We start from the raw sequence: 144,179 nt of genomic DNA, 5'->3' as shown, positions 1-144,179 counted from the left end.
GGATTGCTGTGTCGTATGGTAGTTCTATTTTTAGTTTTTTAAGGAACCTCCATACTGTTCTCCATAGTGGCTGTATCAATTTACATTCCCGCCAACAGTGCAAGAGGGTTCCCTTTTCTCCTCACCCTCTCCAGCATTTATTGTTTGCAGATTTTTTGTTGATGGCCATTCTGACTGGTGTGAGATGATATCTCATTGTAGTTTTGATTTGCATTTCTCTAATGATTAATGGTGTTGAGCATTCGTTCATGTGTTTGTTGGCAATCTGTATATCTTCTTTGGAGAAATGTCTATTTAGGTCTTCTGCCCATTATTGGATTGGGTTGTTTGTTTTTTTTGATATTGAGCTGCATGAGCTGCTTGTAAATTTTAGAGATTAATCCTTTGTCAGTTGCATCATTTGTAAATATTTTCTCCCATTCAGAGGGTTGTCTTTTCATCTTGTTTATGGTTTCCTTTGCTGTGCAAAAGCTTTTAAGTTTCATTACGTCCCATTTGTTTATTTTGGTCTTTATTTCCAATTCTCTAGGAGGTGGGTCAAAAAGGATCTTGCTGTGATTTATGTCATAGAGTGTTCTGCCTATGTTTTCTTCTAAGAGTTTGATAGTGTCGGGCCTTACATTTAGGTCTTTAATCCATTTTGAGTTTATTTTTTGCACTATATTCTTACTCATCAATAATAAATCTCTTAATGAGCCTATATTTAAGAATCATCACCAAATAAACCTATTATTACTAAAAGCCTACTGATATTTCATACAAGTTGTCTGAAAAATGATTCCATTTGGATATAATTTATTTCATCTATGTCTTTATATTTGATTTCAGTTGTAATTAGTAAGGCTGCATCTAATTCCATATATTGTTTTTGTTTCTATAATGAGGAAGCCTATTTAAGTAGGAGAATGGTAAAAATGCTTTTTTTTAATAGTAGTTAATAACATCTGTGGGAAATATTAATCAGCATAATGCATACATGAATCTGAATGAAATCTTTTAACAATTTTCAAGGATAATTTGGTTTCATAAGAAAGGAATCTGAGAATATTGTATACCCACAGGGCACTTTGTCTTGCACAAATAACAAAGTATTAAATGCTTTTAATACAACTTTTTATGCAAATGTTTTCTTAAAACAATAGAATTATAAAAAGAAAATGAGAATCAGAAGGGCAAAGTTAATGTCCACTTGTAACCAGGTGGGCTTTCTAAAGCAGGTTAACCCCTTTTGAACTCAGTTTCTTCTTTTTTTTTTTTAAAGAGAAAAATAATCATACGTACTTTAATGCCAATGTGAGGATTAAGTGGCATGATTTATGTGAAAGTGCTCTGTTAAACTCTTTACAAATGTCAAAAATTATAATCACTCTGTGAAGTTTCACAAGCTATTTTGGCTTTAAGGAAGAGACGAGGTTTTTTTCTTTGTTTTTTAAAAAAATATTTCTGCAAGAATCATTATTATCCCAATAATGACCTGATCCATTGTGCTTTTTGCAATCTCAAAGTCAGGTCAAATATACCGTTGATTTTATCCTCAGTTTGCTCATCTGTCTAATAGGGTGAATTTTATTTTCCTTATTTTATAAAAGAAGAGACAAAAAGAAACATTTAGTTGAGTAACAGTTTTATCGTCTCAATTAGAGTCTAAGCCAAAACGTGGAGACCGGGACTTCCTCCTGGCAGTCCTGTGCTCTGTTCTGGAATTACCTGTCTGGAGGAGCTAGCGGCTCTTTACTAACATCCTCCTCCAAATGATTTCCTCGGTGCTGAGTTAAGAAAAAGAGAAAGTGGGGATGTGACTATTTGCTTTTTGGCGTGCAGAACTGTCTTTTCTAGGACACAGGGTAGCCAGAGACAGAAAGACAAGTTGGCGCTCCTCAGCACTGGCTGTCCCGTCCCCTTTCCCCTGGTGAATCTGAGACATCACTGGAGTGGCTATAGACTCAGGAGAGACTGCAGTCTGTCCTGCATAGAATGTGCACGTTCTTCCGAAACATTGGTATAAGGCAAATGAAAAGGAATGTGCAGTAGCACACAAGGTCACTTCTCCCGACAAGACACTCCCTAGGTCACAACATCACCAGAAGCACACACCCACTAGGTACTTTGAGGGGCCTCCGGGAGCTGAGAGTTCATAAGTGGCTTCCACCCCTGCTCCGGCATAGGACCAAAGGAGATTCATCAGCTTGGATCCCGGTTTTGGAGTCTTCAGTGATGATACAGCAAAACTACAAAAGGCAGAAGTTTAAGGGCAATGTCTCTAGCGTGGCTGAAGTGGCAATCTAGGTCGGCACCGAGTGTAGAATGAGGGCAGAAGTCCCAATATTTCCAAGAGGAGGGTTTTATATTAGTCAGAGTTTGCTAGAGAAAAAGAACTGATAGGATATATAGATGAAATTTATTATGGACCTTGGCTCACATGATTATGGAAGGAGAGATATGCCACGAGCTGCTGTCTGAAAGCTGGAGAACCAGGAAAGCTAGTGGAGTGATCCATTCCCGGTCGGAAGGCCCAAGAACTGGGAGCTCTGATGTCCGAGGGCAGGAGGAGATGGATATGCCAGCTGACAAAGAGAGAGAGAGAATTTGCCCTTCCTCTGTGTTTTTGTTCTATTTGGGCCCTCAACGAATTGAATGACGCCTGCTCCCATTGGTGAGGATGGATCTTCTTTATTCAATCTACTGATTCAAATCTCTTCCTGCAATATCCTCATAAAAACACCCGGAAATAGTGCCTTATCAGCTATCTGGCATCCATTTGCCCAGTCAGATTGACACATAACATTAACCACCACTGGTTTCATAAGGGGAGGTGTGGGAGGAGGTCATCCAGGCAATCTGGGAGAGACAGTAAGAGTAACAAGATGGTGGTATCCTGTCTCAGGACGATGAGTGTTATGGAGGTACAGAGGGGTTTGTGGTCATCAGATCACAGAAGACTTATGTCTCAGATTAAGGAAATGACGTCATCTGTTGCTTATTTCACCAGAACATGAGAATCAGTAAAATTTCCTTATAGTTCTGTTGAAAACATTACTGCCCATATCTTGTTACTCAGCGGGTTAGGAGAAGGAGAGAGTCCTCCCCAATACAGCCATCCTGCCTGTAGGCACCGTCATGACCACATTCTCCGCAGGACAGGCTGGATGTCCTGGGTCTTCCGGATGATGGTATGTTGTGGTCCTTGCTGCCAATGAACTGAATCTGTCACACATACCTGGCATAGCCTCATTTCTATTTCTACTGAGAATTTTTCTTTTCCTGAACCTTCAAACGGGCCAGCTTGTTTGTCTGATTTTGGCTTGCACGGGGGTAGTGGTTTAAGAGGTTGCCTCATTAATTAGTGCTTCTATAATGGGAGCACTTACTAATGCTTCCTGCTTCATCCAGGTGCTAAGACAGTGAAGCTGTCACTGCGCTGATATGAGTCAGATACTAACAGTGGTGTCCCTTGTTTTTATGAGAGATGAAATGGAAGTGAAATGTCCCTCTTGGTGTCACTAGGTAACAGAAAATGTCTGGGATTTTTCACTCAATGGGCAGGGCCCCTCTTTCCTCCTATTTACATCTATCGATTTAAGTTATTCACAGTGAAAAGAGCACTGCATGCAGATTCTGGACCCAAGGGGTCCTGTACCTACTTTACCATACGTTGAATGTATGTCTTTAGCAACTTTACTGATTTCTGTATTGTTGGTAAATGATAATTTTATTATTAGTAAAATGAAGAATTCTAAAAGAATTTGAAGTGGAACTGCCCTTCATTTACCCACTTAGCAAACCTTTATTGAGTACCTACTGTGTATCAGGGACAGTGCTATAGCTCTGGGGATACAAAGGTGAGCAGATGACAGTCTTTGCCCTCAAAATTCCCAATATGTGGAAAGAGAACAGAAAAGAAACCCACAACTCGTATGCAGTATATTTAGTGATATAATGGGATCATGCTCGGGCCACTGTGGGAATGTGAAATGAAGGCACCAAAACACTGAGGTGACTGCCTCACTATATGAAGACAGTGACTGGTAAGTGTGAATTCAGACTTCTAGCCTGGATTCTCTATCAGAACACTCCTTCAAAACCCAGATGTGATGTAAAAACAAGGGTGGTGGATATATATACATATATATATATATATATATATATATATATATATATATATATATATATATATATATATATATATATTTGCGGTAGGCGGGCCTCTCACTGTTGTGGCCTCTCGCATTGCGGAGCACAGGCCCCGGACATGAAGGCCCAGTGGCCACGACTCACGGCTTACGGGCCCAGCCGCTCCGCAGCACGTGGGGTCCTCGCGGACCGGGGCACGAACCCGTGTCGCCTGCATCGGCAGGCGCACCCTCAACCACTGCACCACCAGGGAAGCCCAAGGATGGTGGATATATTAAAGGAATAAGAGAGAGGCTCCCTGGGCTTACATCCCAGCTCTGCCTTATTAACTCAGTCACTCAGGCAAGTTCTTCTTCTGCACCTTTTTCCATTCCTGGAAAATGCATAAAATAAATATTATTGGTATAACCTGAAAGAAAAGAAATCTAGAGCTCTACGTCACACCACGTATAAAGGAGTTTCCCTGTGAATTAAAAACTAAATGTAGAATAAATGTATACCAGTATTGAAACAAAAAAAAACAGAAGAGTATTAGTATTCCAGGTTGGGCTCAGCTTTCCTAAGGAAGAGAAGAAACCCACTGACCAAAAGGGAAACAAATTGGTAGATTTTTTTTTCTACATGGAAATTTACAATTCCTATGTGGTAAAAGATTATTTAAAAATCAAGTTCAGGTATGCTGAGAAGAAGCATTTTTTTATAAAAGAAGAAAATCCCTAAGGTTTAAGTCCCTTCTAGAAATTAATGAAAAGATAGTAAAATATAAAATTGGTAAAGAACATAAATAAGACAATTCACAGAAAAGGAATTGCAATAGACAATTAATATATTAAAAGATGCTTGCCAAACTAGAAGTCAGGGAAACATAAAAAAAATCCTTATCATTTATAATAATTGGCAAAAATTAAGAAGATTGATAACATCTAGTGCTGGCAAGGATGTTGGGAAAATGGGTATTCTCATATGTGCTTAGTGAGATTTTTAATTTGTGCATAGCAGTTTGGGAAAGTAATTCTTGTACAGTTTATTAAAATTGAAGTGTGCATAACTTCTAACCCACTTCTAGAAATGTTTATGATAGAAATAAAAACTGGCATATGTAATAATATATGTACAAGAATGTTTATTGATTCGTTGCTTGCCATATTAAAAAAATGGCAACAAACTAAATATCCAGCCATAGGTCACAGCCTAAATAAATTACAACGTATCCACATTCTGAGATACTCTGCTGCTAAGTGAAGTGAATCTAAAGGAGCTCACATGTCAAAGAATAATATGTGAGGTATGGTTCCATTTTTATTTTTTTCTCTCTGTATGTTCATAGATGATTACTTGAGTGTTGAAAAAAACATATTAATAGGTAGTGTAAGTTACCTCAGAAGAATGGAATTGTAATAAGGAGAAACTTCAGTTTTTAACACTTTCACATTGTTTAAACTGTTATAACATGCATACAACCTATATTATTTTCATATATTTAAGAGTTGTTTTAAAATGCTCATTCATATCTTGCGATTATGAAAATTATGCCTCAGGAGTAATCGCTACCTGTGTTCATTTGCTAGGGCTTCCATAGCATCTCAGAGGTTCCTGCATTTAGATACCAATGGGGAAGCTGGGCAATTTAAGTGCCATCTACCACGCCATATAGGGTGTGGTACTAATACTACACCCAGACTTAAAATCCTGACCATCTTTGTTTGTCACTCAAATGACTGGGTAATCTCTCCTCCCGCATTTGCCACTTTGCCTCCTCGGGACTGAGGCGTGTGAGACCTTCTGAGCGTTCTTGTGTAAAGGAGTTTTGAGACAGGGCATGAAGGAAATGTGGTTCCTAAGACTTCTTGACTTGTGTCAAGATGCAATGAAGACAGACTGCAAAAGGTGCAGAGTGGCTTAGAGGAAACAGAAGGAAGAAAAGGGCATTTCTTAAAGGTCACCTCAAGCAGAGAAGGTCTTCACCCAGTGAGGGCGGACTGAGAACTGGGTGAGTGCCTGAGCAGGGGGTAGAGGCACTGGGCGTGGCAGCTAAGCAGCGGGTGTGGCCCGATGGGGCCTGCTGGGACCTGAAAGTGTAGCAGTGGGGTGACCAGAATCCCCAAGGATGCCCTCATAAGAGGCACAGCACTGACTGCAGATAGGGAGCTGTGCGGATGGGTGATGCACTGTACACGTGCCTCGGTGGTGCTCTGCATGCTACCATCCAGAACTTAACACACATACCACGTTGAGGGAGAAGTGACTCATGTCTTGCCAGCAGGAAATATGGGGCCTCAGCGTCAAAAATGAAGTTGATTTGTGGAAAATGGACGAAGTAATATTTCCTGTAACCCTGGGCTTGAGATTCATAACTGCTTCCTCTCTATGTGGCTGGGAGTGCTTAAGAGAATTTCCTTCCTTTTTGGATATTGAGAGAGAAGTATTCCCTCTTCTCCTGACAGACAAAGCTTCGGGACTTGATGTGGAATTCAGCCAGTGAGTGTCTTTTGTCTCTCTTGTTTTTGGAAAAGAAGTAAGGGTTTTCAATCTGCTTCTAAGAAAAACTTCCTTTAGTGGAAAAATTCAAAGGGAAAAAAAAAAAAAGAAGCATTTGGCTCTGAGGTTAACTGTGATTTTGTAATGTGAAACTGCAGAGAATAAATGAGATCTCGATTCCAGTGTTTAAACAGTTTTTAAAGTGATTTCAAAGGTACAGGAAACCTAACCATGTTTTCACTATAAGGAAAATTCATCTCAGCATTGCAGTCAGGAGATCAAAGAGCACATCCAGTGTAGGGGACATCATTCCTTCCGAGGTACCCGAGGCTGGCTGAGACCACAGCAAGGCTGAGCCAGGTCTCTCTCACCGTGTCATTCTTGCTTTATGTTTTAAAACCTAAGTGAAGAGTCTGACAGGTAATTCTCTGAATTCCATACAGTTGGTTTAAATATATTCATTAAACATACTTTTACTGAGCACTATTCCAGGTACTAGCAATAAAGGAGATATTTTGAGAGTCAGACAATTTTGTTTTAAAAAGGTTTTATAGCATAGTCTACATTAGGAGCCTGTAACTTGGGGATTATAATAATAACTTCTTGAGAGTGTTGTTCTGAGGATTAAATGACATTCATCTAAACCACTACAGCCTCTAGGACATAGTAAACACTGAATAAATATTGATTACTATTTTCGGTTTTTGGTATTTTACTAGCCTCTTTGTTAATTTTAGAAGCTATTCAAACAGAAAAATTCAAAATTTTCTCAAGAAGAAAATATAACCCTATAATCCAAAGAAATTTGATTCTCTTTTTTTGGTATTTATAAATATATTGCATGGGATTATAGTATCAAACACAGAGTCTATTTTATTCTCTTAAATACATAACAAGCATATTGTCATATTTACTAAAATTATTTGAAAGAACTTTGATATCTGCATGATATAATGATATTCATGAACTATCATAGATTTAGCTACTCTTCTACTGATAGAATTTGGGGGTTTGTTTTCATTTTTTCATCATTATTATTTTTTTTAGTGAAAACATCTTTGTGTATTGCCTGGATCTCTGCTTATTTCCTTAGGAAAAATTCTTGTAAATGGAATTACTGGGCCAAAGATGATCATCATTTTAAAATCTGATACATTGTTTTTTGGAAAGGTTGAACTGCAATCAATTTTCGCAGCCAAATTTCATGAGAGATTTATGCTCTCATTGGTACTTTATCTGACTCTACCTTTCCCATAACGGAACACTGATTTTATTTTTATACTCCCCCCCTCTTTTTTTTAAGTGTGAAAAGTCATGGTTACTCATTTTAACATTTGTATTTGCATTTCTTTGATATGCAGTGAGTTTAAATCTTTTTCTTTAGTCATTCCTACTTCTTATATAAATTACCTATCTGTGTCCTTGGCTGATTTTCTACTTTTTTCTACTTGGGATCTTAATAGTATCTTAAAAATCTTTGTATATTAAGTGTGGCAGCCCATGTTCTATTGTAGCACATGTCTGCCTCCCTGGTCCCCCCAACTTTTTTTTTGGCCTGTTAGGTTTGTGATAGTTTCTGGCATCAAGGTTTTTAACTTTTTAGTGAATAAATCTATTGACTCTTCCTGAATGTTTTGAATGTTTTAAATATTTTATGTGTTACAAAAGCAGGTAGTCACTTAATTTTTTTTCATAAAGTGTTTTCCTTTTAATATTTAACTGTTTTAAATCATCTGGAATTTATTGAGGGGTATGACATGAGTAAGAATCTAATTTGTTATTTTCTTCCATAGTTATTTTCCCTAGGATCATTTACTGACTAATACAACCGTACCTAATTGATTTACAATGCTTCCTTTATGTTAAAGGTTTTCTATATATTAATGTTGCTGTATTAGTTTATTTCATCGATTTGAGATTTTTTTTTATATCTTGATCTGTCACAGAGCCTCGAAGTTAGCTTTCCCACTACTGCTTCACAACAGTATTAGCTAAACATGTCTTCTGTCATCATTCAAGGAAAAAAATCTAATAAGGCAAAAACCATGTGGCATGAACATCAGAAACCTCCCTTTAGTTTGACAGGAATTCATTTGCAATACTTTTTGGACAGGTCCTTTAATCAGCTAAAAATTCCTTTGCCTTATGTGCTTCTCTGATTGTAGTGGACTTTAGTATCCATTACTGCACAAGTATTTCTTGAGCCCGATACTGTGCCAAAATGAAAGCACTCTGTAAATAATGAGTTTCTCTCAAATACAAACCTAAAAATTCTTACACAACTGTAAGTATTTGGGATAATTTATGAATAATATTATGACTTCCCTTTTAAAGCATATTTTCTGATTATACATGAATTGAACACTTAATATTTATTATAATTTATAAATATAGGCAGAATATATGGCAATGTGAAAGAAAATAAAATTAACCATAATCTCAGTACCTAGAGGGGGAAAACTACCGGCAGTATTTTGGTATATTTTCAGGCTTTATACATATGTTATATACATTTAAAAATAATGTCCATTTATCTCTGATTATGACAGTAAGACGTTTTTCTATAAAAATACTATAAAGCATAAAGAAAATAATCTTTCTGATTTTTTTTACAATGTTTAAGCGATCACAGCTTCATCAGTGTCTAAAGATTTCAATTGTTTAGACCAATGCTTCTAAAAATACGAATCACCTGGAGATCTTGTTAAAATGCAGATCCTAATTCAAGAGACCCAGGGTGGAGCCTGAGAGTCTGTTTCTGAAATGCTTCCAGGGAATGTGCCTGTGTGGTTGGTCTCCAGGTCACAGCACAGTGTTCAGATGCCTTATTACTGTCTTATCAAATCTTGGGCTTCACTTCCTTCCTATGTTTATTTTACCTTTAAATTTGAAAATTATTCTTCTTGATGGAGAAGATCTACGGAAAAAAAAAGAGAGAGAGAAAGAGAGGGGAAGTTGAGAATGCTGTCTTCTGACTGCTATGTGTTAAAATTATGCCACATGACCCAAGATGTGACCCTGACCCTCTCCTTTCCATGTTTTTGTTTTTAATACTTTTTTGTCCTTAATATTATAGCAGACCTCAGACCATTTTAGGATTGAATCTCACTAATTGTTGTTTGGCCCCCTTTTGTTCTCATCCTTGCCTTTGTCTCTTCTTTTGCCATTTTTCAGTGTGTCCACCACTGTGAGCAGCCCCACTGGCTTTTTAAAAGCCCTCACGTACTCTCCCTCATTGTGATGACTGTATCATCAGAATTCAGCTCTGTAGAATACCCCCCAAACCTCTTGAGCCAACCTATCTTTTCACTTGATCCATGTCCTCTCACTTTACGGTCCACTCTGAGCTTTTGGAAACCCACTTTTACAAACTCTGGCAAAATATATAACTTTATATCCTGACATCCCCTACTTTGGCTATTGTGGCCCCTGGGATGGTATAGTCACCACTTCCCAAGATTTCTATCACTTGTGTAGTTCTTCACTATTGAGACTGGTCAAAATTGAGATGACACATTGTGATTTTGTATGTGAAGGAAATTGATTTGCCAAATGTAAAGCCCTTAATGTGTTATATCCCCCTGGAGGGTGAGTCATTCCTCTTGTTCTTTCCTTAGTCTTGAAATTCTCAGCAAAGCAGGTAAAAATGTATCAGGCTGCTTTTAACAGGATGAGGCTTTCCCATGCCAGATAGTTGAAATCCTTTCTTGTGTTACATCTTGCCTCTATATCAGCAGATCGGTGGTCTGTGTTGCAAAGGCATGCATCTTTGCTATGACACCACTTCTATTTTTCCTCTCTTTCTTCTAATTTATTATTCTTTGATTTTTTTTTTTTTTTTTTTTTTTTTTTTTTTTGGTGGTACGTAGGCCTCTCACTGTTGTGGCGTCTCCCCTTGCGGAGCACAGGCTCCGGACGCGCAGGCTCAGCGGCCACGGCTCACGGGCCCAGCCACTACGTGGCATGTGGGATCTTCCCGGACCGGGGCACGAACCGGTGTCCCTTGCATTGGCAGGCGGATTCTCAACCACTGCGCCACCAGGGAAGCCCCTGACATGTTTTAATAGCTGTATTATGTTCTATCGAGTAGATGTCCCATAATTTACATAAGCATTTCCTTATTGTAGGAAACCTGGCTTGCCTCAGATTTTTTTGTTTTGTTTTAACATTGATGATTTATATTATCATTCGTATAGTTTTTCTATATCTTTGATTTTTTCCTTAATATATTGTAGATTTCTAGGTGAAGTTCCTGGTAAATAAATTGCTACAATCTTTTAAATATTAAGATAAAAAAAAATCTTGACTCGAAAATCATAGTTTTAGGAACATGGTCTGTAAGATAAATTTTAGTGCTGTGAATTACATCAAGTTAAATGTCTACTTGCAAACTGAATCGTTATTATAAATTGCTCTCTAAACAATTTCCAATACGTATTCCAAAAGAAATAATGACGGCTTACCAATATATGCAAGTTAGAGAGAACCTGTCATCATCACTTGATATTACAGGCTTAAAATATTCTTTCCAATTTAGCAGATACAAAACAAAAATGGCACTTTGGTTTAATTTCCATATATTTGATTGCCAGCTAGGTTGTATATTTGTTGTAAATTTGTTTACTAATTGTATTTCTTAATTTGTGAATTACCTTTTTCTATTCTCTGCCTATTTGATTTTAAAATATCAAATTCTAGGAAAATAGTAAAAAACATAGAAATAATAAATAGTAATAACCATCCATGTGTTTGTTATAATTATTTCCCTGTTTCCAACCTCATGCTTATATGTTTCTACATCTGTAAAAAAGCTGTGAGTTATCTTTTCACATACAGTGCTAAATGTTTATCCTTTTCAACAAGTTTGTTTATTTAGAGAGTCTCATAAGACATCATATTCATGGAATGGACACTATCCAACAGGGCCATGTTCCTGTGGACTTACATTTAACTCCTTGTGTTAGTGTTTCTAGTTCACTCTGTTATCCACACATAATCAGTGTTTAGAGACTGTGCTCCTGGACTATTCCTACACACTTCAGAAAATTACTTCAAAGCACTGAGTCAAGAGCTACAGAGTCATCTAAGGATATTGATGTGCAAATTACATTAAGTCACATATCAATATTTTTGAAAAGAAGCCTAAAAAATGGCATATAAGGACAGCATTCATATTTATGTGAAAGCCATAGCAATCAATATACTTTTGGAAACTAAGCATATCTCTTTCAAAGGGTCAAGAAAAACATTGTATGTTTGAATCACTCATTTCAGATCTAAAACGTCTGAGTAATATTAGATATGTAAAGAATTATAGAGTTCTATGTGAATCATTTGTGTATCAACTTACTAGCAACACAGATTTTATATGGATCAAGAGGCTCTTGACATGTAAATGTCTTAAGTAAACTGGTCACAAAATTCACGTTATTCTTATTTCAAATACAGCATCAATGAAGTTCTAAGTCATTAAGGAGATTGAAGTGTCAATCTAAACTTGGTTTTTGGTTCTCCACAGATAGCTTTAAAGCCTGAGGAACATGGAATTTGGTATCTTTGCTGACTGGTGAAAATTGCTCTCTTAGTCTCTGGACAAATGGTAGCTATTATTTTGTTATCTGAAGATAACTGGAGGTGGGGTGAGGAAACAGACCAGAACAGCTGTTAATAGGTTAACATCTCAAGTTCTTAATTCATAACATTATCCCCCTGTAGAATAGGAAAAAAAGTAGTGTTATAACAGCTGGGTTTCCATAGACAAATTGTAAGGTCATACTCATAACAGTGAACTGAAGGGTTGGAAGGTGAAAAGCACCAATATCCTAAAAAGACATCAAGTTTAAGCAATGGTTTTTAATAGGGAGGCAATTTTTTTGTACCCAGAGGTCATTTTCCAATGTCTAAAGACATCTTGGATTATCCTAACTAACTTGGGATACCAGGTTGCTACTGGCATCTAGAAGGCAGAGGCCAGGGATGCTGATAAACATCCTGTAATGCACAGGACAGCTCCTATGACAAAGAATTATCTGGCCCAAAATGTGAATAGTGTTGGTATTGAGAGACCATGAATTAATGAGGTATTTTTTAAAACTGGGAATATATACAACTTTATCCCTATGACCAAATCAATAAAACATGATATATTTTACTGATTTGGTCATAGGGATAAAGCAAATAGGGAACATAGGATTTATTAACAAATTTGCTTAACTTGCTTATTAATGCATAAGATGTGAGGCTCATATCCTAGAAATATGTGATCAGTTTCTGACCCTGCCAGTTCTTTAAGTGATGGCACTTACCTTGTGCTGTGGCAAACTAAACAGGTAAAAATGAATTTACATGGAATAAGAATAGAACTTTGGTTGTCTCAATACCACCCAGAACAAAATGGAAATTGGCAATGATGTAGTTAACATGATTAATAGGGATAACAAGCAAGACACTTCAGGGCACCAGTGGATCATTTGTCCTGAATTATCTGGGTTGACTGTCCCCTCTTATTATGAGAACTGAAGGAGCGCCAAATCTTCTCTCCATGCAACGCAGACACGAACTAGATATTGCAGTATATGGGGCATTGGCAGGAGAGATCGTTATCTAGGTGTATTGTTCTTTGCTAAGAACAGTAACTTGAGAGAAATGGAAATGAGGAGGGAAATGTGACAGAATGCTCCGTATATCATGATTGTATGCTAATAGATGATATACTGCAAAACTGTCAGTTCATTTCCCAAATTCTTCTCCTGCACAATTTCAGCACAGTCCTTTTAAAACATAGATCAGGGATGAAATGTGTGTGGAGCTCACAGGTACATTAACCCTTTGTTGCCGTAGTCTGCCTACTTTGATACCCTGTTTATGTGGCATGGATGGGCTTCTTTTCACAGCTGCTTTCATTTTTTGAGTGTTTATCCACACGAGTTTGTAGTAATTTATTGGTTGTCCATGGGTAGGAGAAATGAAATATTTTGTAAGGTTGGCAGATAGCTGTGAACCGTTTTGATAAGACATTAATCATGGATAGTTCATACCTTACAACATATTTTTTAAATGATACAAAAAGTGTGTCCCTAGAAAATACCCTTAAATGTTAGAAAGTCCAGTTACATAGAAAATTTTAATGAATATAATGAATTAAAATATTTGACATGTTGTCTTCAGCAGGTTATGATATGATATGAACCATTCCTTTTTTATTTGGTGACTATTTTTCTTCTCCTCGCTAAGATCACCGATACACATTAAATAAAAAATGCAGGTGAAAAGCAAATTCCTATGATTGTGCTTCAGGTCAAGAGAGTACAGTACCATCGAGTGTATACACTGAGCTTATGCTCTCAACCTATAGCAGTGATAAAATAGAAAACTGAAAATATATGTCCAGGCTCAAAAACAAGAGGAACATGTGCGTGAACCAGAAACCGCCCAGAAATGAATACATAAGTGGGTCTGAAGCCACTTGTATTCTGGGATCCGGTTCCGGAAGCCAGCAGTGGTGTCCAGGAGTCCCATTCCAGCCAGGCAATGGGGACAGAGTCCTCACACAGTGAGGGTTTCAGAGAGAGGCTTGCTGAGTGAGGCCATGGGCTCATGTACAGCTCTTTGACCCATGAAATGAAAATAAATACATGCTGCTAACATGCAGCTTTGTGTGAAGCTGAGCTAGGGAAACGGTCGGAGCAAGCCAAAGTTCATGACCATGAGCTAAACCAATGCATCTGCTGGCTCAGTGCTTGCATTTGCAATGTCTCCAATATTGTTACAGCATAGGGATCCCAAAACATCGTTATGAGTCCTTGTTTTGGATTAGGACCCCAAACTTCCTGGGTGGAAGTGATTAAAAGAAAAAAACCAAACTTATAGGCAGGGAAGAATGAGGTCAGATTTGTATATGTTGGCGGGGGGTTGGGGGGCAACTCTCAGTGAGGAGAGAAGAAAAATGAGAGGAGAAGAAAGGAGCGGAGAGGGAAAAAGAGAGAGAAGAAGGGAGGGACAGATGGAGGGAGGATGGAGAGGGAAGTGGAAAAAATCACACATTTTTCACATAAACACATAAAACAAAACTCCAAATACATGAAAAAAATGATAAAGAACACTAACAACGAAATGTGAATTCACTACATGCAGTATTAAATGTGCTCAGGATGCTCAAAGAGATAAAGAATATGTAACTTCTATTTTTGAATTAAACTTTTGTCTTGAGATGATTGTAGATTCACATTCAATTGTTAAGAAATGATACAGAGAGATCCCATGTACCATTTACCCAGTGTTCCCCAATGTTGACATCTTGCAAAAACAGTTGTACAATTGCACAACCAGAATATTGCCATTGATATAGTCAGACAGAATATTTGCACCCACAAGGACCCTTCTTGTTTCCCATTTTACAGCAACATTCAATCCCCTCTTGAGCAACCACTAATCTGTTCTGAATTCTATAATTTTTTCATTTCAGGAATGTTATATAAGTGGAATCATACAGTATTTAACGTTTTGGGACTGGCTTCTATCACTCAGCATAATTCTCTGGAGCGTCATCCTGGTTGCTGTGTTTATGAATAGTCTGTTCTTGTTTATTGCTGAATAAAATTCCATGGTATGGTTGTACCACAGTTTAACCATTCCCCTGTTGAAGGACATCTAGGGGTTTTCAGTTTATGGTTATTACAAATAAAGTTGCTATGAACATTCATGTCTACATTTTTGTGGGAGCAAAAATTAAAGGGTTTTAATTTTTCTAGAGTAAATGCCCAGTTGTACAATTCCTGGATCATATGGTAGTTGCACGTTTAGTTTTTAAGAAACTACCAAAGAGCTTTCCAGAGTGGCGCTAACATTTTACATTCCTGCCAGCAATGTATGTGTGATCCACTTTCTCTACATCTTCATCAGCATTTGGTGTTGTCACTATTTTTTTTAATTTTTAAATTTTTTTGTGGTACGCGGGCCTCTTACTGCTGTGGCCTCTCCCTTTGCGGAGCACAGGCTCCGGACGCGCAGGCTCAGCGGCCATGGCTCACGGGCCCAGCCACTCCGCAGCATGTGGGATCTTCCCAGACCGGGGCACGAACCCATGTCCCCTGCATTGGCAGGCGGATTCTCAACCACTGCGCCACCAGGGAAGCCCACTATTTTTTGTTTTAGCCATTCTGATAGGTGTATTGTGATAGTTCATTGTAGTTTCAATTTGCATTTTTTTTTTTTTTTTTTTTTTTTTTTTTTTTTTGTGGTACACGGGCCTCTCACTGTTGTGGCCTCTCCCTTTGCGGAGCGCAGGCTCCGGATGCACAGGCTCAGTGGCCATGGCTCACGGGCCCAGCCACTCCGCAGCATGTGGGATCTTCCCAGACCGGGGCACGAACCCATGTCCCCTGCATCGGCAGGCGGATTCTCAACCACTGCGCCACCAGGGAAGCCCTCAATTTGCATTTTTAATGGCATTTTATGTGCTTGCTGCTATCTGTATATCCCATGCATTGAAATGTCTGTCTATATCCCTTGCCCATTTTCTAATGTTATTGTTTGCTTTTACACTGTTGAGTTTTGAGGGTCCTCTATATATTCTAAACACTAATCCTTTGTTGGAAATGTGGTTTGCAAAATATTCTCCCAGTCTTTAACTTGACTCTTCATCCTCTTCACATGGTTTTTAACAGATCAAAAATGTTTAATTTTGATGGAGTCCAATTTCTCAATTTTCCTTTTTATGGCTCTTGCTTTTGGTGGTAAGTTAGGAAGGGATTGGTAGCTTCATTGCTGCTGAGTGGTGGTAAAGGTCCAGAGTCTCCATTAATCCTGCTCCAGAATTACCCCAGTGGGAGGGGGAAGGGCACCTCTTTACTCCTGGAGGCTGGGGAGGGAGTTAAAAATCCAGGCTTCCCACATGGTCTCCACTGACACTACAGGGACAGATGTCATTACCACCCCATGAGAATGAACCCTGCTTCTCTGATACAACCCCAGACGGAGGATGGGGCACTTCATTACAGCCTGGCAAGATGGAAGTGAAGGATCTGCACTTGGCCTTTGCTGGCGTGAATCTGGTAGAACCAGTTTTTCCTATGACGTTTGGCTGGAGGATAGCAATTTATTGCCTGAAAGCATTCTGTCTTGCCAGGCTTCCCATTTTCTGGTCCTTTGGCTAGAGAGAGCAGGCTTTTCTTGACACTTTTTTGTCTGTACCTGATGGTATCTGGACTGCCAACTTCTTCAGCTTCAAGTTTGATATATTTGAGGTGAAAAGAAACTCCAGGGAACTCAGTATTCTGTTGTTCCTTGCATGTCAAGGTCCCTGGCAATCTGCCTTCTTTCCTCCCCCTTTTAGAATTGTGTTACCTTTGTTTCATATATAATATCCAGGGATTTTAGTTGTGCTTAGCAGCAAGAATAGGGAAAATTATGTCAACTCCATCTTTCTGGAAACAGAAATCTGTAACTTCTATTTTATTTTTATTTATTTATTTATTTTGTGGTACGCGGGCCTCTCACTGTCGTGGCCTCTCCCGCAGGCTCCGGACGCGCAGGCTCAGCGGCCATGGCTCACGGGCCCAGCCGCTCCGCGGCATGTGGGGTCTTCCCGGACCGGGGCACGAACCCGTGTCCCCTGCATCGGCAGGCGGACTCCCAACCACTGCGCCACCAGGGAAGCCCTGTCACTTCTATTTTAATGTAAGAAAGTTTGAGTCAAACTCAACAGAAATAAAAAAGTTCTGGTAGATGTGAAAAAGACTATATTATAAATATTAGAAATAAAAAGATGGTTATTACCACTTTTAGTTTCTGCTTAGCATGTAAAGAGCTGAAAGAGGCATTTCTCTCACCATTGTATGTTACAGTAACACCACCAACACCACAAACCTGAGCAAACTTCAAGTTTATGAGTTTTCTTGAACTATCAGGGAGATGAGGTCACAGGGCAACCAAATAGCCCAAAATTTAAAGAGAGAGAGGACCTGCAGGGAGAGATGGATACTTGTTCACTCGTAGCAGAAGTTGAGTTTTGTCAAATGCTTTTTCTGCCATCTGTTGAGATGATCATAAGGTATTACTTCTTTAGTCTGTTAATATGGTGAATTATGTTGATTTTTCAAATTTTGAAACCAGTCTTTCATTCCCAGGGTGTGAACGGTTGTGAAGTATTACTCTTGGTTGTGAAGTATAAGCCTTTCAATATACTGCCAGGTTTGATTTGCTAAAATTTTGTTGAGGACTTTTGTGTCTATGTTAAGGATATTGGTCTCTCGTGTTCTTCTTTACAACATCTTTGTCTGGTTTTGCCATCATGATAATTCTGGCTTCTTAAAATGAGTTGGAAAATGTTCCCTTCTCTACTATTTTCTAGGGGAAATTGTATAGAATAGATATTATTTATTTCTTAAATGTTTGATAAAGTTTACCAATAATCTATTAGAAAAGCAAGATCTAGCAAAATGAAGTGTTCAAGGAACATAATTTAGCAAATATGTAAATAAAATTAGAAAATTAAAGAATAGAAGATGAGATAACAGACAAAAGAAAACTGGAGTGGATACGTTGTTGTCTGATATAGCAGAATTCAAGACAAAAAATATTATGAGGAACAATGTACAGTTTTATACTGCTAAAAATGAAAAGAATAAGAACAATAGAATAAGGAGGTATGATTATTATGAATACATATGCACATAACAATATAATCAGACACATAGAAAAGTAATAACCGTTAGAATAGCAGGGAGAAATAGAGTTATCACCAATTTTAGTTAGAAATTTTTTACATGTTCCCACCCCCCATCAAAGAGATACAAAGATCTGAATATATGAATAATTCAATCCCTAATAAGCTGAAACTAGCTATGTAATAGGACACAAGAAACATGCTAAGGTATTACATCCAATAAAGAGACAAATAGAATAATAAACTCTTTGTGAGCACACATAAAAAAATTGTAGAATCTCCCCACGTACTACAGAACAAAGGAAGCAGCAATAAATTCCAAAATAACAAAGACTATATTCTCTGGCAATAATTTAAATAAAATTAGAAAATAAATGGATTGTTTAGAAAACACTCAATTATGGCATTTATAAAGTATACTACTATACAGCTCTTTTGTAAAAGGAATTCATAGAGGCTATTGCAAAATACTTAGAACTGAATGAAGATGAAACACGTTTATCATGAATTGTGTGGCACAGGTGTACCAATATAAGAGAAATTGATTACTTTATGCATGTTTATCAGGAAACAAAATATATCTTTTAAAATGAGCTAAGCATTCAATTAATGCAATCAGAAGAAGCAGTAGAGCAAAGTTAAAGAAGCAAGAAAGAAGAAGTAAAGATAAGGACAGAAATAAGTGAAATAAAAAATCGTGTAGAATAACAAAAATAGTTTTGTGAAAAGATTGGTTAAATACAGAGACCCAGGCAAGACTTTAAGAAAAAAGAAAGTTGAACAAATTACAGAATAAATAAATTGAGACAACCACAGATAAAAAAAGTTTTTAAATGATTTTTAAGGGTATATAACTGTATGCTAATAAAATTGAAAATCATTGTAAAACATGCACATTTCTGAAGGAAAATAAAATACCAGAAATGAGCACAAAAAGAAATAGAAAACTTGAATAGACAAAAGAGTATTAAAGAAAAAGAAACTTTTTTTTTTTTAGTTCATCCTCTAAAACCACAAGCTAAGACAGTTTTATTTTGGAAGTTCTACCAATTTAAAGGAATATTACTCAGCCATAAAAAGGAATGAAATTGGGTCATTTGTAGAGACGTGGATGGACCTAGAGACTGTCATACAGAGTGAAGTAAGTCAGAAAGAGAAAAACAAATATCATACATTAACGCATATATGTGGAATCTGAAAAAATTGGTAGAGACAATCTTATTTACAAAGTGGAAATAGAGACACAGACGTAGAGGACAAACGTATGGGACCAAGAGGGAAGGGTGTGGGGTGGGATGAATTGGGAGATTGGGGTTGACATATATACACTACTGATACTACATATAAAATAGATAACTAATGAGAACCTCCTGTATAGCACAGGGAATGCTACTTAATGCTCTGTGGTGACCTAAATGGGAAGGAAATCCAAAAAAGAGAGGATCTGTGTATACGTATAGCTGATTCACTTTGCTTTGCAGCAGAAACTAACACAACATTGTAAAGCAACTATACTCCAATAAAAATTTTTTTTAATGGTAACATATAAAATTTTATAGAAAATAGAGGAAGGACACTTTCTAGCTCATTTCAAGAGCATGGTGTAACTTGATTCCAAAACCAGAAAAGGGTCACACAAGAAAAGAAACCAGAGCCTTATTTCACTGATAAACACAGGCGCAAAAATTCTAAATAAAATATCAGCTAGCCAAAATAAATAGTATATTAAAAAATACCATAGCACAAGCAAAGGTTTTTATCACAGAAATGCAAGAATGTTTAAATATCAGAAAACATATCAATGTAATCTCCACATTAATTGACTAGAGGAAATGTTATCTTGTTTTCTTACTGAAAGTGGAAAAGTTATGTGCTCAGGTTCAGCATCTAATTATGATTACATCTTATTAAACTAAGAATAGAAGCAAATTTCTCCAATTTAGTAAGGATTATGAATCAAATATCTATGGCAAACCTTTATCAAATATCACAGAATTCAAGTCAGTTATCAGCTGTATGACTTAATACTATTTTATATTCCACTAACAAAGAAAATTACACATTGTCTTTGACTGTTTTGTCACCACATGGCACAGGCTAATTGCAATGGAGTTTCCATAAGGCCCACAAAGCCCCAAATATTTACTATTTGGCCCTTTAAAAAAAATGTTTGATGACTCCTGATCTAGACCATAAAGGAACTTCTACAAATCAACAAAACTAAGTCAAGGGCTTAACTTAGAAAAATGGGCATCTGACATGTCATACAATAGGCAAGTTATAGACAGGCAAACCAGACAGCTACAAAGCAATTGTAGAGATGCTCCAACTTATTAGTAATTAGAGAAAATATTTTGAAACCAAAAAAGGAAGTACGTTTGTCAGCTTGAGTAAATTTAATTTAAAGCCATTATTAAAAACAGAATTTGGGGGAAAATTATTCTTTTAATCTGACTCAGATACTAACTAATTTGGCTTATTTTTGCTTTAATATGGGAAGAGAAAAGCAGAAGATAAACTTTATTGCAATTATTAATTTAAGAATGAAGAAAATGCCATAGAATTCAAAGTCTAAGAACACATTTCCTTAACTGATTAATAACTTTGTAAATCTGATTTGTAAATCTGTCAGAACTGATTTTGCAAACCTTAATAGCTAAATGAACCTTGAAACAAGAAAATTCTATTTGAATTCATGTCAACAAGATACCAGATAAGTGCTTTGGTAAAGAATCTGCTTGCATATATTTTCAGAGATGATAGTCTATTAATTATGGGCTTAATCCACCTGCTAAAACTTGTTATAAGAATGTTCTTACCCACCTCCATCTAGCTCCACCCACTGTCACCCACTCCCACCATATTGCTCTACTCCAGCATAGGAAAGGAAGTTGTGATTCAATATAAGTATAATGAAGATGCTATTGCCTTTGTCTATATTCTTATACATGTTATCTTTGTAAACAATAAGTAAAATTATAGTGCAAGGACAAAACCCTCTACTATTAGATTATTTATTCATTCAGGCATACCACATGGATTTTTTTGTGTGGCAAGTCCTCAATATATAAAAATAGTCCCTGACCTCAAAGAGTATAACCTAATTAACCAGTAATTACCTTACAGCTTGTACTCAGAGAGGCATATAAACGGAATGTTACTGAAACATAGAAAAAAGACACCTAGTCCAGCCACGTGTTGAGAAGGGAGAATATCAAGGAAGATTCCTAGAGAAAGTGATGTCTGAGGTAAGACCTGAAACGTGTGGAATTGTCTCTGATACAAGTGTCCCGGAAATAGAGAGGTGAGTCAGTGGTGGCAAGAGATAAATAACACATTCCATTAATGAGTATTCAGCTAAATGTGTATATCACTTATGTTAAGATTTCTACACAAGTCAGGCAATAGTTAGTATATATTGTTATCATATAAAAAATGATAGTGTATTCCATATATCTGGGAGGAGAAATGCCTGCTCTTTCTTCTCTATCACCAGTAGAATGCACCCAATCATCTTACAAATGGAAAGCACTTTAAGGAGGCTCCTTCCAAACTTTCTCAGGTAGCTTAAACCTTTGTCACTCAGGATGCCTTTTCTTATACCAAAGTTTATAAACAAAGGAAAATATGAAGCACTTAAGCAGCACAACAAAATGCTTTAGACCTTCATGATATTTTGAGAGTTAGTTTTAACCTATATGGATACCCCTTGGAGGATTATGAACTACTTGGGTAGAGGTCATGTAATGTGAAAAATAACTATAATTTTGGTTATGTGAAGATTAGAACTTCAGGTAGAATTAATGACATTTATTGCATTTGTTGGTTTTCTCTTTGAGATGACTCTTAATAAATACAAAAGTGAGTCATATTGGTGATTATAAATAAAATAGAGAAAAAGGATGCTTTTGTATTTCTATTGCTTATGTTAATTCTGCTTCAGATGAGTCTGAAAACTCAAATATGGACCATTCATCACTTCCTTCCCATTTTTCCTCCATTTCAGTAGACGGCACCTCTTTCCACCTACTTGTTCAATCTAAAAACATGGAAGTGATCCCTGTTTCTTTCCTTTTCCTCCCCTCCTTCTCATATGCCCTCACTCTCCATTCCTCACCGCCACAAACAGCCGTGTACATATTTACACCTACAGCTATAACTACTTTATCTGCACTGTCACCTCTCACATGGGCTATTATAATAACTGCCTCCCTGCTTTGTTCTTTCACTTTCCTTTCCTCCCAATCCAGTCTCCATACTGTAGGTTGTATCTTTTAAAAATATAAATTATTCACTCCTTGGCTTAACTCTTTCTGAGGCTTTCTATTGCATTGATAATAAAATCCAGTCATCTTACCTTCATCAAAATGTCCTAAATAATCTGGTACCTGCTTACTTTTCCAATTACTTTCTCACTTGCCCACTGTAGTCGGTTCATATGCCTGCTTTCAGGTACTTGAAATGGCAAGCCTTTCTAGTCTTAATACATGCAGTTCCCTTTGCCTGGAAAGTTCTCCCATCTCTGCATGGCTGACTTCTTCTAATCCTTTCTGTCTCAGCTTCCATGTCACCTCTCAAGTCCTTGCTGACAACTCTACCTCCTGGCTCCTGTACGTCTCTACTACAAGACCTTTTGTTTCTTTCATAACCTATCATATTTTGTAATTATTCATTTTGTGTTGATATGTTACCTATTCAGCTCTGACTTGGTACTGTAAGATCTATTGGGCAGAGACTGTATTTGTTTAATTCATCACTGTACACCATAGCAGCGATTCAGTGCATTCTTGCTGAGTGAGTAAATGGATCAGTTGATGAATGGGCCTGTGTCCTTGACTTGGCCTGTACTGATAATAAAAACTATGGAATAAAATGTCTATTAAGTTAATCTATGATTTATACCTGTGTGGGTGAGAGAGCCTGAATAGCAACAAATGTCTTGAATAAAGGGAAGTAGCTCAACAATTTTAATAAAGGGAAGTAGCTCAACAATTTTAGTGCTATTCCCCAGGGGGCTTGGATTTTATTTTTAGCATGGGAATTTTAAGTAAAAAAAAAAAAAAGCATGAAGGACAGAGTGGAAGAGAAATAAAACACCATGCTCTTCTTTCAATTACATAAACCAAATACTTTAATTTGGTACAAACTAACAGCTGAGATGGAATTGGCAGACATGGTCCAGATAACCTAGATATCAAATGAATTGTCCAGAAATTTTAAAATTCTCACTGGATGGTGGCATACAGCTTTTAATTTTAGTTGTCGTATTTACTGCTTTCCAGCTTGAAAAATAAGTACCTCGAGATGCCTGTCATTTAGGGGATGAAGAAGAGTTGTAACACAAAGGGAACTAAAGATATCGTGTGTTTAGAACTTCTGAAATGAAAACCCTATGTAGCCAAATAAAAATAGTGGACTAAGCTACAAATTTTCAGAAGTTGGCATGACTAAGAATAAAACATCTGTGCAGAAGAATCGCCCCTTCTTGAGCAACTGAACTCCTTAAAGACACAAAAGTTATGCCCCCAGGAAAAAATGGTCACAATGCTAAAGCTTAGAAATCTAGAAAACTATTTAGACAGAAGACAAACACGACGTACTTAGCACCAAACAGGTTTTTGTGCATCATGTTTGAACAAAAATTAGTCTTGTTTTGTTTTTAAAGATTTTTTTGATGTGGACCATTTTTTAAAGTCTTTATTGAATTTGTTACAATATTGCTTCTGTTTTATGTTTTGGTTTTTTGGCCGTAAGTTATGTAGGATCTTAGCTCCCCGACTCGGGATGGAACCCGCACCCCCTGCATTGGAAGGCAAAGTCTTAACCACTGGACCACCAGGGAAGTCCCCAAATTAGTCTAGTTTTGGAGAATTTTTATGTCTAGTTATTTAAAATAGTTGATCTCACCTTGAGGCTTTTCACATTTTCCTGTCTTTGCTGAATTTCACTTTCACACTATAACATATTTAAGACTTTTCCAAAATAAGGGTTCTAATTAACAGTCTAGAAAACAGTGGAGAGCCCTGACTAATACAGGCATGAAGGAACTTAAGGTCCACAATAGGCTTAGAGCAAAGAGATGGGGAGGGGGAAGGGTAAGCTGTGATGAAGTGAGAGAGTGGCATGGACATGCATACATTACCAAACGTAAAATAGATAGCTAGCGGGAAGCAGCCACATGGCACAGGGAGATCAGCTAGGTGGTTTGTGACCACCTAGTTTTTCTTGGCTGAAAGAAAGGAAAGAAAAAGAACTTTTATTGCATTTACTGTAGGCCATCTATAGGCACTTTGCTTATATTACATCTTATCCCCACTTGACGTCCACATTTACATAACAGGAAATCGTGAGACTGAAGCTCAGAAAAATTGTCACTGTCAAGCTCACAGATTAAGTCAGAGTTAAGAATTAAACTCAGATCTGTCTTCCTCCAACAATGGTGTTGTTTCTATAACTTTGCAAGGCTAGGAGGTCATCCTTATCAGTACATCAAAAATTGATAAGACCTTTAAGGACAGATTGATACTATTAAAGTTCATGGGAGGCTGGTTTATTTAAAGAGTTCCTGTTGATAACTATACAATGAGATATAAAACTGATGCAAAAGACTAGAGTGCTTGAATCAAAAATTTAGTGCATTCTCTCCTGAAATTGAAAGCATTACCTAGGAAGCAAAATTATATTCAAAATATTGCTTGGTCGGTATGAATCAGAAACAAAGGACTGGAATGATCTTTAGTTTGAGGTGCCTCTTTTAAGAGAGATGGAGGGCTTCCCTGGTGGCGCAGTGGTTGAGAATCCGCCTGCCGATGCAGGGGACACGGGTTCGTGCCCCAGTCCGGGAAGATCCCACATGCCGCGGAGCGGCTGGGCCCGTGAGCCATGGCCGCTGAGCCTGCGCGTCCGGAGCCTGTGCTCCGCAACGGGAGAGGCCACAACAGTGAGAGGCCCGCGTACCACAAAAAACAAACAAAAAAAAAAAAAAAAAAAAGAGAGATGGAGACTGTCCTCCTCCCTGGGTTAGAACTGGGGTTGTTGTTGGTGGTGTCCCTTGGTCATTGCCCACTGTCCAATGGGCAGTGCTGATAACAGACTACCACCACCATTTTTATACCATACACAGTACGTGAAAACATTTCTCTGTTTCAGAATCTTTTACATTCATTCATTCAATATATATTGTGCATCTCTGACAGCCAGACTATTCTAGGCACTACAAACATAATAGTATACAAATAAAAATAGTTAAAATCCCTGCTTTTGATGGAAGGAGTGTTAAAGTAGTTCTCAGGCAGTTTTTTTGTTTGTTTGTTTGTTTGTTTTGTTTTTTTTTTTTTGCGGTATGCGGGCCTCTCACTGTTGTGGCCTCTCCCATCGCGGAGCACAGGCTCCGGACGCGCAGGCCCAGCGGCCATGGCTCACGGGCCCAGCCGCTCCGCGGCATGTGGGATCCTCCCGGACCAGGGCACGAACCCGCATCTCCTGCATCGGCAGGCGGACTCTCAACCACTGCGCCACCAGGGAAGCCCTCTCAGGCAGTTTTTATCTTGTAACATTCACAAGTGTTCCTGTAGCTCCTCTTAACTCATAGGCCACTGAATTCTTTGAAGAGTTACTAAATCTCTGCAGAAGCCCTGTAAGCCAGAAGGCGCAGTAGCATTTATTGTACTCGCACCAAATGTCATCCATTTTGTGTGCTATCTGTTCCTGGGAGATTTCTAGCTTGGTTCTCCACTACCTTTTATGCGTAGACCTTTCTGAGCCACTGACTCCACAGTGGTTAATGTCAATGAAAATGCTTCCATAGATTCATACCAGGTGATCTGGGGATTTCATGTGGCACTATTATCCTTTTCATCACTAAGAGGACTCTGTGACCTTGATTCTGTCTTATTTACTTTTTATTCTAGGATTGTGTTACATAAAATACCAGGAGAAATAAGTGGGCTGATGGCTGAAAATGGAAACTCTTATGACTATACAAGAATTTTGATTCAAATGCCACGTGTAAAAGAAGTTATTCTAAGTATGAAAACTGCATTTGTTCTCTGCTCCCTAATGCCTGCCAAAGTAAAATCTATAAAACCAATCTTTAATATAATAGAAAGTCCTTGCTTCTACTAGTGATTAGGTAGATTTCATACAGTAGATTTAAATCAAACAGTTTCCGCCTTGAAGCATTTTTCATTCAAGGCTGAGTGGCATGCAATTTTTACACATACTAGTCAATGCCTCAGTCTTGTCTTGGGAGAATGGGCTAAATCCTGCCTCTCCCATCAGCTACCTATGTGAAAGCGCCATTACTAGAGAGGTAGTAGAGCACAGGGGTTGAGTATGCAGCATCTATAGGCACATTGCAGGCTTTAAACTCCAGCATGGCAGATACTCGCTGAGTGGTCACGAGCAAGTTACTTAACCTCTCCATGCCTCAGCTGCCTTATTTGTATAAAACAAGGTGTCTTCATCCATTCAGGCTGCTATGAAAGGAAATTATAGATTGGGTGGCTTCAATAACAAATTATTTTTTTAATCTCTCAGAGTTCTGGAAGCTGCAAAGTCCAAGATCAAGGTGCCAAAAGATTCTGTGTTTGGTGAGAGTCCACTTCCTGGCTCATAGACAGCCATCTTTTCACTGTGTCCTCACGTGGTAGAAAGAGAGAGGGAGATCTCTTGCCATCTCATGTATAAGGGTTAAATCCCACTCATGACCTAATCACCTTACAAAGGCCCCACCTCCAAATACTATCCTACTGGGGATAAGGTTTCCACATATGAATTGGGGGGGGGGATATTTACTGTATTACATGGGGATAATAATAGTACATATCTCACGGGGTTGCTGCAAAGGTGAAGGAAGATATTACACTTCAGATCCTCACAACATTGCCTGGCAAAGAAGATGCGCTCAATAAATGTCAACTTGCTACGCAGCGGTGCCTGACACACACTCATTGGTTCTCACTCCTCTTCTTTCTAATTTCCCTTTTGCCTAACTCTTGCTTCCCTGTGATTGCACTCCCTAAGACAGCCTCAACAGATACACCATTGCCTGAGGTTTGCTTTCTGCATGCTGTGCAGGATGACCTCCAAGATTCCTTAACACTGAAAATCACACGTGGTGGCTGCAAAGAGAGTGGACTTGCAGTCAGAGGAAATAATTTTCTGTCCTGGTTTTAACAATGACATTTGTGTGACCATGGCTTAGCCATTTAACCTCCTCAAACGATGGTTTTCTTTTTAGTGAATGAGGATAAAATGTACTTGATTCTATGAAAAACAACTTTTTTCACCAAATGGTTGCAAGGGTTGACTGGGATGTTTATACGAAAATAGTTCGAAACTGTACAGCTATACAAATGTATACATTGGGGTCAGTGTTTATCCCTCTACCTTACCTTTGTGTACCTAGGGACTTCTGTCTCCTCGACCTACAAGGGGTGAGTACTGGGGAGACCTCTTTGAGCCCCTTATTCCTCCTCCCTATAGGAAGCAGAATGGCCCACGTTTTCAGTGGGTAGAGCACACGGTTCCTGACTTTCAGTCATCTCCAGGGTATCAGAGGAGGTTCATGCTCATTTGGATCAGCCATCCTCTTAACTTCCTGTTACCCTATTACCATAAGCATATCTATGTCTCCACATGTATAAGCTTACTATTGGTTACTCCCTCCCTCTTCTGCCAGTGACCAGGTACATGGGGCCACCCTGCTAATCTTGCAGCAGGTTAGAACAGACAAGTGTACTTGGTGTCTGCCCTACAGGTTCAGCTGTCCTCACAGCCAATCTATAAGATGGGGAAGAAAGTCCCATTAATCTAAGCTACATGACCACCATAGTCTACAGAAGTCATGAAGTCTAGGGGTACCCAACCACTAATGGAGCTGAAGGCTTGCGAGCTTCTTCTCTATTCAGTTGGAGTCTGGAAAGGAAGAGGGATGTTTCTTCATGGCCCCACTATTCCCTCAGTCTGCAGCAATATCTCTAATGTGGGATCAACACTATCCTCAAACATTCACCGCTCTTAGCCTTTTACTGATGCTGAATCTTCAAGAAGAAAGAGTAAATTTGGAAAGGTAAATTTACAATCACTTTCCCTTTGAAAACAAAATAAGAGAAAAAAAATCTGTTTAGAGAGCTAGATGTAAAAACCTTTACCAAGAAACAGATTCTGTCTGCATAGAACTATATTTAGACATAAAGCCAGCTGACCTCAGTCCAATTGTGCTTCCATGTTCTGTTCAGAACTCGGCATATGTTGTCTGTTCCACAAAATATATAACCAATATATATAACCAAAATAACCAATATATATAGGTTATTTAATATGGATTTTGACTGCTAGTAATAACAGTTCTAAAAATAATCAGGATAACCTGATAATCAGGATGACTATTTTTAGGACAGAAAAAGTGCTTAAAACAGGACAGAAAAGAGTGAAACCAGAGTACCTCTGCTATCTCAAACTAATCAGAAAGACTGCTGTCTTGTTTTGTGGGATCAGTTTCCATTCACAGTGTTAGCTAGAAAGATTACATGTTCTGATGGATTTGTATTATTCCAGCTTAGCTAAAATGGAGCTATATTTTCCAGAATCCCCTTCTTTAAATAGTTTGATGTTAGCATGGGCCACAATAAATATTTTGATTGATATTTGGAAGGTGGGAGTGGAGCCACAGCCATATTCTTTTACACTGGGAGATATGTTGAACCAAACTTTGCATATTATCACTTACCCACTGGCTCACCCTGTTGGTTTTGGGCATGTACCTACTCCAACTCCTGCAAGATTCTCCTTTAGCATCTCTGACTTCTGAGCCAGGTGCATGTTTAGATCCTATGGGACACCCATGTCACCCAAGTTGGAGGCTTAGAGCCAGTCAAAGACCAACACAGTTTCTAGTCTATCCTTATGGGGTCCACGTTTTCTTCTCTCTCTCCTTCTCCACATTCATTTTCCCTTCTCACTGACCTCAGACTCCAGTACCAGATGTAAGACAATGACCTTACATAACTATTTAACAAGCTCCCACAAATATGTAAGGTCAAATTGTTTTTAAAAATCCCAGTGCTGTTTCTCTGATTGAGCCCTGACAGATGTAGATTTTGGTACTAGAAGTGCTTCCATAGGAACAAAACCTTAGGGGTAGTTTCTCTGAATTGGATTTACATTATCTGGGATTGATTCTCTGATATGATTAGATTTAAAGTCATCAATGACCTGTTCCCAGTGATAACAGCTAATGAAGTACAGCAATGAACTCAAGCTCATAGTATGTACTGGTATGATTACATTTTTTATCATCCTGAAGCTGCTGGCCTGATAGAAATGCTGGAATGGTTTTTTGAAGACTCAGTTATTGATGGCAATACCAGGGTTGGAGTAATATCCTTGAGGTTATAGTATATTCCCTAAATCAGCAACCAGTAAGTAGTGTCATTTCTCCCATAGCAAAACTTGCAGGTCTAGGAATCAAGGGGCTAGAAATAGGATAGCTCTTCTCAAAAAAGATCAATTAGTGAAAATTTTGCTTCCATATTCACGACTTATGGCTCTGGTGATTTTAGGCATTTTAGTTTCCAAGTAAGGAATGCTTCCACCTGATGACACAACAGTGGTTCCACAAAACTGAAAAGTTGAGACTGCCACCTACCTAGTTAGGCGATGTGCCAGCAAATCACCAGGCAAAGAAGGGAGTTACTGAATTGTCTGGGATGGTTGATCTTGATTATTAAGGGGAAACTGGGCTGCTTCTACACAGTGGGAATAAGAAGGACTTTTGTCTGGAATGCAAGAGACAGGGCACTTCTTAGCACTCCCAAATTCTGTGGTTAAGTCAGTGAAAAACCCATCAACTCAATTCAGGCAGGGCTAATGACTCCTCACGAACAAAGGTTTGGGTGTCCCCACCAGGCAAGGAACCACAGCCATCTGAAGTGCTTGCTGAGGACACAGGGCATTGAGTAGAGGAAGATAGTCATTTTAATCACCATGACCACAAGACCAGTGACAGAAATAAAAAATATAATAGTTGGAGTGTTTCTTCCTTACTTTGATATAAAAAATATATATTTGAATTCTCTTGTCCCATTCTTCTAGTATTTAACATAAGATAGGGACTAGAAGCTAACTTTATATCTCAGTATTTAAATTACAGTAAATTGAATATAATTGAAAAGACAGTCTGTGTGAACATACTTAATATTTTAAAGCAATGCAAGCTTATTATCTCACAGTTCTGTAGGTCAAAAGCCTAGTGGGCTTGGTTGATTTCTCTGCTCCAGGTCTCACAAAGCTGAAATCAAGGTATAGCCAGCCTGGCTTCGTATCTGTAGGCAAATTTGCTTCCAGGCTCCTTTGAATTGGCAGAATTCATTTCTGCCTAAGGTCCCTGTTTTCTTGCTGGTTATTGGCTGGGGGTTGTTCTCAGCCTGCATGTCCAGGGATTCATGGCAATTGTGAGTTGAGTTCTTCTCATGCTTCAAATCTTTCTTCCTCCTGTGTCCTACCTGTGGCTGGAGAAAGTTCTGATTTAAGGGGCTCATGTGATTACCTTGAATAATCCAGGCTACTCTCCCTGTCTTAAGGTCAGCTGATTAGCAACTTTAATTACATCTGCAGAGCCCTTCCAGCAGTACCCAGATTAGTACTGATTGAATAACAAGGTGATGGGAATCTTGGGGGGATACATTTGGGATACCATAAAGGGGATACCCTAAAGCCCAGTCACTTTTGGTCCTAGTGCCCCATCTTAGGGCACAAGATGGAGAACAGAGAGTAAGACCAGGACAAGGTCATGGACAGACTCATATGCTATGCTATGGAGAAGAGCCTTAGATTTGCAAGTAATTAAAGGGGTTTTAGTAGGGAGTTTAGATTTGGGTTTTAGTTGGATTTCTGGCTACAAAAAGAAGGCTGGAGACAGTTGTCAACGGTCAAGGATAAGATGAGCCTGAACTATGAGAGTGATGGTAGAAATTAACAAAAAGTTATTCATTCCAGAAGTATCTGGAATGTAAATCTAGAAAGTAAAGTTGCTAGAAGTTGGATGCTGAGGGTAAGGGAGAAGTAAAGGGAGTGCTCTCAGATGATTTCTAAGAGCACAATGCTGGTACTGAGGCATGAAATACAGGGAAACAAGCAGATCTTGGAAGAGATAGGAAGGGAAAGAGAGCTTCCATTTTGGACAAAGAGACTGCTGTACTTGAGATTTATTGGAGAAATACAAATCAGCATATGTAGGTGTGCATGAGTCAAGATTTGGAAAGAGCAAGGGAGCAGATTCATTGTAGCACTTAAAACTACAACCACTTGGCAATAAACAGATAAACAAAAACCAAATACCCCTTAAAAGTAGTTTGTACAAATCTCATACAGATTATTGGCTGACCCTTTGTGACTGACAATGCTTAACCAGTTAGTGGGTTTCAGAGATTTTTGGATGCAAATTTCATCTGATTATAATATCAAACTCTTGTTCAGCGGTGTTCAGCTTTCTGATGTTCTCAGAGAATGTTTACCTGCTCACAACGTAAGGGTATAGTTAGTAATGGAAGTTAAAAAGGAGAAAAAGTAGTTAGTAAATAAAGAATAGGGGACATCCACATCCACCTCAGCTTCCGGACATTCATTTTTTTCTTTTCTGACATCCAGGGTATTACCTATAAAGAAAAACAGAACCTTTGCAGGGAGATTTAGAGACAAGCAACACAGCATGAACCACTGGTGGGAGAATTAGAAAATTAAAAAGCAGCAGTAAAATCCTGCTGCCGTTACCCATCAGAGGTTTCCTCTGAAGTCAGAAATTAATGACAATGGTCAAATTTAACCTTTTCCAAACCAGAGGCGATCAATGTTGATAACTGAGTCTATAAAGTGTGATGTGTTTAGGGATTAGAATAGAAAGTGAGAGTAAGTTAATTAAAAACACAATTGCAATATGAATTAATCGTGTTGCAGGGCCTGGACTTTCCTGCAGTTATGGGCCTGCTGAGAAACTTCCATTTTCTTATTTGTGCATTTTGATGACTCAAAATCAATTGTGCTATTTTCAACAAAGGGACACTCTAGTAACAATTGTCTCCTCTTAGCTATATTTTTTGCTCAAAGTTAAATATAGCACAACTCTCTGTGACCCGTGGCACACACAGTCACACACACGAACCACATAAAAGGCTTCTGTGCCCGCAGCCTTCACTTAAGCTTGGACCTCACACGTGGTCCATTCTCTTAATCCTGGGAGAAATCAACTAAAAATGTCTTTGTGTTTTTTTCTAATGTGAATTCTTATTGTTTTACGCTTCCGAAAAATGTCAATGATTTCCATTAAGCAACTTCCAGTAAGCAACCAGGAAGAGTCTCACCCAGGACTGAAAATGGGAACTGATCTGCTGAATGAAACATAAAATCATGAGGCGTCTTCACAGCTTGTGAGAACATTCTGTGTCATTCACCCATTAATGGAAAGGCTGATACCGGCCAGGGTGCAGCCACAGGAGGGCTCATCCTTTCCCCACCCTCATTATCGCTGCCACCACCTTGGCTCAGGCCCTCACTACCTCTCACCTGGACCGTAGTAATAGCCCTCTAACTGGTTTCCTCCCAATCAGTCCCCTTCTGGACCTGTGCCTTCAAAATACCCCTGCAAGATTCATTTTCCTTAAGCACTGTGCTGACCATGTCACATCTCTGCTCAGGAGCTTTAATGTAGCCCCACTACTTAACAGATTAAACCCAAGCTCCTCGGGCTGCTTCACCGCACTCTCCTAACTTCCTCTTCCAGAATCATCTCTCACTTCTCATTTAACTCTCCTCCAAGTATCCACCAGATTCAATATTCTTCCCATTCATTGAACCCCCCCCATCACTTTCTTGCCTCCATAACTCTACTCTTTCTTCTACATCAATTACTTTGCCTTCTTGATTTATGCCAATTTTTATGCCATTTTTGTGAAAAAAAAAAATGCCACCTGTCATGCAAAACCTCACTCATTGGAAACCTCTTTCATTAAGATTTTTTTTCTGACCCCTTCCTGAGCCAGATGAGACCTTCTGTTCCTGCATCTTTCATGATATTTATCTTATTCTGCTTTGTGTTATAGTTATTTGTTCCTTCAGAATAATCTGTCTTAATTTCTTTAATCCATGCTCCCTTTTGGAAAAAAAATCCAATATGCTTATTTTAATGTTTTGGGGATTTCAAAAGAAAGGGATTATCATGGCTGAAGCACACACTTACAGAATAAATAAGTGAGGGGGTAATTATACATCATTCTTATCCAGTAATCCAAGTTTGAGATACTGTGGGAACTTGCAAACAGCACAAATCGACAAAGATGCCTTCTTCCTAAAGTTGAGAGTTAAATGATGTGCCTTCTTCCTAAAGTTGAGAATTAAATGATGTTTTATTTTAAAACAAAAGCAAGCAACAGAAATGAATTACCATGATGAATAAAGAAATCAAAGTAATTATAGTATTGATTATGCTTTTTAAAACTCTAATGGCCCTGACAGAATCTCTCCATCGGCTGATAATTATAACCCTAGTGGATTATACTAGAAATATATATATAAGTTAAGCATAGTACCTGTCACATGATATATGTGCAATAAATGTTAGGTGTTTTTATGATTATGATTACCTCCTTGTGAGCAGGACTGTCAACTCTTGCAATATTCACAACCGGTTGGTTCAGTAAATAATCCAATTTTTACTTCATGGCCAATTTAAGATCATGTCTTCTCAATAATGATTATAGTAATAATCACTCCACATTTTCTATGACATGGCGTATGGGCTTGAAGAATTGTCGCTGCCAGCACGATCAAGGGCTCGAATCCAGGCGGCAAGGGGATGAAGAGAAAGAAAGCAACTCTTCTAAATTAACATATCATTACTTGTAACCTGTGATTGTAGGCATGGATGGCAAGTAAGTTAATTGTAATAAATAGGTATTTCACTATGTCATCCACTTAGAAAAAGATCATATATTCAATTAGGTCACACATCCTTTGGATCTTTTGAGTGGGGAAGTAAGGGTTTGTGATTTGGGTGCTATCAGTGCCCCTTCACCCCACACATTCCATTTCCAGTAGACCCCACTCTGTCTCTTGTGACCCTTTGCCCTGGGCCTCCTCTGGCTGCCTGCATCAGAGGTGGCTGCAAGTGCCAGGGAACTGACACCCCAGGAGGTGCGCTCATGCCGTGACTGATGGGCTGAGGTATAAATTCCCCAGCTCTCTCCTCCCTTGAACAAGCTGTTGCTAAAGTGTGTGTTCTGCACTGGCCTCCACAGTTCACAGGGGGATTAAATACCAGGTACCCCAGTGGTAATGTGCTTGGTAACACACCCTTTATCGGCTAACTTCCGTTCTTTGTCTCACTTTCCCTCTTCCTTCCTGATGCCTCCAGGATTCCCACCAAATAAAGTAGGTTGGTTAGAAAAAACTTTTTTTAATTAAAAAATTAAAAAGGCTACAAGCATTTTCTTGTCAGATGCCTTAGAATGTTATAATCCTGAAAAGCATGGTCACATCAGATAATGTCATTAAATGCTGATGAAAATACCATCAAACAGTGCAGAAAAAATTGCATTTTTCCTTAAAATTAATTTTATTATTTCTTATTAACAAAACAAACTGTAGGGCTTCCCTGGTGGCGCAGTGGTTGAGAATCCGCCTGCTGATGCAGGAGACACGGGTTCGTGCCCTGGTCCGGGAAGATCCCACATGCCGCGGAGCAACTAAGCCCGTGAGCCTGTATTCTACAAGAAATGAGGCAAACGATCCATGAGTACTTTTTAAATTAGTGCCGTTTTTGGTGTGGTCATAGAGCTAGATAAAGAAGTAGGAGTTCAAAGCAGCACATTAACTTGGTTTTGAATCTTATCAAAAAATTGAGGCCTCTACATAATTTTTTACTCCCTTATCTTTCAATTGCAAAATAGTGTAACAAATAACTTTTATTAACTTAAGACTTTTAAACAAATACCCAAGCAGGCTTCCAGGAATTTTACAGCGTGGTCTGTACTTATGCTCTGCTCACAGAACCTCTGGTGGTGGGTGATGCCTTTGTGATTACAGGCTCAGATTGTAAAAATGAGACCCCATCCTATACTTTGCTAATGAAGGAGACAGTCTAATGGTCTCTAGGTGATCTTTAGTTACAAAGACCTCGCCTGGGGTCTGCAAGATCAAGGAAGACTTCCAAGGGCAGGGGACCCGTGAGCTGACATCTTAGTGATGAGTAGGGCTGGGGGAGAGGAAGCAGTGAAGGATACTCCTTATGAGGAGGGAGAACAGGAAACAGGAAGACCTGAAGGGAGGCTGGTTGGGAGGCTGAGAAGTGACAATGACCCTCTCCTTGACCAAACTTTAGTCAGTCTCTGCTGAGCCCTCTTCTTGAATAGGCCTTGACCTCCCTCCCCAGCCCTGTCTTTGATCTGCCTAGTTTTGGAAAGAATTCTGCTAAGTCAGTTTAGCAAGAATCCCCCTACCCTGATATCCCCTCTTAGTAGTTTTCTATCCACACATCCCCTCACTCGGCCCCTTGGCTATAAATTCCCACTGTCCTTGTTGTATTCAGAGTTGGGCCAGCTCTCCCTATCCCGATAGTCTTGACACCGATTGCAATAGTCCTGAATAAAGCGTTCCTTACCATTTTAACAAGTATTAGATTTTTTTTTTTTTTTTTTTTCCTTAACAGGAAGGAGAGCAAGGAGTTGGGGAAAGATGAGTGAGGGCTCTTGAAATAAATTTTTAAGCCCAAGATGGAGCCTCTCCTGCACGGGGTGTCATGTCAGCAAACCAAAACTTAGAGAACTGCTGTGTCCCTGTAAATGCTCTGCTTGACCAGAAACACAGCCTATCCAGCCAATCCCCAAACACCAGGCCAGCTCTGGGCTATATACTTATTTCCTTGTTCCTTATTCATTTTCTGTTTTTCTCTTCCTTCTTCCTCATTCCTTCTCCTGTAAAAGCCTCCTGCCTTCCTCCCCATTTTGCAGTTTTCTGAACCCTTGGGGATAGAGATTCCCTACTTAGTGGAGTATTAAATAAAGTTTCTTTGTATCACCTAAGTTGTCTTCTTGAATCATTTTTAACAGGAAGAAGCAGAGGGAAGAGAAGTTGGGGAGGCAGACAGGCCAGATCAGGCGGAGGCTCTTAGGCCAAGTTCAAATTTTGGGTCTCTATTAAAAGAGAACAGAAAGGCTTTGCAAAGTTTTAGGACACATAGTGACATGATGAGATTTGCATTTTTGAAAGACATTCCAGCCTTTAACAAAGAGCAACAATACCAGTTTAAAGGTTCTTTATAATATGTAAAGGGGCGTGAAAGAAAAATTAGCTCATTTATGTATATATGAAAATCTGCACCACAGGAGGCTGCATCCCAGCAGGGATTGTAAATCTTTGTCAGCCCACAGCTATTAGAACTCCTCAAGTCCCTGTTCCTCTAGCTCAGTCCACCTGCAGCTAAAAGATGTTAGCCGTGACTGGCCATGACCATTCCAGCTACAGAATCCTCCCTCACACTTGTGGGTACATTCAGTAGGGGTATTTGCAGTCCCTCCAAAAGCTCCGCCTGAGACTGGTGTGGAGCTCTGGGGTGGGAGGGAAATGCTTGCTCACAGGACAATTTGTATCCACAGGTTCTATTTTAAGATATGGTGACATTAAGATATTAATTTGAGAAAGCTCCTTTCTAACTGCAAGTCCAGTGCCTGGTGGTCCGTGGAGGCCCATGCACACTTTAGGCGAAATAGGTTCACTGAGGTTTGGAGAATAAGAGCATTTGGTGAGAGAAAAATTGAACAGAAGGGGTAAGTTTTGGGTGAAGAAAGGTCCGAGGTGTTTTATAGTGTGAAACCATGAACAGGTAGGAAATGGGACGAGACCCCATAGGTATTCGAAGTGAGACCCGGGTAGCCCTGACAATGGACTCCAGATAGGAGAGGAAACAAGGGTCCCCAAAGAACCAGGTGAAAAGTGAAACATGCATCTGTCAACTGTATCGCAGGATGGCATGCCCCCATGCGAATGATTTAAGTATCTTAGAGAAACCTCTGAATTCTCTCACTCCATTCTAGAATTTTTTTGTTTGCAGGACAAATAAACCCACTTATATGGCTTCACTTCTGCTTTTCAGAAGAGTACTTTCCAGTCAATTTTCTTTGATGTTTGGAATTTGCCTCAGAAACACAAGTACGAACTCTCACTGCTAAACTTGACTCACCAATAATTTTTTCCCGGATTAAAAAAAAAAAAAAAAAAATGTGGCTCCTTACATTATACTTTGTAAGATTTTCCCATCCTCTGTTGAGCTGTGGGATGTTGCTTTGCCATTCGGCGTCAGCTAATTAGCAGAGCAGTTACAACTTCTAGCACGAAAATCAGGTAAGCATATGGAGAGAAGTGTTTTGCTTCATGAATCTGCTGCCAGCTCCTTTAAGATCTTAGTGTTTTTCTGATTTGGTTATACTATGTTATCTTGCTCCATAAGTGTTTGAAAATTGGATCGAAATTTGACAGGTGGGAACATGACTCATGTCTGACAATGCTTTTCCAATGAGCAATGGAGACATTTTAAGAAATTGTGCGGGATGCTCCGTATGACTAACGGTGATAACGACACCAAACAAAAGGACTCGCTGTCCTGTAGGTACAAGCCAATATTATATTAGAACAGCTAAAAAGCACAGCCCCTTCTGTTATATACAAACAGGCTGCAATCAAGGCCTCCTGGTGTAGTCATCACGCAGACGCAGGTATTTTTAAAAGCTGGAAAACTAGGCAAAAGTAACCAATATCACATGAATATTTTCCCTCCTACTACTTTTTCTGTGGGTGGCAATCAGCAGTGGATATTATGTGGCAATTGACCTTTGTATAAATGTATGAGCATTAGGCTAGAGCATTGATTGTAAGAATTTTGCTTTCATTAAGCAGTAGGAAATATCCCTCAGCTATTTGGGTTAGAAAAGCTTGACGCAATCAGAGTTTTAATTAGAAACATGCTAGGTAGGCTTAATTACCTGTTTGGCACTCTTGTTTGATGTCAGTGGAAATGGTCCTACTTTTGATTCATATTCTCTCATTCCATCTCCAACCTACCCCCTATGGGCAGTTAAATTGGTTAGACTAAAATCTAGAAAATGTGGAAAATCGCCCTAATAGTGGAAAGAGGCCATCAGAAGCTAAGAACACAAGTAATTATGCTGTGGACTTCAGAAAACCATCTCCTTTTGTGGGAGCATCTGAGGTGTCCTTTGTGGTCCCACAGTAGGTAGATAATAAAGTTGACTTGCACAAAGCAGAGCCAGTTCTGTTCCTGCCATCGTGTTCCCAAATACAGCAGGTTAACTTCCCTGATAGCCTCATTGCAGCCAGAATGATCATCCTCCCCTACCCAGGGCACTAGATGATCTCTGGGGGCAGGATGACCCTAGAGGAAGAAGCCCAGATGGCCTGTGACACAGTGAACTCCTAGAGGGACGTTGTTATTCATCTGTGCTTCCTCACCACACACACACACACACACACACACACACACACACACACACACGGCTTATTGCATCACTGAACACATTGAAGATGCCTAATGAATAGTTATAGATTGACCGATTGATATGATGGACCAGAGAATGTCTTCCTTCCCCAACATCATCCAAACTAATGTGTCACAACAAGGGAAATTCTGTAATAAGAAATGAAGTGATTGGTGTTAAGGTGATATTTTGAAAAAGCCCTTTTAAAACGCCAAATGACTTGAATGAAATAACACCAAATCATCAGCATTCATTGTTAATGTTTACTGAGTGTTACTATGTGCCCATACTAAACACATCACAAATATTCAAATCTCCACCCTATCCCTATAAGATATTTGCTCTTATCCCTATTTCATAAATGAAGAAAATTATTACTTTGCCTAGGTGAATTTGCACAGGGCTAGTAAATCCTAGCAGTCCAACTCCAAAGCTGAGACTCCTAAACCTTACTTTATATTGATGAGTTTGTTTATGACCTTGGGTGGACAAAAGGCAGCCCATCTTCCTGAGGAAATAGGACAGAGAACACATATTAGGAAAGTAGAAGAAGAGGCCTGGGACTCACAGAGTAAGTAAGAGAGACAGGGCAGGGAGACCTGGGGCACCTGTGGAGAGAAAGGATCACATATAGGTAAAGAAAGACCTCTGAGACAAGCCCGCCCGGTTCTTACTTTAACACTGTCTGATTATTCACAGTAGCCAAGACATGGTAACAACCTAAGTGTCCATCAGTGGATGAATGTATAAAGAAAATGTATATGGTGGAATATTATTCAACTAGAAAAAAGAAGGAAATCCTGTCTTCTATGACAACATGGATGGACCTTGAGGCATTATGCTACCTGAAATAAGCCAGACAGAGAAAGGGCAAATTCTGTATGTTCTTACTTATATGTGGAATCTAATAAAAGTTGAACTGGTAGAGAAGATGGTTGCTGGGGGCTGGGGGTGGGAGAAATGGGGTGATGAAGGTCAAATGATACAAACACCCAGCTATAAGATAAATAGAATCTGAGGATCCAATGCACAGCATGGCAATTATAATTAACAATACTGTATTATATACTTGAAAGTTATTAAGAGAACAGATCTTAAATTTATCATCGCGCACACACACACACACACACACACACACACAAATTGTAATTGTAATTATGTGAGGGGATAGTGGTGTTAACTAACTTGATTGTAATAATCATTTTGTAATATATACATTTATCCAATAATCACAATATACACCTTAAACTTGTATATGTTATATGTCAATAATATCTCAAATGCTGGTAAACAAAGAAAAGAGCCAAATTTTACGTTAAGTATTTCTCAATCCCCAAACAAAAGAACTGTCTGAGCTTCACCCTGGACTTAGCTTGGTATTGCCAGCTTGGCATGGTCAAGGTACATTATTCTGAGGTGCAAAAATTCTGTGTATTAGTTGCCTACTGTTGCTGTAACAAATTCCTACAAATTTAATGGCTTGAAACAACACAAATTTTTCATCTTATAGTACCTGAGGTCAGAAGTAGTAAAATCAAGATGTTGGCAGGGCTCTGTTTTTTCTGGAGGCTCTTTCTTTGCCTTTTTTAGCTTGGTAAGGCTGCCTGCATTCCTTGGCTCAAGGCCCAATCCTTCATCTTCAAAACCAGTAGCATAGCATCTTCCGATCTCTTTCTCTGCTTCTGTCATCAAGTGGCCTTTTTCTGACTCTGAATCTCTTGTCTCTCTCTTAAAAGGACCCTTGTGATTATATTGAGCTCATTCAGATAATCTGTGTAGGAAGTAACCCATCTCAAGATCCTTCATCCAAGATCTTTAAGTTAGTCATATGGGCAAATTTCCTTTCACTAAGTAACATATTCACAGGTTGTAAGGGTTACGATGTGGACATCTTGAGGCACCATTATTTAGCCTGTCATAGTCAGTAAAAATCCAAGGTGCTGTAAATCCAGTCTCCTGGTTGGAAAAAATCACAAAGATTAGGAATCATCTGTGTTGTTGAGAATGTGGAGAAATGAGAATTGTCCTACACAACCCAGGAGTAGTGATGAATAGATAGGAATTATTATGATCAAAGTTTTAAAAACATGCATTTCCTTTTAACTAACAATTCAAAAACAGACATTCCTCCAATTGTTCTGCTGTTTTAGGTGCAGTCCTCACGGAAAGGAAGGAAGAACAGGACTAACTTCCTCCCCTCTCTCAGGATGAGCCTCATCATTGTTTCCCTCCACTGCTCTTGTGGCTTTGAGGCTTTGCTCCTCATCTTCTCTACAAAGCAGCGGTATTCTCTCTGCAGTTCTGTTTGTGACTCTTCTTGCTCTCACTACATGTATGTAAAAATCTGTGGCTGTGGATGATGGCACTAAGGTGTAGTGGTACAAACTTATTGGACCACTTTAAGCCATGCAAATTAGACCCTGTTTTAACACTGTCCACAGAGTCCATGTGTACTAGTTAGACTGTGTTTGGTTACAAGCAACAGCACAGTGAAAGCTTCTACCAATTAGGACTTTGTTCTCCCCAAAAAGGAGTCTGGGGTGTGTTAATTCGGATAACAGCTCAGAGGTGCCATCAAGGCTCAGATTCCTACTGACTGCTTCTCCTTCCTGAGCATGTGGCCTTGGCCTTGTGGTGGCAGGAAGACTATTGCACCTCTCAGTTTTGGGTCCAGGTCTCAGGTGAGAGGCAGGTGAGCCAATGGACAGAGGAGAATGCCAGCTTGCCTGTCTCTTCTCTAATGTGTTTCAAAAGCTCTTCTCAGTGATTTCTGTCCGAATTTCACTGGCCAGAACTAGATCATACTGTCAGTTCAGACATAAGAAAGCCTGGGCAGGTGGGTGTTGTGGCTTTCTGGATTCTCGTGGTAGAGGAAAAAAGGAAGGGGCAGGAGTTGTGAATGGCTCTGGGTAGCCAAGCCATAGCATGTGCATCAGCATGCTCTAGAAGTGCTTTAGAGGGAATTTTAGGTACTTGAGTTGAAAAAAATCTATATTATCTGAGATGGAGCTAAGTTTATCTTAGACCAAAGGCTAATCTGATGGTCAATGCTGCCTCCATTGTAGATGCCTGGAAAAAGTCAATTTTTGATAATGATTGCCAAAGTATCTAGAAATTTGTAAGAATTATAATGATATGAATTAGTAAAGAGTATATCTATACCAGTACAATAGCCCTAATAAAATTTCAGAATGAAATAATCTCATTTGCAGCAACATGGAGGGACTAGAGATTATCATACTAAGTGAAGTAAGTCAGACAGAGAAAGACAAATATCATATGATATCATTTGTATGTGGAATCTAAAAGAAGAAAAGATACAAAGGAACTTATTTACAAAACAGAAGGAGACTCACCGACATAGAAAACAAACTTATGGTTACCAAAGGAGAAAGGTGAGGGAAGGAAAATTAGGAGGTTGGGGTTAACATATACACACTACTATATATAAAACAGATAACCAACAAGGACCTACTGTATAGCACAGGGAACTCTACTCAATATTCTGTAATAACCTATAAGAGAAAATAATCTGAAAAAGAACATATATATATATTCATATATATATATGAATCAGTGTGTTGTACACCTGAAACTAACATGACATTGTAAACTATACTTCAATTTTAAAAAATTCAGTTATACCATCATTCTATGTCTTGGCACAACACAAAAATGAGACTTACAGAGAGAAGGTGCTTCAGAGATTATCCAGATGTCCTCTCTTTTTTTGCAGATGAGGAAACAGATTAAAGTGGTGATGATGTGATTTTCCCAGGGTTACCCAGTTAGTGAGTGACACAGAGGGGCTGGTAGCCAGAGCCCCTTCTCCCACCATGAGCCACCTGAAGATCAGCCCCATTAACCATCATGTAGGACTGTTGGGCTCCACATCTTACCCAGGAGCTGTAGAAACAGTGGTTTACACTATCTCTGTCTTTCTTTTCTTTCATACCTGGAAAATAATTTCATGCAACTACTGCTGTTTCAATCAACACATATTCTGTTTATATTTTCATCAATGTAAATTCGATTTTATGAGGGAAAATTTTGAACATGGAACTGAGGAGATTCCAGTGTTTGTGTGTCTATCTTAATGACAGCAAAAATATACTCCATAGACTACATATCTACTTGTTAAAAATATAAACAGTATGGGATGCAGCAAAAGCAGTTCTAAGAGGGAAGTTTATAGCAATACAAGCCTACCTCAAGAAACAAGAAAAATCTCAAATAAACAATCTAACCTTACACCTAAAGGAGCTAGAGAAAGAAGAACAAACAAAACCCAAAGTTAGCAGAAGGAAAAAATCATAAAGAACAGAGAAGAAATAAATGAAATAGAAACAAAGAAAACAAGAGCAAAGATCAAGAAAACTGAAAGCTGGTTCTTTGAGAAGATAAACAAAAGTGGTAAACAATTAGCCAGACTCATCAAGAAAAAGAGGGAGAGGACTCAAATCAATAAAATTAGAAATGAAAAAGGAGAAGTTACAACAGACACGGCAGAAATACAAAGCATCCTAAGAGACTACTACAAGCAACTCTATGCCAATAAAATGGACAACCTGGAAGAAATGGACAAATTCTTAGAAAGGTATAACCTTTCAAGACTGAACCAAGAAGAAATAGAAAATATGAACAGACCAATCACAAGTAATGAAATTGAAACTGTGATTAAAAATCTTCCAACAAACGAAAGTCCAGGACCAGATGGCTTCATAGGTGCATTCTATCAAACATTTAGGGAAGAGCTAGCATCCATCCTTCTCAAACTCTTCCAAAAAATTGCAGAGGAAGGAACACTTCCAAACTCATTCTATGAGGCCACCATCACCCTGATACCAAAACCAGACAAACATACTATGAAAAAGAAAATTACAGACCAATATCTCTGATGAGTATAGATGCAAAAATCCTCAACAAAATACTAGCAAAAGAATCCAACAACACATTAAAAGGATCATACACCACGATCAAGTGGGATTTATCCCAGAGATGCAAGGATTCTTCAATATATGCAAATCAATCAATGTGATACACTACATTAACAAATTGAAGAAGAAAAACCATATGATCATCTCAATAGATGCAGGAAAAGCTTTTGACAAAATTCAACACCCATTTATGATAAAAACTCTCCAGAAAATGGGCATAGAGGGAACCTACCTCAACATAATAAAGGCCATATATGACAAACCCACAGCAAACATCATTCTCAATGGTGAAAAACTGAAAGCATTTCCTTCAAGAGCAGGAACAAGACAAGGATGCCCACTCTCACCACTGTTATTCAACACAGTTTTGGAAGTCCTAGCCATGGCAATCAGAGAAGAAAAAGAAATAAAAGGAACACAAATTGGAAAAGAAGAAGTAAAACTGTCACTGTTTGCAGGTGACATGATACTATATGTAGAGAATCCTAAAGATGCCAGCAGAAAACTACTAGAGCTAATCAATGAATTTGGTAAAGTTGCAGGATACAAAATTAATTGCACAGAAATCTCTTGCATTCCTATACACTAATGATGAAAAAGAGAAGTTAAGGAAACACTGCCATTTACCATTGCAATAAACAGAATAAAATACCTAGGAATAAACCTATCTAGGGAAACAAAAGACCTGTATGCAGAAAACTATAAGACACTGATGAAAGAAATTAAAGATGATACCAACAGATGGAGAGATATACCATGTTCTTGGATTGAAAGACTCAATATTGTGAAAATGACTATACTACCCAAAGCAATCTACAGATTCAATGCAATCCCTATCAAATTACCACTGGCATTTCTTACAGAACTAGAACAAAAAATCTTAAAATTTGTATGGAGACACAAAAGACCCAGAATAGCCAAAGAGGTCTTGTGGGAAAAAAACAGAGCTGGAGGAATCAGACTCCCTGACTTCAGACTATACTACAAAGCTACAGTAATCAAGACAATATGGTACTGGCACAAAAACAGAAATATAGATCAGTGGAACAGGAGAGAAAGCCCAGAGATAAACCCATGCACCTGTGGTCAACTAATCTATGACAAAGGAGGCAAGGATATACAATGGAGAAAAGACAGTCCCTTCAATAAGTGGTGCTGGGAAAATTGGGCAGCTACATGTAAAAGAATGGAATTAGAACACTCCCTAACACCATACACAAAAATGAACTCAAAATGGATTAGAGACCTAAATGTAAGACCGGACACTGTAAAGCTCTTAGAGGAAAAAACATAGTAAGAACACTCTTTGACATAAATCACAGCAAGATCTTTATTGATCCATCTCCTAGAGTAATGGAAATAAAAAGAAAAATAAACAAATGGAACCTAATGAAACGTAAAAGCTTTCACAATGCAAAGGAAACTGCAAACAAGACGAAAAGACAACCCTCAGTATGAGAGAAAGTATTTGCAAATGAATCAATGGACAAAGGATTAATCACCAAAATATATAAACAACTCATGAAGCTCAATATTAAAAAAACAAACAACCCAATCCACAAATGGGCAGAAGACCTAAATAGACATTTCTCCAAAAAAGACATACAGATGGCCAAGATGCACATGAAAAGCTGCTCAACATCACTAATTATTAGAGAAATGCAAATTAAAACTACAATGAGGTTTCACCTCACACCAGTTAGAATGGTCATCAACAGAAAATCTACAAACAATAAATACTGGAGAGGGTGTGGAGAAAAGGGAACCCTCTTGCACTGTTGGTGGGAATATAAATTGATACAGCCACTGTGGAGAACAGTATGGAGGTTCCTTAAAAAACTGTAAATAGAATTACCATATGACCCAGCAATCCCACTACTTGGCATATACCCAGAGAAAAACATAATTCAAAAAGACACATGCACCCCAATGTTCATTGCAGGACTATTTATAATAACCCGGTCATGGAAGCAACCTAAATGCACATTGACAGATGAATGGTTAAAGAAGATGTGGTACATATATACAATGGAATATTACTCAGCCTTAAAAAGGAATGAAATTGGGTCATTTGTAGAGATGTGGATGAATCTAGAGACTGTCATACAGAGTGAAGTAAGTCAGTAAGAGAAAAACAAATATTGTATATTAACGCATATATGTGGAACCTAGAAAAATGGTACAGATGAACCAGTTTGCAGAGCAGAAATTGAGACACAGATGTAGAGAACAAACATATGGACACCAATGGGGGAAAGCAGCGGGGGGGGTGGTGTTGATGTGATGAATTGGGAGATTGGGATTGACATGTATACACTGATATGTATAAAATGGATGACTAATAAGAACCTGCTGTATTAAAAAATAAAATAAAATTCAAAAATTCAAGAAAATATATAAACAGGAACATCTTGAGACTATTTTTAAATATTAAAGATGCTAATATCTTCAATGAACTATAAAATTAATACATACAATTTTGCTAAGTAATGTTGCCATAGTAACTGTAGATCTGGGATCAACTTTTAGGTTCTCATATGCTCAGAATCTTTTTCTTTCTAAAAACTTTTTTAATTGATTTTTTTTAAAGAAATGAAATTCAGCATCTGTATGATATACCGTCTAGCTTCCTATCAGTTATTAAACAAAATAATCATAACAGTTCTCTATTTTCTAAAAGAATGATCCAAGCAGTGTCAAAATACTAATTCCTGCTTTTTTTTTTTTTTTTAGATTTTTTTTTTTTTTTTTTTGATGTGGACCATTTTTAAAGTCTTTATTGAATTCGTTACAATATTGCCTCTGTTTTATGTTTTGGGTTTTGGCTGTGAGGCATGTGAGATCTTAGCTCCCCAACCAGGGATCACACTTGCACCCCCTGCACTGGAAGGCAAAGTCTTAACCACTGGACCACCAGGGAAGTCTCCTAATTCCTGCTTTGACACATCATTTCTTCTTTTTTTTTTTTTTTAAAGCAAACTGATTTAATAGTCAGTAATTTAAAATATGACAGTAGTCACTGTTAAAAAAAATTGAAACTCTACAAGTCAGTAAGCTGGGTCCTATTCCCATGTCTGCCAGTGTAGCTGTGACCTCAATGGATGATGATTGTAATTTAATGTCTCAGGGTTTCATATTCTCATCTGTAAATGAGATTAGTGGACTAGATTACCTCTACTGTGCCACAGTCAATGCTTCACAGACAATGTCTGAACTGTATCATCTTTTTGATCCTGAACACTGTTCTCACTGTGTCTATCCAAGAAGCTGAACCTCTAAGAATTAGGGGACAATAGATTTACTACAGGAATTAGGCCTTTCACAATTGTGGGGACGGAGAGGGTGCTGGGGAAGTGATGGTCTCATGGGGGAACTGAAGGATCAACAGAGTGTCTGACCAGTTAATTTGAGAAGCCAAACACAAACAGGCACAGACGAGCCAGCAGAGAAGTCGATGGGGACACAGTAGATGTCTGGAGATAGGTTTGGGCTAATGTTGGTCAACGGTGAGAAGTCAGGAAGGATGGTTGACAGAGAAGCAGAGGAGAGTGAGTTGAAACTAGAACCAACTGGCACCTCTGACCATACAATATCCAGAGAGGGAGGCTGCTGCTAAATCCTGCCTCCCGTTATCTTATACAAAGTTCTCTTTTGGCCATTTCTAACCTGGAACCATCTAAGGATGGGGATTCTAAGAAATACAGTTGCAGCTTAATTAAGACGATAACAGAATGATGTAATACAAACCCAGAGTGACAAAGTGGTGGGAACTTGGTTCTGATTCTCTCAGCTGTTTAGTCAATCTTTGTGTAGTCTATGTATTTTGGTAATTAATCTCAAACCCCTGGTGCAGAAAGTTAAGTAATGAACACTTTTAAAGAAGTATAGCTATGAAAACATCTGAGGATTGGGGACCATGTGGGCAATCTCAAAGTGAAGCTTTTGGTCCAGAATTAACCTGACTGCCTGCTCACACCAGCCCCTCCCTCCTCACAGATGCCCAGGCTGTGGGAAGAAAGAGTAGGAGGCTTTGCAGAAATGGGACATGGAGCCAGACGGGAAGAGGAGGTGGTGGGAGGAAGTGGCAGGTGGAGATACAGGATTGAGAAAGACAGAGAGTTCAGGAGGGAATAGGAGTTCAGAGGAATAGGAGTTTGGAAGAAGCCGAGAAGAGTGATGAAAGTTGGAGAAACAATACAGAGTGTACATCTGGATGATTGTAAGAATTACCTTAGAAACTTTTGTTTTTCATTACAGTGAAATAGTTTACATATCCCAAGGAATACAGGTCACAAGTATTTAAAGATTGATGCATCACACTACATCAGATATCCGCCACCCAGCTCAAGGAAAAGGATATTGCCTACTGTTGAAGCTCCGTGGGTGCCTTCCGTGGACTGCGTCTCTTTCCCTGGGAAGGAAGCCTCTCTATCCTGAACTTAGAGGTAGCAATATGAGGTAGCTTTTCAAAAGACTGCAAAGGAGGGTAAATGATGTGAGCGAAAGGGGAGTGGGTAGGGTTTCCTTGAACAACTTTTCTTTCTCAAGAAAATGTCATGGAGTTTTTGTGTCTTCTGCATAGCCAGCTGGGTGGTTCCTGGGTAAATTGGTAAGGTCTGAGTGGGCTGGCAGGTGTTATTGTTCTTACTCTGACTCCAGTATGTTACAGTTTAATGTCTTTTGCATCTTTTTCCCAGCGAAACTCAAGTGCTATGGCTATTCCACCTAAGTAAGCAGAGTAACCCTACTTGCAGCCACTGTCTACAAATTAGAGGCATTAACTGAGATAGTTCTTATATAGAGAGTCTCAGTATTTAATAGCCCCATTGAAGGCTGTTGCTTTGTAAATGACAAATTACCGGAACCTTTCTATAAAGAGGGATATTGTTCTGTTGCCTTTTCTGGGACTTCTAGATTGGTCTCTTCAGGTCCTTTCAGCTTCTTAGATCCTAAGCAGCCAATAAATTGAAGTCAGTCTTCAGGAAGGCTTTTCAGGTGGGTGAGGGAGAAAGTACACAGCAGAGAGAAGAAAGGCAGAGGGCACTGAGGCTGTGACTCCTTGAGGAAAAGACAGTCTTATCCAATTTTCAGTCTTTACCTCTGTCTTAAACTTTGCCTGGCACAGAACCCTTTGTTGAATCGTTGAGCTGAAATGAGACAGACGTAATTGGTCAGCAAAGCCTCCACAGCTTTCTAGCTTAACCATGCTTTTCGATCATTTACTTTGATCCCAACTCCACTCTTTCCGAACTGTAATTGGAGTTGAAATTCACAGAGAAATCTCTCCAGCGTGACTGTGTCTGCCAACTGCAGTGATGACTCCGGAGTGGCCACAGAGCAAGCCCATCGTCCTTCAAGCCTCCGAGTCTAATTGCCTCCAAGGGGTCAGAGACGAGTTGGCATTTTCCATCCTAAATCTTGGTATCCAGGTTGTCAAAATTCTCTGTAGTAAACTCCTGAGACTGAGCAGATATGGGAGGGGGTGAGTGGTGAGCAGTCACCAATACCAGGCTTGACGTGTGGGGAACCTGGAACTAAGGGCAGAATGTTCAGAGTTTGGGACCCGAGTCGGCCAAGGTCAGTGTGGTTATAGGGCAGGTTTTCTCACCCTCAGCACAACTATCATTTTGAATCAGGTAATTCTTTGTTGCAGAGAGCGGTCCTGTGCACTGTAGCATGTGTGGTAACATCTTTGACCCGCACCTACTAGATGCCAGTAGCACTGCTCCCCACGCCACCAAGATGTGACAATCAAAAATATCTCTAGACCTTGTCAGATGTTCCCTGGGGGCAAATTCACCTCCAAATGAGAACAACTGTACATAGAATGTGTCGACAGCAGTTTTTCCCAAGACATTTTTCTAACCTACCTGCATCAGAAACACCTGGTGTGCTCATTAAAATACAGAGTCCCAGAGACCATTCCAGAATCACTGGGATGGTAGCATGTGTATGTTTGATGAGTGTCCTAAGAAATTCTTATATACATGAAATTTGCAAACCATCATCTTCACTAATATTTGAAATAGGGATTTGTTTTGATAATTCAATAATACATGGACTGTAAGTAAAACTATTTTAATGAATTTCCTTTAAATACAGAATTTTGTTTAAGAAAACATTTCCATGTCTCAAGGTGAGGGCTTGTTGATATCATAACTAACCCTTGCAGAGTCCCTTAACATAATATTTTCCAAAATAAAATGCAGTCATCTACCTGGCTCTGACATTCCTTACTACACTAATCAATGTCCCTTCTACTCTAGTCGGTCGGCAAAGCCTGCAAATCCTTCCACTGGACGTTTATGTAAGTTTGGGCGAGGAAATCCCCTGTTACTATGCAAACATATTACCTGGTAGACAAAACTCTTTAAAACTTAGTACCACTTAGTTTTAAGGTTAGTTTTAGCATAGTGCATAGAGGGATGTAAATAGACGTTTATATCTAGACGAGGGATAAGATGTTTTCTGAGTTTTGAATAAAAATTAATTGTTTTTTAACTAGACAATCTCTTAAGATACTTTTGTGGAGGCAACCTCAGTCTTAACATTCTTTGATTCATGGGGAGCTGGGTGCTATGTTCCTGGTTAACTTGGAAAGGGGCTTACGTTCTGAGTCCTGGCTGTGGTGGTTACAGGGAATGTGTCTGCAGACGTTCCTCTGGGCTTTGGAAGATGGAAGCTGCCCACTAAGATGTGGGGGAACTGAAAGTAGAACAAAAAGACGCTAAAAATGAACAGAGCCTGCCTTCCATTTTTGCTTACGGCTAACTCTGCCAATAACCACAGCTAACATTTGTAATGCATTTACTACGTATTTAATGGGCGTTATCGCGTTTAATCTTGTCAACAGCCCTAGGAGGCGGGCACTCTGATTATTCCCCTTGGCAGATGAGGAAACTCCAGTTCAGAGGTAGAACTATGGCCTACATGCCGACCTCTCTTCTCAAACCCATGCTCTTACCCCTGCAGGATGGGCTGCCTGGATTCCAAAGAATTGGACTTAGAAAACACCCTCGAGGGGACAGAGGGTCACAGGCTTCTATAGATCGAGCATAGCTTTTGATTTGGTTTACAATTTGGGCTTCTATTTTATCTGCGTCATATCTGCCTGCCGAGACGGAGGTGGGTGGTGCGGCGAAGGAGCTGAGCGGTCCCGGGGGTGAGATGGGCACAGGAGGAATGCAGATGGAGTCAGCAAGACCGGGCATCTCAGAGACCGTGGAACAAGAGGCAGTTCTCCCAGCTGCTGCCAACGTGGGCTGGAGCTCTTGACAAAGTTTAGAGGCATCTGATTTATTTTTCTATGCTCCGCCCTTCTGCTGGACACTCCCTTCTGTGCCTTCTTTCCCCCTCTGAGACATTCTCTTTCATCTGAGTTCACTCACTTAAAAATTAAAAAAATAAAAATAAAAAAAATAAATAAATAAAAGGGAGGCGAGGAGGATGATTCCAAGCGAATTTTCTAGCTCTGCGTCCCCACGGGGAAGGCTGAGTCTCTAGAGCCCTGCAGAGACCCCAGAGGAGGCTGTCAGCCACTGGTCACCGTGTGGGAGAGAGGTGAGGGCTGAAAGGGGGGCTGAGTGCCTGGAGAGAAGTGTCAGCCAGCTTGGCTGTATTTCAAACAGGAGCCAGAGAGGGAACACGTGGTATCTGATCAGACAGTAGGATTTTAATGTCTGATCAGGTGTCTTAACATTCGGATTTATTTATATTGTTCTATTTTGTGCCTCCATGACTCTGTCATCTTTTACTTCCTTTGTGTTTGCTCTCCCATCTCACCTGGTCTGGAAAAGTGGTACCTTCAGAGACAGGACCTAAGCCAATGTGACTTTTCCAGTTGCTGGCACACTGTATTACCTGGTATACTGCTTGCCGTCCCCCAGATTCCGTCCTCTCAAGTCATGTAGGGAATGTCAGTCAGAACCTAAAATTGAGCTATATTTGTCTTCGAAACATATTGTGCCTTTACAGTAGGACACACCCCGAGAGGGCCAGCTCTGGTCTGAGGCCGCAGACAGAGCTGCCAAGGAACAGGGCCACCCAACGATCGCTCCTTCCTTTCTTCCTTCAGCCTGTAAGCCACCTGCAAATCCAAAATGCTGCAATTGAGGGCTTTTCTAGTATTTTCTTCAGGGTCTCTTGCCACTTCAGGTTGGTGCGCTTACAGTTATCGTTGGGGAGGATTTGGCTCTAAGTGAGCCACTCACACCTGTTTTCCTGTGCAAAGTGCCGGTGGGTGGGGAGGGTGAGCTTTCACTCCAAGGCCCTTGTGTCCTGTGCTGTGTGAGCTCTTCACTCCATCAGTTAAGTATATTTGTGCTTCCATGTCTGGGACAGAGACCTGCCAGTTACACAAGGAGAAAAATGCTCAAAGTGGAAGAGAAATAAAGGAAGCAGAACTTGGCTTCCACACAGGAAGTGACTCGTTTTCAGCACACACGCACACACACCCTGAAAGAGGGATGCCAGAAAACCCCAATTTCCTTTCATCCAATAGAAAGCAGCCACCACTAGGAACCCAGACTCTGGAGTTTGTTTCATAAAATAATGTGCTTTTAAAGAATCACATCAATCTTGTCTATTGCAAAGACTTCCCTCCGGGAGTGTCCACTCTCTGAATAGCCACTTCAAAGGTACAGTGCTCCCTCTAAGAGAACTGAGCTAATTACATTCATGTCTAATTCAAATGATTCTTTTTATCATGATGACAGCTGACTTTGAAATCAGTCTGAGATTCTACAGGGATTTTCCGTAATAGGAGCATAAAAACATCACAGAGAAGCAGACCTAATTACTGTGTCCCAATGCTGGCAGTATTTTATTGCCCCCCCCCTACTTATATTGGAAGCACTGAAAGAGAAATAGAGTCACTTAATTGTTGAGTTTCCAATTTTGGAGGAAGGAGCAGGGACTCAGGATGGGATTCATTTTGCATGGTCCTATTTTCATATTGGGAGATGTCCACTGTGTCTGAATTAAGGAATACAGTAGAAAAAGTTCAAAAGTTTGAATTTTGAGATTGTTCAGTTTCTTTTTGTTTGTTTGTTTTGAGTATTTTCTTTTGTTTTTTTTAGCTAGTTGTTTGGGGTCACTTTTCTTTTTAAAAAATTTTTATTGTAGTATAGTTGATTTACAATGTTGTGCTCTGCAAAGTGAATCAGTTATACAAATGGATATATACACTCTTTTATAAAATTAATTAATTTATTTATTTTTGGCTGCATTGGGTCTTCGTTGCTGTGCACAGGCTTTCTCTAGTTGCGGAGAGCGGGGGCTACTCTTCATTGTGGTGCGTGGGCTTCTCACTGCAGTGGCTTCTATTGTTTCAGAGCACGGGCTCTAGGTGCACAGGCTTCAGTAGTTGTGGCACTTGGGCTCAGTAGTTGTGGCTTGTGGGCTCTAGAGCGCAGGCTCTGTAGTTGTGGCACATGGGCTTAGTTGCTCTGCGGCAGGTGGAATTCTTCCCGGACCAGGGCTCTAACGCGTGTCCCCTGCATTGGCAGGCGGATTCTTAACCACTGCACACCAGGGAAGTTCTGTCCACTCTTTTTAAAGATTCTTTCCCCATAGAGGTCATTACAGAGTATTGAGTAGAGTTCCTGTGCTATACAGTAGGTTCTTTTTTGTGTGGTACGCTGGCCTCTCACTGTTGTGGCCTCTCTCGTTGCGGAGCACAGGCTCCGGACGCGCAGGCGCAGCGGCCATGGCTCACGGGCCCAGCCACTCCGCGGCATGTGGGATCCTCCCGGACCGGGGCACGAATCCGTGTCCCCTGCATCGGCAGGCGGATTCTCAACCACTGCGCCACCAGGGAAGCCCAGGAGGTTCTTATTAGTTATCTATTTTATATATAGTAGTGTGTGTATGTCAACCCCAATCTCCCAATTCAAGAGCTCTTTGTTTAAAGCTGTGCCCTTTGGCTGGACTAAAGTTTTCCTTACATTTTATTGCAGCCTGTCCTCTGAGCACGTGTTGTGTAAAGACCCTCTTCTGGGCGCTCAGTTTCCCTAACGCTCGTCTCCTCTGCAGCCACCAGGCACCAGGCATGGACACTTCTGAACTTAGCAGAGGCAGAGCTCGTTAGAGGACAGGATAGGAGTCCCAGTGCACACAGCAGTGAGACCCCACAAAGTGACTGAATCTTAATGACTTCACTCTCTGTCCTTACACTTACCCCTCTCTGCCCCCGCTGCAGCTTTCCCCACCTCTTATCCCAAAGACGATAAAACAGGTTTCTAAGAGGGCAGTGTGCCATTCTACAGTACCATTCTAATCTTTGGCAGGGAAGAAGATGGGGCCAATCTTGTGCATGATCACGGTGGAAGATGCTTCCATGGCATGATTTTTTTTTAAAGTCTAGGAGAACTATCATTTTAAAATTTATTAGCCTAACGGGTTAATCATATATTTTAGAAGACACACAGGATGAAAAGAACTTGAAGAAACGTGCCAGGAATACCGACACTTAATTCAAGGGACCAAGAATCTATAATTTTGCCCCAGGCCATCTTTCAGAAAAGACTTTCTTCCACCTTTGAGTCCACCTAGGTGTAAGACAGCCTGCTCGATTTCATTGTTCTGGAAACTCTAGGAAAATTTTGATAACTGATACAATATTTATGACTTCTGGGGAAGACAGGAAAGATCAGAGAATTTTTCTCATTTACAATTCACTCTTGAATTTTATTAATTTTAACGAAATTCAGAAACTTTAATTCAATGTCCATTGGGCTTTATTGATATCTCTGTTTTGAAGAATATATAAAGTTATACGTAATATTTATTTTCTTTTTCCTTGAGAGAGTTATATCTAGACCTCCTCAGTCTATTTCCATACAAATATGAGAGTGATACATTATGTAGGTTTAAAGTTATCATGAAAATTTGGATGCAAACACCAGGAGCTTCTTTAGTCAGCAAAAACCCTTTGGACCTTAAAGCCTAATAACGTGGAACTGAAGGACACAGTTGTCTCAGAACACCTTTGTAATTCACTTATCTGAATACAGATTAGTAATAATACTTGGAAGTGAACTGGCTTTCTAATATCAGCAATGAGAAACTTATGACTGAGACTTAACGTTTCAGGATTACTCTGCCCTTCCAACCACTGGAGTCCAGCTAGTGCTATAGTGAAAAAATAAATATTGCTGTTGTCATGGAAACTGAGATCACCTTGGAGATGATTAATACCCATAGGGCTAACAGTGGAGGCTACAATCACATCACTTCTGGCCAAATTAATCATGATCAAATAAAGAGCAGCAAACACTTTTATAAAGGCCCATGAGCCCAAATCCTCTTTTCCAGACCACGTAAGTATTATCAAGTTTTGTTCTCTGAGAGTAAAGAAGTCTCCTGGTAAACAGTTATATTTCAATTTACTGAAAAACTTTTTTCTCGTTCAAATGTAAGGGGTATTGAATGACTCTGTCAGGGTGCAGAAAAGAAAGTCCACCTCATAAAGAAAACTCTCAAGCATTTTTTTCCTATTATTTTTTTCCTTTTGCTATGCATCCTCATCTTTTGAGAATCAGGTGACTCTAGATTATTATGATCTTTGAGGTTTTAAAAGTTTGTGGCTTTTACAGAGATTGCCCTGCTTGAGAGAGCTTTGCCAAAACCATCAAATACACTATGATGTTTTCAAGAAAGTCTATTATTGGACAAGAAGAAATTATTATTGTGTAAACAAAAGAGTTCTTAACGGAATGTCAAGACAATAAAAAAACGTTTTGTCACTGGGCATGGTTGGTTGAAGATTAGACTGTCCTGGTTTTAAAAGACCATCAAGTCATTATCAACAAAGATACTGTTTCAGTTACATATTTCTCTCAGAAATTTAAGTATCAGAGAGAGAAATAATTATAGAAATAGTTGTGTTTTTCAGGTAAAGAGGGTTACATTATTAAAATCTTATTAGAAATTGATGATGTCAAAGGTGATTGTTGAGATGTTTATAATTTACTTTATAATACTTCCTCCTGGACGAAGTGATATTACCTTAGGTGTATTAATATTGAAGAATAACATGGCTTCTGTAGCAGAAAATCTGAGAAATTGCAGAGGTTTAATTCAATAAAGATTATTTCTCAATTCCTACACAATCCAATTTTAACAGCCCATTTAATCGTAACATTACTATTTTGGAAAAACTCAGCTTTTTTTCCTTTCTGTGTAAGGAAAAACCCAGTTCTTCCCTAATATGTTTCTCTCCCCTGTGAGTCTACCATTACTACTCACACAAACACTTCACTTCTGGTCACCAAATATGTGGAGGTTTTTCCCCATGGCAAGCAATTCTCTGCAACCTCAGCTGGGTGTCCTACAATTTAAGTCAGTTCCGATGGTATCTACCTGGAGATAGTGTCAGATCCTACAGGTAATGGCTCAGTCCTACAAGACCCCCTGCCCCTGCACAAACACACTTCAGATGCCAGTCACAAGCTCAGGTTCACCTGTGCTTCTGACCAACCAGCTATAGATCAGGGGTTCCAAAGACCCTCCTTGGGTTTGCTTAATATGCTAGAGTGGCTCACAGAACTCAGGGAAACACTCAAGCTTACCAGTTTTTTAAAGGATATGATAAAAGACATAGATGAACAGCCAGATGAAGAGATACATAGGAAGAGGTCTGGGAGGGTCCTGAGCTCAGGTGCTTCTGTCCCTCTGGAGTTGGGGCATGTCACCCTCCTGGTGTGGATGTGTTAAACCAGCATGGAAGCTCTGAACCCCCTACTACTGATATTTTATGGAGGCTTCCTCATGGAGGCATGATCAATTGTTAACTCCATTTTCAGCTCCCTCTTTCCTCTCTGGAGGATAGGGATTGGGGCTGAAAGTTCCAAGCTTCTAATCATGGCTTGGTCTTTCTGGTGACCAGTCCCCACACAGGAGTCATACATGAGCCCACCCAGAGATGCCTCATCAGAACAAAAGATGCTCCTAGTGTTCTTATCACTTAGGAAATGACAAGGGTTTCAGGAGCTCTGTGCCAGCAACTGGGAGCAGAGACCATTTACAGATATTTCCTGTTATTTCAATTTACAAAAAGAGTCCATGGATTTCATGTGCCTCCTTAAAGGGATCCAGTGGAAAGTACACAATACCATCTATAAAATGTTCTGCCAAAAAGCCTCACTGATCAGACAACCCATACACAGGACATATGGGGCAGTGAAACCTGTCAGATAACACCAGAGGGATGCAATCAGCTAAATCCAGAATGTGGAAAATGATATAGGAAAAATACTTTGTTTCCTTCAACAAAGAAATTGCAAGAGGAAAAAAAGGAGGAGAAATCTAAAGATTAAAAGAGACTAAAGATATATTAATCAATGGTAAGGTGTGGACTTTATTTGAATCCTGATATGAAGAAACTGACAGGGAAAAAGAGTATGAAACAATTGGAGAAATTTTAATACCAAGTGAGTATTTGATAATATTAAGAAATTCTTGTTACACTTTTGAGCGTGATAATGATGTTGTGATTAAAATAAGATGAGAGAAGACTGCTTTAGGGCTAAATGCTGAAACATTTACAGAAGAAATGGTGTGTCTGGGAATTGCTCCAAGATAATTCAGAGGTAGCGGTAGTTGGGGTGAGACTTTTACCTTAGTATTATGATGTTAGAAATGAGTTTCCATTGTTAAAAATCAGTGGCTTTCTAAACGCAAAATGGCTGTGAGAGATGGGCTTCCGCTTGTCAAATCTGTGGTATTCAAGACAAGAGTATTGGCTGAAATGATTTGGAGTTATTCCTACACATTTATGAACAGGTTTGAAAGTCCTGAGATCTGTTTTATTTCATTCTTCATCTTTTAGCCATAGGGATGGTGCCTGAGGATTTTATTCTTAAATTGCCCTACATCCAAGATATTGGTTCAGAAGATTCTGGTTGCATTTATGCCTTTTTGAATAACTGGATCGTGACTGTAGAAGAGTGATTCTGAAAGTACAGTTCAGGGACGTCTGGGGGCCCTGAAGGCTTGAAAGAGGTGCATGAGGTCAGAATTATTTTTTTTAATAAAAAGGTTCTGTTTGCTCTTCTCACTCTCATTCCTTGATGGGTATACAGTGGAGTTTTCCAGAGTCTCCATGATACATGAAAACATCATTGCTCTGGCAGCTAAAGGAAGGTGTGTTTATATTTTTCTAAGTTCTCAGTTTTATCTTCCAATGCAATAAATACCCATAGATATAAGATACATAAACAAAATCTCAGGGCAGTCTTCAATAAATTTTAAGAATATAAAGGTTCCTGAGTCCCAAAAGTTTGAGAACCCCTTATTTAGATTGTTGTCGTGTCTGCCTTGAGTGAAACTGTCATGGAGGATATTGAGGGGGTTCAGGACACGCTGCCCCAAAATATGGCACCTCGGCATATTGAATATCTTAAGATGAAGAAATTTGAGAAAATGGCAGAAGCAGGAAAGTCACTCTGATACCCTCCACTCACATTTCTTTTCCCTGAAAGCAGGAGATAAATGTCCCATGCGAAAGGCACCATCTCTGTATCTGGAAGGACAGGGACATTCTTAAGTTCCCTACATGTCCCCGCGGATAGGGAGCCTAGGGCTGAGACGGCTGTATGAACAAACTTTGTTATTTCATCATTTACTATCCCCAGCCCAAACCCCTTTGTCTTGTCAATTCTTCTCATATTTATTGCTTCTTTGCCTAAAAGGGTTATAAAATCGTCCTGCTCTGGTCACTTCTTCAGGTGTCTTCATTCTCTTGGGAAGGTTCCCGTGTACATGTAAAAATTTAATAAAATTTGTATGTTTTTCTCCTGTTAATCTGCCTTTGTCAGTTTAATTTTCAGACCCAGAACTTCATGGTTATTTGTGCCCACATTGGCTTAGGTCAGTCGGTAGTGGTAATGAAAGCCATAAATCATATGCTCAGGAGACTTGGAATAGAGAGGTAGGAAGTTGGAGGAGAAAATAAGGTGAAAGGATGAGAAGATAGAATGGAATCCAAATTCAGGCAGAGAAGAGATGAGGAGGAGTTGGGGGAGGGGCTGGTATGGAGGGAATGAAGACTGGCTCTAGGTCCTAGAAAAACAGATGATCTGGGACTTCAGCTCCTCCATTCCCAGCAATTCCTGGAAAAGTTCTCTGGCAGCTAAGCCAGCCCTGGTTTTCCCTTCTTGAGAAAGAAGTTTCAAGAAGAGTAGAGCCTGCAGAGGTGTTATTTCCCTCTGCCTCAACTTCTTGCAAAGACTGGGATAATTTACTGGAGAACAAAGACGTTCATTCCACAGTTAGAGATAAAAAAAGGCTAAAAATCAAAGTGTAATCAATTAATCAGTTAACTAGCATGAATTATCATTTTAGATCTTTTCCTCTTGGAAGCACAGAGGATGGAGGATGTTGTTCCTAAGAGCCATGTGTAGAGATAGGAAGAGGAGAGTAGCAAAGGCTGACTTGCAAACAGACATATGTTAAAAATTTCCTAGGGTCCCCTTGGGTTGGGTCAAGTACCCCTCCTTGCTTGGATGCTTTTTCAAGTGTAGTTAAGACTATGTGCCACTCTGCTTCTTAAGTTGTTTTTTTTTTAAACTTTTTATTTTATATTGGAGTATAATTGATTAACAGTGCTGATATACAGCAAAGTGATTCAGTTATACATTCACATGTAAACTATTCTTTTTCAAATTCTCCTCCCATTTAGGTTGTTACATAATATTGAGTTTCCCTGTGCCATACAGTAGTAGGTCCGTGTTGGTTATCCACTCTAAGCCTAGCAGTGCACACGTGTCAATCCCAAACTCCCTACCATAAGTTCGTTCTCTAAGTCTGTGAGTCTATTTCTGTTTTGAGAAGACTTTGTTTCGGCCTAAGGGACTTTTTTAAAAATAATGATTTTTAAAGTTCTGAGAAGATCTGTCACTGAGAAAGAAAGAAACTTAGAATATACTCAAATCCATTCAAATATAGGTGGCTTGACAATAATTTTTCAGTTTCTGGATCATCTCAGAAACAGTCTTTTCAAAACTGTTTGCCTTTGGTCTTCCTGGCCTCATCCAGCCTCTTCACTCTAAGCCCATTGTTTCCACCTCCTCATCCCTCTTGCTGTGAGCAGGCGGTTTTGGGTATCTGCAGGGCTAGCACGGGTATCTACAGAGTGGGTGGTAGATACCATCTGGGAGTGTCCAGAGGAAGGTGTGAGCTAAAGGTCATAGCACAGTGGCTATTCTCATGCAGTAAAGGAGAACTTGGTTATTTGAGCTTGTAAACTCCTTGAAGGACAGGCAATGTCTTGTTTTGCTTTGTTTTTACAGCACTTAACACAATGCCTGGTGCACCCTGGGCTCTCTAAAAGTGATTGTTACTGTGGCTATCCGAGAGTGCAGTCATGGGAGATATTTCGCTTTCTAAGTTTTACAGTTCCATTTTGTTGGAATGTGTGTGTTTTTTTAAAAATAATGACTGCAGATTGTTTCCATAACCAGTAATGCCATGCAAATAATTTTAAATGTATGAATAATCGTTGAAGAGAGTCCTGAAAGCAAAGGTGAAGCAGTAGCTTGGGGTGTCAAATCAAAAGGAAAAACCTAGACACGAATGAGAGACTAAATAAACAGGGAATATAGTAACGGGCAAAGAAGAGCGAGAGAGAGAGATGTGGAAAACAGCTCTGGAAAGAATCAGCATCCATTGTCCAAATGAGTCAGGACCCAGATGCAAATTCAAGCTATGCCTTGCGGGGCCAGGGGAAGAAAGAGAGCCTGAGAAAAGAATAAACCATAAATACTTATCTCAGGCTCTGAAATGAAGAAGTGGCTCAAGGAAGCCCCAGGCATGCCATGCCACTTGATCTCTGGCAGGGGCAGATATTGAAGGAATAGCATTCTAGGCAAAAGGCACACACTGTGGAAAGCCTTGAGACAGGCAAATGTTTGTTGTGTTCAATGATCAGGAAGGAAAGTGAGTGGGTGGAGCTGAGTGAGGCAGGTAGTAATAGATGAGGCTGGAGGTGTAACAAGGGACAGATTATGTAGGTCCTGCCAGGGCTGGGAAGCCACTGCATGAGAAGACAAGTGACATGACTAATCCAGCCGTCATGATAAGAATAGACTACACTCCAGGATGGAAATAGGAAGACTAGTTATGTGGGTATTTCAGAATTCCAGATGAGATAAGATGGTGAAGTAAACAGTGGAGGTGGGTAAGAAATGTTTGGATTATATATTTTGAGGGCAGAGCCTACAGCATTTGCTGAAATACTGGGTGTGTGTAACGAAATAAAAACTAGAGTCGATGATGGTAAGGTTTTGGGGCTAAGCAAATGGAATGAGGGAGGCACCATCAACTGAGAAGGGGAAGACTACAGATAGGCCAGGTTTAGAGAGAAAGATGGGAGTTCAATTTTGATATGTTAAATTTCATTTGTCTAGTAGAGAGCCAAGTGGAAAAGACAAGAGTCTGAATAAAAGGGAGAGTTTGGGAGTCATGGGCATGAGATGGTTTAAAAAGCCATCTGATCACCAAGTGAGTGAGGGTAGATCCAGAAGAGAGGAGAACCAAGGAATGGGCCCTAGAACACTCCAGTGTTAGTGAAGAAAGGGAAAGACCAGCCATGGAGACTGAGAAGAAGGGACTAGCAAAGCAGGAAAAAAAATCAGGAGGATATGTTGTCCAGGAAACCAAAGATGAGGGAGAGAAAAACAGACAAATGAAGCTGGTAAATTAGTAAGACAATGACTGAGAATCAATATTTCCCCATTTTCCTTGCTACTACCGTGATCCAGGTCCCAACCACTCTTTCCTTCCTTCCAATATTTCCCAAACCACTCTGCAGATCACCATTAAGCATAGATTTCTAGAAAACCTCCCTTGATGTATTCCTCTTATGCTTAGGAGGTCTTACCATGAGTCTAGGAACCAGTTCCTGGCCTGGCTTTTGAAGTTATTGTGAATGTGAACTCCGTGTTCCTTTGCAACTTACCTTCTGTTCTCTCCATTTTAAACTCAGTGCTCCAGACAGGCCACGTGTCTTGCAGGCTTTACTTCTCTCTGGTTCTGGGTCTTAACCTTGGAGGTATTTCCCTCTAAAAGATTGCCCTTGAACTAGTTCCTTGATTCATACAAATCCTTCAAAGTATACCTCAAGTTGTTTCTTCCCATAGAGCATTACCTTCTTTTTGATATTCCTTCAGGGTGTTAAGGATAGTGCAGCTCTCAAAGCTGGTTCCCAGTGCCATCAACAGCATCCCATGAGCGTGTATAAGATTCTTAAGAGTCTTTTAAAAAATCTATTTCTTTATCTATTTAATAAAATGAATAACATCTGGATTCCTTCTCACTTAACTTGGAAGAGTGGATATTTACATCTTAAATTTCTATTTTCCCTCTCTTCTGGTATCTGCTGTTAGCTCATAGGTATAAAATTTCATTAAGAGCAAGTTTCTATTTCAGGTTTACATCTATGAAATGAAGGTAATTTGCATGCTCAGGTAATGTTGGAATTCCTGGGAGACTAGAGAATGAGAAGATGTGCTATACCAATCACAAGACCTTGGTAAATGGATTGTAACCTCCGACTCTCTAGAAACACTAACTGCAGATGATCATTTTGACAGATAAATTCATGAAATTGAAACATTATGTATACTTGGGTAACTGCTTCATTGATGAAATGGAAATAACTGCTTTATTTCAAATAGGGCTTGGGCATTAAAATTAAAAGGCAGGCATATGGGACACAAAGATAATACAAAGTTAATGTTTCAGAAAGGCCATTGACCAACTCTACAATTACTGAATTGCTTTTGCATTACAAAAATAGTTTTAAAAAAGATATACACAGCTTTTGAAATTACTTTCCTTATTCATTCTAGGATCAAAAGACCAAGAGTACCATTGGATTAATTCCTTCTTTATCTTCCAGCAATTGGTTTATATAGGCCAGTCCATGCCTTATATTCTAGTAAAACTTAAAATTTTATAACCAGCCACATACGTTCTCCCTTTCTTATCATAGGGTCTTTTGGGAACTGACCCATCCATAAGTGAAGGGCAATGAAATACAGCCTATATTTTTCACCATGAACAAAAAATAAATTAATTCTCTCAGTATCCACTGGGAGCCCAGTATGTACCAGCATTGTGCAAGACTCTGATGCATCTTGATGAATAAAGTCTGAAGTCTGGAAGAATAGAAATATTGAGAAAAGAGTCTACAAAGAAATTGTTAAAATCAGTTCCAGAATTTCCTGAACTTTCCAATATACAAATAATTCAATGACATACCTGAATTGACAATAACCTCCATTCTGACCAAGAGTCAACTCTTGGTAGACTGTGGCAACAGAAGTGAAAGAACGAAAATAACAAATGTAAAATACATAATTTGAATACCCCATAGTAGCACCTTCTCAGATTTTCTTCCTTTGCTTCCACTGTGAACCTATGGCAGTGTTATCATTATGTTGTGGAATGGTCAGTACTCAATGTTATCTCTCCTTTAACCTGTCACCCAAAGAGAATATAACCATAACATTGTGTTAATGAAAGTAAATTATAAAATATACAAATAAATTTTAAAAGTTGAAAGAGAAGAGTGTGAATAATCCACAGATTAAACACTAAATAATTAAATACTTGAGAGCAGGCTATACTAGTAGGACTAGACCCTTTTGGTATAATTTTATAAATATACAATAAATTTGTGTCAGAATTTCTTAGTGTATATCATTGCCAGAACTCTAGAGTAAGAAAAGAATGGTTTACATTAAATTTATTTTGTAAGCTGCTGAATATTTTCTTAGCCAATATAAAATACAATGTAGTATTCACACACCAAAGTGAATATATTTCACTTAGATTACTTCATAAGATAATTTTTTTTCCTCTCTGTTAAATGGTAAGGAGCGTGCTACACTGTACAGGACAATTACTTATAGCCTATATTGAATATGATCCAGGTTCTAAATGTCTTCCATATTTTTTGCTCACATGCCCTCTTAATGCCCTGACATAGTAATAGACTATGATAGCGAACTCATAAAATGCAAGAGCCTTTGAAAGACATTTCCTTAACTCTTCAACTAATTGGCTGGAAAGTTAATGTGACTTCTCAGATTATTAACATTGTAACTGATAACACAAGGTAACACATTTGGAATTTGGAAATGCTTTAGGGAAAAATATATACCTAATGAACACAAAATATCTGAGTGCAGAAAAGAGTGATTTCATTTTTTAAAATAATAATCTCCGAACAGCTTTGAATTATTGATGATTCATTAGTTGACAACCTCAAGTTAATGATGAATTCCCTAAACCTGAGGGTGACTGATTCAATTGAGCTGTATAATAAACACAGTTAATGTCTACTAAAATGTATTTAAAATCAACTAAGAATATGTTCTCACTGCTTTGGTGATTAAAAATTATAAGCTTGGTTTTATTCCAAAATAAAGTATAAATGGAATGCCTTTTGCTGGGCATGGGTTTTCAATAAGCAGAAAAAGAAAAAAACAAAACAGAAAAACCATATGGCATTCTCTTCTCTCTCTAGCCCCCAAATCCCACACTTCTTCCTTCCCTCCTCCTTGTCTTCCTGCCTTCCTTCTCGTACATGTGGTTTATTGGATATGGGTGCAAATGACTCATTTTAGTTCCATATATCTTATTCAAAGATAACATAATGGCTCAGAAGGGCATACTGGCATAATTTTCATGGCAGAGTTGCATAGTTAATAAATCAAACACAGGAAATCAAGCTATAAAATAAGTATTGAAAATTCTTGTTCCAAACTCTGTGCCTTCTCTAACATCAGCCCCTAGTATATCACCCCATGACCCCACACGCACTTCTAAGATGTGATGAAGCATTCAAACTACATTTTCTGCCCGAAATTTTAGATACTTTTATCTTTACCAGTCCTAATAAACCCAAAATCTATTCATATGTTTTTTAAAAATGTTTTTTCAAAAAGTTTGGTTTGATTTTAATTGATGGTGATACTGGGAATCAACAGTCCTGGATTCAAGTTTTGCCTCTGCCATGACCTTTTGTGTTCCACTGTGTGTCAGCTCGCATGTCCTTATTGTTTCTTGATTCCAGATTGCATGTTTCTATTAGCAAGTATTCTATCATTTGTACCACAAATATTGTGACCTTGTCTAGATTGTAAACCATTGCACTGCCAACAAAATCTCTACATTTAATTTGTAGAGTATACACGGTCTTGGAGACACAGTCTATACTTCAGTGATGAGAAAGAACTAGAGAATTATTAGAAGTCTCAAACTATTAAATGGTGAATTAATAGGGGAAGAGACAAAAATAAAGTAATTTTCTTAATCATTTCTGGTACAAAACTAGTGCTGGATGAACCAGTAGCAGAAGGAAACAATAGAAAGAGTATATATAAAGTTTAAGACTGTGGGGGTAGCCAAACTGAAATGAGAATGACAAGATCCTCTGTGCAGAGGTTTCCTATATCTTCTTTATGACTTATTTTCTCTTTTCTTATACTGTCAGCAAATAACAAACATAAATGTAAATAAGTTTACCAGAGATGTGTTTCAAGAATAGGAATTGACTTATATTAACATATAAAGGTTGAGTGACCTAATTCTGTCATGTTAATGAGCCCTATTCTTGGGCAGACCTGATTTTTATTATTAAAAAAAAAATTTTTAACTGAAGTATAGTTCATTTACAATATTGTGTTAGTTTCAGGTGTATAGCAAAGTGATTCAGATATATATATATTTTTTCAGATTCTTTTCCATTATAGGTTATTACAAGATATTGAATATAGTTTCCAGTGCTATACAGTAGGTCCTTGTTTATTTTATATATAGTAGTGTGTATCTGTTAATCCCAAACCCCTAATTTGTCCTCTCCACCTTCCCCTTTGGTAACCATGTTTTCTATGTCTGTTTCTCTTTTGTAAATAAATTAATAGATTTCACATATAAATGATATTATATAACATTTGCCTTTCTCTGACTTATTTCACTTAGTATGATATTCTCTAGGTTCATCCATGTTGCTGCAAATGGCAATATTTCATTCTTTGATTTTTAAATGACTATTTAAAGATGACATCAACTACTGAGTAAAAGGCACTTCAGTGAAGTGGGCCTTTTTTCCCTGGTGCCATCATCCTGGGAGAAAGAGCATATAGAGAGAAACCAACTGAATTATTTCAGTTTGAATTCAGATCACAAAGGACTTAAATCATCGAATGGGGATCCTATATCAAGTTTATGTACCCTGTTATTGACATAAGGTCTAAAACAGGGTTACATATAAGGTGGGGGAAGGGTAACAGGGCAATTCATTGAAAGTAAGAGACAGAATAATCTGTGTATGCCTCTTACGGTTCTTACTTAGGGAACAAATGATTAAGATCTTTGAACAATTTAAATACCATAGCAGTTGAATATATACCACCGGGCAGGACAACATTTTAATATTTAAAATGCTATAAGTAAAATTTTTGTAAACTGGCGGACTTTTTTAAGAAGCTATTTTACTTCTTTTAGTTATTCATGGTGTGTTCCTGTAATGGTTAAAAAGGGTTAAATTTGAACTGCTAAAACAAGTAGCTAAAAACTTATCTTCATCTAGTAAATTGTTAAATGATGGCATAATAGCCACTTGGATACAAAGTTGTGCTAAAAATGTTTTTTTTTAATGATTTTTACTGATTACCACTGTTTCTTCTAAAATTATGTAGATGGAAACACTAATTTGAGCCTGAAAGCTTTTATAATTGACGGTTACTCCTAAGCCAACTATAGAGTTTTCTATCTTTTATTATGTATCAAAATCAGTATTTCCTGCTTCGAAAAAGCTCTCCCACTTTTGTTTAAATGATTATGCTTACATTAAGATTATCGGTGTTAACGTAAATCTAAAATTGACCATACATTCTGCTTTGGGCCACCTGCCATCACCTGGTATAGACACCTTTGACCCTGCTTATGAGTCTGCTGACTACTGGCTCGTGGGTCTGAAGCAGTTCATCTGGACTGGGGGAAAATATTAGTTCATTATGGCTGCTGTAACAAATTACACAAAAATAGTGGATTAAAACGACATGTATTTCTTCTCTTACAGTTCCAGAGGCCGCAGGTCCAAAATCATTTTCACTGCGCTAAAGTCAAGGTCAACCAGCAGGGCTGGTTCCTAGAGAGGCGCTGAGGGCAGAATCCATTTCCTTGGTTTTACCAGCTTCTGGAGCTTCCTTCCTTGTATTTCTTGGCTCATGGCTCCTCCCTCCATCTTTAAAGCCAGGATCTTAGCCTTCCATTCTCTAGCTGCTTTGGTCACATCATTGTCTCCTCTGTCTCCTTCTTACAAGGACCTTTGTGATTACACTGGGCCCACCTGAATAATCCAGGATAATCTCCCCCACTTTAAAATCTTTAACTTAGAGTTGCAAGTCCATTTTGCCATATGGAACATGGACACTTTTCGAGGACTTTTATTCACCCTACCACAGGGGGTGTACTTGGGGGGCAGGGTGGGGGCAGTGTGAAGCTTGAAGAGCTCTTAGGTGACACTTTCAGACAGTAATAGCTCACATATGTTAAGTGTTCGCTATGGGCCCACGCAGGCACCATCCTGGATCCCCTATGAGCATCAAGCCATTTAATCTATAGCAATGGATCTTCATCCCAGGGCACCAAGAACCCGGGACATTTAGAGTTAGAAAGGACTTTATAATTTTGTGTGTGTGTGTGCTAGGCGGGCCTCTCACTGTTGTGGCCTCTCCCGTTGCGGAGCACAGGCTCCGGACGCGCAGGCTCGGCGGCCATGGCTCACGGGCCCAGCCACTCCGCGGCACGTGGCATCTTCCCAGACCGGGGCACGAACCCGTGTCCCCTGCATCGGCAGGCGGATTCTCAACCACTGCGCCACCAGGGAAGCCCAGGACTTTATAATTTTTGTTCTTACTCATCTCATTTCCCACTTGAGGAACGAAGGCTTGAAATTAAGAAATTAATTGAAATCGAATTAATTGAAATGCAGAGATGACGTGATTTATTCAAGGCTACACAGCTAGAGTGGCAAAGCCATTGGGGGCATACGGTGCTCTTGTCACCTAATCCAGGCTAAGAACGCACAGCTTTCCTGCTTCTCAAGGGCACACCTCATGTAATGGGCACAACCCCAAATTCATTGTTTAAATCCTAACCCCCTGTACCTCAGAATGCAACCCTATTTGGAGATAGGGCCTTTTAAAAGGTAATTAAGGTGAAATAAGGCCTCTAGGGTAGGGCCTGAATCTAACATGACTGGTGTGGTCATAAGGCAAAGATACACCAGAGACACACAGTGAGAGAGTAGCTTCTGCAAGCCAAGGAGACAGACCTCAGGACAAGCCAAATACCTTGATCTTGCACTTCAGACCTGTGAGAAAATAAATTTCTATTGTTTAAGCCACCCAATCTGTGGTATTTTGTATGGTAGCCTGAGCAAACTAATATACCCCAGATAGGCCACAGGCCTTAGAAACTCTTTGGACCAGAGGCAGCTAGTTCATGGTCCAGATTCCTGGGGTTTCCCAGAGGAAGAAATGGAGTTTATAAGTAATCTGCAATATTTATAAAAGCCTAAGGGAAATGTACAAAATACAGTCTAACTAAAATTCCAGGTTCCATTGCTTTAGGGTGGAATTACATCAAGTCAATATGGCGACATCAGCTACTTCATATTCGTCTAAAATTTTACTTAGCAACATGTTTTTGATTAATTTAAAATAAGAAAATTATTTATTGTTTAATAAACTTGGTTTGATTGTAAGTAAAAACTCAGGCTTTTTGATGGAGTGGAGGCTGAACAGAAATCTCTGCTTTGAGCTCCCAATTCCTTTATTCAAATCTTCCAAGACCCATGCTGTTTAATCCTCTACAAATTGCTAGAGCTCTTTCAGGGGTGAGCTGAACAAATTATATGCCTTTAGTCATTTGTCACATCAGGGGTGTTGTGAGCCATTGTTTTCAGATCTGGGAGTATCACTGACATTTGCTAGATGCTATGTATCTGGTTATTTTCCTGAAAGTCAAGAAATTTTAAGTGAAAATCATCCTAAGTGAATTAGTCAGGGTTCTCCTGAGAAACTAAACCAATAGAAGATCAGATAGATAGATAGATAGATAGATAGATAGATAGATAGATAATTTATACACACACACACACACACACACACACACACACACATTTATTTTGAAGGATTGGCTCTGGAGCCAAGAAATCCTACTATCTGCCATCTGCTTGCAAGCTAGAGAGGCCCAGGAAAGCAATTGGTAGTTCTAGCCCAAACTCAAAAGCCAAAAAAACCAAGGGAGCCAATGGTGTAAGTCCCAGTCTGAGTCCAAAGGCCTGAGGACCAGGGGCACTGATGTCCTAGGGCAGGAGAAAATGGATGCCCCAGCTCAAGTAGAGGGAGGGAATTCATCCTTCCTCTGCCTTTTTGTCCTGTTCAGGCCTTCAGTGGATTGGATTAGATCCACCTGTATCGGTGAGGGCAATTATCTTTACTCAGTCTACCAATTCAGATGCTAGTCTCTTCGGAAGACACCCTAACAGACACACCTGGAAATCTGGACATCCCTTAGCCCAGTCAACCTGACACATAAAATTAACCATCACATCCAAATAACAAAATATGAAAATAGCATAATACAACAGGTGGATGGACCTAGCTCTTTAACCTAATGAAGCAAAATTAAAAAGCCAGAGCACCCAATGCAGATGATAGGGTATCAAGCACCTTCAGTAGAATGTATCTGAAAGTTTGAAGAATGGTACTTTGAATAGAAATGTATTTTATTCAAAAAATAATAGAAATGTATGAAGAACACACACTTGTGTTAAGACTAGAGGTTAATTAAATGCTTTATTGTAAAATATTAAACCCACTCCATTACAATACACAGGCTTGATGTTCTAACAAGTAACACTGTGCCTCAGTCCAAGGAAGCTTGTGATGCTAATACAAGGTGGAATTGTGGGGAGCTACAAATACAAAGATATCTTCCTTCTCCTCTTCCACAACAACTGCAATACTGATGTTCAGAAATGTGTATGCATTGGGAAAAACTTGTAAAATTTCCTGAGTATTCCGTTAAACAATTTTTAAAAATTAGGTTACCTTAATGGAAAACATGAAAATTTTCTGATTGAAAATCCATTTTAATATTTATTATCTTCAATAACTGAGAACCACAATCCAAAATATTTATTACACCATAAGAAAGTCTTTGGAGTTATCATAAGGCTTTCTAGCATAAGGTAAATTTCAAGGCAATGTATCAAGGACTAAATTTTCTTCAACCACCAACTTAGTGATATGCAAAGATAAAAGAAATGTCAAGGTTAGCTGATTATCTTCCAAATAACAGTATCTAAAAAATATTGGGGGAAAACAAGGATGTGGGAGTGAGTGGATATTAGATGATAAGAGAGACAGCTAGGAAAAGGTACTGAGACTAGTTAGCATTAAGTAGCATGTATTTTCATTCATTAGTCAATCTTTTCTTCATATATGTAATTATTTCAAGATAGCACTTCTAAACACTAAATTGGTTCATTCATTTTTCAAGTCAGTTGCAAAGAAATTTTGATTCTGAATACCTAAAGTTATAGCTGAGCATTTTGATATTTACCCTTAAGAATATCTGGCATTCTCAGCCATGGCTCTTGAATACATGGTTTCTTAATAAAATATCACTAAAATAGAACTGATGTTGAAAAAAATACTACCTACCTAGAGCTCAGGGTACTAGTCACAACCGAACTCAACCAATTCTTGTCAATTAGCTACTCAGAACTAAGCCAATTTAACCAATTCACATTATTTAGCTTGCACAGAAGCTAGATCTTTTTCCTTTTAAATAATTTAACCAATCCTATGTAAAAGCAATTTTTCAGAAAACGACACCTAAGATTTGCATTGAATTTGGCACTTCTAGTCTACAGTTTGGTACTCTGCCTTTTCTAAACTGGACACTTTGCTCTATGAATATGACCATCAGTGAAAGAACTTTAAAGTAAAGAATAGGAACTTTAATTTGGATGGAAGTATTTTGTATTCATATTAATGAAAGAGCCCATGCTTTCAAGGGAACAGAAAAAAATAAATTCATATGTAGTAATATAGAGTACTGCAATCCTAAGTAATCCAAACATATAACCATCTCCATTACAGAATTAAGCAGCCAGGTCTAATACACTACAAACCACTTGATTAAAAAGGCTTATAACCAAGGCTTTAACAAGGGAACACTGGTGAAAATAGGTTTAGAATATATAGCCTTGTAAGATAAGATATTTTTTCAACATTAAAACCTTGTTTCAGAAGTTCCCCGTTTCAAGTTGTTACTCAAAAACTCATCATGTTCAAAACTCAAATTATTGTGAGATCTTGAAATCATAAGAAGCTTCTCCTTGTTGGTAAAGTCTTTCTTGATTGCAACTTGGGGTACAAGCAGCCTCTCCATCGGGTCCTCTTTGTTCTCTAGTTTCATGTATCCTTTGCTGTTGCTTCGATCCAACCGAGGCCAACTTGGATGTTTCCGTTGTTCTGCCTGAACGGTTAAGGTGGAGTGACCCCGGTCTAAGTCTAAGGATTTCGAGTGTGACGAGAGCAAATGCAAGGATGTGTTGGACCCAAACTGTCTTCTAGCATCCCCAGGAGACAAGAGCTGTCCAGCCCCAGGTCCAAGGGCCACAGAGGACTTGTACTGACTTGACAGTGACTCCCCAATGGAATTATTCCTTGGGAGCATCATACTGACTGGCTGGAAGGACTGACTGCTATTAGGCAAAGGGACCATAAGGGAGTCCATTGACAAATTCCTCGACCTACTCTTGAGGTTATCAGCATCCTCAGTGATGTTGTCTATACTGGGCTCATCAATAACACAGTTATTAAGTTTGATCACAGGCAATGTAAAAGTACTGATGGACGATGACACAATTGACTTGGTTTCACATTTCTTAGGGCCACTGGTCTTATAATCAGTTGTCTGGGAAGGAGGTGGATAGAGGCCACAAACAGAGTTAGAGCTGTCAGAGAACAAAGGTGGCATAAGATGTCCAAAACCCTTACTTTCATTTCTCACCAGCTCGTCCTCCTCAACAGAGCTGTCCATCCGAAAACTGCTCCTAAAACCTGAAAAAGAAGCAATGGTATTTGCTGCCAGTCTCGAGGCACAGGAGTTCCCATTCTGTTTCACTTCCATTTCCCCCATTAAACCAGGGTAGATTCCATTCATATGCCTTTGCTCCTTGATTCTTAGCGTGTGGATGTCAATGACTGTGGAATAGATATCCCTCATATGTATGACTTTTGTTTCTTTGTCCCGGTTCTCGTGAAGAATGGCATTAGCACAAATGAAAATGAAAATGCCAATCCCCATTGTGAAAGGGCCAAGCATTTTCATGTTATCAGAATGCAAATGCTGCTCAAAGAAGCGAACCACCACACCACCTTGGCTCCGGATGACCTGAGTTTCGTTTGTTGACAATGTCGTCTCAGCATCGATAAAACGTTCTTTTTGAGGCCAATATCCAAGGACTGCCATTGCGATTCCTACAATGGAGATAAGGACTCCTAAAATGAGGAAGAAACCAGACGGGGAATAAAGCCGGATTTTGCCGCGAACAACCACGACATCGGCCCGGGGTCGACGCCTGACCGGTTTCTTCTCCTGGGCAGCAGGCGACGGGCTGAGGTTGACATGATGCTGCGATCTGGCAGAGTCTTGCCTCTTCAAGGCGGCCAGGCCAGTTATCACTCCACCAGTTGCTATCATAGTTCAGTCTTTTATTCTGAAAAGAAGAGAAAAAGATGACAATCTAAGTATGTTCTGAGGTATGCACAGCAGTTCAGCAATTGTTTATATAAGACGTTATGGAAAAACCCGAACGAACATTTTGGCCAACGCTGTACATTGCTGTTGTTATTGTTTCATGTAATGCAATGGGGCCGAGGAATGAGTCTTTAATTTGGGTAGAAGTTTTGTTTATTGACTAATGTAAAATTCTGGAGTTTTCCTTTTTTGGCTGAATTAGTGTTTTTATTATTAATGAAATGTGAGCTCAAGGTATATTTTACTTAAATAATTTTATCACTTAATATATAAAACAGTTCCTTGGTCACAAGATACACATATTCTCTGTCTCTGTCTCTCTCTCTCTCTCTCTGTCTCTGTCTCTCTCACACACACACACACACACACACACACACATACACACACACACATCATCCTTCCTTATCTGTTATTTTAAAGAAACAGACAAATCCAGAACACTTAATAGGCCCCAAACAAACTCTAGATTTACAAATAGAATACATTCCAGCAATTCACAGTTCTAAGACCATTCTTGTGAAAGTCACCAATGAACTTTTACCTACCACGTTTAATTTCTCCTGCTCAATTCTCATCTTCCTCACTTCTCTCTTTCCATGGATATCACCTGACCCTTCCTTTCTTGAAACTCTCTCTTGTCCAGCTTTTTATGATACTAAGTCTTCTGGCTCTTCCCTGACCTCACTGACTATTTCGATTTTGGCTCATTTCTCTCACCTAAAAGTAGACCACCTTCCCTCCAGTGTCCTGTCCTTGGCCATCTTCTCTTTAGGCTCCCCCTTGGTATTCATTTTCCCTCCCACGCTTTCCACCATTTCCTTTAAGCTAATGAGTCCCAAGTCTGTATTTCAAACTGTAGCCTGAGTTTCAATTTCACATTTCCAGCTCTCCACTGGGGAACATATATATATATATATATATATATATATACACATTCATGCTCCTCTAGCAAAGCTGAACTCACCTTCCATCCCACAATACACAGAGCTGGACTCACCTTCTACCCATACTACTTGACTTGTCTGACTTTCAATGCTCTCAGTCCTCAGGCTTGACTCTCCATAGTTATCTTTAACTCCTCCCTTCCTTCTTCTTCTCATCTTCCAATCAGGTTCCAACTCCTAGAAATTTTCACTATAGAATGTCTCTCAATTCTACCCCTTCATTCCAGTTCTGCTCTTCCCAGCCTAGTGCAGGTCTTATGAACTCTTACTAGACCATTATAATAACTTCTCAACTGGTCTTTCAAACTCCATTTCTCTTCCTCCACAATCAAGCTTACACGCTGAGGGCAGATTAGTTATCCTAAAATACAGTTCTGAAGTTGTTTAAAGAGTGGAAGAATGGATAAAATATTCCCCACTACCTACCAAAGTTTTAATCTGGGATTTCAAACCCATGAATTCAACTACTGAATTTAGCTTCATCTCCAACTGCTCTCTTTCATTTACAAAAACTAAAACGCAACCATATTGCCTGTACTCCATACCATACTATTTCTGAGAGGCCGTTAACAATGTTTCATCTGTCTAGATACCCCTTTTCACATATTTCACATATTATCATCTGGCTAATCACTGAAGCTGATATTCTACTTCCTTTATAAAGCCTTCTCTGACTCACTAAGCAAACTCCAACACGAGTTCATTCCTCAGAGCATTTTAGCAAGTGTTCTATGGCACTCACCATATTATAATGTCTTAGTTCTTCCACTTGTGGTGGAAGAACTAAGTTTTATTAAGTTTACTAAGTTTTATTATCAGAAATATTTAATATAATACCTTACATATAGCTAGTGTCAAGAGATATTTGCTAAAATGCCTAGTAAGGGAGTAATACTTTTCCTGAGATTTGCTATATAATCATAATATTACTATACTAACTTTCCTAGTTAAAAATTTGAACAAATTTAATACCAAAATAAAAAGTAACATTTTGTGACTTGGTAAAATATTTGTCATTATTTGTGATGAATAGCTCTCAAGCTGCCAAATGTGGCTGGTAGAAAACAGAGAATATTTTAAGACCCACAAGGTCTCTGGCAAATTTCTGAGAGGGTTGCTTCATGGCATCGAATTCTGTCTTGCAAAATCAAGCTCTCCTTTTGAATTTCTATTTATGATTTTTGAATTGTCCTTAAATAACAGGGTCATGGATGGTATCTATAGTTTTAGCTGGCTGAACTGGCTGGTGAGTAAATCCAGCCTTCGATGGAATTGTAAATTAGATTAATGTAGTTGAATATTGGAAGAACAAACCATATTATAACCCATAGCTCTAGTCTGTGACATTTATCAAAGTGTACGTACCATAGCTTAGAACCTTTCCCAAACCTTGGCTAAAACAAAGCTTAGTGTCAACCTATGTTTTCTTGAACCAAAAACAGTTTTGAGCTCTTGAAAAAATGCTTAGATTACATAGGAGCCATCTAACTCAATTATTTCCATAATGGCAGTATAAGAATTTTGTCTAAACGCTTTCTGAATAGAATGAAAACAAAGGCAAAAGACTCGCATCTGGTTTAAAAGCAACCTCGGTGAATTCCCATTCCATACACATTCCTAGTCCTCCCCAACTTGGGAAAACATTTTCTGCTAGTGATGTCATTTTCTATTCCTGAAACTGGTAGAGGAAAAGGGGCTGGAAGAGAAAAAAACTAGTTTGAGAAATACAGATGAGGAGAGAAGGTGGAAAAGTGCAGTGAATGACTGGGCTCTTTTGTGAGCAAAAAAAGCCAGTCAGAAGAGACAGGAAGGGCTTCCCCGGTGGCGCAGTGGTTGAGAGTCTGCCTGCCGATGCAGGGGACACGGGTTCGTGCCCCGGTCCGGGAAGATCCCACATGCCGCGGAGCGGCTGGGCCCCTGATCCATGGCCGCTGAGCCTGCGCGTCCGGAGCCTGTGCTGCGCAACGGGAGAGGCCACAACAGTGAGAGGCCCGCGAACCACAAAAAAAAAAAAAAAAGAGAGACAGGAAGAAAAAGCAAGGGCCGTTGAAGAGTGTGATCGAAGGGAGAAAAGATTCCTGGAGGAGTTTGCAAATCGAGATGAGCATGAGGGGGAGATGGAGGCTCACACAGCTTCTTCAGCCAGTCCGCCCTGGCCAGCCAGACAGGGGCACCAACACGCCCAAGGATCGGCAAGCTCAGGGTGGGTGTCAGTATCCTCCCTCGATTCCAATCAAGGCAATTCAACACTAAGTGAGCCTCTTTGGGGATTCAGGACCCCAAACCGACCCTGAGTTGGGAAAGCAAAAGTGCGCAAACTCAGTCCCTGCTTCAAAGAGCTTGAAAGCTAATGAAGGGGCTCATACACCTACATAAAACATCATGTGAGAACCCCTAGAATAAAAGTTTCAATCAGGGAGGACCTTTACAGAAGGCTTCATGCAGGCAAGAGCATTCTAACATTTACCACAGTAGAAAAAAATCAAGGGAATGGCACTTCGGGTAAGGTCAGGAAAAAGAAAGGCTGGGGGACAGAGCTCTGCCCAGCCTTTGGCACGCAGCGTGGCACTGAGGGAGGGAACCAGGCAAGGCTAGAGAGGAAGGGGAGGGCCAGGTCTTGGGAGGGAACAGGAGTCATTCCCGAACGCTTGAATGCTACACTCACACTCAATGGAGTTGGAGGAAGATGCAAAACACAGTTGTTGTCTTCTTAGGAAAATTAATCTCAACTTGTAGATGAAAGCCGTAATGAGGGACTGATATTGGGAAATAACATGAGGACGCTAAAGGCAGTTTTGCAATAAGAAACTTAGTGAAACTCTAAAACCTAGAGGCAGTGAATGCACAGGCCTCAGCATCTTCAAACTGCAATGGCGGGCTTCCCTGGTGGCGCAGTGGTTGAGAGTCCGCCTGCCGATGCAGGGGACACGGGTTCGTGCCCCGGTCCGGGAAGATCCCACATGCTGCGGAGCGACTTGGCCTGTGAGCCATGGCCGCTGAGCCTGCACGTCCGGAGCCTGTGCTCCGCAACGGGAGAGGCCACAGCAGTGAGAGGCCCGCGTACCGCAAAAAAAAATAAAAAATAAAAAAATAAAATAAACTACAATGGCAGCTTGGTCCAATGTGTTCAGTACATGCAAAGACAGCTTAAGTCTACTTCTTTATTTTTATTATTTTTTGTGTGGTACGTGGGCCTCTCACTGTTGTGGCCCCTCCCGTTGCGGAGCACAGGCTCTGGACGCGCAGGCTCAGCGGCCATGGCTCACGGGCCCAGCCGCTCCGCGGCACGTGGGATCTTCCCGGACCGGGGCACGAACCCGTGTCCCCTGCATCGGCAGGCGGATTCTCAACCACTAGCGCCACCAGGGAAGCCCTACTTCTTTATTTATGCTGCAAAGCCACATCTCTTCCATCCTACACTTTTACGACTTTTTTTTTTTGCTGGTGGTGAAGGGATTGGAGTATAGGGACCCCGTTAACTACAGTTTTCTTATGGTAACAAATCATAGCATCCTTCTGAGTTTTAATAATAACAATAACAATAATAGTAATAATAGCTAACACACAGTGCTCATAGTCAGGCGCCACGCGAAGTGTTTTAGGTATAAGAACATATATATTCTCACAGCAATTCTGGACGTGGACACAATCATTGTGATCATTATGATCTCTATTTTGCAGATGAGAAAACTGAGGCTCAGAGAGTTTAGGTGACTTGCCTAAGGTCACACAGCTCAGAGGTGGCTCCAGAACATATGCTCTTACAGAATTTGAGATGGGGATGGGCCTCTAAATTTGCTTTTGCTTGAGGTCTTCTTTCCCTGTCCGTTTTCTTATCTTGATTCCTGCTTCTGCCAGAACACTAGACCCTAAAGAATGCTTTGTGCCTTTAATACTGTGACTATGAACCAAATGGCTTCCATTTCCATTTCATGGGGAGTAGATGAGGGTGAAGATCCATCCTTGGGCGAGCACTGGCCTCTCATATCTGTCTAGATCATCTTCAGCGTACGAAGGTGCAGACTCAGAACAGACCACTCTCCACCCCGACTCCCCTCCTTACTCTACCATCCTGGATAGGGTAGGGCTGGGGCTTATTTCCTCAAAAATCCAAGTGAAGAATTTTTCTACACTGAATTTCATTTTGTTAACTTGGGCACAGGGTTTTTGTTTATCAGTCTCTCTGGATCCAAGGCTTCACGCAAACCTCTGAAACTTGAAGAAAGCCCTGTGGTATTCCCCTAGAGACCTCCTCCTAGGTGGACATTGTTAATTTATGTAAATATTCATTCATGTAATCAGAAAAAACTGATATCTGGTACTGTAGTAGATACAGGGCTCAAAATATGTGTCCTGACCTAAAGAATATAATGATTAACAGCTATTTTTTTGAGGAGGTCATCCAACTAGCCTAACGAGAGGGTCAGCTACACCCAGTGTTTCCATATTCTCCAAAGAGATAGCACGATTGTGTCAAATGCCAAGCTAAAAGACAGATATTCTTCTGTTAACAGCACAAAACAAAAACAATTAGTTCGGGTTAACTTTTAGCTACATATCAATCGTCCTATTTTTCATTCTCAGTGTTCATAAATCAGCTACAATTTTTCTAGCAACAGCTATAAAGATCAGCAGCTTAACTTTCGCACAACACACCTGCTTCTTCACTGTGCAAACCAGGATCCTGTTGGGCTACCTCCAGGCCTTTGCCATCATACCCACTCATCGTAGAGCTCAGAAATCATCAGTGGGAATTGAATTTCATTTGCTACCTTTCTCACGACAGACGCAGACTCTTGCATTCTTTCAAGCACACTTAACATCTGCTCATCTCCCCTCTGGCCCATGTTTATTCTAGACCTTTCAGCTGAAAGCTCTTTCTCCTTGACTAGGAGGATTTCTGCCTGTGTATCACATATCAACAGTACACCATCCCATGTGTCAGGTTTATCCTCTCCTCTTCTTGCTCTGATTATACTTCTAAAAGGCTTATTGTTGCTGTCCTTCACCCTTTTTACAGGTTTAAGCACATTTCTGGAATTTGCTTTTCACAGCCTTAAACCATACAAGTTTTTAATATTCACAGCCCCATGGAAGTTTACTCCTGTACACTTAAGTCTTCTTCTGATCACACTGACCTACTATTCTGACCACACGTGAGCTTGTATGTAATTCTAAATGCATTCACATGCTCATATCTAAGGTAATGGTAAGTAAACAGACTTGCAGAGTTGAAAGCTTTAGAAGACTTTGAAGCCAGACATTCCTTTTAGCCAGCTAAAAACAGGAATATTGTCTATGATCTAACAATGAATTAGCAGAGAGAATAGGATTGGGGCTTCCCTGGTGGCGCAGCAGTTGAGAGTCTGCCTGCCGATGCAGGGGACACGGGTTTGTGCCCCGGTCCGGGAAGATCCCACATGCCGCGGAACGGCTGGGCCCGTGAGCCATGGCCGCTGGGCCTGCGCCTCCGGAGCCTGTGCTCCGCAACGGGAGGGGCCACAACAGTGAGAGGCCCGCGTACCGCACGCACACACACACACAAAAAAAGAATAGGATTGGAATTTAAGTTTTCAGACTCCCAGGCCAATGTTCATTCTTGGTTAGACAGTCCTCTTTGTTTTATTTTTCATGCTATCTTCCAGCGCCTCGCTCAGTGCCTGGAATGTAGTGAAGTGCTCAGCAAGTTTATTTGTTGACTGTGAACTGCCTCGATGAAGGCCTGACTATGACTGAAATAGTCTAGTAACTAAGGACACAAAGATAATAACACCCGATCCTTGATTTCAAGGCGTATGGGGTCCAGTGGGAAAGCAGTCAAAGTACACGTTTAAAGTAGAAGGAACGAATTGCTCTGATGGAGCTGTACTAGAGGATGCTCTTCCACAGTATCTGGAGGAATCAAGGGAAGCTTCCAAGAAACAGCAGCAGGTCATGGAGACCTGGTGCATCAGTAGGAGTTTGCCATGCAGATCCTAAGTCATCCTCGTTCCTCACTGTTTCACAAGAGTCCTCGCCCTACCGTTTTTCTTCATCTTCTCAGCTGAAGTGTGCCTATTGTTTTAAGTATATTTGATATTGTCTCACGTATACTTTGAATTTTTATTCTAATCTCGAGGTTTAAAAAGTTGCCAGACAGTGAGGCTATCTGCCAAAAGGAAGTGAAAATTAATCTATGTCTTCGGGACCAAACAAAAGCATTATATTAAAACCCCATGTGGTATACACAGATGTGACAGATGGAAATATTTTCTGTTCAAGCTAGAACAGTTTTAGGACTTTCTTCCCTGTAGAGACATTTTAAACTTTTAGAGGAGGATTTCTAATCTATATCTTTACCAGAGTTGAAAGAGAAAATGCCTATGGGTGACAGCTCAGTCATATTAAAGTTTTAAAAATAAGAATAGAATAGAAATCATTTTTTAATGTGCAGCATAACGGTTTTGCACATGGGCCTTGAAATCAGAAAGACAGGGGTTCACTCCCCTGCTTCATCACTTGATAGCCATGCAACCTTGGGTATGTTGTTTTAAACTTTTCTCCTCTCAGTTCCTTCATGTATAAAATGAAAAAGCCCGTCTTTAATACAGAGGATACAGTTCACTAGGGGCAGAAGTCCTGGGGGGACTTGAATCCCTGCACACCACTTAATAGCCATCCTTGTGGGCTTCCCTGGTGGCGCAGTGGTTGAGAATCCACCTGCCGATGCGGGAGACACGGGTTCGTGCCCTGGTCTGGGAAGATCCCACATGCCGCGGAGCAACTGAGCCCGTGAGCCATGGCCGCTGGGCCTGTGCGTCCGGAGCCTGTGCTCCACGGCGGGAGAGGCCACAACAGTGAGAGGCCCGCATACCGCAAAAAAAAAAAAAAAAAAAAAAATAGCCATCCTTGAAAAACGGGCTCAACCTTTGGAGCCTCAGTTTCCTCATCTGTAAAACGAGGATAGTACCAATAAGGTTGTTGCAAAGCAAAGGAAATGATAAATGCAAAGCACAGCTCGGTGTCTGGGAACTAAGGTCCACATCAGTGATGTCAGCTGTGTCTGATTTTAAGGTCTTCCTGAGGATAAAATGAAGCATATAAAGTGTTCACTATAGTGTTGATTACAGTAATTTCTCAATAAACAATAGCTATTAACTCTTCATTGTTTATTATTATTAACCCTTTCATTGCTCAGGTAGGCAAACTAAAAATATATTTTAATATATTGAGTTAATAATTAATGATGGGTCACTGTGCCTGGGAAGGAAATTGTGACTGCAAGTTTGTCCTGGGATTTAGAGTCAAAAACTATCTGAGTGGTGTCTGTGTATTTTAGTGGCAGAAGCATTAATAATTCGGTGGTTGCAAAGAAGAGTTGAGTGTATGTAAGAGAGAGACAGGTGGGAAATATGTTACACGAAGAATAAAGCATGATTTTCTTTTCAATTCATTCTATTTGTTGAGATTTGGAGACTTGTCTCTGTCAAAAAGTAATAGCAGTAATAAAAACAAGGTAGAAAAACCCAAACCAGTTCATCTGATGTTTTTACTTAGTGATGCAATTAAATCATATGCCTGAGTAATCTGATGAATTCTGCAAGCACCATTCTGTTTCCATTGGGACACTTGGGCATAAAACAGATTGAAAATGAAAAATATGGGCTGGGGATATGAGAACTAGAGAAGATGCTGAAAGGGGGACATAAAGTGAAAATTTACAAAATGTGAATTTTGTGACAAAAAGTTTAAGCTATGATTTTATGTACATTCTGAAGACCTTTGCTGGCCTACCATGGAGAGAATGGTTTCTTAATACTTTGTATAGCTCTACTTCCACATGAATGTTAGAACTAAAGGGAAATACAGAATTTTTTTATAATCAGCAGCATGATACCCAGTCATTAAAGATAAAATATCATTTTATGGTCAAGTACCTCCTAAACATGCAGAAAATGCTAGGAATGGAATATGCACTTGGAAATCTATATATGTTCTTTGTTACTGATGCTTTCATAACCTGCCAGCCTGACAAACTGTAAAATATGGGCCTAAACCACTTATGAGCTGTGTAACAATGACGTGGAACAATTTCTTTCCAAGGGCTAAAAGCCAGGAAGCCCATGGAACACAAAAATCTTCAGAAGGCCAAGTAACAGATTCATAACGAGCTGTTAGAAAAAACTCTGCTGAGAGCCCTTGGGAGACATTTTCCGCCGGAACAGAAGAAATCAGAACCTCTTTCCCCAAAGTAGAAATATACTCCCCGCCCTGGATCCCAATTCTTCAAATCTGCACAAGTCCTTAGAAGGACTGTCACACTCCCTGTACACTTTGTTTCCTGACAGGAAGTCGACTTGAAATTGGTGTAAAGAAGCTATCACTAAAGAAGTCACAAATTTACTAAGATGCAGGAAATTAGCTGAGATATTCCTGCATACAGAACTGAAGTATTTAAAATCACAAATTGGACTTTTTATATAGATCCCTCCTCTGCAGGAGAGCATATTTCGTAACTTCACTTACAGGTAGGGTGACCATGTTTTTGAAGACAATATTGGAAAGTGAGACTCTAAAAAGTAGTAATGTCCTTTCCAGTGATTTTAAATGTCTGGAAAATCCAAACACATGCTGACTTTCCTATAGGACAAGGGGAAAAGCTGGAGGGCAGTAGCAAGTTTCAATCTCTGTTGCTCCACTTTCTAGCCAATATCTTGTATACGTCTGTCAGTTTTGCATGGAACACAGCTGTGCCAATACCGTTAAGGATGCAAAAGGTCTTACCTTCTTCTCTACTGTAAAGAAGGAACCACGTCTCACCAGAGCAAAAACACCACCTAAATTAGCAGTAAGCAATGTCATCTTTTAATCCATGGTAACAGTACGGTAGTACATCAAACTTCTTATAAAGTTTTCCAACTGACAGTAGCTCTAAGCTACATAGCATTTTTAAAACCCTAGAAAAACATTAGGAAATAGTTCAAAGTCCATCTAGAGAATTTACTTTTTTTTCCCCATAAGTAAAATCTGAGCAGGATTGCCTTTCAGGCAAAATAGAAAGTGGTATGAAGAGAGGCCTTGGGAAGGATGGCAAGACCAAACTCCACAACTCACACTAAAAAAGCATCTATTAAGCTTGGAAATACAAAAGTCCCTTAGCATTTAGGGGACATATGCCACAGGTCCTTTAGAGAAACTCTACTATTGGTAAACGTACTGAAAAAAAATATACAGGAGGCAGTGGGGATGCATGTAATTATTTTTATTTTCATTTTCTTCCCTCTCTTCTCTTATTTGTACAGGTTAGTGGCAGCAAGGGGAATTGAGGAAAACATATTTTTAGGCTTCCAGTTTTAAAAGAAGTATTTGTTGGCCAGTCTGTGTTTCTCTCATCTTCTCTATTTGGGAATTATTTGTACTCAAGGTAAAAACCCAACAGTACAAAGTGAAGAGGAAGTCTCTCCCACCACTGTTTTCTCTAGTTCCCCTTCCCAGGGGTAAGCACAGTGTTGGATTTCTCCTAGCTATTTCCAGAGAGGGAGGAGAATATTTTCTCATTTGGTTTTTCACAATTGAATTATACAAGCTGTTTATATACTGAAGAAATCAGCTCTCTGGTAGTGATATGCCTGGCAAACATACTCAATTTATATCTTTACTTTTTTTCATTGTATCTTTAACCAAACAGAAGATTCCAATTGTATGCAGTTACCCTTATCAGTATGTTGACTGATGGCCTCATATAATCATTAGAAAGTCCTTCTTCAATGTTAGATTATATTAAAAATTTTCCCATGTTTTCTTCTAATAATTTTATATGCCATTTATCTTCCATTTTAATTTTCTGATGTATCTGGAATTCCCTTTTGTGTAAGAACTGAGATAGGGATCTACTTTGTTCACAGGTAATCAGTCACTCCTTTCTCGGTTTGAAATGCTACTTCCATTACGTATTACTTTCATATATCAGTGCTATACACCAAATCTCATGTGCATATGGATCAATATTAAGGGACTGACATATATACACTAATATGTATAAAAAGGATAAGTAATAAGAACCTGCTGTATAAAAAAATAAATAAAATAAAATTCAAAAAAAAAACCTTACCATTCTGTTCCATTAATCAGAACCAAACTGATTTAATTACCATTTGTATTAAAATACATATTTGAATATCTGATAAGATTAGCCCATTCTCATTCTCCTTTGCCAAAAGTTTCTTGTCTATTGTTACACATTTTATGTTGCCTACGAACTTTAGAATTTGATTTTTAAAAATCCGGTTAGTATTTTTATTAGGATCATGCTAAATTTCTACATAACTATAGGGAAACTTGGCATTGTTGTACCACAGCAGCATTTTATCTAAAAAGTTTTATTTCATGTTACAGTTTTTTCAAACATAGATCTTTCTTAATTTTTTTTAACTTTTTATTTCTTGGGTATTTTGTCACTGGGTTTCTATTGCACATTGGTATGTTTTCTGTCAGTATCATTTCTATCTTCAAGTGATTGTTGTTTGGATGTAGGAAGGCTACTGATTTTTGTTCATTAATTTAGTACTAAGCTACTTTAGTGAACTTGCTCACTTAAATAAAAAAACTTTTCAGTTCATTCTCTTAGTTCCAGAAATATAATTATGTCAGCCAGATATATTTTTGCCTCCCCTTTCCCAATTTTAAACCTACAATTGCTGTTCTCTAACTATCCCCCACTACCCAGAGAGCAAAGGTAAACAAGTACACAACAGGAATGACGTGGACATCCTTGCCTCGCTCCTATTGAATGGGAATGCCTACCGTTTCACCCCTGAAAAAGTACTAATCAAAGCCTGTTTTTTTGTGGGTTTTTTTGCGGTACGCGGGCCTCTCACTGCTGTGGCCTCTCCCGTTGCGGAGCACAGGCTCCGGACGTGCAGGCTCAGCGCCCATGGCTCACGGGCCCAGCCGCTCCGCGGCATGTGGGATCTTCCCGGACCGGGGCACAAACCCGTGTCGCCTGCATCGGCAGGAGGACTCTCAACCACTGCGCCACCAGGGAAGCCCCAATGCCTCTTTTAACTGAGACTTTTTACCTAGAATTCCAGGAGACAAAATTAACTGATTCAGAGCTGCTGAGGGAGAGGAAAACAGAGAAAATGGGCAAAGGGCAGAAAAGAAGGAAGAGGGAAAGGTGGGAAAAGTGGAGGACAAGATGGAGAAACGCATTGGGGGAGAAATTATGGATTATTAGTGCAAACATTAACTAGTCTGAAAGCTTGAACAACTCCTGTATATTTCCTTAAAGGTCCTTACTTCTTTTCATCTCTTCTTTTAAGAAAACGTTTATATAAGGACAGGAATTGTCCTCCTGGGGTTACTGGGATGACTGAATCTTCTACAAATCCTGACTCTAAATATATTAGCTAAAAGGGAAAAGTTGAGAAGAATGATAGACTGTATGAAATGTCAGGAATATGAAAAAGTCTGGAAAGAATGCTTAGCAGTAAAAATGATTCAAGAGAGACCTAACCTAACATCAACAGGGGATAAAACTGTGTTTCTAAAAACATTATACAGGCACATTACGACTTTCTACAAGGGTAGGGTATTTGGGGATCATGCCTGAGATATTTTTTTAGCTTCAAATATCAGTTATACTTTAGAATGGTTTGCTTCATTGGTAATTTCCTGTGAGAGTAGCAATCCAAGAGAAAAATGGACAAAAGACATTGTCAATTAGCAGAAGAAAAAAAAATACAAAAGTCCAGTTAACAAATGAAAAGGGCAACTCAGTAGCAAACAAAGAAACGCAAACTAAAGCAATATCAAAAGTAAAGTTATAACTTCACTTACTAATTGACAAAAATGAAAAAAAGAGGGGTTGATTATGCCTCTTATTTGTGAAGTATAAGAAAACAAACTCTAATAAGCTGGCAATGAGAGGACAAATTGGTACTTTTTTGAAGTTAATTTGGGAATGACTTTCCAAAGTTTAACTGTCCATTCCCCTTGCCATGCCCCCCATTTCACTTCTATGAAGACATCCTTTAGAAAGACTTGCAGAAGTACACATAATATCATGCATTCAGTGCTACAGTAATGGCAACAGCTTGGAAATAACTTAAAGGTTCATCAACAGAAGATTGTGCTGCATCTGTATAATAGAATATTATGCAGATATCAAAAATGATTGATACAGACCAATAAAGAAAATTTTTCACATCATATTTTTGAGATTTTACAACAGAAATAAGAGTCCAGGCCTGTTGACGTCAAACATACAGACGTGTTTGAATATGCACTGAAGTAACGCAGGAGGCAGCCTCACTGTTAACGGTGCTTATGTTTGAAGAGTGGGATTGTGGGGGATACCTAACAGAACGCTCACTTTCTACATATCCAAATTATTCACGTTTTTGCAAGGAGCGTGTACTCTTTTTATTTCATTTCCATTTTGGGACTCTAATTAAATACAGAGCAAAAAAAAAGGATGCTGTAACATGTCAAATAAGATTAAAAGTAGACCAACCCGATAGACATTTGGGTAATTCGGTGGACTTGCTAATTTAAAAACAGGTGTAATGTAGCCTTTGAGACAAAAATGCAGAACTTGAAAAAAAATAGGAAATGGCAAAAATCACTAACCAGACTAAACCAGAAATTCAGGAATGAAATATTTACTTATGGTACATAATAATCTTGAAGCACAGAAAACGATTCTTACCTACCCGGGCAATTCTTGCATTTACTAGGTGCAAGGCAACATAAAGCATGAATTAAGAATTGGTATCTACCTTTAAACAATTTATAATCTAGAACATGCTCAAGGATAATGCTGTATATTGTAAAGCAAATCTTTTATCAGGATTGATCAGCTTTCTCTGTGCCTGGGTCATCCTTACCTATTCACACAACTCCCTTCTGGCTTTCAGAGGGGGTGTGGCTTGATTTCTTTCCCCAGAGCTCAGTCCTTGCTGAGAGCCTTTGGTTACTCTCACCTTCCAACTTTGATTCAATTATGCAAATGGGTTTCTTATGGAGATTATCTGGCAACTTCAAAGTTATTATTCTCATAAAGCATGCAGCCACCAAGTCTGGACAGAGACCTTCAGCTTCATTATGAGAGGGAAACTGGGCTGGGGCTCCGGAAAGGGGTCTTCCACTTAACCTGATTTATATTTATCTCCTCGTAAAGATGACGGAGCAAGACTGAATCTTATTTAATTTTCATGCTCTGCAGTGAAATCTCTGTCCTGTCCCCTCCATTTACCCTGCTTCATCCGTTGTGTGCAGCACAGCCCAGTGTCTACAGAGACCCATGAGTCATCCCAGTGTGAGGGTCTGTCTGGGCAGGGCCTTATGGCAGGAGGTGGATGGAGGGGCAGGAAGGAGGCCACCCTTGCACTCCAGGATTACCTCATACGTGCCTTTTCCCTGCTTCATCTGAACCTAAAGAAGGTATATTTACATTGAACTTTTCTTCAAGCCATTAACAACCCTGGGGATTATTTAAGATGAATTTATGCCAAGGGTGAACTTTCCTATAAATTCATATGACTTCAATCTGAGTTTTAAAATGCCTTCAATCTTGATTTTTTTTTCCATCATGTATATGTATAACTGATTCACTCTGTTGTAAAGCAGAAACTAACACAGCATTGTAAAGCAATTATACCCCAATAAAGATGTTAAAAAAAAATCAAATACTAGTAGGGTTATAGCGGTAAATTTTTGCTTCTGTACTCTATTTTTTTTTTTTTTTTTGATTGGCTGTAGTTACATGCTGTACCACAGATTTTATTTGTATCCTTTTGGAGTTTAACCAAACATGTGCTGGCTTTTTCTCATATTGGCTCATTAAATCCCCACAATAACTATGAAAAGTAGTTATCAACATCCCCCTCATACGAATGAGCTAAGAGTTCAAGAAGGCATGCAATTTGTATGTAACTATCTTACAAGATTTCCAACTCCAGTTCTGACTATACAATTTCTGTAGCCATGACATTACCTCCTGAAGAACTGGCTGTGTTTTCAAAATGAAAATGGTATAGAGAATTGAAGTAATCACTCAGCTTACTCAGGCTTCAATATCCTTTGCTTTAAACCATATATTTATAGGAAGTCTGGATTATTTTTGTATTACTTTTTGAATCCTTTCTTCCTAAAATTTGCATAAGATAATGAAATCAAGAAATTAAGTAATCAAATAACGGTCCTAATTCTTCCAGTTGAACACCGACTATGTCCAAAGCTCCGAAGTGAATCTGACATCCTTTGTGCTCTTATTAGGCTGAGTGCCTAGAGCAGGGGGACAAGCAAGTACTAAGAACTGTTCTAGGCACAATGACGGAAGTAGTCCTGGGGCACAGAGAAGGTCAAAAGGAGATAATGACGTTGGGGTGGGGGAGGGAATGAGCAGGAGAGGTTTCATTAAGAAGGTGACTCTTAAGAAGTCTTAAAAGAACAGAGGGGGGAAAGCAGAGAGGCAGAGAGGTATTTCCAGCAGAGAAAACAGACGGAAGATAAGCCACAAGTGGACCTGCATGAAGTCAGACTGATTGGAGATTTAAACCCAAGTAGTATCACTTTCTGTCAGCAATCGCCAAGCAGAATGCAGAATTCAGTGGTAAAATCCTTAAGTCTTGCTTGATGGAGACACTAGTCACCATCATAGCTCCCCTGCTGGACCTGTGATCTCAGATAGTAATTCCTTCTCATAAAATAATTGAGGACTATGTCCTGCTTAAAAAGCCATTTTAGGATTCATTCAGATTTCAATGGAATAAAATTGACTAAACTAAGGTCTACAGACTTACTGAGATCGAAGTAGATGTTAGTTAAATGGTGACTTTTTAATACTAATGAATCCCAGAAAGAAGGGAAAATGTTTTATCCTGAATCTTTTCCATGAGAACTGCCAAGAAGTTCAAATGATTTATCTGGAGACTTTGGGGGAGAGGATGTAAATTGAGAAAAGAATAACAAATTAAAGATGAGAAAGGTACTAGTGTTTATTGACCTCTGATTTTTTTTTAGGAACTTAATACGTATTATCGTATTTAATCTTCAGAAAAAGTCTGTGAGAGAGGAAAAGCTGTACCATTTCATTGAGGCTCAGATAGGGTAAGAAATTTGCTCAACACCACACAGCCAGGAAGTAGAAGAGCAAGATTTCAAGTCCAGATCTGTTTAGCTTAAAATCATGTGATTTCTCCTTCAATCGTATTGCTTGTTAATAGAAATAGGATTAGGGGAAGGAGGCATAATTGGAAATGTTGAGAGAGAACAAGGAGATGAGGGGGAGAAAGAAGAGTTTACGACCATGAATTTAGGATGTAGTGAGGAAAAATACATTATTTAAAGAAAAAACAAAGGTGTCATTTAAAGAAAAAATACATTATTTAAAGAAAGAAATCATATGCATCTCTGAATTGCATGGCATAGTGCCACACACTCAATAACTTGTGATTGTTGGTGATGACAAAATGAGTTCAGCTTCTAACCTTTATAAGAACCACTTACATAAAAATTATCAAGATAGTATGTGGGAAGTAATCAAGTTCCTCAAAAAAAAAAAAAAAAAAACCAAATACCACATCACCCAATACATAGATAAAAGAAAGATCAAATATCCCTCAAAGCAAGTAACGGATGGCAACACTCAATCGATTTATAGCTTCTTATATATCTTATTACTTTGAAGCATAAGTTTTGGTATTTTATCTTTTTACTGCTACAGATTTGACCATCTAGCTCCAAAACTAAGGATATGAAAAACTGATTCCTGTTACCCTAAACTTATAGATAATATTTAAAAACTCATTCAGCTTAAAGATTTCACTTTTCACCTAAAGTACCAGATGAGAAGTATAAGCTAAGGAAATGTCAGCAAAAGGCTTTTATTTGTTGGCAGTGTTTATACAAAAGCTTTTTCTCTCTTTCCAGAGGGTAATTTGACAACTTGATTTTTTTTCCTTTCAATTATATTAACACAATGATTTGATTAACTAATTGTGATACACTCAAATAAAGGAATACCACGTAGTCAGTTTTACAAATCTAGAAAATCATTTAATGACAGGAAGAAATGTTCAATAAATATGCTAATTGAATATAAAAAGAACAATGTGGTAGCAATCTCATTTATTTGAAAATTTATATTTTATACACACATACAAACACACAGGGCTGGAGAATAGACACCAAAATGTACACAGCTGTTTATAGTGTACTGATTGAGCTATACAAATGCCCCTGTTGTAACTAGAGATACACACAGAGAAAACATATACATAAAGAAAATACCCAGATAAGCCATTTGGAAAAGAGCTGATTTTATGGTCTAACTAATGTAATTTCTAGTTTGCTCATCTATTAATAAACATCCCAAACAGAAAATCGCTTAAAATCTGGACTTTCATTTCTTCAGGCTCACGTGTGTCTTTATTCTCAAAAGTCAAATTACCCTGTTGTTACGTCAAGATCAACTTAAGAGCTAATACCATGAAATTAAAGTTTGAAGCAGTCAACTAAATGATAAAACTCCGTGTGCAAACCTGCAGACATGTTAATTTTATCTCCTACCAATATAGCTGGAGTAATTCCTCTTTAATGATTTCAAAAAGGCTGAGCAGCTAACTAGCTAGAAACCAGGAGTATAATAATTAAAAAAAACACCTCATGAATTTCTTAAATAGTTGGTTAAAGGCTCCAAATGTTTGCTACAAGGAAACCATCCCTTTACTGACCAAATACAGCCTTCATAAGCGCTGGGCAGGCAACTTCCTCAGCTTTCTCTCTCTACAAGTTCTTCTGGGATGAGACAGCTCCTATGCATAGGAATTCATAATCCTTAACAATCAAAACAACATTTGGGTAGACACATAAAAGAGAAGACAAGTATTATGATATCAGAAAGATAAATAATTAGGAACATTCCACCAGTTCAAAAGCAACATGAAAAACGAAGCAAAACCAGTACCTAGAAAGAAACTAGCACTGGAAAATTTGGGCTCCTTCTGGAAGGAGCATCAGAAGAGTTCAGATGGAGTCGTGCCACTCAAAGTAACACAGCATTGGTGTAACCTGTGAGCTTGTTAGAAATGCAAATTCATGGGCCCTCTGCCACCTACTGCATCAGTAACCCTGGGGATGGGCTCAGCAATGTGTTTTCACAAGCCCTCTAGGTGATGCTGATGCTACTGATGTTTGAGAGCCACTGAGATGGAGGAATTTTCTTAACAGGCCCAGTCTTTATTCCAATGCAACAGTGGGGAGGGGACGGCTGACTGTATTCTTCTAAAACAGGATGCTTTTTCAAGGATGGAAGGAGGTGGGGAAGGGAATGCTGTTATTAGAGAAATATGGCTCGAGGCAACAATGTCCAGCAGTGCTGTAGGATCTGGGAGACCCCTCCTTGCTTCCCCAGTGGTCACTGCCAGCCATGAGGATGAAAGAAATGAGGAGAAAGGAAAAAGATAATTAGCATAGGATTGCAGGGGTCCCTGCACTGAGAAAATGTCCCCTTGTTCTCTCTTTATGCCTGAAACTCCTTTAATTGGGGACTGTACTTTTGTTGCACTGTCATTCTGTCCTTCATTCACGGTTAATGAAGACCAACTAAGCTCCAGATGCTTCTGGGCATTGGGGACCCAAGGCTAAAGGATGACAGGGTCTTCATTGTAGAGAAGCTCACAGGCCAGAATAACATTTAAGATCAAAGTGCCAACTAACACACGAAGTCATTTGTGGTAAAATGTAATCAATCAACCATCCACCACAATGACCCAATGACCGATTCTTTCCTGCTTAGCGGAAAAGAGTGAAAAAATAAGGCAAGAGAAACGTCTCCTCCCAAGGAAAAAGGAAGACAAAAGAGGACTCTAAAAACCAAGAGGACCTATTTTTGCTTAAATGGCTTTGACTATAGTATGACTTGCTTACCATCAACCTGGAAGAATCTATGAACCATAAGCAGGGCTTTGCAGCTTAACACAGTGCAAAGAAATGTGCAGAAACAGGGTTGGACACTCAAAAATAATGAACTTGGCTCTATAACATGAAATGTATAATTCCAATCCTCTTTGTTATTTAGCAGTTTATAAATAACAAATTTCCCATCTGGACAGAAAAGAATAACTGACTTCTGTTACATCTAAGTCAGCTGAGTCCTGATGCTGTGTCTGTGTAGCACACTGAGGCATTTCCCTCATGCAAGGTTAGGAAGTCATGCAGCTCTATTTTTCTTCCAGACACAGGCTCTATTTCAAAAATTCTATTTTCCTAAGACAAACTACATGTAACAAGCTGATATAAGGTTCAAATCATCATTATGAATAAAGTTTGTAACCAATGTTAAGTCATAACGATCCCTAACATTTACTTAGTTCTTGTAAGGTACCAGGCATTAAGCTTAGTGTTTTACATTCACTAAATTAACCCTCCTGGCAATCCTACTAGGGTCAGGTGGTGATCATTAGGGCTGTTCATCAATATTTCAGTTCTCTTCCCAGGTTCACAGGCCCACTGTTGGTTTTCATTTTCCCACCCCATGAAGTTAGGCAAGAGAAGTGTCTTACCTTGGTCTGTCAAATGTGAGTGAAGAGATGTATGTCCTTTCCTGGCAAAAACCTTTAAGAGCCCGTGTGTGATTTGCTGTGATCCCTTCCCCTTGCCACAATGATCATAATGCCATAATGACAACCTTCCAGATAATAAAAAGACAATCATCCCAGGTTCTCATATAAGGATGATGTGAAAGAGCTACTGGGCAACCCACAACGGACATGAGTGAGTAAGAAATACATCTTGTTTTAAATCATTGAGATCTGGGGACTCTTCGTTACTGCACATAACCTATTCTGACTGATACACATAGGTACTACTGTTATTCCAATGTTATACTCAGAGAAGCTGAGAGTCAGATGGACTGAAAAATACCTTACTAAAACACAGTGGGTTGGTGTCACCAGGAAATGTCTTTTTGTTTAATACCTGATCCTCTGGCTTCAAAACCCAAAGGAATTCATTAGCTGATTCCTCAAAGATTCCCTCTTGTGGCTCCAGTTCATACTTTGCCAAACTGATATATCACATGACTAATAATTGCTCAATTTGCCCTCATCTAAAGAGATTAAGCACATTGCCTACTGTGACTCAGTTTGTATGTGACTAAAGGAAAGACAAATCTAGATGTTTCTGACACTAAAGCTTGTGATTTTACCACAACGCTACATTGCTTTTATGGCTAAATGTATCCAGAAAGACTAAAAGTTCTGGTCCTTAGTAGCTGTAATCTTTTTTTTTTTTTTTTTAATTAACATCTTTATTGGAGTATAATTGTTTTACAATAGTGTGTTAGTTTTCCCTCTACAACAAACTAAATCAATTATACATACACACATGCTCCCACATCTCCTCCCTCTTGCATCACCCTCTCTCCCACCCTCCCTATCCCACACCCCCAGGCGGTCACAAAGCACAGAGGTGATCTCCCTGTGGTATGCAGCAGCTTCCCACCAGCTATCTAATTTACATTTGATAGTGTATATATGTCCCTGCCACTCCCCCACTTCGTCACAGCCCACCCCTCCCCCTCCCCATATCCTCAAGTCCATGCTCGAAGTAGCTGTAATCTTGAGGTAATAATTTATGTTATAGCTTCAGGTTTTTTATTTGTAAAGTGAGAACACTTACCCTCTCTTCCTCAAAGGTTGCTCTCAGCTAGGTTGTTTAAAGGGTTTGCAAACTATACATCAATAGAATTAGGAGTAGTAAATAGTAAAACTTCAGCTCTGAGACACTCCACGGTTTATAAGTGGCTCTAAAAAATGGAAGTAATAACTTTGTATTCAGTTCTTTTAGAAGAAAAGCTTTTCATTTCCATTATTAGGTATGAAAACATTTCTAAAATATAATATTTCATTCCAGGCTCCTCAAACAATATTAAACATAATTCAATTTTCTCTTGATGACTCAGAGGTGTTTTGCTTTATTTCAATTATGAATATCAACTATGACATGGTTTTGTGTGATACTCTGAAAGTCTTGTAAAAAGTCAACGTTTCCCCTTAAGAGCTTATGATCAAGAATGGGAAATGACTTTTTGAAAGCATAATCATGCACTAGGCAAATATGGTTAGCGCTGTCACACAAGTAAGGTCCCAGCGAAGTCTGGAGGAGGGCAAGGTGACCCTGCTGTCAGCCGACACTGTCATTGGCAACAGTGTGTTCCTGCAACAGTATTTCCCTGACGAGTTCTTGTTTGGGGCTTTGGCCTTAGAAGTGAGAAAGCCAAGCAAATAGATTTACTGATACTATATGCAAATTAAGAGCAAGCAAAGTTGGAGTGAAGGCTTTGAGGATACATACACTTTGGGCTTTATGACATCTATCTGACTTGTTTTTTGACTTTTAGGGTGTGTGTCTACTTCCTGTTTTACTGCTCTTAATCTGTCTTTAAATTTCCAGTGAGTGTAAAGTTAGTATACTGGATCATCTTTTATGTGTTTAGATACATGCAGCATAACTACAAGAAAATAAATCTTTTCTAGATTTTACATTCCACATACATTCTCATAAGGAGGCCACTTGTTCAGGGCTTACCAATATATTGAAATTTCTTCACCTGGAAGATTCTTTCCATATGTACCCATACATTGCCAAGTCAATTTGAACCTGAGTAAACATGACTGTTGATGATACTTTCAAACAAATTTTTAAAAAGCACTACCCACTTGCGCTCAAATTTTAATTATTTGGGTTTTTTTGAACTCTGTCATAATGTCAAAAGTAAGTATAATGTCAAAAAGGATAAAATGATGTACAACTCAAACTTGATCCTCACTTCCTTGGATCTACCTGTTGAGTGGGGAAGATAGACTCTGAATAAATAATTCTGAGTTACATGTGTTAAGAAGGGAAAATGTAGGATGACATGGAAGTGAATATCAAGGTGACATGTGTTAAGAAGGGAAAATGTAGGATGACATGGAAGTGAATATCAAGGTGACCTATCTCTGTCCGAGAAGTATGAGGAAGTGACTTTACACTGAGATAGTGTAGAGAAGGGAGGGAAGAAGAACAGCATGTTCCAGGACTCTGAAATGGTTGAGTAGCCGGTTCTCAAAGAAATGAACAGAAACAATGTGGCTCAGGCAAGGACGTGAGTGAAAAGGTAGTAGGGGCAAGATCACATGAGGTTTCATAGATCATATTAAGGGCTTTGAACTTTATCTTAGGAGACATGATGAATGGGCTTTATGCAGAGAGAGACTAGGATCAGATCTGCATTATTATAAGACTCTTGTTGCCATATGGAAAGGAGGTACAAATGATCTAGGAAGACTAGTTAAGAAGCCCTGCGGCAATCCAGGTAACAGATGATGGTAACTTGAATGAAGGTGGTGGCTATGGGATGAATGAGTGGACAGAACTGAGAAGACAGTTTAGAAGGCAGAATAAATAGATCCTGGCATTAGAGTAGATGTGGGAGATAAAGGAGAGAAACTTGTCAAGATGATGCCCGGTTGCTGGCTTGAGCAATTGGATGTGGATAATGGCACCTTTTAGAAAAGTAAGGAACAAATAGAAAGAAGCTGCTGGAGGGGAAATTTTAGTTTTGAACATGTTATTGGATCTTACATTCCTAGAGACTTACTGTTAACTGACGATATGTATACACACACACACACACACACACACACACACACACACTAATCAAAAGCTGAAAATTTAATCCATCGATAAAACAAGCATGAGGCTTAATGACTATGAATCATAATAATGCTGTTTTTCTTAGTGACATAGAATCTTTGAATCTTTACACTAGTCAAATACTACATGATGAATGTGATTTTGGAACTAATTTATGTTCTCTTACAGTATTATTTATTTTATAACTTGAAAAAGAATCTCAGTAGCAATTAGTATAGAATAATTGTTAAACTTAATTTACTATTAAGAAAACAACAACTCCAAAAAGCCTGATTCCAAAATAAATGTCTTAATAAAAATCAATGTAATTATGACATTTAAAATGCAAAAAGAAAAAAAGTAGCAATGTCTATAAAATATTCAGTATATGAAACAGTTTGAAGTCTTGGAAGAAAAGGGAATTCAATGTACTATTGTTACCAAATTATTTCTAGTTTAATTTTCAAATGATTTGTTTCAATAAAGATGATAAATTTTCACTAATGATGCTTATAAATACTATAATACTACCTTACACATATATAGCACAGTAACTCATTTACACATCAGATTGAAGTTTTCTTTTAAATAAGGGCACAACCTCAGACATCCTCTAAAAATTGTCTTGTGGGCAGCAGGAAAGGAGGCATCTAATGAAACTTCAGTAGAGAGAAATAGATCTAATGAGCAGGAAAGGGGTGACACATTTATTGTAATTATTTAGTAAACTATAAAAATGGTGTTCAAAGGAGTCCCAGTGTCCTTTCAAAAGTTAAGGGTCTATTACGTTATGGAGATTTTGGTTCTCTTTTTTCTAACTACTGACATGTAGTTTTCTTTAAATTATAATGAGCTAACTTCTTCACCAAGTAATGATGCAATTCATTAATAATGAAGCTTGCTGTTGGTAAGTCAAGCACACAGAATCGAGAAGCACATACTAAGTGGTTCATCTCTTCAGCTTCCAGTTTCATCTTGTCGTCTCTACAGGGTGCAGGGGGAATTACTCTCTGATGCTTATCCTCCTGACTTGGCACTTTATCATGCACTTGGAAGGAGAAAAAAATCCCTCCCCCTTTGGGCTAGACCTCTGTTCTTTACATCCCCCACTGTCTCTAACTCCTTGACTCTCTTCCCCTTGCTCCCACTTCTTCAGAGGCTAAATTTGCAAGCCCTTACATTCCACTGAATTCTATTCTGAATGGGGTGGTAGGGGTGGGCTTTTAGCTCTCATGGATAGATTATCTATAAAAAAATAAAACCTTTTATACTGCCCCCATATAATTTACAAAACAATAAAATCTTTCATAATGCCGTAAAATGACTTACCTCCTATGAGTTAATAATGCCAAAAGAGTCTCTGACTCTTCCCTTCCTTTGTATTTAATATCCAAAGATTGGTTTGGAAGTTCAGTACATTCCTGGCTCCAGAAAAACAGTGTGTATGAACAAGGAAAAATATCCCTCCAACCACATGTATGCATTTGCTGGCTGACTTGTCTATTATGTGTCTACTCCATCAGGCCAGGAGCTCTAAGAGAACATTTTTGTTCATAAATTCCTAGCATAGTACTTGATGCACAATATACTCTCAGATAACATTTCTTGAATGAAGATGAAGTCTAGAGAACTGGACTTGGCCAAGTGATGCTACAACAAGTCACTTCTCTGTGCTCAAGAGGTTGGAATTCAAGAAAAACAATGCATGCACACATTCTTGTAGACTGGACTGTGCAACGTACACATAAGGAATTATAGTATTTACAAACACCTTTAATAAAAATTCACCATCTTTACTGAAATGAGTCATGTGAAAATTAAGCTAGTGATAATTTGGTAACAATAATACAATGAATTCCCTTTTCTTCCAGGGTTTCAAAGTATTTCATATACTGAATATTTTATAGACATTGTGCCTTTTTTTCCTTTTTACATTTTAAATGTCATAATTACATTGATTTTTATTAAGATTTTTATTTTGGAAGCAGACTATTATTGTTTGCTTAATAGTAAATTAAGTTTAACAATTATTTCATACTAATTGCCACTGAGATTCTCCTTCAAGTACAAAATAAATAATATGTAAGAGCACAGAGATTAGTCCCCAAATCACACTCGTCAGTAAGCATCTGGCTCTAGTGTAAAGATTCAAAGGTTCTATTTGGAATAGGGAAGTTAATGATATTTTAGACAGATGATATTCAAAAGTTCTAAGGTAGCAAAATGTTTGATATGTTCCAGGAACAGAAAGAAGGCCACGTGCTTGGGGGTGAATAGCACAAGGTGAGGCTGCAGAAATGAATAGGAGGCTAGTCATGCAGGTGTACAAAAGAATTGTGGAATTTGTCAAGTGTGTTTAAGTAGGTTAGTGACATGATCCAATATGCAGACATCACTTTGGCAGCTGTGAGGATAATGAATCACAAGGTGGCAAGAATGGAGTAAGAGGTAGACCAGGCGAGAGATGTCGGTGGGTTGGACTAGGCTTGAGACAGGAAGTGCTGAAAAGAACAGAACAGACCACAGAATACACTGATCCATTCTACATAAAGGATAAAGGAGAAGAGCCAAGAACATTTCCAGATCTCTGTCTGGGGCTTTGCAGGGGCAGGGGCGGGGATGGCTGTGCCATTTACTGAGACTGGGAAGAAGAAAAAGAAGAAGATTTGTGCTCTGGAGGGCAGTATCAGGATTCGAGAGTTCAGGTGTGTGCATGCTGAGTTTGAGATGCCCGTGACACATCAAAATGGAGATGTCACATAGGCACTGGCTATAGGAGCATGAAGCATAGGGGATGCCTACTTGACATCTGCATTTTATATCTCATAACCATCTCAATGACAAAGTTTTAGCACAACTGAGACTAAAGGTAGTCCAAAACAGAGGGAGTTTGAAGGTAGTTCTAGGGCCAAGATCTGGGCTGGAAATATAAACTCAGGGTCCTTAGTATACATCCCATGTGGAGAACGGAAAGTACCTTAGACCTTTTGTCTGATTTAAAAGTACAGATCTGATGGAATGTAAATGAGGAACTGCTGGTACTTGGATTCCAAAATTTTCATCATGGATTTTGGACACAAGATGCTCTGAAGACAACTTATTCCTAAGTAATTAATGCACATGTATATTTTGGAGAAGATATGCTATAAATATATGTTAGTTTCTCATTGAATGCAGAATCAAACATCAAACCTTTGCCTTACTAAAATATGTATTTTCACATTAAAAATACATCTTAAAAAACATTGACACGAGGAGTCTCAAGAAATCATTTCTCTTCAATTATATGTTCCAGAATCTTGGTTAAAAAATAGGACCACAGATCTTCCGACTTTGATAAATTATTAGGTAACTTCTAAATCCACACTTTAAAATGGCATTGAGCTCTATTCCCCTTCACGAACAATTCATTCCTGAAGCCATGTAGTGGAGCTAATGAAGGCAGAAATCCACACAGGAGTAGAGGAGCCATGATGACAGAGAGTGGGGTGTCAAAGTCTGGCTAGGATGAGGACGATGTACACTCATAGGGGTGGCAGCTCCAACCAGGGTGTCCAAATCTGATCGGAAGAAAGAAGGCATCCCCACAGCAGGGCATGGGGTTGTGGGGTGGGAGGTGTCTAGCCACAGAGTTTCAGAGCCCAAGCAAAACAAGAAGCATTTCTACCTGGGACTGTGGCCAAGCACAGGGCATCAGAGCCTGAGCAAGGCGAGATAGGACTCCCTGTGGGAGGGGACAAGGTGGCCTGACGTGGGTGTTGAGACCTGGGCAGCATGAGGAAGGAATGCTATTGCACAGTAGCCTAGTGCAGGGAATCAGAGCACTGACAATGAGGAGGGAGCCCCCAAGGGGTGGGTTGGGAGCAGCAGTGATGAGAGATTGTGTACCTACTGAGAGGGTCTTGAGCGGCAGCAACACCGATAGCAATGAGCACACCTATCATCCAGATATTGGTTTCTAAATACCATTCTCCACTAAAAAGGCTTCTGGGAGAAATGGCTAATTTCAGAGCTAAGGCAGGGAAAGTATAAGATGATCTTGGAGCAACATGTGCCTCCCCAAAAACAAGGAAATGCTCAAAGATTAATGGGGATGTGTCAACATAAAAGCTAGCTTGAATAAGCTCCCACTGGCCAAATAAGGGATAACTGAGCATCAAAATAAAGGATAGTAACAGATTATAACCCATTAAACCGTGAGACCACAATAACATAAACTCACATATGTGTAAACTGAAAGATACTGGCCTAAATTCAAAGTACCCCTCACAAAATACTTATTAACTAAAAATGGAAAACAATGTGAAACTTTACAGTGGCACATACCCCTTTATCAAGGGATCAAAGTGAACATCATTATCACGAGATGAACTGAAATCACACACCAAATGACACAACACAGTGCCATGCAGGGATCCAGAATAAGCCACTGTGGCATACAAATTATTTTAAGCTAAAGCCGTTTGAGTTCCTGAAATCCCTTATCTGCCTAAAAGCAGAGCTTCTCAAAAGAACTCAAAAAATTCAATTGTCATAAATCCCATCCCTGGGAACAACTCCAATCTTCTCTTTCAGCAAGAGAAGTTGGCACTGCAGCCAAGCAGATACTGTCACAAAACTATTACATATCCTATCTATTCTCCTAAGGTCCATTTATCTTTCCAAAATATCATTTGTTTTTCCTTAAGTGCCCTTTCTCTCCACTTCCCTTCTAAGAAATTATTTGCTCTCCCGATTCTCTATTAAGATGATATGTAAGCCCCAAATCCTAACGGCCTCTTTGAGTCACATTTCTTTGAGAGCTCCCGTGCATATGTGCATTAAATCTGTTTTTCTTTCCTCTCGCTAATCTGTCTTTTGTCAGTTTAGTTCAAAGGCCTCCAAACACTGAACTAAAGACAATAAAGGAGAATTGATTTTCCACCTCAACAACACTTCTGTGATATTCCCACCAAACCTGAATCTAGCAACAAGGAAGCATCAGACAAACCCACAGTGAGAGACATCTTACAATAACTGGCCTTTCAAGATCATGAAAGTCTAGGAAAGACTACAGAAACATTCCAGATGGAAGGAGACTAAAGAGACATGATCACTGAATCCAACAAATGATTCTGGACGAGATCCTTTATATTAGAGAGACAACTGGCAAAACTCGAATAGGGTCAGAAAATTAGATGTACTAATGTACCAATGTGAATGTTTTGAATTTGATGGTTATATTATAGGTGAAGGTATCATGCCAACAAGTTATTTTCAAGTGGCTTAGGAAAAAATGTTCTTTGTACCATACTTGCAAAATTTCCGTAAGCATGAGATTTTAAAAAAATAAACACTTCCCCAAATGGCATTGATTTAATTTAGTGCCCCAACCACTCATCCCAACATAGTCAATTACTGGTTTGAAACAAATCTCGAGTGTCAGTGTGAGATGCCATATTGAGTTTTTAAAAAATTCCACTTGACAAAGGCAGCCTCCCGATAGTAGCTGAGTCTACAATCCACTGTGGTTTCCCTAGACCTGTGACATCACTAATAACTTATTCTTTTTTTTTAAACATCTTTATTGGAGTATAATTGGTTACAATGGTGTGTGAGTTTCTGCTTTATGACAAAGTGAATCAGTTATACATATACATATATCACCATATCTCTTCCCTCTTGTGTCGCCCTCCCTCCCACCCTCCCTATCCCACGTGGTCACAAAGCACCGAGCTGATCTCCCTGGGCTAGGTGGCTGCTTCTCACTAGCTATCGGTTTTACATTTGTGGGGGGTTTTTTTTTACTTATTTTTTGACTTATTTTGGTTTTTTTTTTTAACATCTTTATTGGAATATAACTGTTTTAGAACGGTGTGTTAGTTTCTGCTTTACAACAAAGTGAATCAGTTATACATATACATATGTTCCCATATCTCTTCCCTCTTGCATCTCCCTCCCTCCCACCCTCCCTATCCCACCCCTCTAGGTGGTCACAAAGTACCGAGCTGATCTCCCTGTGCTATGCGGCTGCTTCCCACTGGCTGTCTATTTTACATTTGGTAGTGTATATATGTCCATGCCACTCTCTCACTTTGTCACAGCTTACCCTTCCCCCTCCCCATATCCTTAAGTCCATGCTCTAGTAGGTCTGTGTTTTATTCCTGTCCTACCCCTAGTCTCTTCAGGTCATTTTTTTTTTTTTTTTTTTTTACATTTGGTAGTGTATATATGACCATGCCACTCTCGCATTTTGTCTCAGCTTACCCTTCACACTCCCCGTGTCCTCAAGTCCATTCTCTAGTAGGTCTGTGTTTTTATTCCTGTCCTGCCCGTAGGTTCTTCATGACATTTTTTTTTTTTTTTGGTTCCATATATATGTCTTAGCATACGGTATTTGTTTTTATCTTTCTGACTTACTTCACTCTGTATGACAGACTCTAGGTCCTTCCACCTCACTACAAATAACTCAATTTCGTTTCTTTTTATAGCTGAGTAATATTCCATTGTATATATGTGCCACATCTTCTTTATCCATTCATCTGTCGATGGACACTTAGGTTGCTTCCATGTCCTGGCTATTGTAAATAGAGCTGCAATGAACATTGTGGTACATGACTCCTTTTGAATTATGGTTTTATCAGGGTATATGCCCAGTAGTGGAATTGCTGGGTCATATGGTAGTTCTATTTTTAGCTTTTTGAGGAACCTCCATACTGTTCTCCATAGTGGCTGTATCAATTTACATTCCCACCAACAGTGCAAGAGTGTTCCCTTTTCTCCACACCCTTTCCAGCATTTATTGTTTGTAGATTTTTTGTTGATGGCCATTCTGACTGGTGTGAGGTGATACCTCATTGTAGTTTTTTTTTTTTTTTTTCTTTTGTGGTATGCGGGCCTCACTGTTGTGGCCTCTCCCGTTGCGGAGCACAGGCTCCGGACACGCAGGCTCAGCGGCCATGGCTCACGGGCCCAGCCGCTCTGCAGCATGTGGGATCTTCCCAGACCGGGGCACGAACCCGTGTCCCCTGCATCGGCAGGCGGATTCTCAACCACTGCGCCACCAGGGAAGCCCCTCATTGTAGTTTTGATTTGTATTTCTCTAATGATTAATGATGTTGAGCATTCTTTCATGTGTTTGTTGGCAATCTGTATATCCTCTTTGAGAAATGTCTATTCAGGTCTTCTGCCCATTTTTGGATTGGGTTGTTTGTTTTTTTGATATTGAGCTGCATGAGCTCCTTGTAAATTTTGGAGATTAACCCTTTGTCAGTTGCTTCATTTGCAACTATTTTCTCCCATTCTGAGGGTTGTCTTTTCATCTTGTTTATGGCTTCCTTTGCTGTGCAAAAGCTTTTAAATTTCATTAGGTCCCACTTTTTATTTTTGTTTTTATTTCCATTTCTCTAGGAGGTGGGTCAAAAAGAATCTTGCTGTGATTTATGTCATAGTGTGTTCTGCCTATGTTTTCCTCTAAGAGTTTTATAGTGTCTGGCCTTACATTTAGGTCTTTAATCCATTTTGACTTTATTTTTGTGTATGGTTTTAGGGAGTGTTCTAATTTCATTCTGTTAGATGTAGCTTTCCAGTTTTCCCAGCACCACTTATTGAAGAGACTGTCTTCTCTCCATTGTATATTCTTGCCTCCTTCATCAAAAATAAGGTGACCATATGTGTGTGGGTTTATCTCTGGGTTTTCTATCCTGTTCCATTGATCTATAGTTCTGTTTTTGTGCCAGCACCATACTATCGTGATTACTGTAACTTTGTAGTATAGTCTGAAATCAGGGAGCCTGATTCCTCCAGGTCTGTTTTTCTTTCTCAAGATTGCTTTTGCTATTCAGGGTCTTTTGTGCTTCCATACAAATTGTGAAATTTTTTGTTCTAGCTCTGTGAAAAATGGCAGTGGTAGTTTCATAGGGATTACATTGAATCTGTAGATTGCTTTGGGTAGTATAGTCATTTTCGCAATGTTGATCTTTCCAATCCAAGAACATGGTATATCTCTCCATTTATTTGTATCATCTTAATTTCTTTCATCAGTGTCTTATAGTTTTCTGCATACAGGTCTTTTGTCTCCCTAGGTAGGTTTATTCCTAGGTATTTCATTCTTTTTATTGCAATGGTAAATGGGACTGTTTCCTTAATTTCACTTTCAGATTTTTCATCATTAGTGTATAGAAATGCAAGAGATTTCTGTGCATTAATTTTGTATCCTGCTACTTTACCAAATTCATTGATTAGCTCTAGTAGTTTTCTGCTGGCATCTTTAGGATGCTCTCTATATAGTATCTTGTCATTTGCAAACAGTGACAGCTTTAGTTCTTCTTTTCTGATTTGAATTTCTTTTATTTCTTTTTCTTCTCTGATTGCTGTGGCTAAAACTTCCAAAACTATGTTGAATAATAGTGGTGAGAGTGGGCAACCTTGTCTTGTTCCTGATCTTATTGGAAATGGTTTCAGTTTTTCACCACTGAGGATGATGTTGGCTGTGAGTTTGTCATATATGGCCTTTATTATGTTGCATTAAGTTCCCTCTAAGTTTCTGGAGGGTTTTTATCATAAATGGGTGCTGAATTTTGTGGAAAGCTTTTTCTGCATCTATTGAGACGGTCATATGGCTTTTCTCCTTCAATTTGTTAATATGATTTATTACATTGATTGATTTGCATATATTGAAGAATCCTTGCACTCCTGGGATAAACCCAACTTGATCATGGTGTATGATCCTTTTAAGGTGCTGTTGGATTCTATTTGCTAGTGTTTTGTTGAGGATTGATGCATCTATGTTCATCAGTGATATTGGCCTGTAGTTTTCTTTCTCTGTGACATCTTTTTCTGGTTTTGGTATCAGGGTGATGGCGGCCTCGTAGAATGAGTTTGGGAGTGTTCCTCCCTCTGCTATATTTTGGAAGAGTTTGAGAAGGATAGATGTTAGCTCTCTCTAATTGTTTGATAGAATTCGTCTGTGAAGCCATCTGGTCCTGGGCCTTTGTTTGTTGGAAGATTTTTAATCACAGTTTCAATTTCAGTGCTTGTGATTGGTCTGTTTATATATTCTATTTCTTCCTGTTTCCATCTCGGAAGGTAGGGCTTTTTAAGAATTTGTCCATTTCTTCCAGGTTGTCCATTTTATTGGCATACAGTAGCTTGTAGTAATCTCTCATGATCCTTTGTATTTCTGCAGTGTCAGTTGTGACTTCTCCTTTTTCATTTCTAATTCTATTGATTTGAGTCTTCTCTCTTTTTTTCTTGATGAGTCTGGCTAATGGTTTATCAATTTTGTTTATTTTCTCAAAGAACCAACTTTCAGTGCTATTGATCTTTGCTATTGTTTCCTTCATTTCTTTTTCATTTATTTCTGATCTGATCTTTATGATTAATAACTTATTCTTAATTGAATAAGAAGATCATGCCCCTAAAATTCAATCTTATCAGAATTAAGACATAAGTTCATCAGTATTTCACTTGGGCTTTTGAAGTGATCACTCTTGTCATTTTCACTGATTATCATTTAGCATTTTTTAAAGAAGGAATATGCCACATGAACAGGAGCAACATCTCAATTGTGCATGGGTCTTAATACTGCAAAATCATATCACACAAAATCCTTTCACCAGATAAAACTTCTTAGCACTATTAAGTACGTTCACAGAAATAGGAGATTTTTCTTCACATGGTTCTTTTCACATTTAAGCAACTACTGTGTATTCTCTTTAAATGAAAACTTACTAGATAATGTCCACAATTCCAGTTAGATCATTAGGCCTTAATAAATATATATTTTAATGGAAAAGTTAATGTTAATGGTATTTAACATTTTATCATTCTGCATAGTTTGAATCCATTGGAATTTCTGTCAGCCTTTTAGTTGTCACTTACTGAAGAGACTCTGTGTGTAAAATGAGAGCAAAGCAGTGCACCTAAAACCATGAGGTTGGTCCTCAATCCTTCCTTAAATCCTGGACCACACAGGGAATCCCCGCTCACAGAGAATTCACAAAGGACCTCTGATCACAGGAACACTTGAAAATCTGCCCAGGAGATTAGATAATGCTGAATTCTACAACTTAACTCAAAACAAATTCATTTTAGTTTCAAAAATCTTGATACTCAACCTAGCATTTCATTTTAAATAAATGTAGTAGACAATTTTGCTATTAGCCATATTATATAAACTGCAATATGACAGACCTTCTAAAAACAAAAAATTAACTTCCATACTTTTCTCATGTTTGAAGATCACAACCTACTGCAAGAACATGATTCACTGTTTTTACTTAAAGTGATTTTTTTTTATAAAGAAAGAGAGAGGAAGTGCTTTTCATATATAAGGCACAATATTCTATAGAGAAACACTGCCTCAAAAATCATACAGTGATTTGCTATGATTAATCCTGTCCTCCCAAATGCTAGGTCACAGGCTTCTACAATGCTGAATTATCTTCCTCTTTTATCTAACCTCCTGCTAGTCATGAGATATCAAAATACTTTATAAGAATGAGAGTCAGGAAAAAAATCTTCTCTGTCTGAAGCATTTCCTGTTCATCAACTCTTTGAACCTGAGCCAATCCTGCCACGATGGGATGTAGGAAATACATTACTAAGTAGAACTAAGCAAGGCTGCCAGTTCTGCCCTAGTTCCTCAGAAGCCTGTCAGATCCCAGGTAGTTGTAATGACAAACTTGTGCGGAGAAGCTTGGCATGCCCAGGAGTCCAAACTGTCCTGAGATCATTTATTTAAGATTACCTCTGACTTCATAAAACAGTGTATTTCATATAAAGGAAAGCATGCTAGGTCAGAGAGTAAAAATATAAAGAACCACTTAAAGATACATACTAAAATTTAAAAGTAGGCTTTCAGGCATCATATGTCAGTTCATGTCCTATGGAAAGCCAATGTCAAGACAGAATTAGAACTAAAAGAGATTACTGGGGGAAACTCCTGACAGATAAAGGGCGAGGGATTCAGAAATAGACAGAGGAAGCCTGAGACCGTCATAAACCCCTGGCACCCATGAAAAGAAGGAGGAGGATTGAATAGGAGGAGGCTCGGATGTGTACGGCTCTGAGAAAGTCTCTGCCAGCCCAGCCTCAAGCAGACCACCCACTGGAAGAGTCCCCATTGGGCAGAACTGGTCTGACCCCAGGCCCCCCAATGCTCAGTCATTACCCTGGGAGCAGCCCACGGAGAGTGTGGCCCTGAGGGGAATGCTGTGGCAGATCAGAAGATGTGGCACCTGCAGGCTGTTGGCTAACTACTCCTACAGCAGTTCCCTCCTGAAGGGAGGTCAGAACCGCGACCTCATCAACGGCTTCAATGCAGAAACAATAAAACTAAACAGTATGAATATACTTACTACACAAGTCTTTCATGTCATTCTGCTACTTGAAAGCCTTTCAGAGTTCTCCCATTTCGACCTAATAACGTCCAAACTCCTCAGCAAAGCACATATGTTCTTTCAGGATCTGGACCCTGCTTTTTCTGGTCAACTCCATTTCCACCTCTTCTTCATAAGCATCCTACCTGTGCTCCAGCCAGGCGGATTTACTCATGCCCCACATGCTGCATGCCAGTTTTGCTTCTTTGACACTTCACACGCTCATTTCTTTCCTGTTGTGTCTGATTCCCCAACCCCATCTAAGCCGCAACACCTGACAAATCCATTCTGGGCTCTGGAGGCATCCAGAACCTAGAGTCAGAATTCAAGGAAAGTAGGTAAGAAATAGGTCAGGACCTGAGGATGCAGGGTGGAGACCAGAGCAAGGCTAGAACTAATCAAAATGTCTGGGAAGAGGACTGTCATAGACTTTCGCCAGCCCCAGGTGTAGTTGGAGAAAAATCCATGCAAAATGTCCACCTGGGCAGAAAACCTGGAACACTCCCCTTCTGTGTCCCTCTGGTAAATTTCTATTCATCCTTTAAGAGCCCCACTGGGTCCTGAATCCCGTGCAACCTGATCTAATCAGAACTCCCGCCTGCCTCTCTCCACTGGGTCACTACAGTATTGTGTACACTGGGGCACTTATACTGTACTAGGAATATTGTCTCTTTTTTAAAAATTTTATTGAAGTATAATTGATTATAATGTTGTGTTTAATTTCTGCTGTACAGCAAAGTGATTCAGTTATACATATATGTATCCTTTTTTCATATTCTTTTCCATTATGGTTTATCACAGGATATTGAGTATAGTTCCCTGTGCTATACAGTTGGACCTTGTTATTTATCCATCTTAAATATAATAGTTTGAATCTGCTAATCCCAAACTCCGAATCCTTCTCCCGCTCTCCATCCCACAGTTTTCACATCTATCTCCTTACCGCTCTGAACTTCTCAATCACATCTTATCAAGCTTTGTATGCCTGCACTTTGTAGTGGAGCATAGTAAGTACCAACACAAGTTTGATGAATGAACTGAATTTATCACAAGTGTTAGAATACCGACAGTATGTAAGTAATACATCAACACAGTTGTTATATAAAAATAAAAGGATAGAGGACAGAAAATTCAAAAGTCAGGTCTGAGATGTAGTCTTAAATCTGCTTCAAAAGAAAATTAAGTCTCAAAGTTTGTGAGAGTCAAGCTCCCTTTTCACATGAAACTTTATATACCTTTTCTGCTTCTTAAATGCCATTTGCAGGTTGATTTGCAATATAAATTATTTGTCTACTTTGGGTTTTTTCTCCTCTAGATTAGTGGCAACTTGAGGGCTATCTCTCCTATTCATTGCTGGGTTTCTTACAGCCCGAATCAGTGTTTTAAACATTGTAGGCATTTATGATATTGGCCAAATCGAGTATCTTCATGTACATAGGTATCTTCATGTACATAGGTGTACATAGATGTAAAGAGTATCTTCATGTAAAGGTGTAATTGATGTTAAATTATTGAGATAATTATTTGAATAGAGATAATTTAGGCAACAAAGGTTTGGTTTTGAATTACCTAGCTCATTATTTTAATAATCTTTGCTAATGCAGACAAACCATATCTCTTAAGCACAGCAATCCTACTATAGTAAGATCCTGGCCCAAATGAGAAGTTATTAATCCTGATGCCAAACATGTGTCATATTTCACAATCTTGATACCTGTCATATTCCAAAGTGAATTGAATCCCTGGATAAAAGGAAACATTCGGTAAGATTTTTTTCCAATTAATTTTGCTTCTATCATTGTTATTCAGAAGGTACTTAAAATACGTTTAAGCATTTTCAGATGCAAAAAAATTTTTAAGAGAGACATACACATGTGATTAAACAGTAAAAAAAAGGGAGAAAATAATATAAAATTCAGGATATTGTTTGGGGGAGAGAAGGAAGAGGATCAGAGCACACAAGTGGTTCAGATGTATTGGAAAGGGTCTAGTTTTAAGCTAGGTTGTGTGTGTTACACTGTTAATCTTTAAACTGCGCATACATTTTATATTTCTCCTTTATACATGTGGTATGTTGTATACAGTTTTCAAAATCAAATAAAAGGACAGAAATGACTTGGCTATATTATATATTAATGAAAAGGAGCCAAGGTGAAAGTTAGAAATGGAAGTTATGAAAAGACAAGGATAACTGTTGGAGGTGGATCCCAGGAGAGGAACGATTTATGGGTTCCTGAGATGGAAGAATGAACCTTGGAAAAGAGGGTCATCTATTCCTTATTAGAAGTCAGGGAATGACAGAAGGATGAAAATATGAAAAGAAGCACGCATTAGCTTGAGGCAACTGCTGACTTTGCAAGTCAAAACCAGCCAAACATTGGCAATTTCATATGGATCTGTCCAATACATGGAGAGGCTGTGGTCCAGTGAGGTGGTAAGCATTGCAAGTCTGTCATCTGGACCAGGAAGCAGTGGGTGAGGAAACCTGGGGACAGCGGTATGAGCTGGCATAGGAAAAGGACAAGAGGCTCCCAAGAGGACCTCTGAGCAGTGCTGAAAGCACACCTGGGGCTGGAGACCACAACTGTGTAAAGGCAGCGATGTGCAAGCTTGCGGCATTGTCTCCAGCATCCCTGAGCAAGCCAGCTGTCAGAGGTGAGTGGCTGTTCACAAGGATGTGATGCACATAATTTCTCCTTCTTGAAATGACTCTCTTACCATGACACCAAATCAACTAATGGAAAGTGAATGGTAAGAAGAAATCAAACTGCTGCAGTAGTGGATTTAAGTGAGTAAAGCAATTCTTCAAAGTTTCCGTAATAAGAATGATTCAGGTTTTTGGTGGCACAGTGGTTGAGAATCCGCCTGCCAATGCAGGGGACATGGCTTCGAGCCCTGGTCCAGGAAGATAACCCTCATGCCGCAGAGCAGCTAAGCCTGTGCACCACAACTACCAAGCCTGCGCTCTAGTGCCTGCCAGCCACAACTATTAAAGCCCACGTGCCTAGAGCCCGTGCTCCGCAACAAGAGAAACCACAGCAATGAGAGGCCCACGCACTGCAACAAAGAGTAGCCCCTGCTCGCCACGACTAGAGAAAGCCCGCGCGCAGCAATGAAGACTCAACACAGCCAATAAATATATTAATTAATTATTTTTTTTTAAAAAAAGAATGATTCACTCAAAAATCATAGAATGATTCATGCTTTTGCATTTAAAAATACAAGCTATCAAAGATTACACATTTCTCTTTCAAATTTTTGTAATATTAAACATACAATTTGGGCTTCCCTGGTGGCGCAGTGGTTGAGAGTCCGCCTGCCGATGCAGGGCACACGGGTTTGTGCCCCGGTCCGGGAAGATCCCACGTGCCGCGGAGCGGCTGGGCCCGTGAGCCATGGCCGCTGAGCCTGCGCGTCCGGAGCCTGTGCTCCGCAACGGGAGAGGCCACAACAGTGAGAGGCCCGCGTACCACAAAAAAAAAAAAAAAAAAAAAAAAAAAAAAAGTTGGTGCAAAAGATTTTCCTTAAAGTTTTAAAATCTTTTCATATTATCACCTGCCAGTATCTGCAGAACAGCCACTATGTGTAAGAAATTGCTGGCCCCATGTCCATAAATGTCAGAAACACTAATAAATATAAAGCCTGAGAGTGGAGAACGTTTTTTAAAGCTTTCGCTGATATTTTTAAGGCCCCTAAAAATGTAAACCATATAGATTTGGCACACAAGTTCATAATTAAAGTATGCCTGATACTTTTGTTTGAAAATGATTTCAACACCAAATGTCCCTTATTAGCTTTTTCTTACTTAGTCCAGGGAGGAAGATGAAGATGTTAAAGTGTTAAGTTTTAGCCACTAAGGGCACCATCACAAAATTGATATCCCTGCCCTTTTTAGAACTGCCGTCAAAAAAGACCACACCATTATGGTCTCTATATTTTAACTACCATTATATGTAGCATTTGCTTTAAATTCAATCAGGGGATTTCCCTGGCGGTCCAGTGGTTAAGACTCCGTGCTTCCAATGCAGGGGGCGCAAGTTCGGTCCCTGGTCGGAGAACTAAGATTCCACATGCTGTGTGGAGTGGCCAAGTAAATAAATAAATAAAATAAAATAAAATCATGGGCTCTAAGGTAAAGGGCACTAAACTGCAAGTCAGAAGATTAGTGTTTTTTAAAAAAAATTCAATCAGACTTTGATCCAGCTAGTAACCTTCTTGAATACATAACACAATCCAGTCAAGGAAATGAGTGGCGAGCCTCTTCTAACGTCACTACCAGAGAAACCTTCCCCAGCTGACCACTGAATTTAAAAGCAATTGCTATGAACAGATATATAGTTTATTAACCTTTTATTTGAAAAAAATTACTTCCTAATACCAGGTTTCATAAGAGCTTTGTAAAAATTACTTAATTAAGCATTTAAGATTCTCAGGCAGAACCTGAAATATTTTCTGAGCTACTTTCACTCAAATTAGTTGTTTATGTAATCATTCCCTCTGAAGAAACAATTTGTGAGATCTGTTTTTCCTGAGTATGCCTTCACAAACGTGCTATTAATGTTTCAGATAGTATAATGGAACAGACCACCCAGGGCAGGGGATTGGAACCGCTCCAAAATTACAGATTGATTTTGACATGTTTCAGTTGGCTGGCATTTCAACTAAGGGTTCCAACCACTTGGGAGAAGAGAAAACTACTGAAATGACCCTTTTTCCAGGCAACTCAGTCTAGCTGCAAGAATTATAGCCAATCCATCCAGTATGGCTATGCAGCAGGATTGTTTTGGTGGGGAAAGGGATGAGGGTTTTTTTTCATCCTATGTGCAGAAACAACAATGAAGGTATTCAGTATACCTAATAAAATGTACTGAGTGCCCACTACTTTCAAAGCATTGAGATATAGTGAAAATAATGCAAGACAAAGAGAGAAGACCAGTATTCTGGCGTAGGTGGTTCTAGCACGGGCCAGCTGGGTGGCCATCGGTAAGTCACTTAAGTGTTCTCAGCCTCAATGAAGGCAACAGATCACGTGGCAATAGATCACATGAACTTTCAAATCCTGACCAACTTACAAGCTCAGGATTCTGTGATTCACTGTTCACTAAAGGGTCTTGAGACTTTTGCAAGAAGGCAAGTAAATCACACCCACTAACCTCTGTTTACCCAGTACTGTAACTTTCATTCCAAAGACAGAACTTCTAACATCCCATACCTACTGGAAGCTCCAGAATGTAAATTCAGCCTTCACTCCATTGCTCTGTACGTACCATTTGACCTCTTAACAAATGCATAAAAAATGCCAAAAAATAAATCAGCAAGGGCGCTGTCTGCCAGACATGAAGCGAAGAGGCTAATCCGTGCCCAAAAATGTCCTCCCATGTGTCAAGAAACTGGTAATTGGAAGTAAGAGGAATTCCCCACCTCCAAGAGCAGACTGTGCAGAGGCGGGGCGCCCCTGCCAATACCCAAACCTTTGCCAGAAGCAGAAGCAACGTGGCGAGAGAAGAAAGCTCTTCCACCCCTGCTACTCTGAGTATTTACAGAGATGCATTCCAGCTCCTGGCAGGAACCTGCTGGCAGAAGTAAGTATTCCCTTCTGCAGGAACGGAAGGGAACTTCAGTGTGACAGTTGTGAAACAGCAAAATCAGATCAAGCCTTGATAAAAGGTCTTTCTTGCGCATCAGTTCTGCATTTCCCTTGACGCGGTCCCAGGCTTACAGATGGCTGGGTTTAGAGGAAGGGTGTTGGCGTTTCCCACACAGAGCAGTCGAGACCCAAATCTCCTGGGGTCGGTAAAAGGTTTTTCAGAAATGGATGAATATTGACGTCAAACTCTAACAGCTGACTCACAAATACAGTTTGCTGAATCCCTTAAATACAACAAGGGATGCGATTCACTGCTATTTCACCTCGGTGACGAAGCAATGTACAAATAACAGGAGAGGAAACTTGTTCATTACTCTAATTGAAGGGCAACATGTGCTGCTCCATATGTCAAATCAAAAAGAGGAAGAGAAATTCTTCCTGAGAAGATGAGATGACATTTCAAATGATAAAACATGACTAGAGATTTTTCAAATGTAATTTATAAAGGGCACAGATTTGAACAGCAAAGAAATGTGTTCCTTTGCCCAACCAGAAAACAACATGGTTCCTTCGATGGCATCGTGGGTTAAAATAATTAGTGATGTCACTAAATGATATTTTGGTTATCTCCTTAATGTTGAGAAAGCTGTACACCATGTTTCCCCGCTTTGTATGTCAGGCCTGAAAAATGATCTTCCGGAAAAAGGACCCTTGAGACTACTGCTTTTAGCAGTGAACTAGTCTCAAAACGCTTAGGTAGAAAATGACAAAACACTGGTACCTTCTGTGGCTCGGGCCATGTGATCCCAAGGCACTGTGACCCGCTGAGCACCATCTTTGATCAGGCTTTTAATACACAGCTGTTACTGGCACTGGAGGCTTGAAACTGCTGTAAAACATCTGCCCACTGCACATGTGCCTTTGACGTTTGAGCTGGTCATTTCTGGCCCCCAGGCAATGACTCCATTTGTTGCAAAGTTACTTCATCTCTGTTGCCATAACACTAGGTGTGTACCTTTTTAAATAGCACTCTATTATAAGCACTGATTCACTTTTCCTTCTGGTGTTTCTCCCTCGTGCTCAGTAACAGTAAAAGAAGGCAGCATGCCTTAACACCCAGACCCTTTGGAATTCCTCCCTCTATTATGTATTACAGATGAGCTTTCTCAGTTAAGACTTCTAACTTCTAACTCTCAGCTTTAAGCTTCTATATCTACTGACCACTGGATTCTATCCAACAGAGATATTTACATGGTTTCTTTATTCCTACTTTTGCCCGTTAATTCTGTCAATGTATTCTGATTCAATTTTATTCCTGCAGTTTTGTAAGTCTATGCTGCCTGACTCAATCTTATGGAATCCTAGCTTTACTCAACTATAAATAGTAGTTATTTATAGTCATCACCTTACTATGTGCCAGGAAACGAGCTACCCACCAGAGAAACCAAAATGAATGAGAAATCAAAATGAATGCAATGTCAAAAATTGACAATTTAGGGAACTCCCTGGCAGTCCAGTGGTTAGGACTCCGTGCTTTCACTGCTAGGGGCTCAGGTTCCATCCCTGGTCAGGGAACTAAGATCTCACAAGCTGTGTGGCAAGGCAAAAAAAAAAAAAAAAAAAAAAAATTCACAATTTAGTGGGAAACACAATCAAGAAACATAAGTCATCATAGTAAGTGCCAGAAGATACCTATGCAGAGTGTTACTATGGTAAGAGCACAGACACCTAGTGGAGAAATTATTTCCGCAAAGCGTGGTCAAGTACTGCTTCTAAGATGAAGAGACAATGGAACTTTGACTTAAAGATGAATATATGTTAGCTTAACAAAGAAAAGAGAAGAAACAAGGAGGAGGGAGCAGTTGGCATAGGCATGGAAGCAGGAGTGAACCTGGCATGTTAGGGTCTGATTGCTAAAGCATGCTGGGATATTTATTACTCATGGTGAGCCTAAAAGGTAAGCAGGTCACCAAGGGCCATCCACGTCATGCTTGAGAGGTTGACCTTCATTATAAAGGAAATGGGAAACACTAAGGAGTATTCCCCCCCCAGGAAGCAAGACAACAAACACATAGGCTGAAGGTGAAACTAGAGGCAGAAAGGCTGGTTTTAAGGACTGCTGTAACAATCTAAGCAAGAAAGGACCAAAGCCTTCACTGCAGCCATTGCACTTTAAATGGGTAAGAATGGGCCTCACCGAACTGAAATGACAGGTACGATTAACAAAAGGGATTTGTAGGGATTTGCTGGGTGGGACCAGGGAAATGGTGAGCGAAGGAGTAAGAGATGGTTCTCAGGTACCTGGTGAAGGCATGTTTTTGGACAATAACAACATCTACCATTTATTAAGCAGGCCAGGCAATATTTTCTAAGTGATTTACATGCATTACTTAATTTGATCTTCACAATAACCCTGGAAGATCGGTATCCGTTTGACAGAGGAGGACAATGAGGCAACAAGAGCAGAAAATAATATGCCCAAGGTCACTGAGTTATCAAAGAACAAAGGAAGATTCTGACTCCAGAGCCCTGCACCAGTCCCTGGGATAAAGAATCCTGAGGGAAGTTCAAAGGGGGCAAGGAAGTAAGATCACGATTTCAACTGGATACACGTTGGGTTTTTGTTTCCAGAGTTTGTGAAATATATAAGAGAAGATCTCTAGTAGGGCTAGGAAACATGATTCTGGAATTAATAGGGAGGTTCTAAGCTAAAGATACATGTTTTGGAATCTTCAGGGCACAGGTGGTATTTGGAGCCTGGGTGCAGAAAGTGTTATAAAGTTTAAAAAAAGAGGTGGAGAGAAAGAGGTGCCTTTCATCTCTGCCTGGACCTTGTAGCTAAAGTCTCAAGTATCCAATGCCACTTTGAGTGAACACACTGCATAATTCTGTCAACTATCAGGGCATGGGGGAAAGGAAGATTGAGAAGAAGGTGGTAGCACTAATGGTTTCAGAAAAGAGACTTGAGATTATGGCGGGTCCTTGCCCTTTTGGTCCAGAAGAGAACAAAAAGTTCATATAATGAACCAACACAATTACCATAACTGATTAGTTCTTTAAGTGTCTTTTCCTTTTCTTTCCATATTCAATGCACCTCTGCCCTGTGTGGGAGCTGAGGCTCAGAGAAAGACACAGTGCAGCCTCCTAGGGGCTGGTAGTCTGGTTGGGAGGAGGCACAGGCAAGCTGATTATTACATACAAATCCAGGGACGCTGCATGACTGCTGTATACAGCGATTCTTAACTGCTGGCAACTTTGTCCCCAGAGGACGAGAGGCAATGTCAGGAGCTATTTTTTACTGTTCAACTTGGTCTGTTCTCAACGCTGAAATTACTGGCAGATGTGACAAAACATCCTAAAATGCACAGGACGACCTTTCCACAACAAAGGATTATCTGGTCCAAACAATCAATAGTGGGAAGGTTGAGAAATCCTGCTCTAATGAAGGAGAGCAAAGCCCAGGGCAGAGGAACCAAACACTCAAGGCTGCCCTGGAGGATCAGAGCAACCTCCACGTTGGAGTGGATTCCAGGAGAAGGAATCTGCCAGGAAATGAGTGGATATCTGATCTTCATGGACCCGTGTTCCTTGCTGAGCAGTATTTGTTTTCACAGTCCCGATCCATTATCAGCATTTATTAAGCACCTACTACATGCAATGCAATCCCCCCATGATATGGAGGAGAAATATACATAAGAAAGGCAGGGTTCACACTCTTAAGGGTATAAAGAATGCTAATTTAGCAAGCTTTTTCACATACTTTATCATTTAAACCTCAGAGTAATCCAGGGAAGCAGCTATAGTACTAGCCGCACTTTGTCAATTCATTAATGGCTCACTGAGATTAAATGACATACTTCAGACCTCACAGAAAGCGGCAGTGCTGCTCCAAACGCTGATGTCACCCTCGGCTCCTGCCTTGTGCATGATCGCACCCTGCAGAATGCAGCTCACACTCACCCGACATGACAAAAGGCACCGTCATTTCACCACAATGGGACTCGGTCAAGTTTGCTCTTCAGCTACAGTGAAGAACTTCAGAATGCTTCTCGGTTACAACTAGATGACTCGGGGGCTGGGGATAGGGATAGATTAGGAGTTCAGGATTAGCAGATACACACTACTACATATAAAATAGACAACCAACAAGGACCTACTGTATAGCACAGGGAACCACACTCAATATCTTATAATAACCTATAATGGAAAAGAATCAGAAAAAGAATAAATATATATATGTATACCTGAAACACTTTGCTGTATACACCTGAAACTATCACAGCATTATAAATTACCTATACCTCAATGAAAATAAAGTAAAAGAAAAGAAAAAGAACAAAAATAACTAGATGACTGAGAGGTATGATAAGATCTCATTTCTCCAGAATCCAAACAACTGAGATAATATTGTATGATTTATAATCATGTCTATCAGGGCTAAAATGTTATAATCAAAGAAAAATTAAATTATATAGTCAAAAATAGTTTGAAGGCTGTCGGGCATTTACTTTTTCATAGTGTTTTGGAAACTGATAAAGCATTCAGAGTAATTTTTAGTTAACCAGAACATCCAAGAAATCAAAACACTTCTGGCCATTCTTGAGGTGAGCTTAATGTACTTGTAAGCAGAATAATTTTATTAGTAACTCAATTGTCAATATGAGCAATTTTTACCTGGTTAAACCTTCCTAAGGAAGCACATTCACAAAGAACTGGGTGGAGAATTTATAGCTTTATTGTGACAAAGTGGGCCCATGTAATGAGCCCATAGAAGTTTGAACATATGTCCTTTACTTAGCACAACTAACCTGCAAATTTTACTGAGAAAGTTTGAAATTTCTGAGAAAATCTGAAATTCAGTGAATCATCAGAATCTATTGATGGTGTTAAAATCTGGCTGTGATCTCCTATATCTAAAAGTAACGGTTTCTCAAAATTCTGGAGCTGTATCACTGCTTTCCTCCTATCATATTCACAACTTTTTGGTGGAGGGCCCAGGGATCCACATTAACTTTATATAGTACTCTCAAGTATATAACGTTTACTTTCAATTTTTATAAGATGATGATACAGTTGTGGGTTGAGGGAGGCAACATAATGTCAAAGGAGCAAGAGCTCCAGTGACAGACCCCTTACTCGATGAGCAACCAAGGACAAGTTCCTTCACTTTTCTAGAACATTCTTAGATGCACAATTGTTACCTCGCATGGTGCAGTGAGAATCAAGTGAGAAGGCATGGACAAAGTACCTAGCAAGGTACACAGAGTACATACTAACAAATGTTAGGCATTTTCCTTCACAGAAAGATGAAATTCAAGTTCTAAAGTAATATTTACCTTTCCATTTGGAAAGGCCACCTTTCACAGGGGTCATGTACAGTGGAGCTGGCTTGGTGAATCAAAGGTCCTGCTCCTAGCTTTCCTTAATCCTTTTCTGCAGGCTCACACCTCCCTCTTCCCCTAATGGTACAAGCACTGATATATCTACTCTGCTCATCATTATTCCCAGCATGTGCCTTCACTGCCTTATTCAAAGTCTACACCTGGCATTCTGGACAGTGCATTACAGTAGAACATGCCCTGGGCTGAGAATCAGGAGACCCCTCAGGCCCTTCCCAATCTACTTCTTGCTTCCACTAATATTCCACTAATATCTCACAGTATGACTGGATCCCAATTCTAAATCTTTGTTCTCTCATATGTAAAATCAGAGGACTATATTAGAAGGTCTCCTATAGTCTACCCAAATCCAACAATCTATAGTTATAACCTAAAATTGTATCCTAAGGTTCTAATTTGTTGAGAGGCCATGAAGATATCATTGGCTTATCTAATTACCTAAACATAATGAAGCTAGAATACAGTAGTATTTTCATATTATGTTTATTTTATATTTATATTCAATTTACCTTTATTAGATTAATGATGAGCAGTTGCTTTTTTAATAAGTTTTCTTGTCTTCTCCTTAAACATAGTGATCAGAGTTAAAATTACCACCATTCAGTGAGTGCCATGAGTTATATGATTCTGTAAGCACACATACCTGCAGAGGTTGATGTCATTCACATAAACTGCAATAAATTTGCTTTCTGTAAGGATACTGAAATGCTTCTTTTTTTCAGTCTTAGTGATTTTAGTGTTTATAATTGATTGATGCACGTATTTTTTAAGTACTGGAATTATTTTTAAAAATCAAATATGTACTTAATGTACATAAAAATTAACAGGCATTATTTCTAGTGACAAGATTGAGAAAGCATGGTTACCTAATTATGCCACTCGCTAAATCAATCACCTTATCAGAAGTAGAAAAAATAGGGCTCTATGAGTTTAGCTTAGAGAGTGAAAACACACATAATCAAGAATGCACATGTAACATCAACAGACACTGAACTTATCTAAGCAATGAATTGTCATACTCTGAAAATAGGTCCTATTTTCCCTAAGGACAGGTATAATACCTCTCTTGATCATTCCTTCTGTAGGTTATCAACTTAGGAAGTGTCTATAGAGCTAATTTCCTAATGTTGTAATTTACGCACATTTCCTTTCGAATTGTTTTTTCCCTAAAGAAGGAGGTATCTGATTCTTACATTTGAAAGCTATTAATATAAACTTTCTCTTTTCCAGAATAATCCTAGTTCCTTACACATTTTGCAACATCTTAAGCAGGTCTTATTGCTCACCTAAACATCAACTCCCTCACGGCCTCTTCATTTGGAGATTACTGAAGTGGACATGATGATCTCCACTAGTGTACAGTATAAGGATGTTACTGACATTTAAAATTTCACTCTCCTCCTTCCTGGGTGGAACTTGCCTTTCTCCCTTCCACTCCCATATACTCATTATGAAAATGTCCACCTGTGAAAGGAAAATTATCCTGAGAAGTGGAAACTAACTGTAAATTTTCAATTCTCTGAGACACTGGAATACCTACCCTTCACATCTTTGCATTCTTTCTTACTTTCACAAAGGTAAACAGAATTTTTGAAACTTCCAAAGAGAAAACAATTGGACAGGACTCTGAGTCACTCTAATAAAAAAAGTTTAAACCTAATAAATATACAAAACAATGAATATATCAGAAACTCTCTAAAACAAAAAAGTTTAAACCTAAATATTTCCAAATCCAGTAGCCAAAGAGCCTCACCTATGACTGTTCCAGGGAAACACAGTTAAGGGTATGGATACTGTACCATGATTTTGGTCTAGAGTTCCCTCTACAGATTTGAGTCCCCTTGGCTCAACCATTTGTAAACAAACTTGAAAAGTCATGTGGTTGAGTCCACATGACCACACTCAAAAGACCACACCCAATGACCTACCCTTTTAAAACCCTACCCAAACAAAACAGCCTTTCTGCTACAAAGGAATTATGGGAATTTTCCCAAAGGCCTTTAACGTTGTTATGTGATTGATATTTTTATGATAAACACAATAGGGCTGGGGGACAGTTACTGACGGGTAACCCCTCCTTCTTTCTTTTCGTGCATTTCAGAGTCTTGCACCACCAACTTCACATAAGGAAGACATACTATCACAAGATGACAGAGCTAGAATGGATCATAAAGGTCAGATCCTCTTCGAATGGATAATTAAAGGGCCTTCTCCTACCCACTCACTTTAATAGCATCAGAGGATTATTGATGAATGAGCCATGTTGTGAGACTGCCTTCAACACAGCTGAAAGGTTTCCGATTTCGAAATAGGTTCTGAGTGAGGGAGTGCCTGGGAGTCCTGCAGGGAAATCTATAAAAGGATCTGGCTTTCAACTGCTGCTGCTGAAGAAAAAGGAATACTGACTTTTGAGCACAGGTTTTAAAATAACAAAGCAAAATTTGCAAAGCAAATTTACTATAAAATGTTCCAAGGTCATACCTGCTGAGATTACATTTTTACTAGTTTCCTTTTTCTTTCTTCCTCTTCTTGTTTTTTGTTTTTGGCCTTGGGGAGGTGGGAGAAAAGTGTTTCAATTCCAATGGCCTAGAGTAGCTTTTAAAGACCTATGGTTTCTTTTCTGCCCTAAAAGAGTGAAATACTTTTCCATACTTTATATTTTTGCCAACGACTATACAGTTGCTGTATAAACCCAGATACATACACATGAGTGAAATAAAGAATACAGGAAAATTCTAGATAATGTAAATGTAAGAGCCCTTTGCTCTCAAATATATTAACAATTTTCCTTAGAATATCAATATGATTTCAGAAAAACAGGAGTTTCTTTCTCAACTGAAGGATAATATTCTCAACTGTTCATTTTGCATTTCAAAGCACGACCGAAGGGCAAAAGGTTGCCCCGAAAAACTCATCTGAAAATTCTTCTTATGGTTTATCTATAATAATGTGAGATTACATAGCGTTATGAGTTAACTGAAGCTCAGACTCTTAGGAAAGGTGTTCAAAAAGGAAAATGACAGTCAAGATCAGTGATTGCAAGGTTATAGACCTCCTTTCATTCCAAGCAGGACATAATGTAGTTTTACAATCACAGAAGTACAGAGAAATTAATTTTTCTTTTTGACAATGAGCTTCTGATTAAGGGCGTTTTCTTTTGGGGATGTGGGTGGAGAGCAAAGACCTGGAGCAATCCTGCAAAAGAGCCTCCTCAACAAAATGATCTGCAAACTTTTTTACAGTGAGTGTTTCACGAGAGTAGCTGGCCTACCTTTATTGTACATTAAAAGTATTTACTGGAGAAGCTTTGATTTGGCAAAATAAGACAACTGCTTTATATAATCAGGTTAACAAAAGAAATGGCCTGCCAAATCCCTGACAATAAACTGTTAGGAATTTAAAGGAACTTTGTTAGATCCCTGAAAGAACAAACAGATAATAAAAATAATCATAAAAAGCCACCTTCCAGGCGAAAACGTTTTCTCCAGGGCCCTGATGTCATCCCACACTGTCGCTCACTCACCTCCAGGCACAGAGTCCCAGTAAGGAGCCCTGGTCCCCATCAGACCTTGCAGTAGCTTCAGGCTATAAGAAATGAAAAGTTTTATCATGTGGTCTCCATAAGTGATAATTCCTCCAAAATGCATGCATGGAGCAAAATGTTAACAAAGAAAATCCCCTTTCTAGATAAAGACTTTTTTCTGACTTTCTTCCATATTTATATCCAAAAGATTGTATTAAACCTGACAGTCTTCCTGTGTTTCTACCACTGGATGAGATGCTAATAAAGATAATCCTTTTATGAAAAGATAATAAATGTACTCCAAGTGTTAACTGTTGTAATATTAGAAGAAAAGCAAAAATAATCCCAAAGTGTCTGACACCGTGAAGCTTCTAAGAGAAAAAAATTCCTTCAGAAAACTTTCGGGGATAGTTATCTGCCCCTTGACAAGTTAACAAGTGTGATCCAATCTTCACTTTACATGTTAAGCTTCATTTAAAAAATTCCAAAATATCCAGTGATACATCTGAAAAACATGCTTTTCCTTCCCAAGATTGCAAAGGAAAGTTTTAAATATCACAAGAATCAATATTTCCTTTTTTTTTTCAATTCAATCAATATTAATTTTTAATTAATTAAAAACTATAATTTAAAAACGTTGGTAGCAGGCCACATTGCAGCCTTTAGAAAGGTATGTTTATCAAAACTTCAGTACCATGACAAATGTTTATAATAAACTAAAAAAATTCATAAAGAATAAATTTACTTTCTATAAAGTACCGATAAAAACAACTTACAATGTTGAGAAAGTACTTAAGAAATGATTTCTTCTTTTTTCATATTATTTGAATATATTATTGCTGTAAAATTCTTTGGGTCCATTGGCCCTCAAAGTTTTAATATTTGTCAGAATTATTCAGAAAACTTTTAAAAGAGAATGATAATCCTCTGGACTCATAATGAAGACAGTATTCACCACTTTCTGATATTCATTTTTATCTCTATGCCAACCAAATGTGATTTACTAAAACATTAAAAATTGAAACTGAAGACACTTATTGGGTTTTTGAGCCTGACAGCTCATACTTTATTGATCAGTATTTTCAGAGAGACTGGGATGTAATATCTAGATACACAGCTGAGTTATGAACTATGTTTGGGAAGCCAATTATTTGTCACTGCCAGGCATTCAAGTGTTCAACTTTCAGTTGAACACTTTCAGTTTTATTAAGATAAATAATAAATGGATGTTCAAAACTTCATGGATGTTTCACAACATCAAAATGAAAGAGGCCAAGAAAAGGACTGGATTATCTACTGTCATTGAACACTCCCCCTCTGGCTATGTTCTGGAATGACAGGACGCCCAGACTTGCTGCCGCATACTGTTTCTACTTCGTGCCTCACACTGTGCCAGACCCTTTACTTACTTACATGACCTTTCATAACCCAACCATGCTTCCAAGGAAGTCATGCTGTCGCACGCTAGGGAGAGTGAACTAAGGCTCAGAGAGGTTAAGTAACTTGACCAAGATCACATAGCTTTTAGTGTGTAAAGCTCGAATTCTCCAGTGATTTTCAAATTATCCCTGGCAATGGGACTCTTTTTTTCAAACAAAATCTCACTTAAATCATAAATAGCCCAGAAAATCAAAAGTTGACTCTATATTTTAAAAATATCTTTGAAGGGGAGCCACTTCAGCTAGACAGACGGGTGATAGGGATTCTGTAATGAATGGAAGAGAAAATGCATGTAAGAGATGGGATCTCACTCAGAGATGGTCCAGCAGGTCTGGGAACCAGCCTTCCAAAAGTTAACCTTTGGGCTTCCCTGGTGGCGCAGTGGTTCAGAATCCGCCTGCCGATGATGCAGGGGTCACGGTTTCGTGCCCCGATCCGGGAAGATCCCACATGCCGCGGAGCAGCTGGGCCCGTGAGCCATGGCCGCTGAGCCTGCGCGTCCGGAGCCTGCGCTCCGCAACGGGAGAGGCCAAAACAGTGAGAGGCCCGCATACCCAAAAAAAAAAAAAAAAAAAAGTTAACCTTTAATTAGCAATTCCTCAAATCTCATTGGCTAAAGTATAGAACTAAAGGATAAGAACCGTATAAACCTTTCAGGTGCCTACACTTAGATTTTAAAATGGCACTCTGCCTCTTTCCACAGACTGCTTTTTATATGTGCACGTCGACAGAAAAAAAAAAAAAAAAAAAGGCTTTCTCCCACTCTGCAGGAATAATATCATGCTATAATGTGTGTCTGACATAGCACAAGGCAGCTTAGGGACTGTCACTCAATGTACTGCAGTTGTACAGAAAGATGGCTGGCATTCTAAAAGAACTGCACTTGCAGAAAAGTTACTGGAGTCCCCAGCACAGCGTCCAGGGCTGACAGTTATTTCTCATTCATCTTCTGCACCAGACATAGTTATCCACAGGGAAGTCAACTTCCATGACTAAAGTCCTCTCTGAACCGGAAAACGGCCCCACTTCTCTCCTCAAAGGTTATCTTCAGAAATGGTTCACGCAGAGGCACAGATGTGGGAAAAAAATTGTTTTTTTGGTTGGGAGCAAGCAAGAAGATGGATCATCAAATATAGGCAGCAGTATCTGGCACTACTTCTTAGGACACATTGCTGGGAAGGTCTTATGTAACTGACGGACACTTATGCCAGGACAGATAAAACCAGTGGTAAGCTCACCTTCTAAGCATTCAAATAACAAAAGAAAAGGTGCCAAAGGCGGTCTGGAGGATTCTCATTGACACAGGGGAACCTGGGCAGCAAGGTGCAAACTCCCAAAGGACTGAAAGTCCAGGAGAGTTTTTTATTATATACGTTTCAATCATAACTTAAGAAAGTACTATGGACATAATAGCACTATTAAGTGTTTTGATAACTTCATATTATAAATAAGGTTATTCCTGAATCTTAAATAATCTTTTAATATGAAGAAAAATATTAAAAAATGAAAAGACTACATTAGAAGATAAGAGAAAATGTAAATGTAGTTAATCCCCTCTAATTTGACAATGAGCACACAAGGATGATTTTTATTTTTGCACATTAGTTTCATGTACTATTGGTGACTTTCCACTGTGTCTTTTCCTGTAGGAAAATACAAGAACAAGGATGTGATGCTCCCTCAGGGTCCACTGTCACACACAGAACGGGCTAAGCTAAGCTCCCAAGTGAGGAGGCTAAAGGCAATCTCAAATAACAGGTGTCTTTTCTCTTCAATTTTAACAAGCTAAAATGCAGTTGTTATAAGAGCCAGGGTAATCCTCTGAGTCTTCTGCTAGCTATCCAAGCAACTCTCTTTTAAATTATATACTTTCCTTATAGTGTCCTGGAAAAGAAAATAGCTTTAAAATGCCTGTCACATAGATAACATATGACCTAGTAATGCTTTAAAATAAAGTTATAAAATAAACAAGTCCTGGGGAATGTAATGTACAACATGGTGACTATAGTTAATAATACTGTATTGTATATTTGAAAGTAGCTGAGAGTAGATCTCAAAAATTCTCATCACAAGAAAAAAAATTTGTGACTGCATTAATTTGATGGATGTTAATTTAAGTAGACTTATTGTGGTAAGCATTTCACAATACATACATATATTAAATCATTATGTTGTATATCTGAAACTAATATATTATACATCAATTATGTCTCAATTTTTAAAAAGTATATATGGGGACTTCCCCGGTGGTCCAGTGGTAAAGAATCCACCTTACAATGCAGGGGATGTGGATTTGATCCCTGGTCAGGGAACTAAGATCCCACATGCTGTGGGGCAACTAAGCCTGTGTGCCATAACTACTGAGATCACGCACCTCAACTAGAGAGCCTGCCTGTTGCAAACTACAGAGCCCACGCGCTCTGGAACCCACACGCCACAACTACAAAGCCCACGCAGCCTGGAGCCTGCGTGCCACAACTAGAGAAGAGAAAAACCCGTGCACCACGACTAGAGAGAAGCCTGCACGCCGCAACTAGAGAGAAACCTGCGTGCCGTGGCAAAAGATCCTGCACGCCACAGTGAAGATCCCGCATGCTGCAACTAAGACCCGATGCAGCCAAAAATAAATAAATAAATCTTTAAAGCATAAATAAATAAATTTGAAAAATAAATAAAAATTTTTAAAATTTTTAAATAAAAAGTGTACATGCAAATGCTTTAAAAAGTTCAAAGACCTACCAAATTGGAAGGCAGCAGTGGAATTGATAGTAGGAATAGATGAGTCACCATCATGATAATGAAAATGACCTTCAGATATGCTATTCTATCATGATTTTTTTGTGAAGGTATGATTCGTTCATTTATTCTGTTCTAATTTAGCATCAACAACTATGACATGGAATTCAAAAAAAGATTTTCAGCAATTTCTAACCCCATTTCAGCCAAAAGTTTATAGGTTAAACTACAACACGGTTGTATGTGTAAGTTTAATTGGAGAAAGAAATTGAACCTAAATCTTCAGAAAGGGCTCAGTAAGGAGCAGGCAAACAAAGCTTTCTTGCTAATACCACGTACCTTTCATGAATGACATCACACTCTTGGCTTTTCTCCTACCTCCAGGGCTGCTACTTCTCTGTATGTTTCTCTAACCACCCTTAAATGTGGAAATCCCCAAAGCATGCTCTTAAGTCACCTTCTTTGTTTGGTCTCTATTCTCTCCATGACTTATTACCAACTGCAAGCTCTCAAATTTATGTCTCCATTCTAAATTTATCATCTGAGCTCCACACCCATCTGTCCAAAAGCCTACTTGCCCTTTCCCCTGGGATATCTCACTTGCAACTCAAATGTAACATGTCCAAAACTGAACTCATGAACAGAACTTAGGAAAAGTCTTCCTCACCTATATGAATACTACCACCATCCATGTTAAAATCTTGGAGGATCTTGGACCACATTTTCCCACATGCTCTCAGTTACCAATGTCTGCTGGTTCTGCCTTCAAAACCTGTCTTTACTCTGTCCACTTCTCTCCAACATAATTGCCACCACCCGATCAAAGGCCCTGTTACCTCTTCCTTTATGCATTCTTGCTTCTTCCAACTCCTTCACCAGGAAACTCCTAGGATGATACCTAAATGCAAATCAGTTCATGTCATTCCTCTTTTTTTCAAAGCCTGCTCTTTGGATCAAGTATCTAACCCTTACCATTTCCCTCAGGGCACTGCATAATGGCTGGGCCAGCTTACAGCTTTTCCGTCCACCGTCTCTCCCCTGCTCACTTTGACAAATAACAGGGTTTGCTTTCTGTCCTTCAAAAACAACCCAAGTCCTTCCTTCCTCAACCCCCCCACTTGGGTTTTCCTTTCTGGCAAGCATCTTTTCCAGACAAGCTCCTCTCGTCTCTGGTCCCATCTTACAAGACATTTCTCAGGGGAGCCTTCACTGACCCTCTGACTCACGACCCTCTCTCCTAGCAACCTGTGTGTCTTCATGCCACAAATCAAACTTATTTTTTTTAATATAAATTTTATTTATTTTTGGCTGTGTTGGGTCTTCGTTGCTGCATGCAGGCTTTCTCTAGTTGAGGCGAGCGGGGGCTACTCTTCGTTGTGGTGCGCGGGCTTCTAATTGCAGTGGCTTCTCTTGTTGTGGAGCACGGGTTCAAGGCACACAGGCTTCAGTAGTTGTGGCTCGCAGGCTCAGCAGTTGTGGCTCATGGGCTCTACAGCACAGGCTCAGTAGTTGTGGCACATGTGCTTAGTTGCTCCGTGGCATGCGGAATCTTCCCATACCAGGGCTTGAACCCACGTCCCCTGCATTGGCAGGCAGATTCGTAACCACTGTGCCACCACGGAAGTCCCACACTTATTATTTATGATGTAATTTTTTGCCCCTATTACTAGAGCATAAGCTCCCTGTCCACCCTGTGGACACATCTCGCTGTTCCCCCTGCACCACACGCAGTCAGTAACCAGAACACAGCAGTTGCTCCATGAGCATCTCTTGACCAAATGAATGCTGATATTTAAGGAGGTTTTCTGGGCATGCTCCAAGTCATTAACCCTGACAGTCCTGGTTCTTATTAGGTAGCTAATCTCAGGCCAAATATCACAGTGTTTCTCTTCCTTAACCCATGTATGTCACCCCATTCTTCAAGAGCCAAGATCAGGAGGAGAAAGGCCTGGATTTTAAGCCTCTATCTACACCTAATGCTTAGTAAGTGAACTTTAGCAAAAGCGGACTGCTTCTCCAGACTTCAGATTTCTTACTGTTGTATGAAAGAGTCTCCTCATGGCTCTCACACCCTGAATCGGTGAATGCACATTTTCCAATCCACAGCAGAATTTTGCTCACACCCAAAGATAAAACATCTCCTTTGGAATTCTCTGGGTCATTCTTGCTTCAAAGTCTTTATCAGTGTCACTTTTATTTGATCCCATCACTGCTGAGAATCCTGAACTGGGGTTCAGGCCCATCAGGTAGGGCCTACAGCTGATGAGGCAGAATACCTAGGCCGCCACTCGCTGCCTAGTCCCTTCTGAGACTAGTTAATGACCATGAGGACTGGGCCCAGCAAAGCCCCCACTGTAGGTCAGGACCCTGGCAGATGCCTCTTATGCTATTCAGAGTAAAGTCCAAAGTTCCCTCGTGGCCCCAAGGCCCTCTATAAGCCCCTGCTCTGTTTTAATCACACTGGCCTCTTTGCTATTCAAACGTTCCAAGCCAACTCCCACCTCTCCTGCGGCCTCCTCTGGCCTTTGCACTTCCTGCTCTCCGCCTGGCACTCTCCTCTCCCCCAGACCTTCTAATGAGTCCTCCCCTCGCTTTCATTCAGGTCTCTGCTCAAACATCAGACCTGATCACGGGGGCTTTCCGTGACTAGGGTACACTACCCCTATCCCAGCGCTCTCTGTCCCAGAGGTGTGCTTCATTATTCATATTATTTGTCACAAGAAAGTATACATGTATTGTCTCTCTCCTGAGGACCTTCCTTTTGTTTCCTGTTATCTATCCAGTGCCTAAATTAGTAGGTACTCAGAAAATATTTACTGAATGAGTGGATGAAAAAAGCAATGAATAAGTGATGCTCTATTAGCAACCGAGAAGACAGCAGATCTAAAGGTGCAGGAGTATATATGAAGGTCTGGAGGAGTGGTGAGCATGAGGACGTGGATGGGGAGCGTAGGTCCCTAGACCCCAAAGCTGGTGAGCCAAGGGGGCAGGGTTCATGGGGTTGTGTGTTGGGGGAGGCAGGGGCATGTTGCCAGTCCGTGGGTCTCCTGCCAAATGAACACTGAGTCACTGGCAGCTGGAGAACCCCCAGGGTAATATCAGTAGAAATGAGAATCGGGACGCAGGTGGCCTTGTTGCCGAAAGATGGATGGCACGTGCTGCCTTTTTTATCTTTGTCTTCTTTTTGTAATCTGTCTTTTGAAAAGAAACCTAGGGCTTCCCTGGTGGCGCAGTGGTTGAGAATCCGCCTGCCGATGCAGGGGTCATGGGTTCGAGCCCCGGTCCGGGAAGATTCCCACATGCCGCGGAGCGGCTGGGCCCGTGAGCCATGGCCGCTGAGCCTGCGCGTCCGGAGCCTGTGCTCCGCAACGGGAGAGGCCACGACAGTGAGAGGCCCGCGTAAGACAAAAATAAAAAATAAAAAAAAATAAAAAGAAACCTAACCAAATTCCACATCGAAGGCTTCTGTGAAATAATGCACAGTTTCACTCGCTACCATCTCCTTTCCCCAAGCTCAGACTCAGGGAGACCCAAAGATCATCTTTCAAAACTCTCATCCTTGCTCTAAGTATGTATCAGATGGCTCTCTGGACTGTGAGTTCCTCGAGAGAAGCCTGTTAACTTCCAGAACTGACCACAGTGGATGGCACTTGGCCCACTCTCCATAAATGTCTGATGACTCAATAAGTATATTTTGAACTCGGTCTCCCGGAAGACAATGAGCTTAACAAACATCATTAATTATATGCTATTATCATCTATGTTCCACCACGCCGGTGTTGGCAGAGGAGTTCTGAATAGAGGTTGGTTCAACGATTGGGAGACTCATAAAATAAATAAGGAATTTCCACATGTGTTTAAATAGAGTGTGATAAAACCAACTGTTGCTAATGAAACCTTTATCTGACATGTGGGCTTTCCAGAGACTTCCACCTATACTGCATATAAAGAAGATAATTATAGCTGTGTATTAGATTTTTATTTTCAATATTTCAATTTTTAATTTTGACTATAATTGAAAATTATTATTAATATTCAGAGTACAGTTAACATTTTATCTAAATTTTTTTCTAAGAAATGATTTGGTCTTTTCATAAAAATACTGTCTTAAATATGATTTTATATTGTAGGGTGATATTTTACTGACAGTACAGAAGATTCAATATAATTAATTCAGCAAACATTCACTGAATGCGTACAATACTCAAGTCACTATGCTAGGCACAGTTAAAAAAATATAAGCTTTACATAAAAACTTCACAGTGGACTGATTAAGCTGTTTATATTTTATGGACAGAACTATACTTATATTAATATAGAATATTTGTAGTCACATTAAAAACCCTTTGAAGGTGGATATAACTATTTATGGGATACCTTCAGCCACATAATGATGTAGGGGACATCTTCAGCAGAGCTACACAGGGAGTTCCTAACGCGAACGTTGCTTAGCATTCTAAGCAATATTGCTTAACCTCAACCACTCAACCATGACCAATGACCTCAAACATCATGCTCCAGAAGAAAAACCTTCTAAGGGCTTTCCAGTTCCCTGAAAATAAAGCCTACCTCCCTTCCCCAATATGCAAGGCTGGTCTTAGTTCAAATGACAAACCCAGAGAGGTCTTTCCTGACCTTCTGATCTACTGAACCCCAGGCACTCTGTTACATCAGGTTCCTTCCTTTTCTCATAGGACTTTCTACTTCCTGAAACTGACTTGTCTTCCTCATTTAGGATGTACACTCCACCACAACCTTTCTTTTGATCTTTACCCTATCCCCAGCTCCTGGCACATAACATTTATTGAATCAATTATTAATGAATGAACTTCCTACAGAGCTTGCATTTACTACGGTATGCATGATGATATGAGAACTTTTATATGGTTCATCAGAGAGCAAATAACAAATGTATAGGTCATACTTTCCTACCTGGTTTTATACACTATCACGGTGTAAGGCACACCTCACATTTGACAAAATGGGTCATAAATATAATTCAACAGCAACTACTGAATGAATCTCAGTAAATAATGATTCAGCAAATGAATGAAAATAATTTTGCTCAAAATTATTGACTGAGATCCACAGAACAAAATAGAGTCATAACACTATAATAATATTCTCCAACTTTTAGAAGAAAACCAGAAGTATTTTTATTGTAGTTGTGAATTATTTCTGCAGCAAAAGAGCAGTTGTGGAAAAATTGAAACAGGCACTGAAAAACCACCTCAAATTGACTGCTATGGTAAAGTTCAATAGTTCCTAGGCAGTCTCAAGCAATGTTTTTGGGCAATAAACACCCCACAGAGGTCTGAATAAACTCCCAGTTCCTCCTTCTTGTGGAATAAGGCAAGGTTTATCACTCTGAAAACGAGGCACTTCGATATGGTTGGCTTGCCTTTGGGAAAGGGAGTAAAACCAGAAGGTTCCAAATCCAGGATCTTTGTCTGGCTCGTTTTGGGGAGATCGGTGACTAAGAGGGCAGAGGGCCTCGGGAAGGAGCTACCTCTCAGGTGTTCACATCTTACCTTAGGGCACAGCTGACCTCAAATTCTACCCACAGCACTAACTGCTGCTGGGTCGCCTGCTGAGAGCACAGCCCTGGACAAAACAGACCATGCTCCCTGGGTGGCAGCCCCTTCAAACAGTGTAGGGACCACGAGCGCAACAGTTCCAAATGTTCCACGATTCCAGGACTGCGAGGACCTGACTGTCAAGCTACAGAGGAGGGGTTGGCAGAGCGTTTGCTCCAAAAAGTGGGGCCTTTGTCCAGCATCACCTTCACTCACAGGTTCTCCACACTACGGTCTGAAGTGTGCCCTCGCACGATGTGCCTGCCTGTCAGTGGCTTTAAAGAGTCATTCACGGGCTTCCCTGGTGGCGCAGTGGTTGAGAGTCCGCCTGCCGATGCGGGGGACGCGGGTTCGTGCCCCGGTCCGGGAAGATCCCATATGCCGCGGAGCGGCTGGGCCCGTGAGCCATGGCCGCTGAGCCTGCGCGTCCGGAGCCTGTGCTCCACAACCTGAGAGGCCACAACAGGGAGAGGCCCGCGTACCGCAAAAAAAAAAAAAAAAAAAATGTCATTCACAAGCTAATTTTCTCTCTGTCATGGGTCCCTATCTGAATATTCAGGACCACTTTGGGAGTAAATTTTTTTAGATCGAGTAGTTCATCACAACATTTGACCAACCTCCACTTTAAAAGAGAGGTTTTGGTACAAAGGAACAAAATCAGCAGTTGGCGTAACTGTTCCTCATCTTGAAATGATTTAAGAAAAAAATAAATAAACCCCTAGTGCAGGCACGGTGAGGGGGCATTCCCCTGCACTGTCAATCACAAGTTCACTTATTCTGAAAATCAGTCTGGCATTAAGTACCAAAGGTCTTAAAATATTTATACTCTTTGACCCAAGAATTACCTTTCCATGGATCTTGCTTAAAGAAGTAATCTGAAATATGAACAAAGATTTCATCAAAATGCCAGTTATAAGACCAGTTATTTGGAAACAGCCTAACGGTCCAATCTTAAGGGAGTAGTTAATAAATTATGGTAAACATACAATCAAATATTATACAACATTAATAAAGCTTGCTGAGAAGCTGGAAAATATTTAGGACACAAGGTTAAGCAAACAGAGCATACTGTAATATGTTATTAACTATGGAAAGACTTCATTAAATATAAAGGGGAAGAAAAATGCCAGATTGTTATGGGTGCTTTTGGGTCATGGGATTATAGGCAAATTTTCTCCCTCATTTTTTAAATAGTTACTGTATTTTCCAAAGTTTTCATTAGAAGCATGTATTGCTTTTATTAGAAATAATAACACCCCTTCAGAAATGCTAAGTCTACTGTATCACAAATACTTGCATATGTATGTTCTCATACTTGCACTGAGCTGATCTGATACGTGCTTTGCCAAGTGAGCCAAAAATGCGTGCCTCTTCTATACCAAGATCAGCTTAGAGAGAGGACTGAGAATCTTTGGATTCATATACTGCATTTCAGCCCAAAGATGCTGATTCTCAAAACTGCAAACATACCTTAGCAGCTGCCAACCTATCAGCACCTCTGTGATTAGCTCACTGTTTGTAAAAGAGCCTACTCTTTCTCAGCATCACTTTCATCCCAGGAGCCCCTATTCTTCTTTACCTATTCTCATATCTCTACCAGCTTTATTTCAAGGCATCATAGTCACTGACTTGCATGCAGTTCTCTCCTTAGATTATGAGATTCTTGAGATCCTTGTCATCCTGACCTCCCCAGAATCTAACAGGGTACCTGGTAAAGAGTGGGAACTTAATAAATGCTATTAAATAAAATTTTACAAAATAGGAAGAAAATCACCTCAATAACTCCAAGAGAAGAATTCACTAACAGGATCACATTGTAATGGGAATCTCGGTTGGTGCATAAAATCAGGTACACTTTGGAATATCATTTGCAGTTTATGAAAGAGCACAGTAGACCTGACGTTCGGGAGCTGGCCCTGGGCTTCTCCTGTTGGATGGAAATGATTTCACAGAGCATCCACACCAGACAAGGCCACTCTGTGACCGTGATGAATCAGGACAGAAACAAGACCACTGTGTAAGCCTATCTGAACACAAACAGCAACACAAATATTATCCAACCCCCCAAATGACCAATATTCCCCTAATCTGGCTAATAAGTATTTGCTGCATCTTTGCCATTTATAATGTCAGCCTCTCTAGTCTTGCTCCTTCTAGATAAGACTTATTAAGATACAAACTCATAGCATTATCCCTGCTTCAATGGAGAGCAAAGTCCTGCTTCTTCAACCCCTCTCCCAAATCCCTTACAAGACCAAATCCTATAATCACGCATTTCTAACACCCTTTTACTGCGACACCCCATGTTTTCCTGTGGTGTATCTTTTCCCTCACTGTAACAAGTAGCAAACCCAACCTGTTCAACTACAAGTCATTTCCCAGCGGTCTCTGGCTCATTGAGAAGTTTAGTCATCCTACCTGGCATACGCTTGTCTCTTCTTTCTGCCCATACATACTTATCAGAACTCCCAGAAGCTTCCCCTGGTCAGCCTTGCGGGTTTCAGATGGTTCCACTCCTTTTAGTTTCCATAACATTTATGTTCATCTGCTACTATTAAGTTTGTCTTTCATAACACTGGCTAACACTGTGATCCTGATGACTCTCTGAAAGACCCTGCCAGCTCTGAAATATTATTCCATCGTGCTGCTTTGAAAGTTTACGCACGGTTGTCTTACCTCCTCAAACAGGCTATGAATTCTCAAAACTACATCTCCAAGATTTCTTTTCACTTACCTTTTCATTCCCCTTCTTCTTATCATAGGTATACACGGTTCGCGGCACACAGTGAACATCCATCCACATCCAGTCATAAATTTACACAGAGACCGAGTTGACCTTGCATTTGTTGGGGAATGATATATCACTCATATTTCATCAGTAAATAGTATCATTTAGAGCATCTTCAAGTATAGACCTTTACAGCTGGAGTGTATTCCACATACCTGCTGCATTCAGTATGTGCTAATGCTCTTCCTCTCTCTCCAACTCTCTCCACATATGTATTATTTCTTATTTATCATATTTCTGGGAAAAGTACCTTTGTGTATAAAGGTAAATTCAGGCCATGGCAGCTGGCAGAGGTCCCTTCTCTTCAACTGAAGTCAGTGACTAAAATTAAGCCCTCCAAACATCTGACTTGCGGACGTATCTATCCTGCATGATGATAGCGATCCTGCACTGAGGGGGAAAAACCTACTAGGTTATTAAGTTTTCTGCCAAAGCCGGATATAGTCCTGCTGGACAACACCGTTCAGGTGACCTGCTCTCAGCTCACATTAAGATGTCTAAACATTCACTCACGATCTCCCTTCCCAACCATACACCCCTGCTGACTTCCCCATGTCTATGGCCCAGACTTGAAATTGACCTTGCACTGCCAGGACCAGGATGACTCCCTGAAGATCCAGGAGGAGGTGGAGATACAGATATATCTCGGTTTCCATGACAGCTCCTTCATTTTCTAGTCTGGCTCCAGGAGCTCAGGCAAGTTATTTAACTTCTCTAAGCCTTCATTTCCTTGCTCAAAAAAAAAAAAAAAAAGCAGAAATATATCTCCTCCCAGGAGTCTAATGAAGACTTGGTGAGATTATGTATCTAAGGTACATGGCAGATGCTCTACAAATGTTAGCTCTTTTTTTCCTTAATAGTGCCTGACAACTAATAGAACTCCATCTCCCTCTAAGAGTTGCCCATGCCGTATTCTTATTGACTTACACCACGAAGGATATTTAAAGCAGGGCAGATGGCAGAGTTCCTGTTCTCAGATCAACAATCAAGCTCTAGTTCTATTGATCTGCCCACCTATTCAACTTCCTGATGCTGTTCCCACTTACTTTTCTCCCTGTACCCAAACCCCAAACCAAGAATCTACGCTGTTCTATCCTTACTGTGGCACTCTTGTCCAGTTTGCCACTGAGCACAAATGCTCTACACCTTCACCCTGATAGCCTCTATTCCATCCCCTCTGTCTGACCTGGACTTCTGGCACTCTGGTTGCCTACTGGGAGGCCCAATATGGGGCCCATCCTTCAATGTGGCCTGATATACTAGATTCTGACCTTGACCTTGAGAGGTGGTGTGGCATAGTTTAAGCACAGGCTTTTGTTTCAGACTGCCAGGGTTTGAATCCCAGGTCTACCACTTAATGACCACATAACCTTGAGCAACTTATTTACCTCCCTAACTTTCAGCTTTCTCACAGTAGAGGGCTTTTATGAGATTTCAATAACCTAATGAATGTAAAGCATTTAACATGGGACTTGGCACACTAGGTAGGTCTTTAATAAATGTCAGTGCTACACATATAAAGGTTTTGCCCCTAGGACACGTGGTGGCCACAGGCCTCCTTTCGATACAGTCCAGTTGCTATGAATCTACCTACAACACACAGCCACTTCACCTACTGGCCCAGCCTACCTTCCTGGTTTGGTTCCCCTTGATCTGTTTCATCCTACCAATGTTTTTGTCAACACAGATGCTCCTTCATCCTCACCAGACCTTAATAGTGTTGCTCACACATGCCAATATTCTAATTTGGGACCTGTTACCTTAGGTTTCCTAAGTGGTAACCCTAATCTATGCCTGCTGCCTTCTCTCTGCCCATTTCCCACAAACTCAATAAACTTGTATAAACAATAGTTCTGTGTTCATCACTTTACTTCCTTGTTCAAACTGTCACTGTGTCACTGGGTCTCTAATCTCACAACGCCCAAAGTAGGGGTCACTAATCAAATGATTCCCTAGAAGACCAGGGCTTCTGGAAATAAAATCCCTAGGCTGGAAATAAAGCACAGGGGTATTTGCTAAAAGCACATGGACATGGATAAATGGTGGGCTCCTCATTCAATAATATTCTGGGTCCTCTTAGCAAAGTCTAGACATGGAGGGAATTATTTCATCACCTAGCTTTGCCTTGGCTGGGAGGAAGGTCCCACTTCTGGAATTTGCATGGCCGTGGTCACCTGAGTTGCTTCCATGTGCAAACTTCACATCGTTGTGCAAGTGGCTGTCTCAAAATGGAGGGGGCAATTCTCCACAATAATAGACAGGTTGTTTTTGATTGGCAGCCTCATTGTCTTGGGAGATCTATATGATCTTAACAGAAGATCATGTCAATCATGGTGCCTCTACCGGTCTCCTTTTCCCCATCCCACCATTAGCATCACATATATACAGAGTTCGGCACATGATCCAGTCCAAGACTATCACAGTAGCACTCTCTGCCGGACACAGAGACTGATTCAATGGCCTCCATAGCAGGGCCAGCCATAGCCCTTTCAGGAGATTTCTATAAATGGGACCTGGAAGAGAGAAGACCTCTCTTTCCTATGGATCAAAAGCCCAAGGATGCAGGTTTGGAACTACCAATGGTCACCTTTCTTAACACGTAGAAAGAGGCCTCAGAATGAAGCTGATTCCAAAAGAAGAGAAGCTGAGAAATGGGGAGAGAGAGAAAGAACCTTAACAAAGTCATGTGAGGCTCTGGGTTCCAGCCATGACTAAAAAGCAAAGTCCACGTTTGGACTTTCCAGTCACATGAGCCAATAAATCTACTTTTTCTGCCTAACGCAGTTAAATGTAGGTCCCTCGAGTGTATAACCAGATGAATCCTGATCAGCTCCCTTCCACAGGAACACAGGGTGAGGGGGAGGGGACTTGACCCCCTTTAGTGCACTTTCGTGCACTTGACACCCCTTTAGTGCTTGGAGCAGAGTGACAAGGACACTGTAGGAAGGAATGCACAGATCCACATCTTCATACTTTGCTCACATTCCCATGAATTTTGTGTAATTTCACCTCTGGTGACAGTTTCCAAAGCACAATTTGCTATTGGAACATATCCCATTGATTAACAGTACAATGGTCCAAGAATCCCCACCTTTACATGAGAATTTCCTTTTTCCAACTGCACTCAAAACTCTTGGAAAAGTCTTATCAATGACTGTAATAATCAAATCACCAGAACTCCTGCTGGGGATGGGGAGGGAGATGAGATCAAGAGGAAGCCCAGAACAGGAGTAATCAAACTAAAGATTAACAATCAGAATTGCAGATGTGTCAGGTCTTGATCTCACAACTGGAGATTCTTATCTTCCAGAACGTAACCTAAATTTTTACTCAGAAATTTGAAACTCCACTAAAATCTGATGCCACCCTTATATCTCCCTCCCATTTACACAGGGTTTCCAAAGTGTGTTCTAGCTTTTCCTGTTTCTACAGAAAGGCAATGGAGTGTACTGGTGCAAACGTGCTTTGAGAAATTAGTTCTGGTTTCATCACCTTTCTGCTTGAAAAAACCCTTGTGGTTGTAATGAAAATCAATTAGCATTATGTGTGAAAATTCATCGAAAACCATCAATTACTAAGTGAATGTTGCTATTTATTACTTTGTTATGTATTTTAAACTCATATAATCAATGACGGGCCAGATGCCCCAGGTCAGATCTCCTTGACCTTCTATTATCATGGTCATTATTCTTTCCCTGTGTCCAGCACAGCCTGTCTTCTCCAGCCAGTCTTCCCCTAACCCAAACTCTACTCACCCACCCCACCACCACCCACACCTCATCCTGATTTCTCCTCATCATGCAGCATTTTAAAAAGAGGATGAAAAGATCACAGTCCAAAGTCCTTGGTCTGTCGATGAAAGCAGAGGCTCAGAAAAGCCTAGAAACGTACCCAGGGCCACATCATTAGTGTCTCAGCCAGGACAACAACTTGGGTTTTCCAACTCCCCATCCAGTGTCCTTGGAAATCCACCATCCTGCACCGCAGTGTGAACCAGTCCCCTGATGCTCAAGGACTTCTCCAGGTGCTCAGCGGCCTATGACACATTTTCCAGTCACCTCCCCGCCAGCCTGTAAGCTCCCATAGGAGAGGCTACTTTGCTGTCCTTCAGCAAGCCTGGCACCATAACAAGGGTTCACCCATGTTTTCTGAATGCTTGGGCACATATCAGACCTCAGCAGACAAAACATATCTTAAGTCCTGAAATGAATGCACTTGATAAAACTGCAAATCATATCTTCCATCATAAAATGAGGGGTCCATCTCCCTGCAGATTTGTTTTTTCATCTCTACAAAAGTTCTTTTTGCAAATGTGTTCTGCTTGACCGAACTCCCCATGCAGTCTCCCATTTAGGGACAGCAACACTAAATGAAATTTATTTAAAAACTGCCTCCTCTTTTAGACTGTACATTCTATTGATAAGTAATATGCATTACCATGAAGACTATTTTATCTTCTACTAATTTTAAGAAACGTAAAAAGTGACATCTGCTTTTAGTTTTGTCCTTATCTATTTTCCTAAATTAAAATGAATTTCTTTTCCTTTATGCTGAGAATTATCATGGGAATAAGAGAGTTTAAACAAACCGTTCAAATCCACTCCCCCTGTATGTCAGTAGTTACCTTTCTCTGTCCAATGAGCTGTTGTCAAAATTCTGAAACTACCAAAGTCCAAGTATAGCGATCTAACTCTGGGAAGATTCAAAAGCTTCACTAACAATTCCTTCAAGTTGGAATACAAGTGCAGCCATCATTCTTTATAATGATCTTTCCTGAAGAATCCATTCTGCTTATGGGTGCCTTTGGAATACTACATGTGTTTCTCTGGACCTGACTCAGAAACAGCAGGTAAATCTCTATGTGCCAGCTGCCTGGAAATTGCATACAGAAGCTCCCCACACAACTCTCTTTCACTGAAAAATTCCCCAGCCTAGGATACAAAGCTAATTATAACCAGGGTTACAAATTATACCTAAAGCATCTCACAGTTATGAGCTCTGTAGTAGGACTTCATTAGAGAAAATAATTCCTAACGCTTCAGTATATATATTTTGAGTAAAAAAATACCTTATAACATTATTTTACTAAAGCGTTTAACTATAGTTTCTACTTAATAGAAGCATTACTTTCTGTTAAGAAGAATGCCTACTCTTCACTTAAGCTGTTTGAAAAGTATGAAACTAAAGCAGATGCTTCTGTATGGGGAAAAAGTAGTGGAAAAATAAAGTAAGATTTGAGAAGTTTCGAAATTTAGCCTACTTTCTACAAAATGGTAATATTCTAGTATCAGTAGCCAAATAACAAACTTGAAGGTCATTTTATAAGTGTTTCCATAACGCAAGACATGACAAACCAGCAAAGTAAATAGCTTTCAGGGCTTCCCTGGTGGCGCAGTGGTTGAGAGTCCGCCTGCCGATGCAGGGGACGCGGGTTCGAGCCCCGGTCCGGGAGGATCCCACATGGCGCGGAGCGGCTGGGCCCGTGAGCCACGGCCGCTGAGCCTGCGCGTCCGGAGCCTGTGCTCCACAACCTGAGAGGCCACAACAGGGAGAGGCCCGCGTACCGCAAAAAAAAAAAAAATAGCTTTCATAGGAGCTGGTAATAATCTATTCATAAAGCACTACAGAAAGTGTATCTCAGAACTTGGTTTGACAACAAAACCTAAGAGTTCAATATTCTTACTGACAAATTGAAATGTTTTCTATATATACAGTTGTCCACAAGTACTTCTGAAGGTCTTTAGAAGAAAAATCTGGGTAAGAGACACTTTCGCCCAACATACTTAAACCGACACCAGACTAAGGTGTACTTGGTCTGACTTCAATGAGTAAATTACATAAATGTGAAGCATCTGACTTTCTGGCATTACCAATGCCTGAAACTGGTACTGAAATAGTGAACTGTTCTTATTACAGATATCACCTCACACACACATACACATACTTCTCGGTCGAAATCTAGTGGCAGTAAATACACACAGAGAGCTTGTACCTACAAAATGTGAAATGCTGGCTTGGGCAGTTAATTATAGCAGAAGAATGATTAATGGAGAAAATCTTTCAAACCCTCAGCCCTTTCTCTTAAGGATAGACTCCATAGGGAGAAGAATAGTGCTGAACTTGGCAAACAATTGCTTCGCGTCTCCATTTCGCCTACGAAGATACTACCACATACAGATATTGCTTTAGGAAACCCTGACCACACTTTGCTCTTGCCAAAGACTACTATAAATTACGCTGTGGACATCTTTACAGAGAATGCTGACTCTCTGGAACGGAGACAAAGGAGGGTGTAGCTTGGAGAAACCCAGCCAGGCGCTCCAAGGCTCCGGGTTCTGGGAGGCTGCCCCGCACGGCTCCTCTTGCGCTCTGATGACTGGAGAGTCCGGAACTGACGGCGGGCTTGGTTTATTTCGCAAACTTCAGGAAACAGTGTTTACCCTAACTCCGGGGTCCCAAGCGGGGCGGGGGAGGGGGAATAAGGCAGCGCCCCGTTTCAGCTGCACTGACTGCCCACCTACCTCCCCACCGCCGGCAACACCCTTTCCTTCCCCCTCACCTGTCCTGAGCTCGGGGCCTCGGGGTTCCGGTCGCCTGTCGCGGCTCTCACTCGCGGAGCTGGTGGGACGTCGGGCGCCTCTGGAGCCGAGCGAAGGAGGCGGCGGGGTTGGGGGCGTCAGCGGCAAGCTCGGCAGCCGCGGGCAGCCGCGGCCTCGCTCCCCATCCCGGCGGGGCTCGGGCAGCGGGCGCGGCGCTGCCACTGCAGGCGGATGAGTCAGGCGAGGGGGCGGGCGGCGAGGTGTGCGGACCGGCGGAGGGGAGTGGCGGCGGCGGCCTCTGGGCGCGGGGCGCGTCGCAGTCTGTGCCCGCCGTGGGTCGCCAGGACGCCGGCCGCAGCCGTAGGGCGCACGGAGTCCGAGCGCTCCCGCCCTCGGAGGTCACCCGGCGCGGTGCGCCGGGCAGGGGACAGGGAATCGCTGCTCAGTCGTCGCCGCCGCCACCGCACAAGAAAGACAAAAGGGACCAGGGGCTGGGAAGGGAAAAGTTTTCTGCTCGACTCCCGAAAGATGCCCACCGAACCTCACGCCCCAAGCGTCGAAGAGGAGGCTGGGGACGGGGTGCGGGAGGCCGGGCGGGCTACCAGGACCGTGGCCACGCGATCGCGACCTGGTGCACGCCAAGCTCCCGCCGTCCACGACCCGTGGGAACTCCCCCGGCCCGGCCGCCCCCAATCTCGCCGCCAGCCTCCTCCTCGAGGATGCAGACAAAATCCAATCCTCTCCCTCCAGGACCCCCAGCCCCCAAGACCCGTGCCGCGGCCGCAAAGTTGCACTTCCAGAACAGGGAATCACCGCAGACAAAAACCTATCTTTGAGAACAAAATACCCGCTTCCAGGAGCTCTTCTCCGGGCTGGAAGGCCAGAGGGTGGAAAAGGACACTCCCACCCTCGGGGCGAGCCTCTCGCTGGAACCCCAGGTCCCGGAGCCGGGGTCCCGCCAGCCCCCGGAGGAGTGGAGAAGACCCGGCTGATTCCCGGTTTTTCTGGAGCAGGCGCTGCAGGACCCTGGCTCCACGCCCCTCGCACTCTTTCTTATCAGACGCCGCCTGGGCGGGTCGGGGTCCCCCTGGCGGGCTGCGCGGGCGCTGCGCAAGCGGAGCCAAACCCCGCGCGGAGCGGACACCGCGAACGTCCGCTATTCACACCGCTCTGGAGCACCCACCAGATCTAGCCCGGAAAGGGGCTCGGGGAGAGCGACTCGGGGGCGAGGGTCATGGGCAGGGAGGACGAGGGCGAACCGGATCGTGGAGGGCTTCGATGAGCAGTGCTTAGGTTCAACTCCAAACATCACAGTCAAGGAGGGTTGTAGGTTAATCCTCCTTGCCCCCAAACATCCTGTGAGTGGGGACTGTGCCCTATTCATAAAGTGTTATGATAGTTACCTCCTATTCCGCGGAGACGGAACTGATGGTTGTATATATGCCGGTCAATTCAGTAAATAAAGTTTTATGTAAAACTCTGGATTACCAGATATTCCAACCACAACCCTGGCATGTACAGAGCATTACAATCCCCCGGCGCAGGGAGTGGGTTGTACCTATATGTCTCCTGAATGCATTTGAGCTGGTAACTAGAAGGCAAGTATGGCATTCTAGAGCAGTGTATTTGTGTCTTTCAATGTGCAAGCTGCTGATCTCATTTTCAAGAAGGGTTTGTTTCTGGATGTGGAAAATGTATGCTAGAGGGAGAGAGAGAGAGAATAGAATTCCATGCAACACTTTAACATTAAAAAAATCTTGGAAATCAGGGCAGTGAAGAGAGACTGCTGTAGAAATGTATTTCTCTGGTACAATCTTGTCTCAACTAGAAGAAACTGGAGATTTGGCACTTTTAGTAAAAATTTAGTAAATTTAGTAAAAATCGAAATGTTAAAAACAAAACTAAAAACTAAAGGGGTTGGAAGTTGGAAGGGGGTGGAGAAATGAGTCACCCCTGTAAACCATCTGTGGTTTTATTTTTGCCCCACCTCTTTCTATAATCGTTAGCCCACAGCCAGCTGCTTAACTCACAACTCACTTAGGTGTTCTTACACATTTGCCCAGGCATCCCATTAAAGGAGGGTTATTCCATGGTGCCTTCCTTCTAGTTGTAGCCTCTACATTTTATGACGAAATATCTTGAAACCACATTTCTCTGTAAAGCTCCTGAGAGAGGATATCTCCTGATTATGTTCAGTAGCTTCCTAGGAAATGAAGGATGGGCTTATGGTGTCCATCAGGATCATTAAACATGACATCCTAAGACAAGTAGTGACACATTTAAAATGGTCATCTAGCCATGTTACACAGTGAAAGACTGAGCCTCCCTCAAAGATGAAGGCCATGAAATAAGGAATAAGCACATTCTTTTGGTCACAAATATTGATGATTCATTTCTGAACTTAGATTTCAAAAAAGAAGCAGAAAAATGGACTACATAAGATCACCAAAGGGGAATTATTTACATTTCTGTTAAAAATAATTACTATTAGTCTCAGAAAAAATGGGGTAAAATATTCTATAAATAGAGGATTATCTGCAATTCAGTAGACCAAGCAACTCCCAAGGTATTAGTTATAAATTCTTCCCTGGCATTGAGTGCTCAAACTCAGGTAAATTATTTAATCTCAGCTAATGGCCAGTATCCCTCCATCTGGGAAAAGTGCAGCAAAAATACCATGCCAGTAATGGATTTTGAATTTAGCTCCATATCTTCTTTTGAGGTAATGGATGGAAGCTCTCACCATCAAGCTGCACTGCACTTCAAATATAATATTTTTTACAGTGTCCTTCTGAGATGTGTAAATTTCCACTAGAACAAACCCATCTTACAAGAGTGCATAGTGGGAACAGAACATTCCCTATCATTCAAGCTCAACTACATGCTAACAGAGGGACTTGAAACTTCATTTCTCCCATCCATTAAGTAGGAACAAACCTATTTCAAAGTATTTTTGCACAGATTAAATGAAATAATACATGTAAGACTCTTCTTACCTGTGACACAGTTCCTCAACACATATTTAGTTACACACACACACACCACAAACTTGTTTTAATGCTATTAACATAGTAAAGAAGACTCTTCCTCTGGAATCAAGAATTGACTTGAGAAAAAATGTTGAAATGTGAAGTTCAACATTTTCATTCTTTTTTTTAAAATTTAATTAATTAATATTTTTTTTTGGCTGTGTTGTGTCTTCGTTTCTGTGCGAGGGCCTTCTCTAGTTGCAGCAAGCGGGGGCCATCCTTCATCGCAATGCATGGGCCTCTCACTGTTGTGGCCTCTCTTGTTGCGGAGCACAGGCTCCAGACGCGCAGGCTCAGTAGTTGTGGCTCACGGGCCTAGTTGCTCCGCGACATGTGGTATCCTCCCAGACCAGGGCTCAAACCCGTGTCCCCTGCATTAGCAGGCAGATTCTCAACCACTGCGCCACCAGGGAAGCCAACATTTTCATTCTTGGTACACTACAAATATAAACCCGATGGATGGCAAAACATTTTGAATGAATTCATTTTGAAAACATATATTAAAATGAAAAAGAACAAGTATTCATAAGTAGATAGTGTAACAAGGTTAAGGGAAGGCTTATTAGAAGGTTTATGTGGAATGGTAGTCATTTGCTTTTGCCATAAATGTAGCCCATAGCATCTCCAGACCTAAGAAAAAAATTCCTCAACCAGAAAATAAAAATATCTTTAATGGCAAACAAATGGAATTGTTTGCCAGACTCTTATCTGAATTATTTTATTCCAGCTGTGAAACAGATTGATAGTCATAAAGCCCCTGAGGAAGCTTTGCTGGCACCCAGAGTTGCTGTTTCAAAGTAAGGGGTAAAGAAGGACAAAGTCAAAGAAAATTATCTGTCTGAGTTCATCCTTAAAATACAGAATTAGGTGGAAAGAATCCGGAAGAAAGTAAAAGGTAGCAGAAATACATTTAAAATAAAAAATTTAAATCATTTTAATTTCACTGTTATTTTTAGTAGCATTTTGCCATATTTAAAATTTTTCTCTCTCATT

The 144,179-nt window shown here is 39.8% G+C and overlaps 1 protein-coding gene across 4 annotated transcripts; it reads right to left on the bottom strand.

The window, feature by feature from the left end:
- Positions 1–69,609: 69,609 nt before the first annotated feature.
- On the bottom strand, positions 69,610–141,183 carry TMEM200A (transmembrane protein 200A). Of its 4 annotated transcripts, XM_067010745.1 has the most exons (5): positions 141,005–141,183; positions 140,178–140,648; positions 121,079–121,140; positions 116,117–116,231; positions 69,610–72,564 (listed from the first exon to the last, which is right to left on the bottom strand). In XM_067010745.1, the coding sequence occupies exon 5, from the start codon at positions 72,546–72,548 to the stop codon at positions 71,073–71,075; it is 1,476 nt and encodes a 491-aa protein (XP_066866846.1). In that variant the 5' UTR covers positions 72,549–72,564; positions 116,117–116,231; positions 121,079–121,140; positions 140,178–140,648; positions 141,005–141,183; the 3' UTR covers positions 69,610–71,072. The 4 variants fall into 4 exon arrangements, with proteins under 4 accessions (XP_066866846.1, XP_066866847.1, XP_058939365.1 ...); XM_067010746.1 differs by lacking the exon at positions 116,117–116,231 and having other exon boundaries at positions 141,005–141,117; XM_059083382.2 differs by lacking the exons at positions 121,079–121,140; positions 141,005–141,183 and having other exon boundaries at positions 140,178–140,390.
- Positions 141,184–144,179: the final 2,996 nt, after the last annotated feature.

The sequence above is a fragment of the Kogia breviceps genome, chromosome 13, assembly GCF_026419965.1.
Source record: "Kogia breviceps isolate mKogBre1 chromosome 13, mKogBre1 haplotype 1, whole genome shotgun sequence".
Classification (NCBI taxonomy): Eukaryota; Metazoa; Chordata; class Mammalia; order Artiodactyla; family Physeteridae; genus Kogia; species Kogia breviceps.
The sequence above is the reverse complement of the archived record's forward strand: the minus strand, read 5'-3'. Positions and strand labels throughout refer to the sequence as shown.

Excerpts from the sequence above, each read along its gene's own strand:
- TMEM200A (XM_067010745.1), bottom strand. The coding sequence starts at position 72,548 with ATGATAGCAACTGGTGGAGTGATAACTGGCCTGGCCGCCTTGAAGAGG.